At 42.9% G+C, this 125,290-nt stretch overlaps 3 protein-coding genes and 1 long non-coding RNA gene across 7 annotated transcripts; 2 read left to right on the top strand and 2 right to left on the bottom strand.

Moving 5' to 3' along the window:
- Nucleotides 1–4,984: 4,984 nt before the first annotated feature.
- On the top strand, nt 4,985–20,604 carry LOC110508436 (uncharacterized). 2 transcript variants are annotated; one of them, XM_036966910.2, is made up of 13 exons: nt 4,985–5,417; nt 9,487–9,648; nt 9,763–9,823; nt 9,992–10,064; nt 10,415–10,518; nt 13,407–13,496; nt 13,603–13,674; nt 13,869–13,976; nt 14,246–14,327; nt 14,472–14,552; nt 14,808–14,907; nt 19,594–19,704; nt 20,120–20,604. In XM_036966910.2, exons 1-13 carry the CDS (start codon nt 5,377–5,379, stop codon nt 20,139–20,141), a joined length of 1,107 nt encoding a protein of 368 aa, XP_036822805.2. In that variant the 5' UTR covers nt 4,985–5,376; the 3' UTR covers nt 20,142–20,604. The 2 variants fall into 2 exon arrangements, with proteins under 2 accessions (XP_036822805.2, XP_090081826.1); XM_090225700.1 differs by lacking the exon at nt 20,120–20,604 and having other exon boundaries at nt 5,189–5,417; nt 19,594–19,730.
- Nucleotides 20,605–25,772: 5,168 nt separating this feature from the next.
- LOC110508435 (alpha/beta hydrolase domain-containing protein 17A) lies at nt 25,773–40,935 on the bottom strand. 3 transcript variants are annotated; one of them, XR_005040209.2, is made up of 7 exons: nt 40,776–40,920; nt 39,967–40,044; nt 39,440–39,846; nt 37,894–38,088; nt 29,558–29,737; nt 28,990–29,338; nt 25,773–28,816 (listed from the first exon to the last, which is right to left on the bottom strand). XR_005040209.2 is itself a non-coding variant. In XM_090225699.1 (7 exons), the coding sequence occupies exons 3-6, from the start codon at nt 39,838–39,840 to the stop codon at nt 29,113–29,115; spliced, it is 1,002 nt and encodes a 333-aa protein (XP_090081825.1). In that variant the 5' UTR covers nt 39,841–39,846; nt 39,967–40,044; nt 40,776–40,922; the 3' UTR covers nt 25,773–28,816; nt 29,099–29,112. The 3 variants fall into 3 exon arrangements, 2 of the variants coding, with proteins under 2 accessions (XP_090081825.1, XP_036822217.2); XM_090225699.1 differs by having other exon boundaries at nt 29,099–29,338; nt 40,776–40,922; XM_036966322.2 differs by having other exon boundaries at nt 25,773–29,338; nt 40,776–40,935.
- A 6,608-nt stretch (nt 40,936–47,543) lies between these two features.
- LOC110508434 (semaphorin-6B) lies at nt 47,544–113,028 on the top strand. The gene is made up of 17 exons (XM_021588953.3): nt 47,544–47,872; nt 63,373–63,496; nt 64,959–65,070; nt 65,246–65,306; nt 65,421–65,483; nt 97,177–97,275; nt 97,371–97,461; nt 97,705–97,824; nt 98,368–98,456; nt 98,659–98,876; nt 105,998–106,129; nt 106,230–106,379; nt 106,545–106,724; nt 106,945–107,085; nt 107,458–107,535; nt 107,667–107,725; nt 111,376–113,028. The coding sequence occupies exons 2-17, from the start codon at nt 63,391–63,393 to the stop codon at nt 112,386–112,388; spliced, it is 2,712 nt and encodes a 903-aa protein (XP_021444628.1). The 5' UTR covers nt 47,544–47,872; nt 63,373–63,390; the 3' UTR covers nt 112,389–113,028.
- Nucleotides 81,624–92,939, bottom strand: LOC149970702 (uncharacterized). The gene is made up of 3 exons (XR_016492927.1): nt 92,800–92,939; nt 92,370–92,431; nt 81,624–81,647 (listed from the first exon to the last, which is right to left on the bottom strand). It is a non-coding gene; the product is annotated as an uncharacterized LOC149970702 (long non-coding RNA).
- Nucleotides 113,029–125,290: the final 12,262 nt, after the last annotated feature.

The following is a 125,290-nucleotide window of genomic DNA, read 5'->3' as shown; positions in this document are numbered from 1 at the left end:
GTAAAGGTGAGCCCCAACACGTAGGCTACATGCCGCCCCAACTGGTAAAGGTGAGCCCCAACACGTAGGCTACATGCCGCCCCAACTGGTAAAGGTGAGCCCCAACACGTAGGCTACATGCCGCCCCAACTGGTAAAGGTGAGCCCCAACACGTAGGCTACATGCCGCCCCAACTGGTAAAGGTGAGCCCCAACACGTAGGCTACATGCCGCCCCAACTGGTAAAGGTGAGCCCCAACATGGCGCCCCTTTAACCAGTCAAAGTCCATCTAATCTATCAGTATACCAGAAAGTGTTCCTACCTGCGATCCCTCAACATTCAGGTTGTGAAACATTTCCTTGTATTTTGTATTTGGATCAGCCAAATGGTTTTCTTTAGAATGTTGTAAATGGATGAAAAATGTCTATGTGTCATCTAAATTCTAAAACGCAGTTGCAATACCCTTATGCACTACAGAGATCGTCACAAGCTTCTCCCCTATTGTGTAGTGTGATACAGTGATAGTACACAAAGAATGGTGTGCCCTGAGCATGGTTGGGTGTGAGTTACAGGAAACTTACGTAATACCAGGGCGCGCACACACACACACACACACACACACACAAAGTGAGGTGCTGCAGATCCTATCACCTCTCATTCTGATGCACCTAGATGATACAGTCTATGGCACTTTTTGCTCAGCTCCGAATGTACGCCTTATACCTCCAGCTTGACTATCTTTCCCCTCAAACTTGCATGATATTATATACAGTAGAAGATCTGTTTAAATGTGAGTGAAATGTGAGCGAAATTGCTTCCATGGCGCAAACCAATTGGGGTCAAGCATTTACAGTGAAGCACGTTGTCATTAAACTAATGTTCTATTGGATGTAACTCTATCATTCAGCGGTGTCACATTTCCTTGTGGAGATCTCTGCTGTGACCGGCCCAGTAACCCTAACCCTCTGTCCCAACACAATATCTCACAACCCCAAACGGGCCCGCACAACGAGGCCGCTGAGGGAGGGCGTAACACTACACCTCGGCGCTCTGACGCCAAAAGAATACAGCCACAGCGATAGTACACTTGGCCATATAAACTTTATACAGCTACCCAATCTGTCTGTCCCTGTTAGTAGGGGATGCTCTCAGGTTGACCTAATGTCTGTAGAAGTATCGGGTTGGTTTGTCGGAGGGTGGTAGAATTTCTTGCTAATACAGAATGGAGAGGTATTGACTATATGTTAATTACAAGCTTATGAACGTATGAATATCTCATGCTGTAGCTTTATTCATCAGCCTGGCTAACAGGGTTGTTTTGATATGGACTGTATGAAATGCATTAACAATCCCTTCACCCCAAGGCACCTAGTAGGTCTCCGTAATGCTTCAATGATATTAAATAGAGTCCTATGTACCTGGGGGTAAAGGCAGTCCTTGAGTTGGAGTGAAATAGGTTCCGGTACTAATTTTGGGTGCCAGTACGTATTGTTTATATTTAGGTGCAGAAGCTAAATACTTTTGTGCTAATATTAAATAAGAGGAACAGGAGCTCAAGCAGTAGAACATTTGAGGTATTTGGTACTCAGCTGAGCCCCTGCCCAAGTCAAGCACTGGGTAAAGGGATTGTTAATGCATTTCATACAGTCCATATCAAAACACCTCAAGTCCAATTGTCCAATTGAGCTGACTTATGCAGTGTTTACCATGAATCTAGTCTCCACTAACGCAGGAACATTGCCTTCTTGGGTTAGAGTCAGATCTGCGCCAGCCGACACTAGCACAGCAGTTGTTTTGACAGTGCCCGAGGTGGAACTGTAGTGGCCTGTAGTAGCTTATAGCCTACCTAAAGTGGACATTGCCCTTGACTGCACCGAGTCCCATTTCGGAGAAATCCCAAGCAGCCGTGTTTACAAATTCGAACACTGGAAAGTGATATGTAATCTACACCTTGATTATGCTGATAGAAAAATCCTCATTATTTAGATTTATAAACTGGGTGGTTTGAGCCAAACTGCTGATTGGCTGAAAGCCGTGGTATATCAGACCGTATACAATGGGTGACAAAACAGTTATTTTTACTCTTCTAATTACGTTGGTAACCAGTTTATAATTAAACAATAAGGCCTAATGAAGTGTGGTATATGGCCAATATACCAAGGCTTAGTGCTGTTCTTATGCACAACGCAATGCCATTACAGCCATTAGCCATGGTATATTAGCCATATGCTGTACCACAAACCCCCGAATAGCCTTATTGTGATTCTAAACTGGTTACCAACGGAATTAGAAGAGGTAAAATACATGTTTTGTCATACCCATTGTGGTTCGAGCCCTGAATGCTGATTGGCTGAAAGCTGTGGTATGTCAGGCCATATACCATGGGTATGACAAAACATATATGACCAATATACCACGGCTAAGGGCTGTGTCCTAGCACTCCACGTTGCGTTGTATGTAAGAACAGCTCTTAGCTGTGGTATATAGGCCATATACCACACCCCCTCAGGCCTTATTGCTTAAAGAGACTACACTTTCTCCCGTCTAATTTGACTGGGGCAGGTGTGATTTTGTGACAATGATTGCAAGAGCTACTCAACGATTTGACAGCTCCAATGCAGTTCCACCTCTGCTACGCAATGCTATCAACGGTTAACTCTTGATCTGATCCGACCTTGGCTTAAGCCAAGGCCTAAAAATGTTAATCAAGCTGTAACGCTGATCTTCCGCGATATGGATTGAATTGAGCCCCGATGTTTTTTCCCAGTCTATATTAGAGGAACATAAATGTCCTGTAAAGGAATTGGTGAGTGATGTAGGATGTCTGCATTGAGTTGAAATATATAGTCTATAATATATAGGAATATATAAGAAGATATAGGACATATCCATACATTGTATAGGAATATAATATATAAACAAACATATAGGCTATATCCATACATTGTCGCAAAGTGGGTCGCGGACCGTTAATGGTGGGTCGCGACGTGTCCGAGTAAATGTATAATTATTTAATTAATTACTGGAATTGACTTGGTCAAGTGCATCTGCGGTCTCTGCTCAGTTTGGCAGCTGCGCGAGTGAAGGGGGATATCCTCGTGATTCGCGGTTTACCGGATCTTTTTTCTGCAGTTTTCTTGAAGATCACTCTGCGACACACACGATGCAGCGCTGTCGTTCAGCAGCAGATGATGCTCTGTCTGCCACTGACTTGTCATGACCACTAGCCTTCACTCACCGCTGTAATGAAATGGACTCATGCTAGTAACAAGTTCTGACTGAGCTCAATTATCATGAAACGCATATAGAGCGATCTCTTTCATACCAACTTATAACGAGGAGCGCCCACAATGTGTTTTGTGAGGGGATGTGCTTAGTAATGAGTCTCTCATAACAACAAATGATGGTAAACCCAGGGAGTTCTTTCAGAACCGCTGCAGAATGCTTCCGGAAACAGTGTTTCGACAGTTGAAGAGTACGTCAGCTAGCAAGGCATTGTTGTCATTTTACAACAGGTGATGATCAGCAGAAATAAGGTAGTATTAACTAACTCTCATAGTAGTAGATGTGAGTTTCTCTTTCAAACAATCCCCTGGCCTTGTACCACAGCTAATAGTTAACATTCGCCAAAGCAAACTAGCTACTGACAGTGCAACCCCAGTAGCAGTACAGATGAAGATGAACAATGATCAGGATCACTGTACACCTTACTGTAGAAATTATTGTTGAAAACTAGTCTAGGTTTGAACTGTTGCAGTTAAAATACATTTTTTATTCTTAACTGGAAAAAACTGATTGAAGCAAGATGCTTTCCAGGTAAACACACTCACACAGGTCTGGGTTGTTCATCTACAGCAGGAAGCGGTCTCCTGCCTGACTGAGAAAGCAGTAGATGTTCTGATCCAGTTTGGCACCACATACCTACGCGAGAAAGGGTTCTCAACCCTGACATACTTAAAAAACAAGTACAGAAACAGTTTCAAGGCTGAGCATAACCTCAGTGTGGTAGTGTCAAAAACGCCCAGAATAGACATGCACTCATTAGCACTGTGTGTGTTTTCTGGTCTACATCTGTGTGATGTGATCAATCAGTTTATTCCAGTTCAGAATGAAAAAAAAAATAGATATTGTATTTTAACAGCAACAGTTCCAACCTAGACCTTATTTCAACAATAATTTATACAGTAAGATGTACAGTAGGCCTGATCATTTTTCATCTGTATTGTTACTTACGGTTGCACTATCAAAAAGCCTGTGTGTGTTCTGTTATACATCTGTGTGATGTGATCAATCCGTTTATTCCAGTTCAGAATGAAAATGATGTATTCTATTTTAACAGCAAAAGTTCCAACCTAGACAGATATGCAAGAGTGTTTTTAATGGGGGGAAATATAAACATGAATAGATATTTATATGGATATTTAATTTCATTGTTTTTTGTTTTTGTCTATATTGCATTTGTTTTAGGCATAAGGGCAATGAAATGTACCGATATTTATGGAGAGTTGCATATTTTCCTAAGCTTGGGTCCTAGGAAAACACAGCATTTCTAATTTGGGTCCCAGGCTGAACAAGTTTAAGAACCACTGCAATAGAGCATTATGTATTATCATGGCCAGACAGAAATACATTTAGCTGAATTTCCTCAAACTCAAAAATGTCTTTGCCATGATGATAAAGTGGTTTTCAGGAAAAATCATGTATCCACCTCTTTCAAACATCAAACAGGAATGCTATACTACATCAGCCAACTTTTAAGAATCTGCATTGTAACGTTGGGTTCTGAACAAACTGAGTAAAACTCAAATGGACAACTAGAAAATGCTCAAACCAAGTTTACACATCCACTGGGTCAAACAGCTGTGTGTCAGAGTGTGTGAGAGTGTGTGTAGTGTACGTGACATGTGTGTACATGTGTTTGCATTTTGATTCATGCATTATGTGTATGATTTCAACAGCACTAACCTGTGGGTGGGAGTAGGATTGTTACAACACCTGTAGCAGCAGTTTCCACAAGCAGCAGAGGTGTGTGCAAGTGGCACCGGCAGCATGCTCGGGCCTCCAAAGTTGATTTGTTAAGCTTGAATGGTATTCCCGCTCCCAGAAATTGATAGATGAAGCCAACAATAAGCTTGAAGAGGATAGGCTGGTAACAGGAGAAGGCTGTCTCTACCTCTAGCTATCTATCAGCTGCTGCTCTCTGTGGGCTAAAGCCAGGTAGGAAACTAGAGAGACAGGCTGGGCGTATACTGCAGCACATTGGTGGCTAAGTGTGTGTGAGAGAGTCGGTTTACACCGACACAGTCAGTGAAGTACAGAAGGGTGGAGTGGAGAGGAGCTCAGTGGGAGTGTGAGTGTGCGTGGAGGAGTGTGAGAGACATTTAACCACTTCAGACCATGAACATGAAGCACCGGAGGTTCTCCCTTGACAGCTCAGTGTGAGTATCAACCAATCAAACTTTTTTAAATAAGTGATTTATTATTATGCATTGTTTCTGTACAGTTATTGACAGGCTCAGTTAAACTCCAGCTATAGAGACCGTTTTCAATGTTTATATTTACATTAGGAAGTTTGAATGTCCCTTAACATAATCTTATTGGATTTTAGAATAGGATATTACAGTACTGTACAGTCCTCAAACATACAAGTAGTACATACCACAGATTAGAACACACCATATGGGGTTTGGGCCATTCCGCTTGTATTTATAGCTGTTTCACAAGTGGGTTAGTTTGAATGGAGGATTCACCTGAGTGGAGAAAAATAAAGTGAAAGAGGAGGAGAGGGAAGGAAGGAAGGGAACTTGTTTGTTGCTATAATTTGGACTCAGGGGTGGACGTAACATAGTAAACGAAAAGTCAGGACACTCAAATTAGTATGATATGTTTAATTTTGGTATGTAACGTATACATTTTTGGATGTCCATCATCCATTTTGTATGATATGTTACAAATTACAATTTGTAAGTTTGTTATGATTTTCAATTTGTTTAATATGTTACGAATTTGCAACATGTATGATATGTTAAGAATTCCAATTTGTTGTGGCTAACATTAGCTAGGTGGCTCACACTAACGTTAGCTAGGTGGCTAATGTTAGCTAGACTAGGAGTTAAGGCTAGGGTTAGGGTCAGGTGTTATCTTAAAGGGTTAGGGTTAGGGGAATGGTTAGCTAACATGCTAAGTAGTTGAAAAGTAGCTAAAAAGTAGTAAGTAGTTGCAGTTGCTTATTAGCTAAAATGCTCAAGTTGTTTGTGATGAGATTCAAACAAGCAACCTTTGGGTTGCTAGACGTTTGCGTTATATGCCAACCCATCCACTCTGACCAACCATCCTCCTTTCATTTTTGACTTAATAAATCCCTTTCCTGCAGTCAAATTACCTAGTGCCCTCCTGGGTGGAATGTTATTCATATTTGTAATAAATATTATTTCAAAAACCTGCTGAAAATCTGAAGTTTTTATGTCAAACGGTTTTCTGGGATGTATATAAAGTGTAATATTGGGATGCAAACTCATAATATAATACCTTTAAGATCTATAACTGACATGGTACAGGTGACTTATTTTTTTAAAGTCCATAACCATGTGTGTGAGATGTGTACTTTTGTTTAAAAGTAGATTTGTTTAAAACTACCAAGAAACACTCTGTGTGACCCTGATTTAGCCCACTGCAGTAAAATTAAGGAACCTTCTTATATAACCATACCAAATGTAACATATCATACAAATTTCAATGTCCTGGATTTTCGTTTACTATATTACATCTGTTCTATGAGACCGGGTTGTTTTGTTTACATTCCACCAAAATGCGTGGCAGCCATACCCTTCAGGGCCCTTGTCTTTATTTATTTGTAATTTTATAAGATTAGGTGAAAATAAACAACTTTCTATTCCTTTTGTCATTTATGAGATACAAACAGGTTGTTTTGCATTATAGCTGATTGCTTTGTTTGTTGTAGTTTTAAAATAATATTTATTTTGTATACAGTGCCTTGCGAAAGTATTCGCCCCCCTTGAACTTTGCGACCTTTTGCCACATTTCAGGCTTCAAACATAAAGATATAAAACTTTATTTTTTTGTGAAGAATCAACAACAAGTGGGACACAATCATGAAGTAGAACGACATTTATTGGATATTTCAAACTCTTTTAACAAATCAAAAACTGAAAAATTGGGCGTGCAAAATTATTCAGCCCCTTTACTTTCAGTGCAGAAAACTCTCTCCAGAAGTTCAGTGAGGATCTCTGAATGATCCAATGTTGACCTAAATGACTAATGATGATAAATACAATCCACCTGTGTGTAATCAAGTCTCCGTATAAATGCACCTGCACTGTGATAGTCTCAGAGGTCCGTTAAAAGCGCAGAGAGCATCATGAAGAACAAGGAACACACCAGGCAGGTCCGAGATACTGTTGTGAAGAAGTTTAAAGCCGGATTTGGATACAAAGAGATTTCCCAAGCTTTAAACATCCCAAGGAGCACTGTGCAAGCGATAATATTGAAATGGAAGGAGTATCAGACCACTGCAAATCTACCAAGACCTGGCCGTCCCTCTAAACTTTCAGCTCATACAAGGAGAAGACTGATCAGAGATGCAGCCAAGAGGCCCATGATCACTCTGGATGAACTGCAGAGATCTACAGCTGAGGTGGGAGACTCTGTCCATAGGACAACAATCAGTTGTATATTGCACAAATCTGGCCTTTATGGAAGAGTGGCAAGAAGAAAGACATTTCTTAAAGATATCCATAAAAAGTGTTGTTTAAAGTTTGCCACAAGCCACCTGGGAGACACACCAAACATGTGGAAGAAGGTGCTCTGGTCAGATGAAACCAAAATGGAACTTTTTGGCAACAATGCAAAACGTTATGTTTGGCGTAAAAGCAACACAGCTGAACACACCATCCCCACTGTCAAACATGGTGGTGGCAGCATCATGGTTTGGGCCTGCTTTTCTTCAGCAGGGACAGGGAAGATGGTTAAAATTGATGGGAATATGGATGGAGCCAAATACAGGACCATTCTGGAAGAAAACCTGATGGAGTCTGCAAAAGACCTGAGACTGGGACGGAGATTTGTCTTCCAACAAGACAATGATCCAAAACATAAAGCAAAATCTACAATGGAATGGTTAAAAAATAAACATATCCAGGTGTTAGAATGGCCAAGTCAAAGTCCAGACCTGAATCCAATCGAGAATCTGTGGAAAGAACTGAAAACTGCTGTTCACAAATGCTCTCCATCCAACCTCACTGAGCTCGAGCTGTTTTGCAAGGAGGAATGGGAAAAAATGTCAGTCTCTCGATGTGCAAAACTGATAGAGACATACCCCAAGCGACTTACAGCTGTAATCGCAGCAAAAGGTGGCGCTACAAAGTATTAACTTAAGGGGGCTGAATAATTTTGCACGCCCAATTTTTCAGTTTTTGATTTGTTAAAAAAGTTTGAAATATCCAATAAATGTCGTTCCACTTCATGATTGTGTCCCACTTGTTGTTGATTCTTCACAAAAAAATAAAGTTTTATATCTTTATGTTTGAAGCCTGAAATGTGGCAAAAGGTTGCAAAGTTCAAGGGGGCCGAATACTTTCGCAAGGCACTGTATATATAGCGTAAGCATATATTCTCAATCAATAATTAATCAAATTCTTTCTTTCTGTAGTGGATATATGTATATATATACTCAAGGCTTTTTTTCGTAAAGATTGTTTTGGGGACTCTTTCATTCTGTGATGATTTAGTGCATTTTATTTGCACATTCACATTGAAGTTTGACTTTTTGAGCTGTAAATGTAGTAGCTTTTGTTGCTATTAGGCCTAAATTGTCTGTAAGGAGTGGCACAATAATTAATTAAGTGATGGAACAGGATTAACAAAGATACATGTATATTCAATTTCCACTGTTTGCTTTCTCCCAGCCTCAGGTGGGGGAACTTAAACATCGTATAACACACACTTTGCATGTGACATGTTTTGACCATTTAAAATACAAATAATAGCAAATCTTCCTTTGACCTGGATGCCACATATGTTTTAGACAACTAATTTAACTGTTAAGTTGTTGTTGACCATCTTATCAACTACGAGCTAGAACTGCTCTGCCAACCGTTGTACTCTTCTTTATGGTTGTCTGATGGTATCAAGTAGATGATGTGAATGTAAACAACGGGTGGCAGGTAGCCTATTGGTTAAGAGTATTGGGCCGGTAATCACAATGTTGCTGGTTCGAATGCCCGAGTCAACTAGGTGAACAATCTGCCAATGTGCCCTTGAGCAAGGCACTTAACCCTAATTGCTTCTGTATTAATTCATTGTTAGAGCAGCTTTCACCAGAAGACAAAACTATGCCCATGGGTAGGTGAATTTAAATTCAAACCACAACTTTATGTTAATTACAAAGTAAGACCTATACTGAAGGTAAATATGCAAATAGCTAAGTATGACCTCTAAACAGGAAGTGTTTACAGACCAAGGTGACCGTTTAGTGTCCTGTTCCTCCAGGTCCCTGGAGGATGGTGATGGAGGTAATCTGCTGGACCAGAGGAGAGGCAGCCGCAGTAGGCCTAAGAAGAGTGGAGAGAGGAGGAAAAGCCACAGTCTAGAGGAGGCACAGCTAGAAACACAGGGGCTGGGATGCAGCCTGAACCGGAGCAACTCACTCAGGTCAGAGGTTACTTATGAAAGCAAGTACAATGACTAGAACAGGGCGTGGACTGGGGGAAGCGAAGCCCTCGAAGTCCATATGTGCGTGTGTAATTGTGATCTCCCTATCCACAGGTCACAGACCATAGAGGAGGAGAGCTTCCATCGGCCTGATGGCGTCATTGTCACCAAAAATGTAAGCACATTTAAATGTAGAGCACAACACCCTGCAGGTACTATTGCACCTTCTCCACTACATGTTTGGATTCTTGGATCTGGCTCAGAAATATGTCCTGATTGAATGATTGATACATTCATGAATTGGTTGATTGATTCATTCCATCATTTCCTCTCTCTCTTGTAGAGCTTTGTGAAATACAACAAAGCCTTTCACAAACTCTTCGAAGACATTCCCACAGAGGAGAAACTAACTCATGGTGAGTTGATATAAGTACATGGGGAGTGTGTAACTTATTTATGATTTTGTTGTTGTCCATTGAGTGTTTGTCTGGGCTGCGTGTGGATTTATGGCTTGCATGTTTGCTTATGGAGTCGACATAATAATGAATGCATTGAGACATTCAATATAATTAATTCCACAACCTGTGCATTGTGCTCCTTGCTAACAACTAATTACATTAAACTACTTATTCACTCACTTTGCACAATATTTTAACATGTGCCCTCAGCTGCTTAGGACGGCATACAGAACATCACACTGTATTCTGGGAAAAGGGACGTTTCATTCAGTCTCTCTCATTTGGCAATGTTCTGCTTGTGTTTTCAGCGTTCACCTGTGCCCTGCAGAAGGAAGTGTTGTATCATGGGAAGCTATTTGTGTCTGTCAACTATGTGTGTTTCTACTCCTCCGTACTCCTCAAAGACACCAAGGTAAGATGCTCAAATATAGTAGAGTAGAGCAGATAATGCCAAGTTCGCCAACATACAGTGCCCTCCATAATTATTGGGACAGTGAATCATTTTTTCTTCTTTTGGCTCTATACTCTATACTCTATATTCTATACTCCAAACAATGACTATGAGGTTAAAGTGCAGACTTTCAGCTTTAATTTGAGGGAATTTTCATCCATATCGGGTTAACCGTTTAGAAATTACAGCACTTTTGGTACATACATAGTCCCTCCATTTTAAGGGAACAACAGTATCAGGACAAATTCACTTATATGTGTTTTAAAGTAGTAAAAAAAAAAAGTATTTGGTCCCGTAATGCATAGTACACAATGACAGCATCAAGCTTGTGACTCTACAAATTTGTTGATGAATGAGAAAGTTACAGACCCACAAATATCATACCCCCTTCCAAAAAAATGCTAACTTCCCTTATTTTAATGGTGAGAGGTTAGATGTATGTTAGGGGTATGTTATTTTGGCATCTGTAACTTTTTTTCACAGTTTAATTCAGGATTATTGGTAATCAATGCAGTTATTTTGAAGTGTTTAGAAACATATTATATTCTTATTTACAATAAAAGTGACTCCAAAATGACACAATACATTATTTACCATTAATTTCTATTGGGCACAGAATTATCTGAAACACAACTAAAACAAAGAGCAAATGCTTCTAACAAATATGGATGAGAATACCCTAAAATGAAAAGTGACAGTCTGCACTTTACCGTCATAGTCATTGTTTGATCTCAAATCCAGACTTTTGGAATACAGAGCCAACAGAAGAGAAAATGCATCACTGTTCCAATAATTAGGAGGGCACTGTAAGTAGAAGTAGATGCACAGTTGTGGTCTGTGTTATGTGTGAAGTTGATGTTGTACCTGTTTCTTTCTGTGTTATGTGTGAAGTTGATGTTGTACCTGTTTCTTTCTGTGTTATATGTGAAATTGATGTTGCACCTGTTTCTTTCTGTGTTATGGGTGTAGTTGATGTTGTACCTGTTTCTTTCTGTGTTGTGTGAAGTTGATGTTGTACCTGTTTTTGTCTGTGTTATTTGTGAAGTTGTTGTGGTACCTGTTTCTTTCTGTGTTATGTGTGAAGTTGATGTTGTACCTGTTTCGTTCTGTGTTATGTGTGAAGTTGATGTTGCACCTGTTTCTTTCTGTGTTATGTGAGACGTTGATGTTGTACCTGTTTCTTTCTGTGTTATATGTGAAATTGATGTTGCACCTGTTTCTTTCTGTGTTATGTGTGAAGTTGATGTTGTACCTGTTTCGTTCTGTTATGTGTGAAGTTGATGTTGCACCTGTTTCTTTCTGTGTTATGTGTGACGTTGATGTTGTACCTGTTTCTTTCTGTGTTATATGTGAAATTGATGTTGCACCTGTTTCTTTCTGTGTTATGTGTGAAGTTGATGTTGTACCTGTTTCGTTCTGTTATGTGTGAAGTTGTTGTTGTACCTGTTTCTTTCTGTGTTATGTGTGAAGTTGATGTTGTACCTGTTTCTTTCTGTGTTATATGTGAAATTGATGTTGCACCTGTTTCTTTCTGTGTTATGGGTGTAGTTGATGTTGTACCTGTTTCTTTCTGTGTTGTGTGAAGTTGATGTTGTACCTGTTTTTTTCTGTGTTATTTGTGAAGTTGTTATGGTACCTGTTTCTTTCTGTGTTATGTGTGAAGTTGATGTTGTACCTGTTTTGTTCTGTGTTATGTGTGAAGTTGATGTTGCACCTGTTTCTTTCTGTGTTATGGGTGAAGTTGATGTTGTACCTGTTTCTTTCTGTGTTATGTGTGAAGTTGATTCTGTACCTGTTTCTTTCTGTGTTATGTGTGACGTTGATGTTGTACCTGTTTCTTTCTGTGTTATGTGTGAAGTTGATGTTGTACCTGTTTCTTTCTGTGTTATATGTGAAATTGATGTTGCACCTGTTTCTTTCTGTGTTATGGGTGTAGTTGATGTTGTACCTGTTTCTTTCTGTGTTATGTGTGAAGTTGATTCTGTACCTGTTTCTTTCTGTGTTATGTGTGACGTTGATGTTGTACCTGTTTCTTTCTGTGTTATGTGTGAAGTTGATGTTGTACCTGTTTCTTTCTGTGTTGTGTGAAGTTGATGTTGTACCTGTTTCTTTCTGTGTTGTGTGAAGTTGATGTTGTACCTGTTTCTTTCTGTGTTATTTGTGAAGTTGTTGTGGTACCTGTTTCTTTCTGTGTTATGTGTGAAGTTGATGTTGTACCTGTTTCGTTCTGTGATATGTGTGAAGTTGATGTTGTACCTGTTTCTTTCTGTGTTATGTGTGCCGTTGATGTTGTACCTGTTTCTTTCTGTGTTATGTGTGAAGTTGATGTTGTACCTGTTTCTTTCTGTGTTATATGTGAAATTGATGTTGCACCTGTTTCTTTCTGTGTTATGGGTGTAGTTGATGTTGTACCTGTTTCTTTCTGTGTTGTGTGAAGTTGATGTTGTACCTGTTTCTTTCTGTGTTATTTGTGAAGTTGTTGTGGTACCTGTTTCTTTCTGTGTTATGTGTGAAGTTGATGTTGTACCTGTTTCGTTCTGTGTTATGTGTGAAGTTGATGTTGCACCTGTTTCTTTCTGTGTTATGGGTGAAGTTGATGTTGTACCTGTTTCTTTCTGTGTTATGTGTGAAGTTGATGTTGCACCTGTTTCTTTCTGTGTTATGTGTGACGTTGTACCTGTTTCTTTCTGTGTTATATGTGAAATTGATGTTGCACCTGTTTCTTTCTGTGTTATGTGTGAAGTTGATGTTGTACCTGTTTCGTTCTGTGTTATGTGTGAAGTTGTTGTGGTACCTGTTTCTTTCTGTGTTATGTGTGAAGTTGATGTTGTACCTGTTTCTTGTTGTAGGTGGTGGTTCACGTGTCCAGCATTAAGGAAGTGAAAAAGCAGAACTCAGCCTTGTCTATGCTCTCCATCCACACTACGGATGGAGACAAGGTCGGAAACAAACCCACAGTGGCCCTGATAGTCTTTGTTTGAGTGCGTGCGTCTTTGCATGTGGGCTGTTGTGTAGTCCCTTATTCTGTTTTGTCTATGTTTTCAGTATTTGTTGGTGTCTTTGCGGAACCGGCAAGTGTGTTACAAAATCCTGCAGACTGTGTGTACACAAGCACAGGTATACCCACATGATCTCTGACCTATCTCTCTCTCTCTTCCTCTTGCTATATAACTATCTCCCGTCTTTCTCTCTCCTGTCTTATTTACCCCATTTCTATCTCCTTATCTATAATCTGCAATTATCCTCTCCTTTCTTTGTTCTCTGTTTTCACCAAAGATGAATACTCTTTAACACACTGCATTGTGTGTCAGACTGTGTTCACACAGCAGCAGGGGGAGCAGGGGGAGAATGGTAGCAGCAGTCCCCACGTCTCGCCAGGAGAGAACGGTGTTGACGACGTGAATCAGGACATAGACACGGTAAGACCCCATCATGTCCCACCATGTACTGCCCATTTCTACTTTGACTGGTGATGACAAATGTCTGTCCTTTGTTGACACAACTACCTCTGGTTCCTCATGGTTGATCTTCGCTGTGCACTTAGTGACGTCAAAGAATCCACTTTCACTTTCCAGAACTCACTTTCAATATGATTTTGTGTGGAATTAATTAAGATAAATCATGGGCTTGTCATGATCAGACACACAAGCATACTTTCCTTTTCATTTGAACCCTTCCCTGCCCACAGATATCCAGCCACTCTAGCCTGGAGGACAGTATGGAGCAGAGCCTTCCTAAAGAGACTGTCTACTCTGACCTGCCCAGCAGAGGTTAGAAAGACTGTATTAGGATGTTTCCGCAAGAGACAGGAGAAAGAAAGGAGGGGAAATAGGATTAACAGAGGACATAAGAGAGAATTTTATGTTATGCTGTAATAGTACAATGATTAATAAATGCATGTTCACCTTCCTCAGGGAGGGACAGCTCCACTCCTAGAAGCAGCATCAGCAAAGACCAGGACGATCAGTTCACATTCACAGAGGAGGAAGACTCAGGTAGTTTAAACACACACTGAAGCACACGCAGACACACTGACAACCACAGCCACACACACGTGCACATATACCACACACACACACACAATTAAATGTTGTTTGAATAATCAGTCAAATCAATCAAATGTGTTTATAAAGCCCTTCTTACATCACCCGATGTCACAAAAGTGTCACAAAGTGCTGTACAGAAACCCAGCCGAAAACCCCCAAAACAGCAAGCAATCCATTGAATCCATTTTCTCTTCTCTGGATCAGCTAACTCGTGTTTTTGGAGAGTCACTGAAAGGATTAAATCTCTCCTCCTCATCAGAGAGATGAGCAACCTCAACGTCCTCCTCTCCATCTATCTGTTTCTGTGAGTACCATCTACCTCTCTGTCTTTCTCTCCGCCGCCTCTCTACCTCTCTAGCCTCTCAATGTCTAGACCTAGATGCTGAAGCCCTTCCCTCACCTCTTGTCTTATCCACACACTGCCACCAGTGAGTCTTGGTGGTTCTAAACTTCTTCTGTTGAAGAATAATGGAGGCCAACGTGTTTTTGGGGACTTTCAATTCTACAGAAATGTTTTGGTGCCCTTTCCCAGATTTGTGCAACGACACAATCCTGTCTCTGAGCTCTACGGACAATTTCTTCGACCTCATGTTTTTTGCTCTGACATGCATTGTCAACTGTGGGACCTTGTATAGACAGGAGTGTGCCTTTCAAAATCATGTCCAGTCAATTGAATTAACCTCAGGTGGACTCCAATCAAGTTGTAGAATCATCTCAAGGATAATCAATGGAAACAGGATGCACCTCAGCTCAATTTAGAGTCTCATAGCAAAGGGTCTGAATACTTATGTAAATAAGGTGTTTCTGTTTTTTTTTGCAAAACTTTCTAAAAACCTGTTTTTGCTTTGTCATTATGGGGTATTGTGTGTCGATTGAGAAGAAATTGTTAAATTTAATCAATTTTAGAATAAGGCTGTAATGTAACAAAATGTGGAAAAAGGGAAGGGGTCTGAATACTTTCCGAATGCACCGTATAGCCTTGTTATTGTTATTGTATCATTATTTTGTTTTACTTTAGTTTAATTAGTAAATATTTTGTTAGTTCTTAATTTTCTTAAAACTGCATTGTTGGCTAAGGGCTTGTAAGTAAGCTTTTCACGTTACGGTGTTATATTCGGCACGTGACAAATACAGTTTTATTTTATTACATTTATCTAGCGCTCTCATGAGTGCTTTGTTCTGATCTTGTCCATTTTCAGACGTGCGTCTACACATGACTTTCAAATGTCTCTTATCTATCCATCGTGATTTCCTGGTCCCTTTGGCTATATAATCACCTTTTCAAGGAAATGCAGGTGTCTGTCTGCTTAGGTATGTTGTCTTTCTGGTTTGGTTTGGAGCCATCTGATGTTTATATGAGGTTAATTCCTGGAGAGATGGTTAGATACAGTACCTTCAGAATGTATTCACACCCCTTGACTCTTTCCACATTTTGTTGTGTTTCAGCCTGAATTTACAATGGATTAAATTGCAATACCCCATCATGTCAAAGTGGAATTATGTTTTTCAAATTTTTTGACTAATTAATAAAAACATTTAAGCTGAAATGTCTTGAGTCAATAAGTATTCAACCCCTTTGTTATGACAAGCCTAAATAAGTTCAGGAGTAAAAATGTGCTCACCAAGTCACATAATATGTTGCATGGACTCACTCTGTGTGCAATAACATGATTTATGAACATGATTTACCTCATCTCTGTACCCCACATATACAATTATCTGTAAGGTTCCTTAGGTCGAGCAGTGAATTTCAAACACAGATTCAACCACAAAGACCAGGGAGCTTTTCCAATGCAACGCAAATAAGGGCACCCATTGGTAAGTGGGTAAAAAAGCAGACATTGAATATCCCTTTGAGCATGGTGAAGTTATTACACTGAACAAAAATATAAACACAACATGTAAAGTGTTGGTCCCATGTTTCATGAGCTGAAATACATATTCCATATGCACAAAAAGCTTATTTCTCTAAAATGTTGTGGACAATTTAATTTACATTCATGTTAGTGAGCATTTCTCCTTCACAAAGATAATCCATCCAACTGACAAGTGTGGCATATCAAGAAGCTGATTTAAACAGCATGTGATCATTACACAGGTGCACCTTGTGCTGGGGACAATAAAAGGCCACTCTAAAATGTGCATTTTTGTCACACAACACAACGCCACCGATGTCTCAAGTTGAGGGAGGGAGCATGCAATTGGCATGCTGACTGCAGGAATGTCCACCAGAGCTGTTTCCAGATAATTTAATGTCAATTTCTCTACCATAAGCCGCCTCCAACGTCGTTTTAGAGAATTTGGCAGTACGTCCAACCAGCCTCACAACTGCAGAGCACGTATATGGCGTCATCTGGCGAGCGGTTGTCAACAGAGTGCCCCATGGTGGCGGTGGGGTTATGGTGTGGTGCCTAATGCATTTATTTCAATTGACTGATTTCCTCACATGAACTGTAACTCAGTCAAATTAATAAAATTGTTGCATGTTACATTTATATTTTAGTTCAGTTTAATTACACTATGGATGGCGTATCAATAAACCCAGTCAAAGATACAGGTGTCCCCTAATCTAAGGATTCCACGTGAGTGGGAATATAGATATGCATCTGTTGGTCACAGACACCTTAAAAAAACATGCACCTCACAATGGGCCTCAGGATTTGGTCACAGTATTTTTGCACATTCAAATTGCTATCGATAAAATGCAATTGTGTTCGTTGTCTGTAGCTTATGCCTTCCTAACTTGCCGGAGAGGAAGGAAACCATTCAGGAATTTCACCAGGAGGCCAATGGTAACTTTGAAGCAGTTACAGAGTTTAATGGCTGTGATAGGAGAAAAATGAGGATGATCAACAACATTGTAGTTACTCCACAATACTAACCTAAATGGAAAACTGAGTGTAAAAAATATTACAAAACGTGCATCCTGTTTGCAACAAGGAACTAAAGTAATACTGCAAAAAATGTGGCAAAGCAATGAACTTTTAGTCCTGAATACAAAGTGTTATGTTTGGGGCAAATCCAATACAACACATTACTGAGTACCACTCCATATTTTCAGAAACAGAATGGAGCTAAGGCAAAATCCTAAAGGAAAATCTGGTTCAGACTGCTTTCCAACAGACACTGGGAGATGAATTCCTCTTTGAGCACCCGAGTGGCGCAGCGGCACTGCATCTCAGTTCTAGAGGCGTCACTACAGACCCTGGTTTGATCCTGGGCTGTATCACAACCGATCATGATCGGGAATCCTATAGGGTGGCGCACAATTGGCCCAGCGTCATCTGGGTTAGGGTAAGCCTTCATTATAAATAAGAATGTGTTCTTAACTAACTTGTTCAATTAAATATAGATTAAATAAAACATGTAAAAGACAAGGACAAATCTAAACTGGAGTTGCTTACCAAGAAGACAGTGAATGTTCCTGAGTGGCTGAGTTACTGTTTTGAATTAAATCTACCTGAAAATCTATGGCAAGGCCTGAAAATGGTTGTCTAGCAATGATCAACAACCAATTTGACAGAGCTTAAAAGAATACTGGGCAAATGTTGCACAATCCAGGTGTGGAAAGCTCTTAGAGACTTACCCAGAAAGACTCTCAGCTGTAATTGCTGCCAAATGTGCTTCTACAAATATTGACTCAGGGGTGTGAATACTTATGTAAATTAGATATTTCTGTATTATATTTTCAATAAATTTGCTAACATTTCTAAAAACATGTTTTCACTTTGTCATTATGGGGTATTGTGTGTCATTGTGTGACAAAAACAGATATTTAATCAATTTTCAATTCAGGCTGTAACACAACAAAATGTGGAATAAGTCAAGAGGTATGAATAGGAAGGCATTGTAGATGGATCTTGTTTTTGAAGCACAATATGTTCTCCAGATGGTCATACTGTATGTACTGTGAACTTCTTTCATACTGCATGTACTGTGAACTTCTTTCATACTGCATGTACTGTGAACTTCTTTCACACTGCATGTACTGTGAGCTTCTTTCATACTGCATGTACTGTGAACTTCTTTCATACTGCATGTACTGTGAACTTCTTTCATACTGCATGTACTGTGAGCTTCTTTCATACTGCATGTACTGTGAACTTCTTTCATACTGCATGTACTGTGAACTTCATTCATACTGTATGTACTGTGAACTTCTTTCATACTGTATGTACTGTGAACTTCATTCATACTGTATGTACTGTGAACTTCTTTCATACTGTATGTACTGTGAACTTCTTTCATACTGTATGTACTGTGAACTTCTTTCATACTGTATGTACTGTGAACTTCATTCATACTGTATGTACTGTGAACTTCTTTCATACTGTATGTACTGTGAACTTCTTTCATACTGTATGTACTGTGAACTTCATTCATACTGTATGTACTGTGAACTTCTTTCATACTGTATGTACTGTGGACTTCATTCATACAATATAAACTGTGAACTTATTTCATACTGTATGTACTGTGAACAAAATAATGGTCTCTCCCTTTAGAATCTGGTTCCTCTCACGATGTCTTCTTCTTTTTATTTTATCCAACCTCCAAGTCCTTATAGTAGATAGGTTTTCCTTGCAACTGTCTCCTTTGGTTTCTCTTTCATTAGTTGCCTGTGAACTGTGGAGGATACATGTAATTGCGTGTTTGTGCTCTGACAATACTTTCTATTTGCCCCTCAGGGGATGAATCAATTCATATTGAATTACACCTAATGATGATAGATTTATATAGACTGTGTTAGATTTTGTATCACACTGTAGAGAGATTACCTTTCATGTGCGATAAAACAGTATTCAACAGTATAAACAATAAAGATTAGGGAGGGAACACTTCCTTAGTTATTTTGCCGTATGTGTACAGTACATAATATTGTGTGTGTGTGTGTGTGTGTGTGTGTGTGTGTGTGTGTGTGTGTGTGTGTGTGTGTGTGTGTGTGTGTGTGTGTGTGTGTGTGTGTGTGTGTGTGTGTGTGTGTATATAGGGTGGTGCTTCTACTGCTGTCATCAGGGTACATCGGCCTGCGGATCTTAGCACTGGAGGAGCAGCTGAGTTCCCTAGGGGCCCTGCCTGAGTTCTCCATACACCACAGAGAGTGAGCAAACACGCACGCACCGCAGGGTAGTTTTCCACAGATTACTGTTCCCCGTTGTGATACTATCAAGCACCTTAAAAGAACTCCAAACTTCTACATGAAAAAAGGAAGTCACTTCTCAAATGAAAAACCATTAAACTATTTATGGTGAAGCATGCAGGCATGAGGATAAGGCAAGCTACCTCAAACCGGTTGTGTAGACAGAGTGTTCTCAGACATCAGCAGCTACAGTACATCAGCAGCAGCAATCGCAGGAGGTTAGAAGATAAACGGCCCTGGAGGAATGTCACTTGTTTTTCCAGAAGTCACTCCACTATTATTATCCTTAAACCTAACTACAGGAACACCCCTTGTGGGAATTTGAATCTTCACTTTACTAATATGTGTCCTCTCACTGCTCCTTCCTCATTCACAGATACAGGTACAAGGAAACGTAGTCTGCAGAGACACACAGCAGGAAGAATAAAGAGCAAGACTGTTTGTCCAAAGCCACAGGACAACAAACTACGTAGATCCACTTACTGTATAAAGAGTCTCAATTTCACGTCGTCTTGTGACTCGTGCGATGGACCATTGAATATTTTAACAGTATTTATTTGTGGATCCTCCCGATCTGTTGAGGAGACAGATCACTTAGAATCTACGACTCTAGCGCCCCGTAGTGGTGTTTCTCAGAAATGTGGAAAATGTTGACTTCATACAAAGCAACATACCTTTTTATCTTTTTCTTGGTAGCCTATATTTAGTAGAATTTGATTTCAGGCCGTCGCAGTCCACTCCTAAAATAAATTGTCTTCCTGCTCTATTTGTTTGTCTCAGCTCAACTGGTTATGCCTGTTTTATTGTCTTGCTGTAAATTGTGTTATTTTTGAAAGTAATTAAAGTCAGCAATTACTTTAATCTCAAATTTCCTTGCAAATTCATTTTAGAGAACTTGTCTAACTGTCAGTGTCACAAACAGGCCAGCAGGGGGCACATTCTCCTCAAAACCAAATTAAACCTACTGTACACAATTATTAATGAAGTATACTTCCAATCTATAAAATCATGTATTTGAAAAAAGGCTACTTCTAAACATTCAAAATATATGTTTTCTTCTTAATACCGTTCTTGAATGTCACCCTATTAACTAAAATAGAATGTGTCAGCGAGACAGCCACTCACAAAGTATAGACTACTGATTGCTGTCCATGGTGCTGAAATTTCAACGTGTCTATTGAATCGATTCTAGCCTTTCTGAGGTGCCAGGGCATGTTGCCTAGAGCTTTGCTTTGGCTAATGGATAAATGATTATTGTTAGTCCTATTTGGTCGTCATTCTCTCATACTAAGCCTAAACATTTCATGAAGCTATAGCCTCCTACATGGTGTCTGTTGTCTGGAGGCAACAATGTGTCTGTTGGCAGCTATGATGTAATTACTTATTCTATAATTAAAGTTGGAAACTCAAACATTGCAGATTGTAAAATTGATTTCCGATGCAACAGCATACTAATCGGTTACCAATATATTTTTTAAATATACAACTGTCCTGTATGGCCTAACTGAACGTGCATGACATGAGTTGTCCTTGCGCTCTCTCCTGGCTCGGATAGAGAGTTGTGCAAAACCAGTCTATTACCCCTTAAGAATCATACCCTTTTTCTCACCTAAAATGATATACTGCACCCAAATCTAACTGCCTGTAGCTCAGAACCTGAAGCAAAGACATGCACATTCTTGATACCACTTGAAAGGGAACACATTGAAGTTTGTGGAAATGTGAAATTAATATAGGAGAATATAACACATTAGATCTAGTAAAAGATAATACAAACAAAAACATCATCTTTGAAATGCAAGAGAAAGGCCATAACATATTATTGTAGTTTAGGCACAATTTAGATTTTGGTCACTAGATGGCAGCAGTGTGTGTGCAACGTTTCAGATTGATCTACCAAAATGTGCCGAATTGGTCAATTGATTTCAAGTACATAACAGTAGGGAACATACAAAAATCAAATGGTAATACAACATGTAAATTTACACACTCCCAGGAATGTCATACATGACGAATCATTAGCTTATAAAGAGACAGCAGGCATTCAAACTGTAGAACCCAGTTCCTACATCTGAAAATAAAAATGTATTTTGTCCAACAAAACTATACTACATTTTATCTTTGGGATCCTCAGAATGACAAATCAGAGTAAGATTAATGAATCTAAGTACATTATTTACCTTTAGAGGTGAATGTGTCAAACCAGTTGCTGTGATAAAAGTTTTTTGTTCTTGTGCACTCTCAAACAATAGCATGGTATTTTTTTCACTGTAATAGCTGCTGTAAATTGGACAGTGCAGTTTAGATTAACTAGAATTTAAGCTTTCTGCCCATATATACGACATGTCTATGTCCTGGAAAGTTTGCTGTTACTTACAACTGTCATGCTAATCACATTAGCGCACGTTAGCTCAACCGTCCCAGTATAAGGACACCCATCATGTAGTGGTTAATGCCAACTAATACAGACAGTCCACCTTCAAATCACTAGTTTACTGGGGATTGTTTCATTACGCAATGTAGCCTACTATATCCTTAGCAGTAGCCTACAGTACCTTGCAAAAGTATTCATCCCCCTTGGTGTTTTTCCTATTTTGTTGCATTACAACCTGTAATTTAAATAGACTTTTATATGGATTTCATGTAATGGACATACACAGAACAGTCCAAATTGGTGACTTGTTTAAAAAAAATCTACAACATTTCAAAATGAAAAGTGGTGCGTGCATATGTATTCACCCCCTTTGCTACGAAGCCCATAAATAAGATCTGGTGCCAAAAATTACCTTCATACGTCACATAATTAGTTAAATAAAGTCCACCTGTGTGCAATCTAAGTGTGACATGATCTGTCAATACATATGCACCTGTTCTGAAAGGCCCCAGAGTCTGCAACACTACTAAGCAAGTAGCACCACCAAGCAAGCGGCACCATGAAGACCAAGGAGCTATCCAAACAGGTCAGGGACAGAGTTGTGGAGAAGTACAGATCAGGGATGGGTTATAAAAAAATATCAGAAAGTTTGAACATCCCACGAAGCACCATTAAATCCATTATTAAAAAATGGAAAGACAATGGCACCACAACAAACCTGCCAAGAGAGGGCCACCCACCAAAAGTCACAGACCAGGCAAGGAGGGAATTAATCAGAGATACAACATAGAGACCAAAGATAACCCTGAAGGAGCTGCAAAGCGGAGATTGGAGTATCTGTCCTTAGGACCATTTTAAGCCGTACACTCCACAGAGCTGGGCTTTACGGGAGAGTGGCCAGAAAAAAAGCAATTGCTCAAATAAAAAAATAAGCAAACACGTTTGGTGTTCGCCAAAAGGCATGTGGGAGATGCCCGAAACATATGGAAGAAGGTACTCTGGTCAGATGAGTCTAAAATTGAGCTTTTTGGCCATCAAGGAAAACGCTATGTCTGGCGCAAACCCTTCACCACTCATCACCCTGAGAACACCATCTTTGTTGGCTGCTTTTCCTTCACTCTGCAGTCCAACTCATCCCAAAACATCTCAATTGGGTTGAGGTCGGGTGATTGTGGAGGCCAGGTCATCTGATGCAACACTCCATCATTCTCCTTCTTAGTCAAATAGCCTGTACACAGCCTGGAGGTGTGTTTTGGGTCATTGTCCTGTTGAAAAACAAATGATAGTCCCACTAGGCACAAACCAGATGGGATGGCGTATTGCTGCAGAATGCTGTGGTAGTCATGCTGGTTAAGTGTGCATTGAATTCTAAATAAATCACAGATAGTGTTACCAGCAAAGCATCCCCACACCATCACATCTCCTCCTCTATGCTTCACGATGAGAACCACACATGCAGAGTTCATCTGTTCACCTACTCTGCGTCTCACAATGACATGGCAGTTGTAACCAAAAATCTCAAATTGGACTCATCAGACAAAAGGACAGATTTCCACCGGTATAATGCCCAGTTGCTCATGTTTCTTGGCAAAGCAATTCTCTTCTTTATTGGAGTCCTTTAATAGTGGTTTCTTTGCAATAATTTGAACATGAAGGCCTGATTCACACAGTCTCCTATGAACAGTTGATGTTGAGATGTGTCTGTTACTTGAACTTTGTAAAGCATTTTTTGGGGCTGCAATTTGATGCTGATAACTCAAATGAACCTATCCTCCACATCAGAGGTAACTCTGGGTCTTCCTTTCATGTGGCGGTCCTCATGAGAGCCAGTTTCATCATAGCGCTTGATGGTTTTTGCGACTGCACTTGAAAAAACGTTCAAAGTTCTTGACATTTTCCGTATTGAGTGACCTTTATGTCTTAAAGTAATGATGGACTGTCATTTCTCTTTGCTTATTTGAGCTGTTCTTGCCATAATATGGACTTGGTCTTTTACCAAAAAAGGCTATCTTCTGTATGCACCCCTACCTTGTCACAACACAACTGATTGGCTCAAATGCATTAAGAAGGAAAAATTAACTTTTAAGAAGGCACACCTGTTAATTGAAATGCATTCCAGATGACTACCTGATGGAGCTGGTTGAGAGAATGCCAAGAGTGTGCAAAGCTGTCATCAAGGCAAAGGGTGGCTACTTTGAAGAATATAAAATATAAAATATGTTTAACACTTTCTTGGTTACTACTTCTTTCATAGTTTTGATGTCTTCTACAATGTAGAAAATAGTAAAAATAAAGAAAAACCCTTGAATGAGTGTGTCCAAGTGTGTGTCCAAACTATAGATATAATTGTTGTTCTTGTTGTTGCCTGTTTTGCATATTATTTTGGCATTAATACGTATCACAAAATCAGTTTGCAAACAATGTAAAAAAAAAAGAAGAAGCATTGAGTTAAAAAATCTGCATACAAACATGGTCTAGTTTTTGTTTTCTTGAGTAATGCAGGTGTTTCAGCGTAGCTCAATGTTTTCTGTGGTGGTGGGGCAGCCAGCGGAAAATACAGAGCATTGGGGTTGGTAATGTTCTCTAGTTGCGTCGTGATTGGCTCAGTGTTTGGAAGGAATTAGTGGCTAACTGCAAGAGTTGCAAAGCAATCACTGGCCTGCTATTCAGTGGACTGGGTGTGTGGTTCAAGTCTGGGTTTAAGGGTCTCTTTTCCAAGCTTAACAGGATAAACATTTGCATGCCATGGGCCAGAAAAGGGTGAATACATGACTTCTGCTGTGTTCAAAACAACTAGAAACTCAGAACTGGGAAATCTCAGACTTTAGTGAGTTCAAGAAAGCTGGGAACTCTATAAAAAAATAGCTCAGACTTGGAAAATATGTTTTGAACAGTCTTCCAAGTCGGGAACTCAGGCCTCTTTCTAGAGCTCCGATCTGAAGATCACTGACGTGATGATTTGACCTTGTTTTTTTCAGAGTTCCCAGTTGTCTTGAAAGCACCTTAAATCCAGAGAATGCCAGAGAATATTTTACCACAAGAAGGACCGCCGTACCTTCCTGTTCAAGTGAGAACAGCACAAGGTCCAAAAATCCAAAAATGTATTGTATGCTGCTGCATACATGATTTAATATGCCAGGGAGATATGTATCCTGTAGCTAAGAAAGTAACACTAAGTGTATGTTGTGTAGTACATTTTTCCCATCAAGATGTACAATAAAGTGGTGATCCTGACCTAAGACAGGGAATTTTTACTAGGATTAAATGTCATGAATTGTGAAAAACTGGGTTTAAATGTGTTTGGCTAAGGTGTATGCAACCCTCCGACTTCAACTGTACATATAACTAGGAATAAAGTGACAAGGCAACAGGATAAACAGTAGCAGCAGCGTATGTGATGAGGCAAAAAAAGTTGGTGTAAAAAGGGTCAATGGAGATAGTTAAAGAGTTACCCAAAACAGCTACCTGCACTAACTATTTAGCAGACGTATGGCTTGGGGGTAGAATCTGTTCAGGGTCCTGTTGATTCCACACTTAGCAGAGAGAACAGTCTATTACTTGTTAATGAACAATGCACTGTAGTTACCACATTCATTCACAAATGTGATTTGTTTTTTACAACCTAGAGTCAACAAATGATCAACGCGGGTTCATATTTTTGTACATAATTGTTCTTTATTGTTTCCCCCATTGTCAATAAAAAGGTCAAGGTTCAGTCCCATTAATTAATGTCATTACATAATTTTTTATTTCAAAAAAAGAAAAGATAAAATTACAAATCATAACAAACATAGAATAGGTAAGTACAATATCCATATATAAACCCCTCCCACGTGTTCTAACCCCACCCAGCATTTCCCCTATCCAAACTCTAGCACAAAACTAAAATCAATACTTTAGTTGCAGTAACAAAAAACTATCAATACCCCAGTTTAAAAAGCCCTATATCGTGCAATGCCTTGAGATATCTACTTTGTCCTCTGGCATCACACACACAAAGTTATATTCCCCACCCAAACATTTGCCCAGCAAAACACAAATAATAGACATGCACACAGTCGTCAAGGTATCGCTACCTCACTTTCATTATCATAAAGGTCAAGAGAAACTATTCTCTATTCAGTCTCAAATCTCAATGAACCACGGTATTAATTATCCCCCCTTATATTCAGACACCTTCTTAGCAAGAACCACCTAGGGTACAATAATGAAAACTGGAACAGGTCTAGTCTCATCCTAGAACCCTGGCAAGTCTAGAACCCTTGTGAGCCTAGAACCCTGGCAAAAAGAGGCAGAGGAACTTCCACCACCTTAGGTTGGGTGACACACAGCATACAGTGAAAATGGAATAGATACTTGTTCAAAATGATCATGGAAAAGCAGCCCGCCTACAAAGTGACACTTTGACCCAGGATGACTGCAGTGTTAAGTAGTGTTGTTCAGCATACACCAGCCGTTGTCCCTTCAATAGAGAGGTACTATTATAGACAGTAACTGCAGTATTCTATTCTTCTAGTCATTCCTAGAGTCCTTGCTTCAGGTCTTTCTGGGGGGAGGGTCAGTTAGTCAACAATACTAAAATAGACACTGTATGTACATATTATATTTAACTACACTTTGGATGCTTTGTACAATAGTCCTGAACTTAAGACCTGCTTATCATGCTTGCTTGTGCCGTGTGGTTGTTTGTGTACTGATGTGGTGGAACCTGCACCACACTAACAGTGAGAAGCTCGTTTACGGCTTGGATCAGACATGAATCATTCTGTCACCATGGAAGAGCTCCTATACACCACAGATATCATACCATCAGTTCATGAAACTGGCATTCATGTTGGCTCCATCTATGTTATGGAACCTAATTATGATTCGACGTTTCAAACAGAGTTTGAGTAATGGACGACTCAATCCGTAGTGCTGGAGACCTGCGTTACAGTCCGATAGAAACGTCCAAGTAATGTTCCTGCGCTTGCGGAGACCGCATTCACGGTAAACACTGCATGTCGGCTCAAATCGCAAATAACCTTCACATTTCAACCGCGCTACAGCGCTGAACCTCAGTGATAAGGATTGAGTCAAGCCCTAACTCTATGTCTATCTGTGGCTCTGCCATGCACTATAAAAATGTTATTACTTTGAGAGAAAATGCATGAGCAAAGATTGAGGATAAGTGTGAATTAAGGAATGTGTAATCCCTCCAGATCTCAGAAAGTCAGTAAAAGTGTTCTATTTATAAGACGCTATAACACAATTTCTTTACCATTAGGAATAGAAAAGGTCTGTCGTCCTGTGTTTGATACAGATAAGTAGCAGCAAACCGAAACAACTATTGCGTACGTGTACGATGTCAAATGTAAGACGCATGAAACAACATGTTACTTTGACAGAAAATGACCGTTCAGATGGCTTCGCGGACATCATCCACTGCAACTGATCATCAGTCCTGCTCTCTCCATCCTCAAAACAGTCAACTGAACCATCTTCTCAAGAGCTACAGAGAAGACTGTTCCTAAAAATGAGATTTTCCAAAGACTCCTCAAACCGGTTTTGTTGTATAGGCTTGATTGTTCTTCATTCACATTTGCAATCTATCAAGACAGACACAGAGGTCTCCTTACAAAAACAAACTTGTTTGGTTTTATTGCTAGTATTTTCTAGCCTGATTCCAGATGTGTTTGTGACTACAAATCTATGTTCATCTAAGGCTTCAGAGACATCAAAGTCTCCACTACCCGTAGACTTCAGACACATTGGATCATATGGATGGGCAACAGTCAAACAAATAGTAAGATTAAATACCGCAGTACATCTTCATTCCTTGCCCTCACTCAGTTATTAGAACCTTAAACTAAGAAGTTAAGACACAGACTCACAGGAGAGAAGACCTTCTGATAATATGAGAAAGTCTTCTCTCCTGTTTTAACTTCTTAGCAAGCGGACAGGGGCAAGTGGACAGAAAATAACTGGCTTGAGAAAATATTATTTCTCAAATGACTCTTAAAAAGGCCAGTTCTCCCCCCTCTCTGGATTGGTGAAAGCAATCCAGAGAGGGAGGATGTCTCTTAAGAGCGACGGGGAGAAATACAAAAGCAGACAGACAGCTGTCTACTGTAGACACAGGGAGGAGTGATGTCTACTCAGGTCCATACAGATAGCATCTTCAACTCTTGAGTTGTACATACATACATACATACATACATACATGTAACTGCCAAAAGAAAGGAAACACTTTAGTAAATGAGGGACACAAAGTATTTTGAAAGCAGGTGCTTCCACACAGCGGTGGTTCCTGAGTTAGTTAAGCAATTTAACATCCCATCATGCTTAGAGTTGGATAAAAATGCCCAGTTGCCCATTATTTGGGCTACCATAGCTAGAAGAGAACTCAGTGACTTTGAAAGAGGGGTCTCAAAGAAGCATAGTTTAAAAAAAAATGTAACTAGGCAAGTCAGTTAAGAACAAATCCTTATTTACAATGACGGCCTACCAAAAGATAAAAGGGCTCCTGCGGGGACGGGGGGCTGGGATAAAAATATATATACAAATATTAGACAAAACACATTTAAAAAGGGGTTGTGGTTGTGTGTTCCAGACACTTGTAGAATCTTTGCCAAGGCGCATTGAAGCTGTTCTGGCGGCTCGTGGTGGCCCAACGCCCTACTAAGACACTGTTGGTGTTTCCTTTATTTCGTCAGTTACCTGTATGTACACAGAGAAGACAGTTTGTAGGTGTGCACACATATTCAGCCTCAGGAAGTCTCAAGGAACACGTATCCAAAGTCGGACAGTCGTGTCCATATTAAGAGGTCATTCATTTCCATGAGTCAACACACATACCCATGAGTCAACACACATACCCTCAACGCACTCACAGATTTACAGCATACTGGATGCTCCTCTCCTGTAGGGAGATGACTTTGTACAGCTCCTTACAGACACACGCACACACAGAGCTAAAAACACACACAGACACACACACACCCTCTCCTCCTCTCTCAGGCGTGTGCTGCAGCCAGGTCGTGGTTGATGAAGCGCCGTAGTCTCTCCAGGTATTGGCTGTAGAGCTCTATGTCGTTGTGTCCCGCCCCCTCCACCCAGAGTGGCTCCACGGCCTTGGGACAGCGCTCAAACAGAGCCAGGCCGTGGGAGAAGTCGATCACCTCGTCCTCCGTCCCGTGGATGATCAGCACTGGGGATGGGATCTTAGACACCTTCTCTATGCTGCAATACATTGGTTATAATCAGTTAGTAAGCAGTCTACGAGACCTTGTCCTTGTTTCTGCGATTGTATTTGTGTATGATTGTTTTGTAATGTGGTTTTTGGGTGAGGAGTCCAAATATCTATTTAATCCAAAAGAAGTGGGCCTTTATGACAATTTATTTTGTCCTGGATCTAAATTAAGCATTCTAATGGCTTTTCATTGTGCATGTGTGTCTTACTTGGGGAAGGCATCAAAGCAGTAGGTCTTCTTGGTGTCGGGGAAGGCCACCCTCATGCCAGAGGTGAGAGGGGAGTGGAGCACCACAGCAGCACACTCAAACCTGGACGCCAGGTCCACCGTGGGCACCGTGCCAATACTTTGTCCATACAGGATGATGTTCTCTGGGCTGATGCCATACCTGACACACACGTACAGAGACAGAGAACTGAGTAAACAAATACAGAGAGAACCAAAACAGGCCTACTTGTTTTTCCAATACGCTCTCACAGTCTCAAATCGGAATTACACATCGGATTATATCGCTGGATTCGAACTTGCAACATTTGGAATCAAATGCAGATGCTTACGCCCATCCGCCATCCCCTTCCTCAATGCTCAAGCAAAACCTACTTGATGGTAACAGCGCTAACTGTTGCCCCTAGTGGCCAGTTTCCAAGTCGTCTCTCAACAACGTCAGACATGGATGGATGTCGAATACTGACCTGTATCATGGGTGACCTGGCTGTGGTATTCAGTGTTTGCTAGGGCTGTCCCCGACAAAAAATAATATTGGTTGACCAAGAGTCATGTTATTTCGACCAATTGATTGTTCGAAAAAAAATGTAAGTATATTTTTCCACATCCTATGTGTTTTAATCAAATCAACTATTTGCTTGTCTGATGCTTTAAGCACACTGCTTAATAAAATAATTAAGTCACACAGATGAATTAATAGAGGGAGTCCGACCGCAATTGATTTGATTGTGGCGGGCTCAGAAACTCAGATGACAAACTTGGAAAGGGGGAATGTATGGTTGCTCAGGAGGTAACGGGGAAGTCAGATGTGTACCAAACAAGTGCTGTTAGATTACAATATAATTTTTGGACTGTTTTAGAACAATGAACACACTAAATAAATTAAAAATGTACCAGAGAGTCTGTTGTAAGGTTATTTTTGGGGGGAAAGCCTTTATTACAGCAAAGACTAAAAACAGACACATACGTTCGTGAATGCAATCGCTGACATGGAACGATATATTTATTGTTTACACTAATTATTCAAAGATCGCTTTGTCATTTTATTTGAAACCTTAAAAAAAATGCTTGATTGCATTTCAAATCATGAATGACTCGTATGCTGTGTGATGTCATGAACGAAAGAATGAATGAATGATTGACACAGTAGCCTACATAGGTATTGAAATATGGGAATGAGTAAGTTATGGTATTAAGCCTAAACATGGTGCGCTCTTAGGTCTACAGCTTGACGGTCGGTATACAAGGCTGCTCTAATAAGCCCACTAATGATAATGACATCACTTAATATTCTATATATTTTTATTATTTATTTTTTATTTCACCTTTATTTAACCGGGTAAGCAAGTTGAGAACAAGTTCTCATTTACAATTGCGACCTGGCCAAGATAAAGTAAAGCAGTTCGACACACACAACAACACAAACATACAGAGTTACAAACATACAGTCAATAATACAGTATAAAAAATAAGTCTATATACAATGTGAACAAATGAGGTGAGATAGGAGGTAAAGGTAAAAAAAAAAAAGGCCATGGTTTGCGAAGTAAATAAAATATAGCAAGTAAAACACTGGAATGGTAGATTTGCAGTGGAAGAATGTGCAAAGTAGAGATATAAATAATGGGGTGCAAAGGAGCACAATAAATAAATAAATAAATAAATAAATAAATACAGTAGGGGGAGAGGTAGTTGTTTGGGCTAACTTATAGATGGGCTATGTACAGGTGCAGTAATCTGTGAGCTGCTCTGATAGCTGGTGCTTAAAGCTAGTGAGGGAGATAGGAGTTCCCAGTTTCAGAGATTTTTGTAGTTCGTTCCAGTAATTGGCAGCAGAGAACTGGAAGGAGAGAGGAAGAATTGGTTTTGGGGGTGACCAGAGACATATACCTGCTGGAGCGTGTGCTACAGGTGGGTGCTGCTATGGTGACCAGCGAGCTGAGATAAGGGGGGACTTTACCAAGCAGGGTCTTGTAGATGACCTGGAGCCAGTGGGTTTGGCGACGAGTATGAAGCGAGGGCCAGCCAACGAGAGCGTACAGGTCGCAGTGGTGGGTAGTATATGGGGCTTTGGTGACAAAACGGATGGCACTGTGATAGACAGCATCCAATTTATTGAGTAGGGTATTGGAGGCTATTTTGTAAATGACATCGCCGAAGTCGAGGACAGGTAGGATGGTCAGTTTTACGAGGGTATGTTTGGCAACATGAGTGAAGGATGCTTTGTTGCGAAATAGGACGCCAATTCTAGATTTAACTTTGGATTGGAGATGTTTGATGTGAGTCTGGAAGGATAATTTACAGTCTAACCAGACACCTAGGTCATTGTAGTTGTCCACATATTCTAAGTCAGAACAGTCCAGAGTTGTGATGTTGGACGGGCGGGCAGGTTCAGGCAGTGATCGGTTGAAGAGCATGCATTTAGTTTTACTTGTATTTAAGAGCAATTGGAGGCCACGGAAGGAGAGTTGTATGGCATTGAAGCTCGTCTGGAGGGTTGTTAACATAGTGTCCAAAGAAGGGCCAGAAGTATACAGAATGGTGTCGTCTGCGTAGAGGTGGATCAGAGACTCACCAGCAGCAAAAGCGACATCATTGACTTTTACAGAGAAGAGAGTCGGTCCAAGAATTGAACCCTGTGGTACCCCCATAGAGACTGCCAGGTGCCCGGACAACAGGACCTCCGATTTGACACACTGAACTCTATCAGAGAAGTAGTTGGTGAACCAGGCGAGGCAATTATTTGAGAAACCAAGGCTATCGAGTCTGCCAATGAGGATGTGGTGATTGACAGAGTCGAAAGCCTTGGCCAAGTCAATGAATACGGCTGCACAGTATTGTTTCTTATCGATGGCGGTTAAGATATCGTTTAGGACCTTGAGCGTGTCTGAGGTCACCATGACCAGCTCTGAAACCAGATTGCATAGCGGAGAAGGTATGGTGAGATTCGAATGGTCGGTAATCTGTTTGTTGACTTGGCTTTCGAAGACCTTAGAAAGGCAGGGTAGGATAGCTGTAGGCCTGTAGCAGTTTGGGTCAAGAGTGTCCTCCCCCTTTGAAGAGGGGGATGACCCCAGCTGCTTTCCAATCTTTGGGAATCTCAGACGACACAAAAGAGAGGTTGAAGAGGCTAGTAATAGCCGATGTATGGCAACAATTTCGGCAGATCATTTTAGAAGGAAAGGGTCCAAATTGTCTGGCCCGGCTGATTTGTAGGGGTCTAGATTTTGCAGCTCTTTCAGAACATCAGCTGACTGGATTTGGGAGAAGGATAAATGGGGATGGTTTGGGCGAGTTGCTGTGGGGGGGTCAGTGCTGTTGACCAGGGTAGGGGTAGCCAGATGGAAAGCATGGCCAGCCGTAGAAAAAAGCTTATTGAAATTCTCAATTATTTTGGATTAATTGGTGGTGACAGTATTTCCTATCTTCAGTGCAGTGGGCAGCTGGGAGGAGGTGTTCTTATTCTCCATGGACTTTAGTGTCCCAGAACATTTTTGAGTTTGTGTTATATAATGATCATACTAGTAATTAGAGGTCGACCGATTAATCGGAATGGGTGATTAATTAGGGCCGATTTCAAGTTTTCATAACAATCGGAAATCGGTATTTTTGGACACCGATTTGGCAAATATATATATATTTTTTACACCTTTATTTAACTAGGCAAGTCAGTTAAGAACACATTCTTATTTTCAATGACGGCCTAGGAACGGTGGGTTAACTGCCTTGTTCGTGGGCAGAATGACAGATTTTTACCTTGTCAGCTCGGGGATTCAGTCTTGCAACCTTACAGTTAACTAGTCCAATGCTCTAACCACCTGATTACATTGCATTCCACGAGGACACTGCCTGTTACGCGAATGCAGTAAGAAGCCAAGGTAAGTTGCTAGCTAGCATTAAACTTATCTTATTAAAAACAATCAATCAATCATAATCAGATAGTAATATCATCAACCATGTCTAGTTATCTAGCGTGTCCTGCGTTGCATATAAATCGGTGCGTATTCACGAAAAAGGACTGTCTTGCTCCAATGTGTACCTAACCATAAACATCAATGCCTTTCTTAAAATCAATACACAAGTATATATTTTTAAACCTGGATATTTAGTTAATATTGCCTGCTAACCTGGCTCGTTGTAAACTCTGTGAAGACTATTTCTTCCTAACAAAGACAGCCAACTTCCCCAAATGGGGGATGATTTAACAAAAGCACATTTGCGAAAAAAGCACAATCGTTGCACGACTGTACCTAACCATAAACATCAATGCCTTTCTTAAAATCAATACACAGAAGTATATATTTTTAAACCTGCATATTTTGCTAAAAGAAATCCAGGTTATCAGGCAATATTACCCAGGTGAAATTGCGTCACTTCTCTTGCGTTCATTGCACGCAGAGTCAGTGTTTTTGCAACAGTTTGGGACGCCTAATTTGCCAGAATCGTACATAATTATGACATAACATTGAAAGTTTGCAATGTAACAGGAATATTTAGACTTATGGATGCCACCCGTTACATTAAATACAGAACGGTTCCGTATTTCACTGAAAGACTAAACATCTTGTTTTCGAGATGATAGTTTCCGGATTCGACCATATTAATGACCTAAGGGTCGTATTTCTGTGTGTTATTATGTTATAATTAAGTCTATGATTTGATAGAGAAGTCTGACTGAGCGATGGTAGGCACCAGCAGGCTCGTAAGCATTCATTCAAACAGCACTTTCGCGCATTTTGCCAGCAGCTCTTTGCTGTGCTTCAAGCATTGAGCTGTTTATGACTTCAAGCCTATCAACTCCTGAGATTAGGCTGGCGTAACAGATGTGAAATGGCTAGCTAGTTAGCGGGGTGCGCGCTAATAGCGTTTCAAATGTCACTCGCTCTGAGACTTGGAGTGGTTGTTTCCCTTGCTCTGCAAGGGCCGCGGCTTTCGTTGAGCGATGGGTAACGCTGCTTCGAGGTTGGCTGTTGTCGTTGTGTTCCTGGTTCGAGCCCAGGCAGAGGCAAGGAGAGGGACAGAAGCTATACTGTTACACTGGCAATACTAAAGTGCCTATAAGAACATCCAATAGTCAAAGGTATATGAAATACAAATGGTATAGAGAGAAATTGTCCTATAATAACTACAACCTAAAACGTCTTACCTGGGAATATTGAAGACTAATGTTAAAAGGAACCACCAGCTTTCATATGTTCTCATGTTCTGAGTAAGGAACTTAAACGTTAGCTTTTTACATGGCACATATTGCACTTTTACTTTCTTCTCCAACACTTTGTTTTTGCATTATTTAAACCAAATTGAACATGTTTCATTTTATTTGAGGCTAAACTGATTTTATTGATGTATTATATTAAGTTAAAATCAGTGTTCATTCAGTATTGTTGTAATTGTCATTATTACAAATAAATAAATAAATAAAAATCGTCCGATTAATCGGTATCTGATTTTTTTTGGGGTCTTCCAATAATCGGTATCGGCGTTGAAAAATCATAATCAGTCTGGCCCGGCTGGTACTAGTAATAATAACAATAAGGTGATCAAGAAAATATCAGTAGTAAATTCAGTATAATGCGCATAGCAACATGGTCTAGGAAAAGGTGCCAATTCAACAGCGCACTGATGTTTCAGAACAGTGGACAGCGACCGCTACCCGACATGGAAGAATGTATGTAATAAAATTATAGAATTTTTTGTGTTGCACCATTGTTCTTACGTAATATAAACATATACAACTTCAGTAGCATGTCTTAGAGTGATGGACTGTGCCATCCCCACAGCCTCCACAATGGACTAGTTAACTCAGGCAGGCGAGAATTAGACAGTTGTCTTATACACCATGAAAAAAAATGTTTATTTTTGCTACTGCTCGACTAAATTATATTTTTTTAAATTTTACCTTAATTTTACTAGGCAAGTCAGTTAAGAACAAATTCTTATTTTCAATGACGGCCTAGGAACAGTATGTTCAAGGGCAGAACTTGTACCGTGTCAGCTCGGGGATTCGAACTTGCAACCTTTCGGTTACTAGTCAAACGCTCTAACCACTAGGCTACCCTCTCAAATCTCAGACCAACAGCCTATCAACCAAACAATCGACCAGTTGACGAAATGGGGTCAGCCCTAGTGTGTGCAGCCTCAGCTGTGCACTATATAAGGAAGTTTCACACAATTTTGAGCTACAGTTTGATTCAGAGTTTGATTATTTGTTACATTGCATTTTTGCCTCCCATTTGGTCCGGTTAATTTCACATTGCCAAAATCCTAAACAAAACCATATGTCCATGCAAGTAATTTGTTAATTTGACAAAAACGCTCACGTTAAATCCATCTACAGTGCCTTCGGAAATTATTCAGACCACTTGACTTTTTCCACAGGTTACAGCCTTATTCTAAAATTGATTACATCGTACATTTTTTATCATCAATCACACACAATAACCCATAATGACAAAGCAAAAAACAGGTTTTAGAAAAAAACAAATATCAATATTACTCAGTACTTTGTTGAACCACCTTTGGCAGTGATTACAGCCTCGAGTCTTAGGTACGACGCGACAAGCTTGGCACACCTGTATTTGGGGAGTTTCCCCCATTCTTCTCCGCATATCCTCTCAAGTTCTGTCAGGTTAGATGGGGAGTGTTGCTGCATAGCTATTTTCAGATCTCTTTGAGATGTTTGTTTGGGTTCATCCGTACTCTGGCTGGGTCAGTAAAGGACATTCAGAGACTTGTCCCAAAGCCACTCCTACCTCTTGTCTTGACTGTGCTTAGGGTCGTTGTCCTGTTGGAAGGTGAACCTTCGCCCCAGTCTGAGGTCCTGAGCGCTCTGGAGCAGGTTCGTCAAGGATCTCGCTGTACTTTGCTCCGTTCATTTTTCAGTCGATCCTAACTAGTCTCCCAGTCCCTGCCACTGAAAGATGTCCCCACAGCATGATGCTGCCACCACCATGCTTCACCGTGGGGATGGTGCCAGGTTTCCTCCAGACGTGACGCTTGGCATTCTGGCCAAAGAGTTCAATCTTGGTTTGATCAGACCAGAGAATCTTGTTTCTCATGGTCTGAAACTTTAGGTGCCTTTTGGCAAACTCCAAGCGGACTGTTGTGCCTTTTACTGAGAGGTGGTTTCCGTCTGGTCACTCTACCATAAAGGCCCGATTGGTGGAGTGCTGCAGAGATGGTTGTTCTTCTGGATGGTTCTCCCATCTCCACAGAGGAACTCTAGAGCTCTGTCAGAGTGACCATTGGGTTCTTGGCCACCTCCCTGACCAAGGCCCTTCTCCCCCAATTGCTCAGATTGGCCGGGTGACCAGCTCAATTAAGAGTCTTGGTGGTTCTAAACTTCTTCCATTTAAGAACGATGGAGGCCACTGTGTTCTTGGGTACATTCAATGCTGCAGACATTTTTTGGTACCCTTCCCCAAGATCTGTGTCTCAACACAATCCTGTCTCTGAGCTCTATGGACAATTCCTTGGATCTCATGGCTTGGTTTTTGTTCTGACATGCACTGTCATCTGTGGGACCTTAAATAGACATGTGTGTGCCTTTCCAAATCATGTCCAATCAATTGAATTTACCACAGGTGGACTCCAATCAAGTTGTAGAAACATCTCAAGGATGATCAATGGAAACAGGAAGCACCTGAGCTCAATTTCAATTCTCATAGCAAAGGGTCTGATTACTTATGTAAATAAGGTATTTTTGTTTTTAATTTGCAAAAAACTTGTTTTTGTTTCATCTTTATGGGGTATTGTGTGTAGATTGCTTAGGATTTTGTCATTTATTTTTTCATTTTAGAATAAGGCTGTAACATAAAATGTGGAAAAAGTAAAGAGCTCTGAATACTTTCCGAAGGCACTATGTTTATCCTGAACCATCACTTGTGAGACCCAATCTTCATATTACTTATGCTTTGGTCTTCCAACAACATGCGGGATGAAAAAGCCCCTCTAACTGCGGTGTGAACAGGCTATATTCAATAGCCTATCCCCGGTATAGTCTCCATCTCCCCTAATCTACATCTTTGTTTGGTCCGGACTGCGTTCTCACCTGCAGCAAACAGCATCATGGTACGAATTGAAACGGACCAAGACCACCCTTTTTGAGCAAACCACAGTGTGTTGCTTAGTGCGCTCCGGAGTATGGGTAGTGTGTTCACACCAGTCCAAACCAACAAAATTAAGGGGGAAAATGCAACAGAGTTTGGAAAAAAACACTCCAAACAAATTTGGTGTGAAAGCCCCCTAATTCAGCTGATCAAAGGTCTTGATGATTAGTTGACGAGCGGGTGTGGCTGTGTGTGTGTAACAGCTGTTTACCGGGAGCGCAGGGCGTGCCAGGCAGCGTCTATGTCAGCGTAGAGGTTCTTCTCTGAGGGTTTGCCGGTGCTGACACCATAGCCAGAGTAGTCGTAGGAGAAGATGTTACAGTTGATACGCGTTCCCAGGCCAATGTAGAAGCTACTCATCTGACCCAAGTCTACTGCATTACCATGGGAGAATAGCAATGTGAACCTAGGAGAGACGGAGATGGGGGCGTGAGAAGGTGATGAGGGAGGGAGGTGATGGGGAGGTGAGAAGGTGATGGGGAGGGAGAGAGAGAGAGGTGAGAAGGTGATGGGGAGGGAGAGAGAGAGAGGTGAGAAGGTGATGGGGAGGGAGAGAGAGAGAGGTGAGAAGGTGATGGGGAGGGAGAGAGAGAGAGGTGAGAAGGTGATGGGGAGGGAGAGAGAGAGAGGTGAGAAGGTGATGGGGAGGGAGAGAGAGACAGGTGAGAAGGTGATGGGGAGGGAGAGAGAGAGAGAGAGGTGAGAAGGTGATGGGGAGGGAGAGAGAGAGAGAGAGGTGAGAAGGTGATGGGGAGGGAGAGAGAGAGAGAGAGGTGAGAAGGTGATGGGGAGGGAGAGAGAGAGAGGTGAGAAGGTGATGGGGAGGGAGAGAGAGAGAGGTGAGAAGGTGATGGGGAGGGAGAGAGAGAGGTGAGAAGGTGATGGGGAGGGAGAGAGAGAGAGGTGAGAAGGCGATGGGTAGGGAGAGAGAGAGAGGTGAGAAGGCGATGGGTAGGGAGAGAGAGAGGTGAGAAGGCGATGGGGAGGGAGAGAGAGAGAGGTGAGAAGGCGATGGGGAGGGAGAGAGAGAGAGGTGAGAAGGCGATGGGGAGGGAGAGAGAGAGAGGTGAGAAGGCGATGGGGAGGGAGAGAGAGGTGAGAAGGCGATGGGGAGGGAGAGAGAGGTGAGAAGGCGATTGGGAGGGAGAGAGAGAGGTGAGAAGGTGATGGGGAGGGAGAGAGAGAGAGGTGAGAAGGCGATGGGGAGGGAGAGAGGTGAGAAGGCGATGGGGAGGGAGAGAGAGAGGTGAGAAGGCGATGGGGAGGGAGAGAGAGAGAGGTGAGAAGGTGATGGGAGGGAGAGAGAGAGGTGAGAAGGTGATGGGGAGAGAGAGAGAGAGAGAGAGAGAGAGGTGAGAAGGTGATGGGGGAGAGAGAGAGAGAGAGAGAGAGAGAGAGAGGGGTGAGAAGGTGATGGGGAGAGAGAGAGAGAGAGAGAGAGGTGAGAAGGTGATGGGGAGAGAGAGGTGAGAAGGTGATGGGGAGAGAGAGAGAGAGGGAATGAAAAAAAGGTACAATTTAAGAGAACGTAAAATAGAATGGTGATGTACTGTACAATAGAACCATAGAATTTAATAGAACACTATCATACTTCATGCATTTCTATAAATAGAACAACCTGCACAGATGTATATTTTTAGGGATAGACACTATGCACAGAGAGAAACAAATGCCATCTCTTTGAAAACAAACAAGAGAAATGTCACAGCCCGCCAATTGATTCACTAAAATCTTCTTCCTCCCCTCCACTCACTCACCTGGCATTGGGGGCACAGCGGATGTACATGCAGCCCACCCTGTTCCCCCGGCTAGACCTTGTCAGGAACACGTCCGTCATGTCCAGCTCTCTCTGAGTGTACTGGAACTCTGCCCTCTCTGTCAGGTGGAGCTTCCACCTGCCCTCTCCTCCTCCTCCCCCTCCTCCTCCTCCTCTGTCTCCCCCTACGCCACCCAGCCGGGAGCGCAGGCCCGGAGCCCCCAGAGAGGGGGGTGCACCCCCAGGCGCGGTCCCGGCTGCTGCCGCAGCTGTAGCCTCTGGGTCTGGCAGCATTGAGTAGGTGGGCTCTGGAGGGAGGAAGGCCAGCTTGGCTGCAATGCGGCTGGGGCAAGGAGGGCAGCAGAACAGGCAGCATAGCTCTCTAATGGACAGGCCGTTCATCTTCTCCTGGGGGTGAGAGGGGAAAGTGTGTGTGTGTGTGGGGTGAGTGTACTAAACAGCTTGCCTAGCCATATATATGACACACCGATGGATGGAGCATCTGATGGTGAAGAGAAAATATTCTACCTGTATTAAAGTTCCTCAGGGACTTGGAATGAGATGGCACAAAGGTGCCAACACCACCTGATCAAGTCACTCAGCAGCCTGGATCAGTGGGCAAAAAGAGTACAATGAACACACAGTACAGACCTGCTCAGTTAGTTAGCTTACTACCACATTATTCTGTAAGGTGGGACAATTAAAGTGAGGTTTGAACCAGTGACCCTGTGAATACATGCTATACGGTCCTGACCTCAGTCTTGGCTGAGACGTTGTATGCCAGCCTTGCATACATAGGAACAATTCACAAGCTAACGTTAACTATAGTAGCTCATTTACAATGTCCTAAAAATGCACATATTGTGTTCATTCGCGTTAACTAGCAAGCTACCAGGGAAGGCAAGATAATATCTAGGTAACTTTAACTTCGATATCATACTGCATATTATGGTGAATCACTCAGTAAAATACTGATGTTCAATAATGAGGATAGTTAAAGCTAGTTAACGTTAGCTGACTAGCGAATTCGCTTGATAAACTAGCTATATTGATTGTGATGCACCGTAGCTAACCCTGCTAGATAGCTACCGGTGCATAAAGTTAACGTTATGTGTCTTAAAATATAGCTTGGGAAACGAGACGATATTTACCTAGCTAAATCTGTGGCTAATGTTAATGCAATAACGTTAGCTAGCTATCGGTAAATAACTTGCTAGGTGGTGTAGCTAATGCTAGTTGGTCAAGCTAGCTAGCTATGTCAAAACATCAATTAGCTAGCTAACGTTAGTGTCTGTGATAGACATATTCCTGTCTATCAAAAAATAGCTGCACAATACCTCGAAAATTCTTCTTGAGCCCTGACATGGGTAATGTACTCTGTATAATTTGATATGTGTCTGTCATTTGTAGATTGGCTAGGTAAATATCATGACAACTACTTATTTTTTTCCACAACCCTGGCCGACTAGACCCGGAAGTGACGGAGGGAGAGGGCGTAGCCCATTGCGTTCATTTAGCGCTTACGGTGTTACATTTTACAAACTTGTCGTTTTCACTGATTACATTGTGATACTATATATTTGCACTGGAAAAGAGCCGACCGTGTATGTGTGTGTGCGTGGGAATTTTCCTTGTTTTACTATCCTTGTGGGACTTTTGGAGTTAGTAAAACAAGGAACATTTTCCGTAATGGGGTCTTTTCCCACATCCCCATGAGGACAATGGCTATTTTAAGATCAGGGGTTAGGTTTAGGGTTAAAGTTAGGGTTATAATTAGGTTTAGGGTTAGGAATTAGGTGTGAGAGAAAGAGAGAGCGAGAGGGTAAGAACCTTAGGTTTGGTCAGTGTGTTTCCTCTGGGACCTTAATTAGAGAGGTACAGATCAAAAAGTACAAAACTGCCCCGTTTTGCTTAGAAGGGTTCAGCATTTGTCAAAATTTACTTTTGTAGCAGGTTTAGAAGAACACACACACACAGCAGGTTAGGATAATTAGGTTTAGGGAAAGGTTTAGAGTTAGCTAAAGTGCACAAAAATATATCTGCTTTTGACTTCATATTTAAAAGCTGTTTCCCATCTAGATATGACCCTTAGACAAGTGCGTGGATCAGAGCATTTTACCCGAAGTGTGTGGTGTCATTGCTTTGCTGTGTCTGTTGGAGAACTATGGCTGTGTTTACACAGCCACCCAAATAACCCAATTGTGTTTTTTCCATATCCAATCTTTTCTTATGACTATCAACACTCAGTTTTACATGTGGCCCACTGTCAGATGTGCACATTCACACTGATGTAGCCTCTGAAGTAGCGTTCAAGATGCTAATTTCCTGCCACTGTTCCTTTACATTTTGGGGGGGGGGGGTTGTCATGCTAATGAAGGGTCATGTATAACAAACAAAAAAGAATGCCAAGAGCGTGAAAAGCTGTCATCAAGGCAAAGGGTGGCTACATTGAAGAATCTAAAATCTGAAATATATTTTGATTTGTTTAACACCTTTTTGGTTACTACATGATTCCATATTTGTTATTTCATTGTTTTAATGTCTTCTCTATTATTATACAATGTAGAAAATAGTAAAAATATTGAAAAACCCTTGAATGAATAGGTGTGTCCAAACTTTTGACTGGTACTGTATATCGGATGTCAAAAGATCAGATTCCATGTATTTTTTTGCTGTTTGCACATTAGGGAAAAGATCAGATGGGTATCAGATATTAAAATAATTGGCAAAATATCTTAATTGGGCTGCCTGTGTGAACACAGCCACGGTGTCTGTTGGATAACTATTTTGAGAACCATCCGGTTTTGAAGAAATGTGTGGTCAATTATATTATATGTGTTTAGAGAAATGTGTTAATTTTCTAAAAGTTGTTATTTATTGAAATTTGACAGACTATGTATTGCTTTGAAAGATATACCACTGCAGTAATGTCTTTTAATGTTCAGTTTATTCTAGCCTATGTGTTTGGAGAGATGTTTATGCGGGGTCCAAGCAGTATATTGAACCCTTCCTCCACTGAGGTAATTATCTTTCAATTAACCTATGTATTTGTATTTCTAAAATATTCACTGTTTATGTTTAAATGTGACTAACTGTTTTCCCTGTCTTTCATTGTGTAGTTTTAATTGTCACTGTTTTTGGTCGGTTTTTGTTCAGTTGTGAACACGGTCAACTAGTAGTCTTTGAAAGCACTGCAGCACTACAGACATTCATGTTAGTGTTGTGTTTTACTGTAGCCTATGTAAAACAAGCCATCCTAAACCTTTATTCCTTCAATAAACGTTGCTTATTTTTTATACTGCATCTGCCTCTGGCTGTGTTTATGGGCCTAGAACGTGTGATACCAATAGATTTTACAGATGGATAAGACTATTTAGCTAATTAGGAAAACCATAATTTACAACAATGACTTCGTCTGTCCTACCTCACAGAATAGTATGAATAGGCTATAACACATTTGATTGACTGAATATATAATTACTGTACACAATTATAGAGATACCCTGCTTTTATTTGTTGAGATCCTTCTCTGGAAACATCTGCCACTCAGCCGCTCCCTTGTGCCCCCCTTTCGTTTTATTTATTTACTTTTGACAGCTTCCACTGATGGCATGGAAGTCGATGACAGCAACATCACCTAATTCCCTGTGGTAAATGATCACACTCATCTTTCTTCTCGCACTGTTCGTTCCTACAGCAGTGGTTCCTTTATTATGCAGTGTTTTAACCTACCTTTGACATTTTGACACCCAGATTTGTCCCTCATGGGTTATGTCCTCTTTTAATTGGATTACATTTTATTGGATCCTAATCAGAATGTCATTCTTTCTCTAAAATAGACATTTGCCGTTTGTTCCATATTTCTAGCCTAATGATATGCTACAGTGTTCAAAGACAAAAAAAAATAAAAAAATAAAAATAATAATAATTTTGTCATTCTTTTTTTGTTTGTTAGATTTTTCATGATGAACATAAGTGATTGATTTGAATATGCAAGACAAAAACATAACTGTATGGGTGCGAGTGAAAGAGCGAGAGAGAGAGAGAGAGAGAGAGAGAGAGAGAGAGAGAGAGAGAGAGAGAGAGCACACAAAAAACTATACATTACTTGGCCTAAACATCAACGCCACAGGTAACTTCCACAAAGCTGTGAACGAACTGAGAGACAAGGCAAGAAGGGCATTCTATGCCATCTAAAGGAAACAGAAAATGTGGCATACCAATTAGGATCTGGCAAAAAAATACTTGAATCAGTTATAGAACCCATTGCCCTTTATGGTTGTGAGGTCTTGGGGTCCGCTCACCAACCAAGAATTCACCAAATGGGACAAACACCAAAATGAGACTCTGCATGCAGAGTTCTGCAAAAATATTCCGTGTACAACGTAGAACACCAAATAATGCATGCAGAGCAGAATTAGGCCCATACCCGCTAATTAACAAAATCCAGAAAATAACTGTTAAAAGTCTACAACCACCTAAAAGGAAGTGATTCCCAAACCTTCCATAACAAAGCCATCACCTACAGAGAGATGAACCTGGAGAAGAGTCCCCTAAGTAAGCTGGTCCTGGGGCTCTGTTCACAAACATAAACACACCCCACAGAGCCCCAGGACAGCAACAAAATTAGATCCAACCAAATCATGAGAAAACTAAATACCTACTTGACACAGTGGAAAGATTTAACAAAAAAAACAGCAAACTAGAATGCTATTTGGCCCTAAACAGAGAGTACATAGTGTCAGAATACCTGACCACTGTGACTGACCCAAACTTAAGGAAAGCGTTGACTATGTACAGACTCAGTGAGCATAGCCATGCTATTGAGAAAGGCCACCGTAGGCAGACCTGGCTCTCAAGAGAAGACAGGCTATGTGCACACTGCCCACAAAATGAGGTGGAAACTGAGTTGCACTTCCTAACCTCCTGCCCAATGTATGACCATATTAGAGGCACATATTTCCCTCAGATTACACAGATCCACAAAGAATTTGAAAACAAACCCGATTTTATTTATTTTCCCTTTTGTACTTTAACCATTTGTACATCCTTACAACACTGTATATACAGTGCCTGTCGAAAGTATTCGGCCCCCTTGAACTTTGCGACCTTTTGCCACATTTCAGGCTTCAAACATAAAGATATAAAACTGTATTTTTTTGTGAAGAATCAACAACAAGTGGGACACAATCATGAAGTGGAACGACATTTATTGGATATTTCAAACTTTTTTAACAAATCAAAAACTGAAAAATTGGGCGTGCAAAATTATTCAGCCCCCTTAAGTTAATACTTTGTAGCGCCACCTTTTGCTGCGATTACAGCTGTAAGTCGCTTGGGGTATGTCTCTATCAGTTTTGCACATCGAGAGACTGACATTTTTGCCCATTCCTCCTTGCAAAACAGTTTGAGCTCAGTGAGGTTGGATGGAGAGCATTTGTGAACAGCAGTTTTCAGTTCTTTCCACAGATTCTCGATTGGATTCAAGTCTGGACTTTGACTTGGCCATTCTAACACCTGGATATGTTTATTTTTGAACCATTCCATTGTAGATTTTGCTTTATGTTTTGGATCATTGTCTTGTTGGAAGACAAATCTCCGTCGCAGTCTCAGGTCTTTTGCAGACTCCATCAGGTTTTCTTCCAGAATGGTCCTGTATTTGGCTCCATCCATCTTCCCATCAATTTTAACCATCTTCCCTGTCCCTGCTGAAGAAAAGCAGGCCCAAACCATGATGCTGCCACCACCATGTTTGACAGTGGGGATGGTGTGTTCAGAGGGATGAGCTGTGTTGCTTTCACCCCAAACATAACGTTTTGCATTGTTGCCAAAAAGTTAAATTTTGGTTTCATCTAACCAGAGCACCTTCTTCCACATGTTTGGTGTGTCTCCCAGGTGGCTTGTGGCAAACTTTAAACAACACTTTTTATGGATATCTTTAAGAAATGACTTTCTTCTTGCCACTCTTCCATAAAGGCCAGATTTGTGCAATATACGACTGATTGTTGTCCTATGGACAGAGTCTCCCACCTCAGCTGTAGATCTCTGCAGTTCATCCAGAGTGATCATGGGCCTCTTGGCTGCATCTCTGATCAGTCTTCTCCTTGTATGAGCTGAAAGTTTAGAGGGACGGCCAGGTCTTGGTAGATTTGCAGTGGTCTGATACTCCTTCCATTTCAATATTATCGCTTGCACAGTGCTCCTTGGGATGTTTAAAGCTTGGGAAATCTTTTTGTATCCAAATCCGGCTTTAAACTTCTTCACAACAGTATCTCGGACCTGCCTGGTGTGTTCCTTGTTCTTCATGATGCTCTCTGCGCTTTTAACGGACCTCTGAGACTATCACAGTGCAGGTGCATTTATACGGAGACTTTATTACACACAGGTGGATTGTATTTATCATCATTAGTCATTTAGGTCAACATTGGATCATTCAGAGATCCTCACTGAACTTCTGGAGAGAGTTTGCTGCACTGAAAGTAAAGGGGCTGAATAATTTTGCACTCCCAATTTTTCAGTTTTGATTTGTTAAAAAAGTTTGAAATATCCAATAAATGTCGTTCCACTTCATGATTGTGTCCCACTTGTTGTTGATTCTTCACAAAAAAATACAGTTTTATATCTTTATGTTTGAAGCCTGAAATGTGGCAAAAGGTCGCAAAGTTCAAGGGGGCCGAATACTTTCGCAAGGCACTGTATACAGTGGGGAGAACAAGTATTTGATACACTGCCGATTTTGCAGGTTTTCCTACTTACAAAGCATGTAGAGGTCTGTAATTTTTATCATAGGTATACTTCAACTGTGAGAAACGGAATCTAAAACAAAAATCCAGAAAATCACATTGTATGATTTTTAAGTAATTTATTTGCATTTTATTGCATGACATAAGTATTTGATCACCTACCAACCAGTAAGAATTCTGGCTCTCACAGACCTGTTAGTTTTTCTTTAAGAACCCTCCTGTTTTCCACTCATTACCTGTATTAACTGCACGGATGGATTAAAATCCTGCAGCACACGCAAGGTCCCCCTGCTCAAGCCAGCGCATGTCCAGGCCCGTCTGAAGTTTGCCAATGACCATCTGTATGATCCAAAGGAGGAATGGGAGAAGATCGTGTGGTCTGATGAGACAAAAATAGAGCTTTTTGGTCTAAACTCCACTCGCCGTGTTTGGAGGAAGAAGAAGGATGAGTACAACCCCAAGAACACCATCCCAACCGTGAAGCATGGAGGTGGAAGCATCATTCTTTGGGGATGCTTTTCTGCAAAGGGGACAGGACGACTGCACCGTATTGAGGGGAGGATGTATGGGGCCATGTATCGCGAGATCTTGGCCAACAACCTCTTTCCCTCAGTAAGAGCATTGAAGATGGGTTGTGGCTGGGTCTTCCAGCATGACAACGACCCGAAACACACAGCCAGGGCAACTAAGGAGTGGCTCCGTAAGAAGCATCTCTAGGTCCTGGAGTGGCCTAGCCAGTCTCCAGACCTGAACCCAATAGAAAATCTTTGGAGGGAGCTGAAAATCCGTATTGCCCAGCGACAGCCCCGAAACCTGAAGGATCTGGAGAAGGAGTGGGCCAAAATCCCTGCTGCAGTGTGTGCAAACCTGGTCAAGAACTACAGGAAACGTATGATCTCTGTAATTGCAAACAAAGGTTTCTGTACCAAATATTAAGTTCTGTTTTTCTGATGTATCAAATACTTATGTCATGCAATAAAATTAAAATTAATTACTTAAAAATCATACAATGTGATTTTCTGGATTTTTGTTTTAGATTCCGTCTCTCACAGTTGAAGTGTACCTATGATAAAAAATGACAGACCTCTACATGCTTTGTAAGTAGGAAACCCTGCAAAATCGGCAGTATATCAAATACTTGTTCTCCCCACTGTACATGATATGTCATTTGTAATGTCTTAATTATTTTGGAACTTCTGTGAGTGTCATGTTTACTGTTCGTTTTTATTGTTTATTTCATTTTTGTATATTATATACTCCACTTGCTATGGCAATGTAAACATATGTTTCCCATGCCAATAAAGCCACTTGAATTGAATTGAATTGTGTGTGTGTGTGTGTGAGAGAGAGAGAGAGAGAGAGAGAGAGAGAGCGTGAGCAAGTAAGAAAGGAAGAACGTCCCCATTCATGCACTGTGGGGTGCTGTGTCATTTTGCAATGGGCCGTGAATATTTCTGTCTCGGTCTTGGTTTGGTATTTTGATGTATTATTGGCTATGGAGACATTCTGCGTTGGTGTTCTTCCTGAACCAAGTATTGTCTATGAATATATATATATGCAATACAGCTTGTGATAAGAGCTTGACCAGTGCCGACTCAAATCAGGGAGGAGAGCCGTTGTCTCTCTCGGGCTGACAGTGCTGGAAAGACTGCACAACTGTGTGAATGAATTAAGACTGAATCGAAAGACTGGTGAGTATTTTGCCTGCACATGTAGCCTAAGCTTTCTAGTCATTTGATGGTGATGCTTGCTTACCCCTCTACACCGATTCTACTTTAATTTGATGATTTGCAGGGGTGCACGCAAAATATTCACATTTTCTGCCAAGGCATTGGAATGTAGACTATAGAAACCACTGCACCTGCATGTACCGTATTTCGCTTTCAACCGGGAAAGGTTTATTGGAAAGGTCCGGACTGGTCTGGGCGCATTCTCTGAAATATAACGGAGATGCCACGGTTACGCGTAGAAGCCACTCGACGAAGAGACAGGTGCGATGGAGAGGCTTGATGGAGGGGCTTGATGTTAGGCTAGCTGCGGGGATAGCGGTTCTCAACAAGGTATTGTGATTCAAGACCCCCAGAGAGAGCTCGGTGCTGTGCTTCACCCTTTGTGTTGATTTGAGAGTTGTAGAAAACCCGGTCTGTATAGGTTACGAGAAGACGGCTGGTACCCAGCCAGACATAGCCCGCATACCTGTCGGTCAGTGGTGAGTGAGCTAAGAGGTATGGCGACGATGGTGAACAGGTATTGCGTTCGACCGTAGAAGCGTTTTTGTCGCGGCCGCACCTTATGTTGCTGGTTTTGGATGTGCATGCTTTGAATACACGCATGTGTGTTTAATTAGCTGCCTGCCATTGAATGCTTTGGGTTACTGATAATGACAAAATACTCGTGTGGCATCTTCATTTGACGTATCTGTCTCCTGGGGTTGCTACTGTCTGGGCCCTGTGTTCTTTGTGTTATTCAATGTATCATTGTTTTCATGATGTATTCATTGATTTGTATGATTTTGTCATGGTTTGCATCACTTGATGTCGTCCAGTAGTTGGATGTGGGCCTATTGGTATATGATCAAAAATGTGTAGAACTGCTTTCAATGTCAACATGCAACCACATTAAGAATTCTGATCATAAGGATGACAATATAGTGAAGATGATTAGTTTAATCATGATGACAACTAGTCTACATAGGCACACTGATCCTATAAGGAACCGCAGCTCTTATTCACCGCTATGCATGAGGCACATAATGTTAGTTTTGTTTAATTCCTTGGGTCATTCTTGTACAGTGTGACTCTGAACCTGGGGAATGACCCGAGGGTAAGTAATTGGCATGAAAGCGTGACATTGAATAATTCTGTTTTCTCAAGGTTTTCAGTGATTTAGACCAAAGGTCAGACATGGTGATTTGACTTCTGTCACTCCATTGATTGGCTCATTATTCTTTCAGTGATGGAATTACGGTAGTTCCATGGTTTATGGTCTAAGTGTAGTATAATGTAAAACACTGGCCTGTACTTTTAACTAGACTCATTTTATCGGTAGTAAAATAAGTATGCCCAGACTGCCGCCCCCTGTTGTTACCCTGTTCATTCCAAATGGCCTCTGGATTGCCTGCTATTGGTCCATAGGGTTTTCGATGGGAGCCGGAGGAGAGCCATGCATATAGAGTGCAGCAAACATGACATTCTTTAAAAATATCTATTTTATTTCACCTACTCTTGCTGCTTTTCCTTGACAGCAAAAGAAAACCCAACACACATAGGCAAAAACAATAAGCAACTTAACATTCACATACATACAGCACATTTCCACAAACATCATTGACATCACACTTGCTCAGACCCACATGTTCCCACCGTATCCACACCCAATGTGCTTTCCAACACTTGTAAGACTTGTGAAACATGACATTCTACTGTGTATTTTATTGTGTACACTTGCTGGAATGTAATGGCTTTGGAACTTGAGATGAGGTGACAGGGTTTGCTGAACTCTATATCTCTGACTGTGAGTGGGAGGTGATACTGATGTCTCTAAGGGAAGTTAGCAGGGTCAGAGCATTCCCATATAGAGCTGGAAGTGTGAAGGAGAAGGAGGAGTAGACACCAGATGGCCATGCTTGAAGGGACATTGAATGGACAATAGGATGAGCTCTGTGGTCTTTATTAGGGTTAAGGTTTAGTGTCTATAATCACATTTATGACAAGATACAGTTGTATTTATGTCCTTTCTAGAAGGGCCAAGTAGTATGACCAAAGGGAGGCTTCAGAGAAGAGGGATCAACATCAGGGAGCTTATTTGGGCTAAATCCCACAGGCAGGCAGGCTGAATATACTGTACACTAAAGCCTGGGCTGCCAACAAACCACCCACTCTCTCAATGTTTGTGTCCATCAGACTTACAGCCCACTGCGGCTTCCTTAAGAACCCAACACTGCTCACTTACTGTTGGACTTTCTGGTGCTGGCAGATTGATTTAGCCGTTATGTATTATTTATTGTTTTCAACTTCCCACTTTATGTTCAAGGCCAGCGAGTTCCAGTAGAGGACTTTAAAGGCATCCGAACAGATTGTGCATATATTATGCCGACATTTTGGGATGCTTTTGTGCGTTTTGGTCTTTGGCAAAGTTTTTTTCGGCTATTCGTGCACACAACATTTTATCTAGAGGCAAGCCGAAGTTCGGTAGCCGAAGTCTACGCCCCTACGTCGGTGATTGGTTCTTCCCGATTCAGCCCGAAACTCAGTGTGGATTCAACATGGCGAACGACAACTTTGAGCATCGCTTGGTCCTAGGAGGTACACCTCTACGAATCTAGCCATGCATTATATAAAGACCAGCATGTATAGGCCAATTCTGGTCGTAGAGAGGGGGAGGAGAGGGGGAGGCGAGAGAGGGGGGGAGTAAAGGGACATGGAGAGAAGTGCAGAGAGATAAATGGGGAGAGAGGGGCTGAGAGAGAAAAGGGAGGGAGAGAAAAGGGTAAGAGCAAGGAGGAGAGAGAGACAGAAAGTAGAAAGAATCGAGAGATAGAGATGGAGAGACAGAGTATGAAAAAAGAGAGAGGGGGAGGCATGCAGTCTAAGGGAGTGTGAATGGTTTCCCTGTTTTCCCTGCTTTGGACACAGGCAGCCACACAGCAGCCCTGTGAGCAGGTGCTCACCCCACTAGAGGAACAACATGTGCAGCCAGTGTTTCCCTTAGGCGCTCTTTAGCCGGCGCCCAACCGGTCCATGTACTAAGCAAGTCTTGGTAACAGACCTGTAGACTCTTCATTCTTGTTCCTCTATGAACAAGATGGCAATTGCAAACTATTTGTTCTTGTTTACTTCTGAAATAAAAAAAATTAAAACAGACATAGCCGCCAGCTGCGCAGGGATAAAAAAATTGGGCAAATGCATCACCCCCAGCCCTAAACATCTTCCCACAGCAATGCTTCTTTTACACTGGTAAACATTGATTGATTGGTTTCAAAACTGCAGAGTGTGAGAAATGCTGTTTGCCTTTTAGCTGTAAAATGAGTAAACACCATTTGCCTCTGTTATTCTTCCTAAATGCCTATTTGGGAGGAAAATGGAGGTTGAGTAAAAAAGTGCTGCTTAATTATTTAAACTGCTTCATTATTTAAACATGAATAATAAAATTGCACTTTTTTATTGTCCAGTACCTCCATTTCCTACTAGAGTAGGTGAGGATTTCTCACACATTCAGTTTGCTCTAGTTCAATACACGAGTAACAGAGGTTGGCCAGTGAACCAGTCGTGCATGACGAGTAGCTTTCCCTGAGACCTGAAGGCTCGTGTTAGCTCCTAGAGCTTCCCCAACCCTATAGTACTATGTGGCAGTGCAGGTGTTAATCAGAATTTATGATCCAGGTTTGAAATATCCAGATGTGACACAAAAAGGATATGTCGGCTACTGAGGCCCCATAACTTATATGGTGCATGCTGATGTTCTTCTGTTCGATGGACCAGTATGGAGTGTGTCCCGAAGTCCTCCTAACCGCCCAGACAGTCCAGTCTTTTACTTCCTCAGCACTACATCAACACTCTCAAAGCAACCCTGTGAAGCCTCTGTATACCCCAGGGTCTATAGGATCAGAGGGGCCTGGCTGTGCAGGCATCTGCTCGGTGACCTATACCAGCTGGGGTCCTGGGAGCAAGGTCGTCAGGGAGCCATTCTTCAGCATAAAGAGGGCAGAGGTGCTGGGCTCCCGGAGGCAAGGCCATTGTACTTCCCATCAGAATGTAGATCTTGTTGTGAGGAGAGGAGGTACCAAAAACAAACCAGCTCACACCGGGGGAAAAAACCCACTATGTGGCCCAGTTCCATTTAGGTTGCTTGCTCCGGTGTTCATCTATACGTGACCCATGCAAGAATCAGATTCCACCCATCCACCCATATATATATTGCTTTGGATAAAAGGCCCTGTGCAGTGATTTATTACACATTAGGAACATATTTGAGTATTTATGTTTTAAGTTGTATGCTCTTCTTTCATCCACAATGTCTCCCCTGAGCTCTGCTCATTATAAAGAGAGTCTGTTGCCCAGCGCGAGGTCTCACACAACCGTTCGAGTGATGCTAACATGTGTGTTCACTTCTGCAACACGTGCCTCTCAGATCCCTTAGCCCTGGATAACCCGAGTGTAGCGAAGCCTTTGCTACACTCGTATTAAAGCGAACCAGGGACCTAGGTTTAGGGCGGGTGGGTGTGTGCGTGTGAGCATGTGTGTGTGTACGGAACATGTGTCTTGTGGGTATTTGATGGTGAACCCTTTCATGTTTCCCACATGTTGCCATATTAACTAGAGTTTCTGGGAGATCGTTATCCTCTCAGGATGAGATTCTGATTAGAATCAATCTAGGGCACTTTTTCAACAAATGGTGTGTCTAAACCCATTGATGAGTGACAGTCAGGTCCTATTGGAGGTGTGGCTGTGGCTGGTCACTTTGTGTGCCTCACACTGACTCAAACAAGCTTTTCAAAATCCTAGTTTGTCTGCTCCCCTTGACTTCTTACGTCTTATGTAGAGTAGCTGGGAGTTTCCTGGAAGTACACTCTTTTTGTTGAAGCATTTGCTGCTTTACCCGTCCAAGAGAAAGAGATCACAGAGCCTGTAAGCCAAAGAAAGCCATTTAAAAGGCATCGTAGCCAAAATAAAAAGCTGGATGAGGATTTTGTTGGCAGACAGAGGCACAGTAGAGTCTTTTGTCTTGACTTCTGGAGATTCTGGTTATATTCTGATTGTGTTTTTTGCTGGAGATAATCTCCCTCTCCACCTCTCTCTTCCTACCTCTCTCCTCCTCTCTCTCTCCTCCTCCCTCTCGCCTCCACCCTCCTCCTCCCTCTCTCCACCTGTCTCCTCCTCCCTCTCTCCTCCAGTTTCAGATGCCAAGGTTCTCTCTTAATTATGAATTTTCATCAGGGGAGAGTCAAAATTGAGAGAGACGCAAAGGAGTAGAGCAGCAACACAATTATACCTGAGAGAGAGGAAGAGAGCACGTTCAGTGGAGAGGGGGGGGGGGGTGTGTGTGTGTGTGTGTGTGTGTGTGTGTGTGTGCTCACATGCATGCATAAGTGTGTGCACATGTTCAACTGTTTGTGTGTGTGTATGTACATGCTTTGAGTGTGTCTTTACACACATGTAGCCTGGTGCACATGCAATACCTGTACAGACCCCATATGGTCATAGTGTACAGCAATCATCTCTGCTCTGCTATGGCAAAGACTATATGTATCTTAATTACAAGCAATCAAACACAGGGCATGGCATGTTCTATACTGTATAGGTATAGGTGCTCAGGGAGTGTGTTTGTGTGTGCCTGTCTGCACATGTACACTTTCTTGTGATTATGTGTTTATCGTGTGTCTGCGTATTCTGCATACCTTATGTTAGGTTTCCCCAACTGGTGGCCTGTGGGGGATTTATTTACAGTGCATTCGGAAAGTATTCAGACCCCTTCCCTATTTCCACATTTTGTTATGTTATAGCATTATTCTAATGGTTTAAATATTTTTTTTCTCCTCATCAATCTACACACAATACCCCATAATTACAAAGTGAAAACAGGTTTTTCGAAATGTTTGCAAATGTATAAAAACTTAAAAACAGAAATGCCTTATTTACATAAATATTCAGACCCTTTGCTATGAGACTCTAAATTGAGCTCAGGTGCATCCTGTTTCCATTTATCATCTTTGAGATGTTTCTACAACTTGATTGGAGTCCATCTGTGGTAAATTCAATTGACTGGACATGATTTGGAAATGTCTATATAAGGTCCCACAGTTGACAGTGCATGTCAGCGCAAAAAGCAAGCCATGAGGTTGAAGGAATTGTCCGTAGAGCTCCGAGACAGGATTGGGTCGAGACACAGATCTGGGGAAGGGTACCAAAAAATTGAATGTCCCCAAGAACACAGTGGCTGGCTATCATTATTTAATGGAAGGAGTTTGGAACCAGCAAGATCTTCCTAGAGCTGGCCGTCCGGCCAAACTGAACAATCAGAGGAGAAAGGCCTTGGTCAAGGAGGTGACCAAGAACCCGATGGTCACTCTGACAAAGCTCCAGAGTTCCACTGGGGATATGGGAGAACTTTCCAGAAGGACAACCATCTCTGTAGCACTCCACCAATCAGGTCTTTATCGTAGAGTGCCCAGACAGCAGTCGCTCCTCAGTAAAAGGCCCATGACAGCCCGCTTGGAGTTTGCCAAAAGGCACCTAAAGGACCTTGAGAAACAAGGTTGTCTGGTCTGATGAAACCAAGATTGAACTCTTTGGCCTGAATGCCAAGCGTCACGCCTGGAGGAAACCTGGCACCATCCCTACTGTGAAGCATGGTGGTGGCAGCATCATGCTGTGGGGATGTTTTTCAGCGGCAGGGACTGGGAGACTAGTCAGGGAGACTAGTCAGGGTCGATGAAAAGATGAACGGAGCAAAGTACAGAGAGATCCTTGATGAAAACCTGCTCCAGTGCTCTCAGGACGTCAGACTGGGGCTAAGGTTCACCTTTCAACAGGACAATGACCCTAAGCACGCAGCCAAGACAATGCAGGAGTGGCTTCGGTACAAGTCTCTGAATATTCTTGAGTTGCCAAGCCAGAGCCCGGACTTGAACCTGATCGAACATCTCTGGAGAGACCTGAAAATAGCTGTGCAGCGACGCTCCCCATCCAACCTGACAGTGCTTGAGAGGATCTGCAGAGAAGAATGGGAGAAACTCCCCAAATACAAGTGTGCCAAGCAAGTAGCATCACACCCAAGAAGACTCAAGGCTGTAATCACTGCCAAAGGTGCTTCAGCAAAGTACTGATCTTATGTAAATGTGATGTTACATTTTTTTGTATATTTAAAAAAAAAACATTTAGCAAAAATGTCTAAAAACCTGTTTTTGCTTTGTCTTTATGAGGTATTGGATGTAGATTGAAGAAAAAAAATATTTAATTCAATTTAGAATAAGGCTTTAACGTGGAAAAGGTCAATAGGTGAATACTTTAATGAATGCACTGTATGCACTGACAATGAAAGACAAAAACACCGGCAAATTATCTTCAAGTGATTTACATTTTTAAAATCTGTTTTAAAGTATTCCCACACGTAATAGAGAGATACACACGCTAAGTATACCAACCATTAGGACCCTTTAAGTTACCGTTGAGCTACAAGGTGTCAAAAGCGTTCCACAGGGATGCTGGCCCATGTTGACACCAATACTTCCCACAGTTGTGTCAAGTTGGCTGGATGTCCATTGGGTGGTGGACCATTCTTGACACACACAGGAAACTGTTGATGTGTGAAAAACCCAGCAGTGTTGCAGTTCTTGACACACTCAAACCGGTGCACCTGGCAGCTACTACCATACCCCATTCTAAGGCACTTAAATCTTTTGTCTTGCCCATTCACCCTCTGAATGGCACACATACACAATCCATGTCTCAATTGTCCCAAAGCTTAAAAACCTCCTCTCCTCCCCTTCTTCTACACTGATTGATGTGGAAGGGATCGTAGCTTTCAGCTGTATTCACCTGGTCAGTCTATGTCATGGAAAGAGCAGGTGTTCTGAATGTTTCGTATGCTCAGTGTATGCGATCGAATAAGAATGTAAGCAAGGTTTGAAACGGTATGTTTTAGTCAACTGTTATATCTGTTTGGGCTTCTTCCGGTCACGTTTCGGTATACAAATTCTTTGTAATTATGTTCCGGCCACCTGACCTGAAAAAAAAATCATCCCACGACTAAATCTAGTTGATGACCCCTGCTCTATGTGCTCGACATCCCAGTGTTGTGCTGTGAATGCATATGGGCTTGCTGCAGTTGAGCTCTGTGTAGTAGCTGACGTTTGCCCTTGCTGCAGCTCAGCACAGTGTGTGTGTGTGTGTGTCTAATCTGGCTGTAGCCTAGTACGGCACTATAAATAAACTCATACATCTGCTGCAGACCCAGCTCCATGTTATAAAATGTGTGTGCGATGCAGTCGAACATATGCATGTGTTCGGTGTGCATGTGTAAATGGGTGTTTGCCTATGTGGGTGTGTGTGTATTCATGCGTGCGTGTCTGCCTGTGTGTGTGTGTGTGTGTGTGTGTGTGTGTGTGTGTGTGTGTGTGTGTGTGTGTGTGTGTGTGTGTGTGTGTGTGTGTGTGTGTGTGTGTGTGTGTGTGTGTGTGTGTGTGTGTGTGCGTGTGTGTCTCCCTGTGTGTGTGTGTTTGGGCTGCGGCTTTCTGTTGCTTGGGGAGATATTTCACTCAGGACTCAAAGACAAGCCAAGGGTACTGCTAAACACTCCCCATTAGTTAGACCAGAATAACATGTACTGTCTGAGAGAGGGTGCGGGGGGGATTGCAGGGAGGTCGGGAGGGAGAGAGAGAGAGAGAGAGAGAGAGAAAGATGCAGAGCGAGAGAACTGAATGCATTCAACAGAAATATGTCTTCCGCATTTAATCCAAACCCTCTGAATCAGGGAGGGAGAGAGAGAGAGAGCATGAGACCGGTCCAAGTTGAGGATGAATATGCAAAAAAGGCAATTAGAAGCTAAGGTATTATGTTAATAAGAACAGAGATCTCGGCTGTGTGACCTCTTCTGCCCCTTTATCAGCTGGATCAGCTGTCTAACCACTCCTATAGGGCACTTTTCTGCTCAACTTTCCTTAATAACTGACCTAGGATAGGCTGTCTGACCACTCCTAGGGCTCCTCAATGATCAACTCTCCTTATAACTGTTTTTAGATCAGCTGTCCCTAAAAGACAGTAACTCTTAAAACTACACCATTTTTTTTACTTACCAAAACGTTTTTTTTTCAGAGATGTTGAATAGTTTGATTAATTCTATATTTTACAGTTTTCAGACCAGTTGCATGTAGACATGTTCACCCAACACTGGACCTCCAGAGAGTGGGACCTGTGAGAGAGGGATAGAGGGGGAGAGAGGTGCTCTCTGGCTGTGGCTACTCTCCAGGTCTGACCAGCTTCTTTATAATTACATACTGGCATAATAGACCCAGGGGGAAATTCTCTCTCTCTTTCTTCTCTTTTTCACTCTCTCTATCCCTTCCTCCCTCCATCCCTCTTCATGATAACGTTCAGCACTCTGCCAGGGAATCTAATGCAGACATAACCTGGGCATTAGCATATAAATTACTCTGCAGATTGAAAAGTGCATTAGGATATTTAACAGACAAAACGCCATATTCCCTTAACTGGGATTGGCCCCCAGACAGTTACACTTAAGGGAAGGCTGTAGTATCCAATAACACACGCTCCTTGATTAGATAAAGACCTTATCTCATTGATTTCTATGCTTGTGTGTTAGTGTGTGTGTCAGTGTGTGTGTGTTTGTCTGCGTCCATTCATAACTAATTTGCCTGCCCTTTTGCCATCTACCTCCATTACCTATGCCGTAACACTCCACCGTTATCACTGTCAGTGTCAGTCCATTAATGTAACCAGTAAATGTAGTGTACTGTAGACATTTTGATGGTGAAGGTGACCCAGTTATCCCAGTTTATCCCCCATCGCCTCAGGCCGCACTACTTTATTCAGGGATTTTAACCTGCATATGGGCTCTTGAAGGAAGAGTGTGATGAAAGAGAGGGAGAGAGAGAGAGTAGAAAGAAAGAAAGAAAGAAAGAAAGAAAGAAAGAAAGAAAGAAAGAAAGAAAGAAAGAAAGAAAGAAAGAAAGAGAAATAAATAAATAAATTACCATTTCGGAAATAAATAGTGTCGGGTGATTGTTTGCCTCCTGTAAATCTTTCCATCTCTCTCAGTCAACCTGACATGACACTGACGTTGTATAGAGTTGGAACATGTTGTGTTCCCTAAAAGCCTGTGATTTGAGAGAACTGCTCAGTGTCCACTACAATCTAGATAATGCTACGGAACACTTAGACCACAGCACAATGGAACACCTCATTTAGAATGGCAGGCTAGGAGCGGAATCAGAGCCATAATTATTGGTCATCCGTAAACGAGCTAGGCAGTAATGTATTCATATCCACTTCCTTTGCTGGTAGAAGTGTGAATATCAAACTCATTAGTGGACTCATCTGTGGCTGTGTTTTTAAAGTGGATTTAAAATGGCACAATTTATCAGATTGTAAACAGGTTATTTCTCATCAGCTAACTTTTATTTACTCATCTCCATTCAGGATTATAGTCATGTTTTCCTTTTTGAGAGAGTAAGTTCAATTGAATTGGTGCAGTGATTGCAGTTATTCGGCAAGTTAGATTCATTTCCAATTGCTATCGGTTGCTATGGTAACACAGGGCACAGGGAAGAGTGGCTGCAGTAGAGAGAGAGAGAGAGAGATGCAGGAGAACAGTGATAAAGTCCTCCTCATCACTCCGTTCCCAGACCCAAACACAAGGACACATTTGACACTAATAGAACACGCACCACACCGTATTGGAATAATACGGATCCAAAGGAAACACATTTTCAAGTTTCAAGTTTTATTAGTCATAGGATACACATACAGCGTCCAACTAAACGGTTACTTGCAGGTTCCTTCTCGACAATGCAACAACAATAAGAGATAATAAAAGATACAAATACACACATACAGTAAATGGCTCAGTAGGATAGAATGAACATTTTAGCATATGTATAATACAGGAAGCCACAATTTACAGTCCAATATTTACAGTGTATGTCCGTGATGGGTAGGAGTACGGTCCCAAGGATATACTGGGCCGTCTTCACCACCCATTGGAGGGCCTTGCGGTCGTAGATGGAGTATTTCCCGTACCAGGCTGTGATGCAACCGGTCAGGACGCTCTCGATGGTGCAACGGTAGTATTTTGGAAAGGACCCCCGTGTGGCATGTCAAATTGCCTCAGTTGCCTTAGGAAGTAGAGGCACTGTTGCACACTCTTGACAAGAGTGGTGGTGTTGCTGGTCCATATCAAGTCATGGGTGATGTGGACGCTGAGGAACTTAAAACGGAAGACTCTCTACTGCAGTCCTGTTGATGTGGATTGGGGTATGTTCCCTCCTCTGCCCCCTGAAGTCAAAAATCGACTCCTTTGTTTTGCTGAAGTTGAGGGAGAAGTTATTGTCCTGGCACCAGTTCACTTGCCTCTTTCCTGTAGACTGACTCGTCGTTGTTGGTTATCAGGCCTGGCATCGTCAGCAAACTTGCTGATGCAGTTGGTGTTGTTCAAAGCCACGCAGTTGTAGGTTGACAGGGAGTACAGTAAAGAGCTGATGATACACTCCTGGGGGGGGGCCCTGTGCTAAGAGTCCGTGTGGAGGAGGTGTTGTTGCGAATCCTATGCTAAACTGTAGTCAATGAACAGCATTCGCACATACTGTAGGTGCTCCTCTTGTCCAGATGGATCGGCCGTGGATCTGTTGGCGTGATGACCGGGGTGAGTACAAAGGGCCGATAGTCATTTGGGCATGTCACTTCGTTTTTCTTGGGCACTGGGACAATGGTGGTTTCCTTGAAGCAGGTGGAGACTACAGCCTGGGACAGGGACAGGTTGAAGATATCCGAAAAGACGCCCACCACCAGGTCAGCACATTTCCGAGGACGCGGCCAGGGAAGCCATCTGGGCCAGCGGCTTTGTGAGTATTCACTCTTTTGAGAGTTTTCCTCACATCAGCTTCGGAGAATGAAAGCACCTGGTTGTCCGGAGCAGCGAGAGTTGTCCTCGATAGCGCAGTAGCAGAAAATAATTACCTTCTCACAGTAATTGTGTAGCTCACGACCTGATTAGAAAGTGTGTATAAAGAATGCTATGGGCCTTGATATTGACAATTCTGTATTTCTCATGCATTAGAATGACCAAGTCCTCCACTGCAGTTCAAGTGGTATGTACTGAATCTACCAGGGGATCCATTAAAATGCTGTTTCTCTGTTTCTGCATTTGAAATGCAAATGCAATGAGTATTGATTTTGGTTAGGGGGTGCTAATAAAGGCATGATCACCTGCAAATCTAAAGTGGTATTTATCAGACTGAAGAGTTGGATGAAAAAAAGACTCCCGTTCACATGCTTTGGTCTTGACAATCCTTTTCAAGATGAGAGTCAGTGGTGTATGTGATTCTACTCTTGATACTACTCTCTTCTACTCTCGCCATCTACAGTTTAATGATTTATTTATTTTGACAATGAATGCAGTTGGCCCTCAAGAGAGTCATTGAGCCAGTCAGGTGTCACTGTCACTTCATTACACCCATCAGGAGGGATGGCTTGGAACAAATACCTGAACACACACCTCTCTCGCTCTCGCTCGCTCTTTCTCCCTCTCTTTCTCCCTCTCTTTCTCCCTCCCTCTCTCTCACGCTCTCTCTCGCTCTCTCTCTCTCTCTCTCTCTCTCTCTCTCTCTCCCTCTCTTTCTCTCTCTCTCTCTCTCTCTCTCTCTCTCTCTCTCTCACTCTCTCTCACTCTCTCTCTCTCTCTCTCTCTCTCTCACCTTCTCACCCCATTTAAAAACGGGTTCAATAAAAGCAGGCTCAGACTTCAAAGGAATCAGCTAAAAAACGGTGCCTCTTTTTCACATAGATAACCAATCACCTGCTGGGATATACAGTAGCCAATAGTGGTCTATATATTCTCCTAGACCTATCGTCGATAGCCAATAGCGCTGTGCGATATAGTCTGCCCTTGGCCCAGATCTGGAGTGGGATTTCAAAGATCAAAAACTGGCCTTATGAGGGTGCTTCATCATTTGAGTTGTGTGTGTGTGTGTGTGAGAGAGAGTCAGTGTCTGCGTGTGTGCATGCGTGTGTACGTGTGTGTGTGATTCATCATCAGCATACTTTAGTGTCAATGTGACTACCTGTGACAATCTGGTGTCACTCAAATTGCTTTCGCTCTGTGGTGTTACAGAGTTTACAATGTGTGTGTGTGTGTGTGTGTGCATGGCTATATACGTGTATCAAAAAACTGTAACTTTATCACCTTAGCAACAAACCAAGGTTCCTATCAACGTTCCATACTGTCTCACCTATCAGAGTTTCTGTATTGAGCTACATTCAGAGAAAAATCACAGGAGAGGGGGAGAGAGGAATGAGGGGAGGACATGACAGGGGGATGGGGGAAGAGTGAGGTGGGTCGATATGATTGGAACAGCACAGATATTGAGCTGTTATGCCTCTCTGTTCCCCTTTTTCTCCTTCCCTCTCTTTCTTATCGCATCCCTCCATCCACCCTTCCATCACATTCTCATTAAAATTCTTCAAGATATTTTCTACCTCAAGCTTTGAGCCCCCTCCCCTTTCCCCCACTCTCATTTCCTTTCATGTCTTCTCCTTTCCTCTCCTCTTCTGTACTTTCCTTTCCTTTCATTTCCTTTTCAGGTTTCTCCTCTCATCCTCCATCTTCTTCCATCATCCCTCCTTATATCCTTCAATTAGTATCTCAGACAAAGAGAAGTTGTTCTCTCCATAGCATTGAATATATCTCTTGTCGTGGTACAAGTGTGAAACAGCAGAAAGTGAGGACTGTATTTAGAGAGCCGGAGTGGAGTTGTAGCACTGTACAGGGTTGGGGTCAACTCCATTACAATTCCAATTCTAATGCGAGAAATTGAATGAAAATAAATGTTGCTACAATTTTCCCTCAAGTAAAGAATTTCATGAAGAATTGACTGAGTTCAAATGAAACTGCTCCCAACCCGGAATGCATACACAATACTGTAGCTCAGTGTGTGTTTGTATAGGATAGGCTATAGCCTCTGAGGAATCAAAGAAAAACAATGACATTTAAACGTCTGGGTGTGTAGAGAGTGTCAGACAATCTTTCTCATTTATGTGTGGCAGTAAGTCAGCCCGGCTGTTATTTCACTGTGTTGGTTTTATAGAGAGCAATGTGTTGATTGATGCATGGGCTTGTGGATGCCCACATTTGACTGTTTCACCCCTGCGCTGTGGGGTTTGTGTGGGGGTGGGGAGGGGAGGCGACTATGTGTGTGCGCGTGTGTGTGTGTGTGTGCGTGTGTGTGTGCTCGCATATGTTGCATATGTGTGTGTTTGAGGGAGAGAGGGTGAAACAGAGGTTCATTTATTGTTTTGGTAAGACCTAAATCTGTTTCCTCCCTCAGTCTACCCACAATTCACTGCCTTCTTGACCCCTGGTCGGGAGGTCACTGTGGTTCAGGAAGGCACCAGTTGAAATGTGTCAGAGAGTTGGAAGATTGTTCTACTCACACGCTGTGCTTACAGTATGCACTGACTGTATATCACCCTAGATAGGAGCCTTTACTGCAGCTGAATGAATGACTAGGATTGTTGTGCGTTACCAATCACTGGGCTCTATTAAGTGCATGGCGACTGTTCAGCTTGTGTGTGTGACTTCCCTCAGCTAGTCTGTTGTTCTCCAGCTGCCCTCAGTCTTCTCTGTTATATAGGATATTATGGTGTATGCCGCCTGTAGGGTTCCCTGTATAGCTTCAGTCTCTATGTATGACTCTGGGGTGGTATATGGCTTAGGTCGTTACGTTCAGCTGGGAATGCTCAACAATGGATTGCCATTCTACACAATAGAGGGAACATTACACCTCATTTGACACAATGGGCACTCTGCTAAAGCCAGATTGGTGGCAGCGCGCGTGTGTCTGTCTGTGTGTGTGTGTGTGTGTGTGTGATAGAGTATGTCCTTTCCCCCTGACCCAGCCCTTTCTCACGCCTACACTGCTCTGTGGACCATACTTTATGTCCCAACTGTTTAATGTCTGTCTGTCTGTGTGTCTGTCTGTGTGTGTGTGTGTGTGTGATAGAGTATGTCCTGCCCCCCTGACCCAGCCCTTTCTCACGCCTACACTGCTCTGTGGACCATACTTTATGTCCCAACTGTTTAATGTCTGTCTGTCTGTCTGTCTGTCTGTCTGTCTGTCTGTCTGTCTGTGTGTGTGTGTGTGGGTGGGTGTTATAGAGTGTGTCCTGCCCCTCTGACCCAGCCTTCTCTCATGCCTACACTGCTCTGTGGACCATAATTTATGTCTCGACTGTTGAATTGCTGTGTGTGTGTGTGTGTGTGTGTGTGTGTGTGTGTGTGTGTGTGTGTGTGTGTGTGTGTGTGTGTGTGTGTGTGTGTTATAGATTGTTACAGAGTGTGTGCTTGCAATCTGTTGCAATCAGAATCTGTACGAGACTATAACATTTCTGGTGTGATTTGTACCTGTAGGACTGGTCACTGATTATTTTCTTCTCCCTCCTCTCTTTCTTTCCGTGTCTAGTGCCCGTGCTGTGCTGCCATGACGACCATGGCCCCTCCCCTCATGTTTCTCCTCCTGCTCCTTCAATTGGCTCACAGCTCTTTCCCAGAGGAGCCCGGTCCTCTAAGCTATGCTCCCTTAGAGGGTATGTGTCATTCTCCGTGCGTGAGCATGTGTGCGCGTCCATGCGCGTGCATGCATGTTTGTTCATTTGTCAGCTCGTGCGCTGACATTTCCGTGTCAGTGTGTGTTTGTGCGCTTGCTTGCATACGTGAGTGTGTGTTTATGTATGTATGGTATCAGTAGCATTGATAAATGGCCCTCTGGTGGATCTCAGTATTCCATCAGGACAGAAAGGTTAGAGGTCACAGCCTTGGTCTGGAGCTGTTTTCACACAAAACAAGCGTGTCACAGGGATAGATAGCAGCAATGAAAAATGTGTTTTTCCTTGAGTGTGCAAGAATGAAATATGTAATGCTCTCCTCTCCTCGCCTCTTTGATTTAATATTATGGAGCTGCGATCTGAGGTCATTGCTTTGTCGTTGTTTTTATTGCATTTCTGATTGAGCATCAACCTAGTTCAAGGGGAGGGGAGTGAGAGAGATGGAGAGGTAGATGGAGAGAGAGCTGAAGAAAGAGGAGAGAGAGAGAGAGAGAGAGAGAGAGAGGACAGATAGGTAGATGTGGAAAGAGAGAGAGAGAGAGGGGCAGAGAAAAAGGAGAGAGGACAGATAAGTAGATGTGGAAAGAGAGAGAGAGAGAGAGAGAGAGAGGACAGATAGGTAGATGTGGAAAGAGAGAGAGAGAGAGAGAGAGAGAGAGGCAGAGAAAAAGGAGAGAGGACAGATAAGTAGATGTGGAAAGAGAGAGAGAGAGAGAGAGAGAGAGAGAGAGAGAGAGAGAGAGAGAGAGAGAGCGAGAGGGGGGGGCAGAGAGAGAGAGAGAGAGAGAGGGGCAGAGAGGGGGCAGAGAAAAAGGAGAGAGGACAGATAGGTAGATGTGGAAAGAGAGAGAGGGCAAGGAGGTGGAGATAAATAGATGGATGGATGGATGTGTATTATTATGTGGCTCCCTGCAGTCAAGGACAATGAGACAGAGGTCCCACTCAATCTCCTGAAGAAGAGTCCCTATGGGAATGACACCGTGTCCTCTCCACCCTCCCTGCAGTGTGTCCTGTTCTTCCATGCTATATCTGCCATTGGTCCCCCCCCGCCCTCACTCTTCTGTCTCTCTCCTGTATGTTTCTCCCTCTGCTACTAGCTTCCTCTAGCCCCCCTTTTTCTCATTCCCTCACTGTATCCTCCTCACTGTCTTCTTCAACCCTTTACCCTTTCAAACCTTTACGTCTTTCTCCATCCCCTTGAATATAAGAGTACAATATAACCCCCCCCCCTCTCTCTCTCTCTCTCTCTCTCTCTCTCTCTCTCTGTCTCTCTCTCTCTCTCTCTCTCTGTCTCTCTCTCTCTGTCTCCCTCTCTCTCTGTCTCTGTCTCTGTCTCTGTCTCTGTCTCTCTCTCTCTCTCTCTGTCTCTCTCTCTCTCTCTCTCTCTCTCTGTCTCTCTCTCTCTCTCTCTCTGTCTCTCTGTCTCTCTCTCTCTCTCTCTCAGTGGTGAGGAGGTATCCTGTGTTTGTGGGTAGAGCTCATCGTTCCTCACAGAGACAGGAGCTGCACATTCACACAGTGCTCCAGGTGAACCGCACGCTCTACATAGGAGCCAGGTAACCAACAACATCAACAGTCACCTCTCAGCCATAGTCCTTACCACACCCCTAACAATCCTCACTTCTATCTTTCAGCAGTTATATCGACTGGTTTATGATAAGGTCACTGCTAAACCATTTTGATCCACTCTGCTCTCCCCCTGTTTCTCTCCCCTCCTGATGTATATTCCAGAGATGATCTGTATAGAGTGGAGCTGGACAATATGTCAGGGGACGAAATATTCTACAGCAAGGTGAGACACACACACACGCTAACTGTATAACCGCACTGGTATCACATACACCTGATTAAATCACACCCCAGTGTGATAACCCTCCGGTCATGTCATTTTGTGTTCTTCTGCTAGAAGCGGACGTGGGAATCCAATAAGAATGACATTCGGGTCTGTAGGATGAAGGGAAAACATGAGGTTAGTTCCCATCCCCGTGTCAGCCGACATGTGTCAGCCTACACACACCCAACACTGTCGCACACACACACTCCTTTAGAAATCATATACCCCGACAGATATCTATGCACATCTGCCCACCCACACACACATAAGGGAACTTTATATGTCCGACTCACAATCATTAGCCATGACATACACGCTCTCTCCCATACACACTCACAGGGAAATGTTCTCTACAATACACACCTGCATCGCTGCCCACACACAGAGAAACTCTATCCCCACTACAGTGCGAGAGGCGTCATTACAAACCCTGGTTCAATTCCAGGCTGTGTCACAACCGGCCATGATTGAGAGTCCCATAGGGTGGCGCACAATTGGCCCAGCGTCGTCCGGGTTAGGGTTTGGCCGGGGTAGGCCGTCATTGTAAATAAGAATATATTCTTAACTGACTTGCCTAGTTAAATATATATATATATTTGAAATACTATTATTTTGTGTAGAAATGCTGTAAGCTGTAAACTGTAAGCTACAATACGAAATAAAGAGTGTGCGACTCTCTTCCTTATGTTATAAAATACATTTTACCAAGTCAAATATGTTTATTCATGTTCTGAATCGTTCAGTGGGTTCTTTCTCTAACATATCATTAGCATTATATCCAAAAAGTCAGATTTCATAACCTAATTAATCCGATAATAACCACTGAGCTCTGACATAGTGGCGCAGGTTTCTCATGACAACTTTTGAGGTTTTACATTTTGTGGTCTTCGTCTTCAAAGTTGTTTGTGTGGGTCGCAAAAATCTAAATTAGCATGGCACGAGCTGAATTTAAAATAAAATCCTTTGAAAATAAATAGCTTTGTATACGCTCAGTGATCCGTTGACATTTCACAGAGATACGCTTGTTTTTGTGAGAAATCTTTGAAAAAGAACAGGAATTTTCTAATTAATATGAAAGCGTATATTCAAATATGAAAATATGTCTCAAAAACAATATCCATCTTACCTCCAAATTGTTTTATGTCCCGCGGAATCGAAAAGAAAGAAAGATTAGTTCAATGGGAAAGTGAGCCTGTAAATTCTTGCACAGAATCCAGATTTCCAGATTTTCTACCACTTTTTTGTCTATGGTTTCCATTGAATTAGCCATCCTACAAAGGTAAAAACTCTAAGAACCATGATGCTTGAGACATTGGTTTTCCTAGTGGAGTGTCTACACAATTAACATATTTCTTTACCCATTGGTCAAAATATGCGTTTTTGATTGGGCACTCTAATATGAGTACTATGGCATGACATGATCAAAGGGGATAATGAAGGCAAAAAGAGACCTAAGAGATAAAGGAAAGAGGGTAGAGAGAGAGAGACTTGACTCAGTCTTTTTAGCAGAGAAGGGGAGCGAGAAAGAGAGAGTGGGAGAAGGAGAAAATCAGGACAGGAAGAGGGCGGGAGTAACCACTGGAGATAAATAAATAGAGGGGGTAGAAGACCACACAGTCGCAGATCAAATGAGAGAGATGGAGAGAGACCGTGGAGGTAAAGAGAGCGTGGGAGATAGAAAGCGGTGTATGACATTAAGGTAGACAGATGAAAGGGAGAGAAAGAAACGGAGACAGCAAATACATCAAAGGTGTGAGAGGCCGTCAGGCCGAGAGAGGGTAGGAGGAAGGAGAGTGAGGGGGAGCTGAAAGTGAGAGAGAGCAAAAGTGTAAGGGAGAAGGAATGAGGAAGGGAGAGAAGAAAAACTAGAAGGTGTAGAGGTACTTCTAGCTCACATGAACCCAAGGGGAGCTCATAAAGAGTGAACGGTGTGGTGAGCAGGGATACATCTGAACGGTGTGGTGAGCAGGGATACATCTGAACGGTGTGGTGAGCAGGGATACATCTGAACGGTGTGGTGAGCAGGGATACATCTGAACGGTGTGATGAGCGCAGGGATACATCTGAACGGTGTGATGAGCTCAGGCTAAAGCGCAGGGATACATCTGAACGGTGTGATGAGCTCAGGCTAAAGTGCAGGGATACATCTGAACGGTGTGATGAGCTCAGGCTAAAGCGCAGGGATACATCTGAATGGTGTGATGAGCTCGGGCTAAAGCGCAGGGATACATCTGAACGGTGTGGTGAGCTCGGGCTAAAGCGCAGGGATACATCTGAACGGTGTGATGAGCTCAGGCTAAAGCGCAGGGATACATCTGAATGGTGTGATGAGCTCGGGCTAAAGCGCAGGGATACATCTGAATGTTGTGGTGAGCTAAGGCTAAAGGCAGGGATACATCTGAACTTTGTGATGAGCTCGGGCTAAAGCGCAGGGATACATCTGAACGGTGTGATGAGCTCGGGCTAAAGCGCAGGGATACATCTGAACGGTGTAAGGGTGGCTGTTCGGTGTAATTTCCCTAAGGCTTACTTACATTAGTGGTTGTTTTCACCTAAGCCATCCCATAGTTCAGCCGAGCTCATCATATTCCAGCCATGACACATGTAGTGTGTAAAGTAATCCAGACCTGTTCTGTACACTAAGAAGTGATTTATGCACTACTTTTGTCATGTGCATATGACATTAAACTAATGTATCTGCCTAACCAGTTGAGGGATGGGTTTGAAATACACACACACACTTGTATGCACACTGTGGCGTTCCTAGGATTTAAAGGCATTTGGGGCTTAGCCCAAAGCCAGTAAGGGGGTCCAGGGGCATACTCCTCCGGCAAAAAAATAAGGAATTTCAACCGCTAAATACATGAATTTGATGCACTTTGAGTTGAACTTTGAGAGATTGGAACATTGAAAGATGAGATCTTTTTCAGGTAACTTGCTCCTTCCACCTGGCACAGCAGACACTGCCAATACTCAATTACAGTAGCTACTGTGGGTCTCTCTACTCTGGAACACATACAACTACAGTGTATTGCCAAAAACCTCCATACAGGATCAACAACTTCAAACATGGACTCTGACCTGTCCAATGAGCCAAACTGATTAAGAATTCCCACAGTACCAAAACACACACACACACACACACACACACACACACACATACACACACACACACACACACACACACACACACACACACACACACACACACACACACACACACAGTGCAGTAATTAGAATCCATAGAGCAGCTTTAATTACAGTCACCCCTCCTCTGCCTCTCTCCATCGCTTTCTCTGTGTTGTCTGCTGCTGTCGCTCTTGTCTTCCCTCTTCTCTTGTCTTCTATGTTGCGGTCTCTTTTGTCTACCCTCCTTTCTTGTCCTGTCCTGGTTGTAAAAAGTGTAAAAGGAAGCTATTGTTTTAATAGTCATTTCACAGGACTTTTCACCTCCCCTGCAAATTCTTTGTAAACCAGGTTTTACCTTTTCACTGTCTGTATTTCACCTGTTGTAATTTGTGCAAATAAATCAAATGAATTAGAATCTATAGAACAACTTGAAGTCATACAGTCTACCTTGTGCTCAACCCACCTCTGTTCTCTCTCCTTCTGCCCTCTGTCACTTTCATCTGTCACTTTCTCTGTGTCTTGTTAGTTGCTGTCTGTGTCTTGTCTCAGGTGATTGTTTGTTTACTGTCTCCTTTGTCTAACCTCTTTTGTTATGGCCTGTTCTGTTCTTCTGGTGTCTCACTCCATCATCTACTCCACTGTTGCTGTCTCTGTGTCTTGTCTGGTGTCTCTCGCCATCATCTACTCTTCTCTTGCTGTCTCTGTGTCTTGTCTGGTGTCTCTATCCATCATCTACTCTTCTCTTGCTGTCTCTGTGTCTTGTCTGGTGTCTCTCACCATCATCTACTCTTCTCTTGCTGTCTCTGTGTCTTGTCTGGTTTCTCTCGCCATCATCTACTCTTCTCTTGCTGTCTCTGTGTCTTGTCTGGTGTCTCTCGCCATCATCTACTCTTCTCTTGCTGCCTCTGTGTCTTGTCTGTTGTCTCTATCCATCATCTACTCTTCTCTTGCTGTCTCTGTGTCTTGTCTGGTGTCTCTATCCATCATCTACTCCACTGTTGCTGTCTCTGTGTCTTGTCTGGTGTCTCTCGCCATCATCTACTCTTCTCTTGCTGTCTCTGTGTCTTGTCTGGTGTCTCTCGCCATCATCTACTCTTCTCTTGCTGCCTCTGTGTCTTGTCTGTTGTCTCTATCCATCATCTACTCTTCTCTTGCTGCCTCTGTGTCTTGTCTGTTGTCTCTATCCATCATCTACTCTTCTGTTGCTGTCTCTGTGTCTTGTCTGGTGTGTCTCGCCATCATCTACTCTTCTCTTGCTGTCTCTGTGTCTTGTCTGTTGTCTCTATCCATCATCTACTCTTCTGTTGCTGTCTCTGTGTCTTGTCTGGTGTGTCTCTTTAGTTTTGCAATCCAAAACGGTCAAGGGGGTACTGGGTGACCTTAACTTGTTTTGGGCCTGTGTCATCCTCTTCCCTTCCTGTTGCCCCTGGCTGCTGCTGTTCTAAGGGCTCCACTGGCATGCTGTCCTCATCTGTCATCCTCCTTGGCTCATCTCCAAGGTAGCGAAGTAGAAGCAGTTCATTTTAAAGTAACTGTGTACTGACATGACCAGTGCTGTTAAGTACTTAAGTAAAAATACTTTAAAGTACTACTTTAGTATTTATATTTTAGACTTTTACTTTTATGTCACTACATTCCTAAAACAAATAATGTACTTTTTACTCCATACATCTTCCGGACACCCAAAAGTACTCATTACATTTTGATTGCTTAGCAGAACAGGAAAATTCCTGGTCATCCCTACTGAATCTGATCTGGTTTACTCACCAAACAAAAATGCTTTGTTTTCACAGTGCCTTCGGAAAGTATTCAGACCCCTGGACTTTTCCCACATTTTGTTACGCTACAGCCTTATACTAAAATTGATTAAATAAAAAAAATCTTCATCAATCTACACCAGATACCCCATAATGACAAATCGAAAACAGGTTTTTAGACATTTTTGCAATTGTATTCACAATAAAAAACAGCATAAGTATATTTACATGTATTCAGACCCTTTGCTATGAGACTCTAAATTGAGCTCAGGTGCATCCTGTTTCCATTGATCATCCTTGAGATGTTTCTACAACTTGATTGGAGTCCACGCCTCCAATTGTCATACAGGGGCACACTTCAACACTTAGACTCAGACATCACTTACAGTGCTTTCGCAAATTATTCTGACCCCTTGACTTTTTCCACATTTTGTTAGGTTACAGGTGCCTTTCGGCAAACTCCAAGCAGGTTTTTATGTGCCTTTTACTGAGGAGTGGCTTCCGTCTGGCCACTCTACCATAAAGGCCTGATTGGTGGAGTGCTTCAGAGATGGTTGTCCTTCTGGAAGGTTCTCCCATCTCCACAGAGGAACTCTAGACAGAGTGACCATCGGGTTCTTGGTCACCTCCCTGACCAAGGCCATTCTCCCCCGAAGGCTCAGTTTGGCCGGGCGGCCAGCTCTAGGAAGAGTCTTGGTGGTTCCAAATATCTTCAATTTAAGAATGATGGAGGCCACTGTGTTCTGGGGACACAATCCTGAGTACAATCTTGGTTTCATCAGACCAGAGGATACTGTTTCTCATGGTCTGAGAGTCCTTTGGGTGTTTATACATATCTACTGACAATTCCTTCAACCTCATGGCTTGGTTTTTGCTCTGATATGCACTGTAAACTGTGGGACTTTATACAGACAGGTGTGTGCCTTTCCAAATCATGTCCAATCAATTCAATTTACCACAGATGGACTCCAGTCAAGTTGTAGATGTAATGAATACGATGGGAAACAGAGAGCTGGTTTCAAGCGCAGGTGTTTATTTGTAAAGGACCATAGGAGGAGGCAGGTAGCTGGGTCCAGAGACAGGGACAGGCAGAAGGTCATACACAGTGGTTACAAAAAGGCAACAGTACAGGCAGGGAAAAGGCTAATAACGTAGTCTGGGAGATCAGGGAAGAGGTTGACGACAAGAAATCCGATAGGCAAAGTACAGGCAGGGAACAGGCAAAAAGGCCTCATTAGTAAGGATGGCCTAATATGGAAATAAACAGAGCTCCGAATAGAATGTGCATCAAAACAAACAATACCTCATAATGATGGGGTTCAAACTGAACTAAATCGTGTGTTTAAATGACATACAGGTGTGTGAACAGGTGATCAGAATTCAGGTGATTGAGATCTGGAGAGTGAGCTGCATTCAGGGGATCTATGTGTTTGAGAGTGTGAGCTGGAAAGTGGGCTGGAAAGTGAACTGTGTTCAGGGGATCTACATGTTTTGAGAGTGTGAGTTGGAAGCAGATGTTACAGTAGAAACATCTCAAGGATGATCAATGGAAACACCTCTCAAGGATGCACCTGAGCTCAATTTTGAGTCTCAGAGCAAAGGGTCTGAATACTTATGTAAATAAGGTATTTCTGTTTTTTATTTTTAATGAGTAAAAAACAAACAAACAAAGCAAACCGTTTTCCCTTTGTCATTATGGGGTGTTGCGTGTAGATTGATGAGGAAAAAACTATGTTTAATACATTTTAGAATAAAGGCTGTAAGGTGACAAAATGTGGAAAAAGTCAAAGGGTCTGAATACTTCCCGAATGCACTGTACATTACATTATTACAAGTTACAAAAATAATTTGAAATAATTGCAATTTACAGTGAACTCATTTAACAAATAGTTTTAAATTGCCCTATCGGCACCAGGGAATCCAGGTGCAATTTGTTTTGTAAGGAATTCCTTGACTGTGGTGCATTAAAACTAAAGGCAGGTTTACCAAACTTTGTGATTGGGGACCTCAATAGTTAACCAACCCTGCGAACGGGTTTGGTATTTCATATTTTTACATTTCAACAGGGAAGTGATGATGTATGTTGGAAGTTTGTGGAGCAGAGCTTTGTAAACAAGAAGGGAGTAATGAAGTGAGCTACTGGACTTTAGTGAGGTCCAACCGACCTTCTGATACAGGATGCAGTGATGAGTATTAAAACTGTCACCTGTAATAAAGCAGAGGGTGATATGGTAGATGGAATCCAAAGTTTTAAAAGTAGTGGCTGCTTCATTCTGGTAAATGATGTCACCTTAGTCAAGAACTGTAGGGAAAGTTGAAAGTACAATCTGCTTCCTGCTGTTAATGGAGAGGTAAGAAGTCCACTTTAATACATCTTAGCTTTTTATTTGCCTTAATGCCCAGATATTTTTTTGCAGGAACCCGCTCGATGGGTTAACCATCCAATGAGTAAATATGGAGCCCATCTGAATTTTTTCCCCTGTGAATTAGAGAACAACATACACTGCTCAAAACAAATAAAGGGAACACTAAAATAACACATCCTAGATCTGAATGAATTAAATATTTTTATTAAATACTTTTTTCTTTACATAGTTGAATGTGCTGACAACAAAATCACACAAAAATTATCAATGGAAATCAAATTTATCAACCCATGGAGGTCTGGATTTGGAGTCACACTCAAAATTAAAGTGGAAAACCACACTACAGGCTGATCCAACTTTGATGTAATGTCCTTAAAACAAGTCAAAATGAGGCTCAGTAGTGTGTGTGGCCTCCACGTGCCTGTATGACCTCCCTACAACGCCTGGGCATGCTCCTGATGAGGTGGCGGATGGTCTCCTGAGGGATCTCCTCCCAGACCTGGACTAAAGCATCCGCCAACTCCTGGACAGTCTGTGGTGCAACGTGGCGTTGGTGGATGGAGCGAGACATGATGTCCCAGATGTGGTCAATTGGATTCAGGTCTGGGGAACGGGCGGGCCAGTCCATAGCATCAATGCCTTCCTCTTGCAGGAACTGCTGACACACTCCAGCCACATGAGGTCTAGCATTGTCTTGCATTAGGAGGAACCCAGGGCCAACTGCACCAGCATATGGTCTCACAAGGGGTCCGAGGATCTCATCTCGGTACCTAATGGCAGTCAGGCTACCTCTGGCGAGCACATGGAGGGCTGTGCGGCCCCCCCAAAGAAATGCCACCCCACACCATGACTGACCCACCGCCAAACCGGTCATGCTGGAGGATGTTGCAGCCAGCAGAACGTTCTCCACGGCGTCTCCAGACTCTGTCACGTCTGTCACATGTGCTCAGTGTGAACCTGCTTTCATCTGTGAAGAGCACAGGGCACCAGTGGCGAATTTGCCAATCTTGGTGTTCTCTGGCAAATGCCAAACGTCCTGCACGGTGTTGGGCTGTAAGCACAACCCCCACCTGTGGACGCCGGGCCCTCGTACCATCCTCATGGAGTCTGTTTCTGACCATTTGAGCAGACACATGCACATTTGTGGCCTGCTGGAGGTCATTTTGCAAGGCTCTGGCAGTGCTCCTCCTTGCACAAAGGCGGAGGTGGTGGTCCTGCTGCTGGGTTGTTGCCCTCCTACGGCCTCCTCCACGTCTCCTGAGGTACTGGCCTGTCTCCTGGTAGCGCTTCCATGCTCTGGACACTACGCTGACAGACACAGCAAACCTTCTTGCCACAGCTCGCATTGATGTGTCATCCTGGATGAGCTGCACTACCTGAGCCACTTGTGTGGGTTGTAGACTCCGTCTCATGCTACCACTAGAGTGAAAGCACTGCCAGCATTCAAAAGTGACCAAAACATCAGCCAGGAAGCATAGGAACTGAGAAGTGGTCTGTGGTTATCACCTGCAGAACCACTCCTTTATTGGGGGTATCTTGCTAATTGCCTGTAATTTCCACCTGTTGTCTATTCCATTTGCACAACAGCATGTGAAATGTATTGTCAATCACTGTTGCTTCCTAAGTGGACAGTTTGATTTCACAGAAGTGTGATTGACTTGGAGTTACATTGTGTCGTTTAAGTGTTCCCTTTATTTTTTTGAGCAGTGTATATTCAGTTTTGTCTGCATTAAGTACCATCCTTACACACACTTGCGTCTCATCATCAGTCACACCTGGACTGCATTACCGCCTTGATTACTTACCCTTTTTATTGCACTCTTTTTTTTATCAGTAATCAGGTACAGTGGGGAGAACAAGTATTTGATACACTGCCGATTTTGCAGGTTTTCCTACGTACAAAACATGTAGAGGTCTGTAATTTGTATCATAGGTACACTTCAACTGTGAGAGACGGAATCTAAAACAAAAATCCAGAAAATCACATTGTATGATTTTTAAGTAATTCATTAGCATTTTATTGCATGACATAAGTATTTGATCACCTACCAACCAGTAACAATTCCGGCTCTCACAGACCTGTTAGTTTTTATTTCAGAGGCCCTCCTGTTCTCCACTCATTACCTGTATTAACTGCACCTGTTTGAACTCGTTACCTGTATAAAAGATACCTGTCCACACACTCAATCAAACAGACTCCAACCTCTCCACAATGGACCAGAGAGCTCTGTAAGGACATCAGGGTTAAATTGTAGACCTGCACAAGGCTGGGATGGGCTACAGGACAATAGGCAAGCAGCTTGGTGAGAAGGCAACAACTGTTGGCGCAATTATTAGAAAATGGAAGAAGTTCAAGATGACGGTCAATCACCCTCGGTCTGGGGCTCCATGCAAGATCTCACCTCGTGAGAGCATCAATGATCATGAGGAAGGTGAGGGATCAGCCCAGAACTACGCGGCAGGACCTGGACAATGACCTGAAGAGAGCTGGGACCACAGTCTCAAAGAAAACCATTCGTAACACACTACGCCGTCATGGATTAAAATCCTTATAATCCATGGATTAAGGTCCCCCTGCTCAAGCCAGCGCATGTCCAGGCCCGTCTGAAGTTTGCCAATGACCATCTGGATGATTCAGAGGAGGAATGGGAGAAGGTCATGTGGTCTGATGAGACAAAAATAGAGCTTTTTGGTCTAAACTCCACTCTCCATTTTTGGAGGAAGAAGAAGGATGAATACAACCCCAAGAACACCATCCCAACCGTGAAGCATGGAGGTGGAAACATCATTCTTTGGGGATGCTTTTCTGCAAAGGGGACAGGACGACTGCACCATATTAAGGGGAGGATGGATGGGGCCATGTATTGCGAGATCTTGGCCAACAACCTCCTTCCCTCAATAAGAGCATTGAAGATGGGTCGTGGTTGGGTCTTCCAGCATGACAACGACCCGAAACACACAGCCAGGGCAACAAAGGAGTGGTTCCGTAAGAAGCATCTCAAGGTCCCGGAGTGGCCTAGCCAGTCTCCAGACCTGAACCCAATAGAACATCTTTGGAGGGAGCTGAAAGTCCGTATTGCCCAGCGACAGCCCCGAAACCTGAAGGATCTGGAGAAGGTCTGTATGGAGGAGTGTGCCAAAATCCCTGCTGCAGTGTGTGCAAACCTGGTCAAGAACTACAGGAAATGTATGATCTCTGTAATTGCAAACAAAGGTTTCTGTACCAAATATTAAGTTCTACTTTTCTGATGTATCAAATACTTATGTCATGCAATAAAATGCAAATGAATTACTTAAAAATCATACAATATGATTTTCTGGATTTTTGTTTTAGATTCCGTCTCTCACAGTTGAAGTGTACCTATCATAACAATTACAGACCTCTACATGCTTTGTAAGTAGGAAAACCTGCAAAATCGGCAGTGTATCAAATAATTGTTCTCCCCACTGTAGTATTGTTTATGTTTCTATGTAAGATGCTTGTCTTGTCTTGTACACTGTACATGCTTCCTGACTCCCTGTGTCTACGTTACAGTAACAAAATCAGATTGCAGCTCTAACGTAGCTTGGTCAAAAGTTGTGCAATGGCATACATAACCTTATCGTCTGCATACGTATGAATATTACATGATTGAATACATAAACCAATATTATTTATATAAATAGTAATGAGAATAGGTCACAAAATCAACCCCTGTGGTACACCTTTTGTAATATCGAGGGAAGTGGACTTGACACTGTAACCCACCCAGATGCATGGCTCCAGCCGCAGGATTACACCGACCAGGAGGACGGCCCAGAGAGCGAGGAGCGGGCCGGTCCGGACAACGAAGTTGGAAATCTCAAATGATGTTGGAATCTAGAATGTCGTCCACAGGAACCTAACACCGCTCCTCTGGACCGTACCCCTTCCAGTCCACCAGGTACTGGAGCCGACCCCCATGACGTTGGGAATCCAGGAGTGATCTGACGGCATAGGCGGTGAGATCCGGTAGTTAGTGGGGAGTTGTAATCTGCAAATGACCTCGTTGACCCTCCGGAGGACCTTGAATGGCCCCACAAACCGGGGACTCGGCTTCTTAAAGGGCTTCTTAAAGGTTCCTGGTGGAGAGCCAGACGTGATCACCAGGATGGAACACGGGATACCCCTGCTCTTTCTGATGGTGGACGACGCACTGGATTTTCATGTGGGCATTTTCCATACCTCCTCTGCACACTTGAACCACGTCCGCGGAAGCTTCGGTCTGGCTCGGGCTGGCTGATAACCCAGAACACACTGGAAGGGCGTCAGCCCGGTGGAGGAATGTTGCAATGAATTCTGGACGTATTCAGCCCAAGGAAGTAATCGGGCCCACTCCCCCTGCCAGTCCTGGCAGTGGCTCCTCAGGAACATCCCCAGCTCTGTCCTCTGTCCACTATCAACAAAATGGTGGCAAAACCATCAGAAGAGGTGAGATCAGTGACAAAGTCAGTGGACAGATGAGACCAGGGGTGCTGAGGTATGGGAAGGGGAAGGATTTTCCCTGCTGGAGTGTTCTGGGGGGATTTGGATTAGGCACATACTGAACAGGAGTTGACATAACAAGTGACATCCTAAGCCAAGGTGGGCCACCAGTGATGCACTGAATGGAAGGGTGATACCTGGATGTCCAGCAACGACAACTGTGTGCGCCCAGGTCAATAGCTGATCCCTTATCTCTGTGGGAACGTAGGTGTGCTCAGGAGGACAGGTGGCAGGTGCGGGTTCCCTCTCCAGGGCCTGGCGAATGTCCACATCTATGCTCCAGAGCTGTCCACATCTATGCTCCAGAGCACGGGGGCTATGACTCGAGAGGGCGGATTATGGAATCGTCGAGACGGGACAGGGCATCGGCTATGATGTATTTTGAACCTGGGCGATATGTTAGCGTGAAATCAAACCGGGTGAAGAAAAGGGCCCACCTGGCATGTTGCAGGTTCAGTCGCCTAACTATCCATATGTATTCCAGGTTCCGATGGTTGGTGAGGATGAGAAATAGGTCCTGGGTGCACTCCAGCCAGTGCCTCTAATGCCAACTTCAGCGCCAGGAGCTCCTGATCTGGAGCTCCTGATCGCGAACATCATAGTTCCTCTCTGCAGGAGAGTTTTTTTGAGTAATATGCACATGGATACAATTTCTGAGGATTACCTTGATGTTGGGACAGAACAGCCCCCACACCTACATCTGAAGCGTCCACCTTGTCGTGTCTTTACTTACTATGCACAATTTATAGGAGTCTCCTAAAATCACATTCACTATCTTAACAAAAATACTTTCATAATTGTTCATATCTCATATACAATGTTAAGGATGGAAACTTGACAGGTAAAGGGGATATACTTTCCAAGTTACAGTATTTCCCTTTTAACCTTTTTAATGACCATTCCCCATATTCTTATGTTAGAAATATTGTTCCCATGTTTACTTTTTGAACGTGTTAAAGTTTCGGCGGGAAAAGCCTGTTAACGAAGACATGCCTTTGGTGCATACTGGAGGGGAAGAGTGAGAGTCTTCTCTTCCTGTAATTTACAACAGGGTGTGAACTGTCAACCCCCCAGCAGCCCCCCCCCCCCCCCCCCCGTGGGTGAGTGAGGGCCTGGTTACTGTCATCCACCGCCAAACTGATCTGACCAATTCTGATCCTCACAGGACAGTCATGATAACCTCCACCACAAAGGGCACCGCAGGATCTGGATGTTTAAGAAATGGAGCGGAGGTGAAGCGACAATTCAGTAGGCAGAAGGCATGTCAGATGCAGAATTCCATCCCAACTTCCAGGGACCACCCTTGAGGAGAGAACTTAGAGGAGAGGCAATCAAGCTACAATTCTTAATGAATTGACGGTAGAAGTTGGCAAATCCCAAAAACCGTTGGAACCCCTTTATGGTGGTTGGGACTGGCCATGACCTGACAGCATCCACCTTCCTCTCATCCATCATGACACCCGTCGGGCCAATCTGGTAACCCAAAAAGGAGAACTCCTCCTGATGGAATTGGCACTTCTCCGCTTTAACGTACAGGTAGTTGGCCAGGAGGCGTTCCAGGAATACTTGGACATGAGCGATGTGCTCTTCCAAGGATTCTGAGTAAACCAGGATGTCATCAATATACACGTCCACCTGGCGTCCAATCATGTCCCAGAACACCTCTTTGAATGCCTGGAACACTGACGGAGTATTGGCTAATCGGTGGTGGGGGCTCCCACCTGATGAGTGAAATAGAGGGAGCACTGGAGTAGGAAGCCATGGCATCTCAATGGAGTCCCGTCATATTTGTCTGGGAGGGACAATCAGGTATCGCTGACCAGGACGGACTGCTGTATGGGCCGGGGTACTGGCTCGACTTGTAGAAGAGAACCCTCCTCTGTTTGGAGATGACACCCCTTGAGTAATGTTGACTCGTTGAAGAATGCAGAGGACCTTATCAATAGTCGTCCCCAAATGAGCCAGCTGGTCATGGTGTTGATGAAGTAGGTATCCCTGTTCGCCGACCATCTGGAAGACGCCTTGGTTAACTGCTGCTTCCGTTCATGGAGGAAAGAGTAAGTAATGAAGTCCAGGTGTGACTAACAGGCGCAGGTGTGTGTAATGCAGGTGTGTGTAATGATGATTTCCAGTTGTGCGTAAAGATGGGTTGCCAGGATCGGTGGTTTGTAGACCGGTGATGTTGAGCGCCGGAGCAGGGGATCAGGAGTGGACGTGACAGACAGAAAGCACACATTGTGTCCTGACTGTTAAATAGTTCTTAAACCATTTGCAAGACTACTTATCCAGGCCCATTTCAGACAGTTTTTGAATGAGTAGTGAATCGTCAACCGTGTCGAATGCCTACCCAAAGTCTTTAAATAAGGCAGCACAATTTTTTTTTATGATCTAGCCTATTTAAAACATCATCTAAAACAAGCATAGTTATCCAGCTGTCCAGATCTAAATCCAGTTTGGTGCATATTTAGTTTAAAAATGTCTTAGCTGGGAGTTGTTCAGGAATTCTAATACCTTGGCTAGGCAAGATAACTTGGAAATTTGGGCAGTAGTAATCTAAGTTAGAAGGATCTCCACATTTATATAGGGGGAGGACATGCCATTTTCCAAATCTAAGGGATAACATTATTAGAAATTAAAAATACAGGTTAAAGGTTCAACAATGAGTGGGGCAGAGCGCTGTAGTAAGAAGGAGTCAAGTGAATCAGCCCCTGTGGATTTCTTTACATCGATCTTTAGCAAGGCAAGTATGTGAGTCTGCATCATTCTCTAGATTTTTTTCTGAAATGACTAAAGGACTCCCTCTATTGGAATGAGACACATTTTAATAGACTATCCTTTCAAATAAATGCAAAAAAATGTAAAATAATTTTTTGTCTAGTATGGGACCAGAGGCTGTCGAAACCTGCTGGGGCAACGAGGCGGTGAAGTGTTGTTTCAAAGATTTGACCAGTTTCCAGAACTTGGCTGGCTTACCAACACTCCCCGATACACAATTCAAGAAATATGTTGATTTTGCTTTTCTAACCGGAGATAGACATTTATTTCTCAAATGTCTGAAATGCTGCCAATCAGACATAGAATCAGTCAGTCTAGCCTTAGCCCAAGCTAAATGTCTTTCCTGTAATTTCTCAGACAGTTCATGTGTGAACCTTAGTCTTTTGTATGGCACATGTTTATCTGCAACAGAGTTAAACAAGGAAATAAAATAATGAAGGGCCTTATCCACCAGTCACTTAAACCCATTTTGCTCATTAAAATTCCTATAATTTATCTTTGCAATAGTGTGTGAGCGAGATTTAGGTAGCTTAGTGTCTTTTATGCAGGCGGTACAAATATATTTCATCCTATCAGATACTGGCATCAACCAATCCTGATTAAGGTCACCCACTATATCACCCACTATTAGACAGCAGGTCAGACAATTTGCTAAGAGCACATAAGGTGGCCGAAGGAGGGTGATAGATTCCCACTAGCGTCAGATGGGCATTATTACCAAGGCCCACATTTAAGACTAGACATTCACATTGCTTAGGTAGAGAGGCAGTAATGGATACATAAACATTTAAGTTGCTCTTTATTTATATGGCAACACCCCCTCCTCTGTCAACTCTGTCAGATGTAAAAACATTATAACCAGTCAGAGACACATCAGCCAATATTCAGTTATAACCAGAATGTCTGCATTGGTTTGAGAAGCCAGAGTTACAATAAGATACATTTTTATAAATCAAACTTCTTCTAAATCAAACTTTCACATTAGATGGAGTTTCTAATACGAACATGCCATGTTAAGTAGGTAACCCCTTATTAGAAAATAGCATGGAGGCTTGAATTGGAACGGGTACAAGATTGCCTAGAACTGAACCATTACGCCTATGCGTTGAACAAGGAAATGGATTAAAACAAGACTCAACCTGTTGTGGGTAAGGACTGACATCCCATCATTTTTGGAGCACCTCTTCAATATTAACACTCAGCATTCTATCTCCTTCCTGTTCGGGTGCGAGCCGTCCCTTTTAAGAGCTCAGGTTGTTCCCAAAATAATAATAATAACATCCGACTCTCTTTCAGGGCAGTTTTGACTTCATCCAAGATTCCACTGAAAATTGGCGGGAGAATGATCAACTCGTGTGTAGGAATAGAGTCAGAAAGGATCATCTGCTTGCCGGTAGCCAATAACTTGTTCTTCAGGTATTCTAAATCCTGTCAACCCCCCCCCCCCCCCCTCCCCCCCCCCCCGGTCCAAGTAATGTCACGCACCGTGACTCCAATAATGCCTCGGCAACCACTACATCCTGGACAATGGATCTCCCGACTGTAGCTACCTTGAGGAGAGGGGGTCATGGATTCCCAGGTCTCATGGAGCCAGGGACCCTGTATGGCTGATGTACGACAGAGGCGGGGGTCCTGTGGGAGTTGGTCTGTGGGTTGCTCCAGGGGATAGCCGGCTCAGTATCCCAGGACCAAAGGCTGAGTGGAATGGACGTGGGGGGCGCAGTGGGTCCTCGTCGGAGGCCCCCGGAGAAGTCAGGGGGCTCAGAGACTAGATGGGAGAGGGACAATGCGTTGAGACAAAATGCAGTAGATCTCTGGTTCTCCTCAGTAGAATGTGTTAATACTGGAAAGTGGTTCAAGGTAGTATCTTCAGTAGCTACTGCAGAAGAGCCCAATCTCGTAGAGCAGTGATTCCCAAACTTTTTATAGTCTCATACCCCTTCAAACCTCCAGCTACATACCCCCTCTAGCACCAGGGTCAGCACACTCTCAAATGTTTTTTTTTTGCCATCATTGTAAGCCTGCCACACACACACACTATACCATACATTTATTTAACATGAGAATGAGTGTGAGTTTTTGTCACAACCCGGCTCGTGGGAAGTGACAAAGAGCTCTTATAGGACCAGGGCACAAATAATAAAATAATAATAATAAATAATTGTGCTCTTTATTTAACCATCTTACATATAAAACCTTATTTGTTCATCGTAAATTGTGAATAACTCACCACAGGTTAATGAGAAGGGTATGCTTGAAAGGATGCACATAACTCTGCAATGTTGGGTTGTATTGGAGAGAGTCTCAGTCTTAAATAATTTCCCGCACACAGTCTGTGCTTGTATTTAGTTTTCATGCTAGTGAAGGCCGAGAATCCACTCTGACATAGGTACGTGGTTGCAAAGGGCATCAGTGTCTTAACAGCGAAATTTGCCAAGGCAGGATACTCAAAGTGCAGCCCAATCCAGAAATCTGGCAGTGGCTTCTGATTAAATTACATTTTCATAGAACTGCTTGTTGCAATTTCGATGAGGCTCTCTTGTTCAGATATCGGTAACTGGACTGGAGGCAGGGCATGAAAGGGATAACGAATCCAGTTGTTTGTGTCATCCATTTCGGGAAAGAACCTGCGTAATTGCGCATCCATCTCACTCAGCTGCTTCGCTACATCACATTTGACATTGTCCGTAAGCTTGAGTTAATTTGCACACAAAAAGTCATACAATGATCTAAAGACCTGTGTGTTGTCCTTGTTAATGCAGATAGAGAAGAGCTCCAACTTCTTAATCATAGCCTCAATTTTGTCCCGCACATTGAATATAGTTGCGGAGAGTCCCTGTAATCCTAGAATCAGATCATTCAGGCGAGAAAAAACATCACCCAGATAGGCCAGTCGTGTGAGAAACTTGTCATCATGCAAGTGGTCAGACAAGTGAAAATTAGGTTCAGTAAAGAAAACTTTAAGCTCGTCTCTCAATTAAAAAAAAACAACATGTCAATACTTTGCCCCTTGATAACCAGCACAGTATGTTGTAAAAGCGTTACATGGTCGCTGCCCATATCGTTGCATAGTGCAGAAAATACACGAGAGTTCAGGGGCCTTGCTTTAACAAAGTTAACCATTTTCACTGTAGTGTCCAAAACATCTTTCGAGCTTTCAGGAATTCCTTTGGCAGCAACAGCCTCTCGGTGGATGCTACTGTGCACCCAAGTGACGTTGGGAGCAACTGCTTCCACGCGCGTTACCACTCTACTATGTCTCCCTGTCATGGCTTTTGCACCATCAGTACAGGTACCAACATCTTGATCACCAAAGTCCATTTGATGTCACAAAGCTGTCCAGTACTTTTTAAATATCCTCTCCTGTTGTCCTGGTTTTCAGTGGTTTGCAGAAGAGGATATCTTCCTTAATTGACCCCCCATAAATGTAAAGGACATATACCAGGAGCTGTGCCAGGCCCGCCACATCTGTTGACTCATCCAGCTGTAACGCATAAAATTCACTGGCTTGTACGCGAAGCAGTAATTGTTTCAAAACATCTCCCGCCATGTCACTGATGCATCGTGAAACAGTGTTGTTTGATGAAGTCATTGTCTGTATAGTTTTTTGGGCCTTTTCCCCCAGCATTGTCCCAGCCATATACGCAAAGAATTGAAGTCCTCCACAATAGTATGGGGCTTGCCTGTCCTTGCCACCATATAAGACGCTTCTAGCCCCTTCTTATTAATGGTATCTGTTGCTTTTATACATGTCTTACTACTCGAAAGTCGTCTTAGTTCCTGCTCCAAAAACTCCTGTGGCTTATTTTTCAAATTGCCATGTTTTGTTATCTAAATGTCTGCTCAAGAGTGAAGGTTTCATTGAGTTGTGAGATAGTACTTTTGTACATATAACACACTGTGGCTGATGAAAGGCGCTACTCCCAGTATAAGTGAACCCCAAATCAATGTACTTCTCTTCATATTTGCGCCTCTTCGATGAGAGCTCTGTCAGCTCTGTCAGAGTGACCATTGGGTTCTTGGTCACCTCCCTAACCAAGACCGGAGAATCTTGCTACTCATGGTCTGAGTGTCCTTTAGGTGCCTTTCGGCAAACTCCAAGCGGGCTGTCGTGGCCTTTTACTGAGGGGTGGCTTCAGTCTGATCACTCTACCATAAAGGCCTGATTAGTGGAGTGCTGCAGAGATGGTTGTCCTTCTGGAAGGTTCTCCCATCTCCACAGAGATGTCATCTCTGGAGCTCTGTCAGAGTGACCATTGGGTTCTTGGTCACCTCCCTGACCAAGGCCTTTCTCCCCCGATTGCTCAGTTTGGCCGGGCAGCCAGCTCTAGGAAGAGTCTTGTTCTCGGGGACTTTCAATGCTGCAGAAATATTTTGGTACCCTTCCCCAGATCTGTGCCTCGACACAATCCTGTCTCGGAGCTCCACGGACAATTCCTTCGACCTCATGGCTTGGTTTTTTTCTCTGACATGCACTGTCAACTGTGGGACCGGTGTTTGCCTTTCCAAATAGTCCAATCAAGTTAATTGACCACAGATGGACTCCAATCAAGTTATAGAAACATCTCAAGGATGATCAATGGGAAACAGGATGCACCTATGCTCAATTTCAAATCTCATAGCAAAGGGCCCGAATATTTATTTCTGTTTTGTATTTTTAGAATTTGCAAAAATGTATAAAAACCTGTTTTCGCTTTGTAATTATGGGGTATTGTGTGTAGATTGATGATTTTTATTTTATTTAATACATTTTAGAATAAGGCTGTAACATAAAGGAAGGGGTCTAGCCTGCTGCTGTCAACTCCAGGAGAAGGTCAAATCCACCGTGTATTAAGAACATCACCAATACCGTGGTCCCAAAATAAACACTTAAAACAACGTTTTTAAAGGTATAAAATGTATATGTATCTTAGAAATATAAAACATATAGCTAAGTGTTTCTAAAAAGTAAAACACTGAAGCTGATTAGAATTTTTGATTGACTGACATCCAATAGCTTAAGGATGCTGAGCACTAAAGCTATCTTATTTAGCATCAACCAACCCTTATGCTGAGAAAGACTAGCTAGTTAGCTAATACCAAACCTGTGGCTAACTCTGCTGCTGCTGCACTTTGACTTTCTGGTTGTTCTGCCCTCTCCATCTCATTCACTGCTGCCTGGTTATGCTCAACCAGCTCACTTTTTTTGCCTCTCTTTCTGGAAAAAGGTTCACAATATCCATATTCATAGCAAACCAAAATTGGTTCTGTGAAAGTTCCCAGAACATTCATTAGGTCACAACAAATATTTCATAACACAAAAACTGTCCAGTCATGGTGATGATTATAGAATGATTGTATAAAACATTTGCCTGATGTTGCAAGAACATTCATAGAACACATTTAATCAGTTTTTTAAGGTTCCCAAAATGTTTCATTAGGTTGTGGGAACAGTCTGGTGGGAACATTGTTGGGACATCAGAAACGATATGTTCCCAAAACACATTTCCAATTGTGTGGATGATTCTACACTGTTTATTTGCAAAAAAATGTGCAACTGATGTTACAACAACATTCCCAGAACACATTTAGTCTGTTTCTTAAAGGTTCCCAGAACATGTAATTAGGTCGTGGGAACAGTGTGGGTACGTTACAAGAGATACGTTCCCAAAACACAAAATATGCTCAGTTGCGATGACATTCATGCAGAGTTTGTCTTTACTCAAGACTCATCTCTTCAGTAGGTCCAGTGATTGAGTGCAGTCTGGCCCAGGGGTGCGAAGGTAAACAGCAAGGCACTGGAGTGACGAACCGCCTTTGCTGTCTCTGCCTGGCCGGCTCCCATCTCTCCACTGGGATTCTATGCCTCTCACCATATTACAGAGGCTGAGTCACTGGCTTACTAGTGCTCTTTCTTGCTGTCCCTAGGAGGGGTGCCTCATGTCGTGCCAGGCTCGACTTGAGTAGGTTGAGTCACTGACGTGATCGTACTTTTGCGCCCCCTTGGGCTCATGCAGTGGAGGAGATCTTCGTGGGCTATAATCAGCCTTGTCTCAGGGTAGTAAGTTGGTGTTCTGTTTATATCCCTCTAGTGCTGTGGGGGCTGTGCTCTGGCAAAGTGGGATTTTATCCTGCCTGGTTAGCCCTGTCCGGGGGTACCGTCGGACTGATGACTCCTGGCTGTCGCCAGTCCACCTTGTCGTGCTCCTGCTCCATTTTCAACTGTTCTGTCTGCAGCAATGGAACCCTGACCTGTTCACCGGATGTGCTACCCTGCTGTTTTCAACCCTCCCTCCCTCCCTCCCTCCCTCCCTCCCTCCCTCCCTCCCTCCCTCCCTCCCTCCCTCCCTCCCTCCCTCCCTCCCTCCCTCTATCGCGCCTGCTGTCTCGAACTCTGAATGCTCAGCTATGAAAAGCCAACTGACATTTACTCCTGAGGTGCTGACCCGTTGCACTCTCTACAACCACTATAATTACTCTTTGACCCTGCGGGTCATATATGAACATCTTGAAGAACAATCTGGCCTTAATGGCCATGTACTCTTACAGTATAATCTCCACCCAGCACAGCCAGAAGAAGACTGGCCACCCCTCAGAGCCTGGTTCCTCTCTAGGTTTCTTCCTAGGTTCCTGTCTTTCTAGGGAGTTTTTCCTAGCCTCCGTTCTTCTACATCTGCATTGCTTTCTGTTTGGGTTTTTAGGCTGGGTTTCTATATAAGAACTCTGTGACATCTGCTGATGTAAAAAGGGCTTTATAAATACACTACTGTTCAAATGTTTGGGGTCAATTAGAAATGTCCTTGTTGTTGAAAGAACATTTTTATCCATTAAAATAACATAACATTTATCATAAATACAGTGTAGACATTATTAATGTTGTAAATGACTATTGTAGCTGTAAACGGCTGATTTTTTTAATGGAATATCTACATAGGTGTACAGAGGCCCATTATCAGCAACCTTCACTCCTGTGTTCCAATGGCACGTTGTGTTAGCTAATCCAAGTTTGTCATTTTAAAAGGCTAATTGATCATTAGAAAACCCTTTTGCAATTATGTTAGCGGAGCTGAAAAATTCAAGTTCTGATTAAAGAAGCAATAAAACTGGCCTTCTTTAGACTAGTTGAGTATCTGGAGCATCAGCATTTGTGGGTTCGATAACAGGTTCAAAATGGCCAGAAACAAATAGATTTCTTCTGAAACTCGTCAGTCTATTCTTGTTCTGAGAAATGAAGGCTATTCCATGCGAGAAATTGCCAAGAAATTGAAGATTTCGTACAACGCTGTGTACTACTTCCTTCACAGAACAGCACAAACTGTCTCTAACCAGAATAGAACGAGGAGTGGGAGGCCCCGGTGCACAACTGAGCAAGAGGACAAGTACACTAGAGTGTCTAGATTGAAAGACAGACGCCTCACAAGTCCTCAAATGGCAGCTTCATTAAATAGTACCCGCAAAACACCAGTCTCAATGTCAACAGGGAAGAGGTAACTCCGGGATGCTGGCCTTCTAGGCAGAGTTCCTCTGTCCATTGTCTGTGTTCTTCTGCCTATCTTTTATTTTTATTGGCCAATCTGAGATATGGCTTTTTCTTTGCAACTCTGCCTAGAAGGCCAGCATCCCAGAGTCGCCTCTGTGAAGGGAGTAGTACACAGCGTTGTACAAGATCTTCAGTGATGTACGAGATCTTGACAACGTGTCTGCGTTTCTGTGATCAGTTGACTCTTGGTATTTGATGTCGTAGTTGTACCCCACAAGAATGAGTGCCCATCTTTGCATTCTCAATGCTGCTGGGGTTGGAACCGCAGATAGCCAGCAAGATAGCCAGCAAAGGCCTGTGATCTGTGATTAACGTGAACTTCTTTACTCCAAAGATGATTGACATGGCCTCTTTTTCAATCTGGGCGTAATTCTTTTCTGCGCCTGATAGCGTCCACGAAGCAAAGACAATGGGTTTTTCTTCTCAATTGTCCATGAAGTGGTAGATCACGACGTCCACACCATATGGTAATGTGTTGCAGGCAAGCTTCAGGGGTCATTGGGTGTTGTAATGCACCAGGACATTACTCTGTAGAAGCAGCTGTTAGCTTTAATCAAACACTGCATCGCATGTGGCTGTCCAACTCCATGGTTCTTCTATTCTCAGAAGCTTGTGCAACCGCTGGAGCAAGGTCAACAGGTCTGATAGGAATCTTCCATTATAGTTTAGCAGGTCTAGGAATGACTTCAATTCTGTTACGTTGGTTGGCTTGGGTGGTTTGACGATGGCTGCAACTTTTCCGTCTTTGGGATACAGTCCTTCCTTGTCAATCTGATGACCCAAGTATTCCACACTGATTTGTAAAAACATGCACTGTGAGAGTTTCACTTGGATCCCACTGTACCTCTCCAGATGTTTGAACACTTCATCCAGCTTTTTCAGATGTTCCTCTGTGATGAGGGTGTAATCATTGAAACAGGTGACATGTTCAATTCCCTATAGGATATGTTCCATGACTGACTGAAAGATTAAAGGAGCACTTGAGACACTGTAGCTTAGGCGATGATACCTGTACAGCCCACGGTGAGTGTTGATTGTCTGTTACGCGGAGTGGAACAGGGGAACCCAAGAGCGGACTCAGACTCAGAGACTAGGATGAAGCAACCAAGGTATTTATTGAAACACAGGGGGAAGATGGAGTTCAGGCCAGGGGACGCTTGGGCAGGTTGCAGGAAACCAGGTGCGGAGGCTAAGGCTAGAGCGAGAGGTGTGGGGACAGGGTAAGCAGGTCCGGAGGGGAATCCAAGGGAGTAGTAGAGTAGGGAATTGTTACTGTAATTTAGTTAGTCCAATATGTTTTCATTAATTGAATTCCCTTAATCTATTTTATGAGAATTTGTAAGATTCTTGTTTGCATAAAATAGACAGAGACCAGTCTTTTCAATAATAGGTAACAGAATTTATTCTCGGAGCGCGCTGCCACGTTACCACGAGCAACAGTTTATATACAATAACATGACGTCATTTCATTGCTCCTAAAATGAATCTCCTCCTCTCGACCGGGTCAAAGGGAACTTTAAAAGTTCATTCTAAGTTCATTCTGACCCCCTAGCAAATACACAGGACACACAACAAAACTGAATTAACTTTTGACTCCTCACCATTATCGATCACCACTTCGCTGACAGTTCTAACTAACAGAAAACCTAGGAATGCACTCACAGCCTTATCTAAAACACCCCAGAGCTCAGTTTTGTCAGTTCAACCATAGGTTAACTACCTTATCTGTTTACTTAATCCACAAACCATTCCTTTCTTCCTAGTTGGAATGGTGTTCATTAACTTTAATTACTCCTTGTCCGTGTCACACAATCCCTTCTTATGAACTCATATTGTTAATCAGATATAATAAAACAGAGTGTAAGTTTACTTAGTTACAGTTCCATTTAAAATTAGAATATTTGTTCAGTCATTTAATCATCATTTTTCAAACAGGAATCCAGGACATAGTAGCAGGATGACGAGACGTGGGACTGGAGACAGGGACCAGAGTCAGAGCGGGCAGAACTATAGTGGAGAGGAAAACAGTGCCAGGCAAGGGAAAGCAGGGACAACAATACAACAAGACAACAAGATCTAAACAGGAACAAACTGCTAGAAACATAGACTGACTGAGCAGAGATTACGATCTGGCAGCGGGATTACGACAGGGCTGAGTATTTGTAGAGGTCTTGATTATGGAACAGGTTGCAGCTGGTGGGGATCTGCTCTGACTCCAGCACACCGGTCTCTGCCCACACAATCACACACACACACACAGAGAGGGAGAGCGGGAGAGTACTGGGGGAGTGGCAGCAGGTCAAGGAGACACAGGATGAGCAGTAGAGGGCATTGCAGGAGCAGATGTGACCAACTGGAGCTGCTGGTAGGTGTGCAAGAGATATCATTTGCTGAATGATGTACCCTCCAGCTAGTGTTGTGAATAAGTCTTCCATGTTTGGTAAGTGGCAAGTCTCCTCTTCCACGATATGGTTGATGGTGACCTTATAATCTCTTTGGAACGATGACTATTGGTGCGGCCTAGTCACTCCTTTCGACGTTGGTGGTGATCTTTGTCTCCTCTATCCTATCCAACTCTTTGTCCACCTCTTTCTTCAATGCATATGACACTGGTCTTGCCTTCTGGAAAATGGGATGGGCTGAGCGTCAGGGCGTGCCCTGGTCTTTGTTATGAAATCTTTGATGAAATGTGGCCCTTCTGAAAATACCACCTAGTGGCACTGTAGTAAAGCTTTGACTGCCAGGTCTGTATCCGTCGCAGCCTTTTCCACTGAAAATACAGTTCAACTATATTTTCTTTAGCCAGTTATGGCCCATCAGTGCAGGTCTGTCTCCTTTAACAATTGGCACTTTAACATACCCTAGCAAAGAAATTTTCTCACCTGAGTAGGTAGTCAGCTGTATTTGCGTTTTCTTTAACGACAGGTGAGACAGAGCATCAAGGTAACACACTTACAAGATCAGAAAGACAGCGGCCCCTGTGTCTGACTGCATGTCCAAATCCTTTCCATCCAAACTGACGTTCACTGTAATCCCCTTTTTCCCCATTGGAAGTAGTGTAAACAGTATATGCCCCAAACAGCTCTGAATAATCCTCCTAACTATTGTCATTGCACTCAGCAGTGTCAACATACTATGTCTGTCCTGCCCTGCGGTTCCTACATGCACAGGTTATGTGTCCAACTTTAGAACAGACATGGCATTACTCCTTTTTGAATCTGCAATCATGAGCTGAATGTTTTCCTCTATACCTGTAATATGGTGGTTGACCAGCATTCTTTTGCCTTGTGCCATTGTTTAATACCGTTTCTCTCCATTGTTATTGCTGCACTTGAACTGTCCTTTTCCTCTGCTGGGAAACTTTTTAGCATTTTTATTCACCGCATTTACCGATTGAGCCTCTTTTGCTTTCCCTGAAAACTCCCTGGTGTTATTGGAAGCTAACTCCATTGACAATGTCATCCCACCTGCCTTTCTGCATGTTAGATCCTTCTCTTCTAGCGTCTTGTGCTGCATAGCTTCAGAGCACAGGCCACTTACAAACAGATATTTTACTGCCTCTCGTAGATTTTGTCCAAAAACACAATTAGCTGACAACTGTCTCAAAGCCACTGCACAATCAGATAGACTCTCCTTCCTTCTGGTTACATTTTTAAAACAAAATTTCTCCGCAATCACCAGAGGTTTTGGTTTGTAGTTAGCTAGCAAGACAAGTTTCAGTTTGTCATACTGCAACGTATTTGGTGTACCAGGTGTGATCAGACTCTTTAATAGTCCGTAGATTTCCGCATTGATCACACAAAGAAACACACGGACCTTCTTGTTGTCTTTAATGTCATTTGGAAATGTCCATAGCTCCAAACACTCCAGATAACTTTCGAAATCCTCCCGCGATTCTTTGTACTCGTCCACTCGTCCGACTTGCATAGTAGCCATTTCTCCATTGCTACTGTTATCTTGGCGAATATCCTCGTGTCCGTGAAATATCAGTTTCTTCTATATTTTCTTCCTGCCAGGTGCACACCTGCTCCATTTATAATCCACATGTTTGTTATTTTGAATCCATCGTCACCATTTTTGTGGTACTTTACATTTTTATCACCTAATAATAACCAGACAGGCGAGAGGAGCTCAGTTGGGAAACTTTACTAGTCCTAAACATGGTAGTACAACACAGGGGCATGTTTGAGGCCGCACGTTCTATCAACGTATCGAAGTTAAGAGGTCACAGGATTAACCAATCAGGTAAATTATCATTCTATCTAGGCAGATTACCATGTTAATAGACCAATCTATTACAGTCAACATATGAAGTCTAAAGAATATGGTTTTGTTTTTATGATGAAATGCTGTTCAAATGTCCTATGAATGAAACGAAATTGACATGTGTCTCTGTTTCAGTACCGAAAATTCAGTCCTCAAATGCGAATTGCCATTAAATCTGGAGAGAAACATAAAGGGGTTGTACTCCAATCTGTTTTAATTGTCATGCTGAGAATGTTGTGGTAATATTAGATAAAACTTAAATATAACATTTTCCAAATGTTCTTGAAATTTTGCGTGAACATCAATGGAATATGATGTTAAATCTAAAACAACTATGCTATGAGCATCATAAAAACTGACATTTCATTCTTATAACATTAAGGTAATGTCTTGTGCAACTTAACTTAACCTTTCTGATCTCCCCATCCCGGATCCGGGTTCGTGAATACAGACTCAAGCTCATTACCATAACGCAACGTTAACTATTCATGAAAATCGCAAATGAAATGAAATAAATATGCTAGCTCTCAAGCTTAGCCTTTTGTTAACAACACTGTCATCTCAGATTTTCAAAATATGCTTCTCAACCATTGCAAAACAAGCATTTGTGTAACAGTATTGATGGCTAACGTAGCATTTAGCATTAGCATTCAGCTGGCAACATTTACACAAAAAAACAGAAAAGCATTCAAAAAAATCATTTACCTTTGAAGAACTTCAGATGTTTTCAATGAGGAGACTCTCAGATAGCAAATGTTCAGTTTTTCCTGAAAGATTATTTGTTTAGGACAAATCGCTCCGTTTTCTGCGTCACGTTTAGCTATGAAAAAACCCCTGTATCCAGGATTGTGTAAATCTATCAGCAAGCTCATTAGCATAACACAACGTTAACTATTTATGAAAATCGCAAATGAAATGAAATAAATATGCCATCTCTCAAGCTTAGCCTTTTGTAAACAACACTGTCATCTCAGATTTTCAAAATATGCTTCTCAACCATAGGAAAACAATCATTTGTGTAAAAGTAGCTAGCTAGAGTTAGCATTTCGCGTTAGCATTTAGCGTTAGCATTAGCGTTAGCATCCAGCACGCAACATTAACAAAAACATAAAAGCCTTCAAATAAAATAATTTACCTTTGAAGAACTTCTGATGTTTTCAATGAGGATACTCTCAGTTAGATAGCAGATGCTCAGTTTTTCCAAAAAGATTCCTTGTGTATTAGAAATAGCTCCGTTTTATACATCACATTTGGCTACCAAAAAAAATCCATAAATTCAGTCCTCAAAACGCAAACTTTTTTCCAAATTAACTCCATAATATCGACTGAAAACATGGCAAACGTTGTTTAGAATCAATCCTCAAGGTGTTTTTCACATATCTCTTCATTGATACATCGTTCTTGGACACATGCTTTCTCTCCTGAATCCCAGGAGAAAATGCCCGCACCTGAAGATTACGCACAAATTTAGACAAAGGACACCGGGCGGACCTCTGGAAAATGTAGTCTCTTATGGCCAATCTTCCAATGATATGCCTACAAATACGTCACAATGCTGCTAAGACCTTGGGCGAACGACAGAAAGTGTAGGCTCATTCCTTGCGCAATCACAGCCATATAAGGAGAGAATGGAAAACAGAGCTTCAGAAATTCTGCTAATTCCTGGGTGATGTATCATCTTGGTTTCGCCTGTAGAATGAGTTCTGGGGCACTTACAGACAAAATCTTTGCAGATTCTGAAACTTCAGAGTGTTTTCTTTCCAAGAATATGCATAGTCGAGCATCTTTTCGTGACAAAATATCGCGCTTAAAACGGGAACGTTTTTTATCCAAAAATGAAATAGCGCCATAGGGGCGCTATTTCATTTTGTCAGCAATGTCATCACAACTGATCATATTTTGTAATGTACTCACGCTGTTCCTATAACCTAATTACATGTTCTGGGAACATTTAAATAACTCAGAAAAACTGTTTTGTCAACATTCTGTCAACACCATATTAATGTTTTGTGACCCTGGGAACATATCTCTTGTTACCACAACCTAATGAAACATTCTAGGAACCTTTAAAGAACATACAAAATGTGTTCTGGGAACGTTCTTGTAACATCGGGTAAATGTTTTTTTGCACCCTAAAATAAACATTGTATAATCATCCACACAACTGGACAGTTTTTATTTTCTGGGAACATATCTTTGTGATGTCCGCACAATGTTCTCACCAGACTGTTCCCACAACCTAATTAAACATTATGGGAATCATTAAATAACAGATTAAATGTGTTATAGGAACGTTCTGGCAACATCGGGCAAATGTTTTATACGTTATGAGAACCTTTGCCATGACTTAACGAATGTTCTGGAAACTTTCACAGGACAAATCTTGGTTTGCTGCGAAAACATTACTGGTACATTGTGTTAATACATTACCTGGAAACCTAATGAGAACTTTTCAGGAATGTTCTGTGGTGCTCTCACAGTCTCACTTCAGCTCTCACAATCTCACGTCAGCTCTCACAGTCTCACGTCAGCTCTCACAGTCTCACGTCAGCTCTCACAGTCTCACTTCAGCTCTCACAGTCTCACTTCAGCTCTCACAGTCTCACGTCAGAATTAGAGTTCATCCATGTTTCTCAAACGTAACATTTTGAAGTTGTTGCAAATGTAACATTTTGAAGTGTTTAAGATTAAGTTCAGGCTTTAACTCTGAAAACTTAAGGCTAGGCATTCACTGTGGGGCGGCAGGGTAGCCTAGTGGTTAGAGCGTTGGACTAGTAACCGGAAGGTTGTGAGTTCAAACCCCCGAGCTGACAAGGTACAAATCTGTCGTTCTGCCCCTGAACAGGCAGTTAACCCACTGAGGCTGTCATTGAAAATAAGAATTTGTTCTTAACTGACTTGCCTGGTTAAATAAAGGTAAAATAAAAATAAAATAAAAACTGTGGTGGATGTGGTGAATGGTTAAGGTAAGAGTTAAGGTTTGAGATATTGTAGGCTTAAAACAAAAATCTCAAAAACAACTTTCTATCTCTGCATTCGAACTTGCAACCTTTGGAATCAGAGGCAGATGCTTGAAGATAACAATGAATAACAGTGCTTACTGTTGCCCCTAGTGGCCAGTTTCCACATCATCTCCCAATGTCCTCAGACATGGACGGACGTTGAATACTGACTGACTTGTGTAACGGGTGATCTGGCTGAATGGAAACTGTTTTTTTTTTTATAAAAAAACAGGGGGCATGTGATGTCATGGCCCCAGTTGCATTTGCAAACAAATAGTTTTTATGTGCGAATTCCATGGCCTAATTTGTAGTCCTAAACACAGGGTGAAAGTGAGCAATTGACAGTGAGCTGTGAGCAAAACACCCAGACCGGATGTTAAAATGGCTTATTAAAATATGGAATTGTATTGAATCAAATGAATCAGATCATGTGATTTACCGCCCGTAGGTTGTGGTGCCACTAGTTTAAGTTTAAAAGCCTAGGCCTACTGCTTGCAAATTTTTCATATAGAAAATGTATGTTTCTTTGCAGGACAAGGATTGTCCTGATTATCAAGAATGCCTGAATGGCTTCACCTTGCTTTTATGGTTGGCTGATGCAAGTTTTACCATCCTATTATTTCAGATCTACAGGGGGGCAAATTTCACCATGGCACGACCCGTGGCAATATTTTGGCACATGACAATTAGAATTGTCAATTCTTGCATTCTATCCATGCTGGCTTTTGCAGGCTACCTGATACATGGAACAGATAGGTGGGAGGGCAAACAGGCTGTGGCCAATTTATTAATGCACAATTTGCCTTAATCCTAGTAAAAATTCACTGTCCCAGGTCAGATAGGAACACCACTTTATTTTAAGAATGTGAAATGTCAGAATAATAGTAGAGAGAAGGATTTATTTCAGCTTTTATTTCTTTCATTACATTCTCAGTGGGTCAGAAGTTTACATACACTCAATTAGTATTTGGTAGCATTGCCTTTAAATTGTATAACTTGATTCAAATGTTTTGGGTAGCCTTCTACAAGCTTCCCATAATAAGTTGGGTGAATTTTGGCCCATTCCTCCTGACAGAGCTGATGTAACTGAGTCAGGTTTGTAGGCCTCCTTGCTCGCACACGCTTTTTCAGTTCTGCCCACAAATTTTGTATATGATTGAGGTCAGGGCTTTGTGATGGCCACTCCAATACCTTGACTTTGTTGTCCTTAAGCCATTTTGCCACAACTTTGGAAGTATGCTTGGGGTCATTGTCCATTTGGAAGACCCATTTGCAACCATGCTTTAACTTCCTGACTAATGTCTTGAGATGTTGCTTCAATATATCCACATAATTTCCTGCCTCATGATGCCATCTATTTTGTGAAGTGCACCAGTCCCTCTTGCATCAAGCACCCCCACAACATGATGCTGCCACCCCTGTGCTTCACAGTTGGGATGGTGTTCTTTGGCTTGCAAGCCTCCCCTTTTTCCACCAAACATAACAATGGTCATTATGGCCAAACAGTTCTATTTTTTATTTCATCAGACCAGAGGACATTTCTCCAAAAAGTACGATCTTTGTCCCCATGTGCAGTTGCAAACCGTAGTCTGGCTTTTTTTATGGCGGTTTTGGAGCAGTGGCTTCTTCCTTGCTGAGTGGCCATTCAGGTTATGTCGATATGGGACTCGTTTTAATGTGGATATAGGCACTTTTGTACCTGTTTCCTCCAGCATCTTCACAAGGTCCTTTGCTGTTGTTATGGGATTGATTTGCACTTTTCACACCACTTTTCGCATCATCTCTAGGAGACAGAGCGTGTCTTCTTCCTGAGCAGTATGACGGCTGCATCGTCCCATGGTGTTTATACTTGTGTACTATTGTTTGTACAGATGAACATGGTACCTTCAGGCGTTTGGAAATTGCTCCCAAGGATGACCCAGGCTTGTGGAGGTCTACACATTCTTTTCAGAGGTCTTGGATGATTTCTTTGGATTTTCCCATGATGTCAAGCAAAGAGTCAGTTAGTTTGAAGGTAGGCCTTGAAATACATCCACAGGTACACCTCCAATTGACTCAAATGATGTCATTTAGCCTATCAGAAGCTTCTAAAGCCATGACATCATTTTCTGGAATTTTCCAAGCTGTTTAAAGGCACAGTCAACATAGTGTATGTAAACTTCTGACCCACTGGAATTGTGATACAGTGAATTATAAGTTAAATAATATTTTTGTAAACAATTGTTGGAAAAAATACTTGTGTCATGCACAAAGTAGATGTCCTAACCGACTTGCCAAAACGATAGTTTGTTAACAAGAAATGTGTGGAGTGGTTGAAAAACAAGTTTTAATTACTTCAACCTAAGTGTATGTAAACTTCCGACTTCAACTGTATATTTTAAAAAATGCCATGGAAGCCCAGGCCCGATGACGCCGCTGTGCACACACCCAAACATATACGCACGCACGCACACTTCCTCTCCTCCCTGACTCTCCAATCATTTCTCATCCTTTATTATCTCTCTCTGCAGGGGGAGTGTCGCAACTTCATCAAGGTGTTATTGAGCCAACATGGAGAACTGTTTGTGTGTGGAACTAACGCCTTCAACCCTCTATGTGCGAACTACACTGTGAGTATCTGTCTATTCAATTCAATGGATTGAAGCTTTATTGGCATGTGTGTGCGTGTTAATACAGCACATACGTACAATTGTGTGTGTTGCAGAGGGACACTCTGGAGATGGTAGGAGAGACGGTCAGTGGGATGGCTCGATGCCCTTATGATCCCAGACACGCTAACGTGGCTCTTTTTGCAGGTACAGGAGTTTCTCTCTTTCTTTTTTTACTTTCTCTCTCTTTCAATATATTGGAAAGTAATGACGTAGCACTTTTCACTAGGTCTGTAAAAATGTCCAGGGGAAAGCATTCAGATGACGAATCAGTCTCGAGACTAGAGCTGTGGGAAGGGACTTGACTAACCTTGTGTTCATGATCAATACAGTGCATGTTTTCGTTGTTCTCTCTCTCTCTCTCTCTGTCTTTGTCTCTATCTCTCTCAGAGGGCAGTCTCTTCACCGGTACTGTAACAGACTTTCTGGCGATTGATGCTGTGATCTATCGTAGCCTAGGCGACAGCCCTGCTCTCCGCACCGTCAAACACGACTCCAAGTGGTTTAGAGGTACACTGAAATGACGTACTTGCATGTGAGTGAATGGGTCAAACACATCTCCGCTGGTGAAGAACGATATTTCCTTAGATCACATAAACACTGCGGGATAACCCAAACACTCTAAAGTGGTCTCCATTCCTACCTAAATCCTTGTATCCTAAGAGTGGATAGATAAAAGCGATAGGCTAGCTTAGTGCCTGGTTAGATTCATTGCTTTCATCCAGTCCTGTCAAATCAGAGAGGACCAGACCAACAGATCAAGGACATGAAATCCCATCAGACTAAAACAGAGCGTGTAGCCCTGGAGGTCAGAGACAGAAATGAGTAAATAACTGCTCTGTGCTTGTCACTGATGATAAATTAAACAGGACATGAATTATTAATGCCTGACCCCACTGAAGTGCCATATGTTGTTACAGAGGGGTGTCAGATTAGGTATCGGCAATAAATATACAGCTGTGCGTGGTGGATGGGGATGTATGCGTGCATGCATGTAATGGGGGAGGGGGGATGTATGCGTGTGTGTAATGGCATTTCTCTACTCTTTCTCAGAGCCCTTCTTTGTGAGCGCAGTCGAGTGGGGGCCTCATATTTACTTCTTCTTCAGGGAAATGGCTATGGAGTTCCATCACCTGGAGAAGGTACACAGTACACACAAACACACAGAAATTCACAACTATGCACACACAAACGCATGCACGCACACACACAGAAATGGCAATTTGTACATCCCATTTTGTTTATATTGTTTGTCTTGTTTATACTGTGTGTGTGTGTGTGTGTGTGTGTGTGTGTGTGTGTGTGTGTGTGTGTGTGTGTGTGTGTGTGTGTGTGTGTGTACAGGTGATGGTGTCTCGTGTGGCGAGGGTGTGTAAGGGGGACCAGGGTGGGTCTCAGAGGGTGTTGGAAAAACAGTGGACATCGTTCCTGAAGGCCAGACTGAACTGCTCTGTCCCAGGAGACTCCCACTTCTACTTCAACCTGCTCCACGCCACCAGCCCCATACTCAACATGAACGGCAGGGACGTCATACTGGGACTGTTCTCTACACCGCCCAACAGGTACACGCACACATACTTTCCTGGTTAAATAAAATAAATAGAATGCGCGTATGGACATGGATCTTTCTATAAATAATGGGTCCAATCTGTGACATTGGGATCATAATGTTAAGTTCCACACGTGTACTTAAAGGAATACAGTGCCTTTGGAAAGTCATCAGACCACTTGACTTTTTCCACTTTCTGTTACATTACAGCCTTGTTCTAAAATTGATTAAATAAATAAAAATCTCAGCAATAAACACACAACACGCCATAATGACAAAGTGAAAGCAGGTTTTAGAAACGTTTGCAAATTTATAAAAAAACTAAAACAGAAATACCTAATTTACATACTGTAAGTATTCAGACCCTTTGCTATGAGACTCGAAGTTGAGCTCAGGTGCATCCTGTTTCCATTGATTATCCTTGATATGTTTCTACAACTTGATTGGAGTCCAACTGTGGTCAATTCAATTGATTGGACATGATTTGTTTAGGCACACACCTGTCTATATTAGGTCCCACAGTTGACAGTGTAAGTCAGAGCAAAAACCAAGCGTTGAGGTTGAAGGAATCGTCCGTAGAGCTCCGAGAAAGGATTGTGTTGAGGAACAGATCTGAGGAAGGATACCAAAGCATGTCTGCAGCATTGAAGGTCCCCAAGAACACAGTGGCCTCCATCATTCTTAAATGGAAGAAGTATGGAACCACCAAGACTCTTCCTAGAGCTGGCCACCTGGCCAAACTGAGCAATCAGGGGAGAAAGGCCTTGGTCAGGGAGGTGACCAAGAACCCGATGGTCACTCTGACAGAGCTCCAGAGTTCCTCTGTGGACGGAAGCCTCTGCCAGACGGAAGCCACTACTCAGTAAAAGGCACATGACAGCCCACTTGGAGTTTGCCAAAAGTTCCTAAAGACTCTCAGACCATGAGAAAGAAGATTCTCTGGTCTGATGAAATGAAAATTGAACTCTTTGGCCTGAATGTCAAGCGTCACATCTGGAGGGAACCTTGCACCATCCCTACATTGAAGCATGGTGTTTTTCAGTGGCAGGGACTGGGAGACTAGTCAGGATCGAGGCAAAGATGAACAGAGCAAAGTACAGAGAGATCCTTGATGAAAACCTGCTCCAGAGCACTCAGGAGCTCAAACTGGGGTGAAGGTTCACCTTACAACAGGACAATGACTCTAAGCACACAGCCAAGACAACGCAAGAGTGGCTTCGGGACAAGTCTCTGAATGTCCTTGAGCGGCCCAGCCAGAGCCTGGACTTGAACCCGATCGAACGTCTCTGGAGAAACCTGGAAATTGCTTTGCAGCAACACTCCCCATCCAACCTGACTAAGCTTGAGAGGACCTGCAGAGAACAATGAGAGAAACTCCCCAAATACAAGTGTGCCAAGCTTGTAGCATCATACCCAAGAAGACTTTAGGCTGTAATTGCTGCCAATGGTGCTTCAACAAAGTACTGAGTAAAGGGTCTGAATACTTACAGTTGTTGGAAGTCGGAAGTTTACATACACTTAGGTTGGGGTTATTAAAACTAGTTTTTTAATCACTCCACACATTTCTTGTTAACTATAGTTTTGGTGGGTCGGTTAGGACATCTACTTTGTGCATGACACAAGTCTTTTTTCCAACAATTGTTTACAGGCAGATTATTTCACTTATAATTCATTGTATCACAATTCCTGTGGGTCAGAAGTTTACATACACTATGTTGACTGTGCCTTTAAACAACTTGGAAAATTCCAGAAAATGATGTCATGGCTTTAGAAGCTTCTGATAGGCTAATTGACATAATTTGAGTCAATTGAAGGTGTACCTGTGGATGTATTTCAAGGCCTATCTTCAAACTAACTGCCTCTTTGCTTGACATCATGGGAAAATCCAAAGAAATCATCCAAGACCTCAGAAAAAAAGGGTAAACCTCCTCAAGTCTGGTTCATCCTTGGGAGCAATTTCCAAATGCCTGAAGGTACCATGTTCATCTGTACAAACAATAGTGCGCAAGTATAAACACCGTGGAACCACGCAGCTGTCATATGGCTCACAAATAAGACACGTTCTGTCTCCTAGAGATGAACGTACTTTGGTGCGAAAAGTGAAAATCAATCCCAGAACAACAGCAGAGGACCTTGTGAAGATGCTGGAGGAAACAGGTACAAAAGTATCTATATCCACAGTAAAATGAGTCCTATATCGACATAACCTGAAAGGCCGCTCAGCAAGAAAGATGCCACTGCTCCAAAACCGCCATAAAAAAAGCCAGACTACGGTTTGCAACTGCACATGGGGAAAATATCGTACTTTTTGTAAAAATGTCCTCTTTTCTGATGAAACAAAAATAGAAATGTTTGGTCATAATGACCATCTTTATGTTTGGAGGAAAAGGGGAGGCTTGCAAGCCAAAGAACACCATCCCAACTGTGAAGCACGGGGGTGGCAGCATCATGTTGTGGGGGTGCTTTGCTGCATGAGGGACTGATGCACTTCACAAAATAGATGGCATCATGATCATCATATATATATATATATATATATATATATATATTGAAACAACATCTCAAGACATCAGTTAATGCTTGGTTGCAAATGGGTCTTCCAAATGGACAATGACCCCAAGCATACTTCCAAAGTTGTGGCAAAATGGCTTAAGGACCTCAAAGTCAAGGTATTGGAGTGGCCGTTACAAGGCCCTGACCTCAATCCTATAGAACATTTGTGGGCAGAACTGAAAACGCATGTGCGAGCAAGGAGGCCTACAAACCTGGCTCAGTTACACCAGCTCTGTCAGGAGGAATTGGCCAAAATTCATCCAACTTATTGTGTGAAGCTTGTGGAACGCTACTCAAAATGGTTGACCCAAGTTAAACAATTTAAAGGCAATGCTACCAAATACTAATTGAGTGCATGTAAACATCTGACCCACTGGGAATGTGATGAAAGAAATAAAAGCTGAAATAAATCATTTTCTCAACTATTATTCTAACATTTCACATTCTTAAAATAAAGTGGTGATCCTAACTGACCTAAGACAGGACTAAATGGCAGGAATTGTGAAATACTTTAAATGTATTTGGCTAAGGTGTATATCATCTTCTGACTTCAACTGTATGTAAATAGAATATTTCATTTTTGTATTTTTATAAATTACCTCAAATTTATAAAAATACAATTTTTGCTTTGTCATTATGGGGTATTGTGTGTATTTTAAAAATGTGATTTCACCTTTATTTTAACAGGTAGGCCAGTTGAGAACAAGTTCTTATTTACAACTGCGACCTGTCCGAAGATTAAGCAAAGCAGTGCGACACAAACAACACAGAGATACACATGGAAAAAACAAATGTACAGTCAACATAATAGGGGGAAAAAAGATTGATAGATTGATGTTACAGATTGATGAGGGGAGGGAAATTTAGTACATTTTAGAATAAGGCTGTAACGTTACAAAATATGGAAGAATAAGGGGTCTGAATACTTTCCCGAAGGCACTGTATATGCAAATTGGCCCATAATTCTACCTATACAACAACTTAAGCCTAGGACATCCTTTAAGCAGAGTTTATAAAGATATTGATAGTCAAATTCAAGGACTTTAAAAACCTCTTCGGTCTAGGGGGCAGTATTTTCACGTCCGGATGAAAAGCGTGCCCAAATTAAATCTAGTTGTTAAAACTGTTAAATAATGTATGTGAGTATAACAGAACTGATATGGCAGGCAAAACCTGAGAAAAATCCATCCAGGAAAAATAAATTGAGGTCACTCTCTTTTCAATGGGATTTCTATGTGGATCTAGATTTCTGTGGCACTTGCTTGCAGTTCCTATCGCTTCCACTAGATAAACAGTCTTTAGAAATTGGTTGATGTTTTTCCTTTGAGTAATGAAGAAGTAAGGCTGTTCAGAACGAGGGTCGAGTCTAGTGTACTGTTGTGGTTGGGGCGCGCAACCTGAATCCTCGCTCCACTTTGTTTTCGTCCGGTATGAACACAGTTTATCCCGTCTTAAATTGTATCGATTATTTACATTAAAAAATACCTAAAGTTGTATTAGGAAAGTTGTTTGAAATTTTTAGAACAAGTTTACAGGTAACTTACTAGATATTTTGTCATGTTGCGCGAGTTAGAACCAGTGTTTTTCTGGATCAAACACTCCAAATAAATGGACATTGGAGATATAACGACGGAATTTATCGAACAAAAGGACCGTTTGTGATGTTTATGGGACATTTGAGTGCCAACAAAAGGAGTTCTTCAAAGGTAAGGCATGAATTCGATCGTTATTTCTGAGTTTTGTGTCGCGCCTGGTGGGATGAAATATAACTGTCTGTGTTTGTTTGATGGGGTGCTGTCCTCAGATAATCGCATGGTTTGCTTTCGCCGTAAAGCCTTTTTGAAATCTGACACATTGGCTGGATTAACAAGCTTTAATTTGGTGTATTACATGTGTGATTTCATGAAAGTTTAATATTTATAGTAATTTCATTTGAATTTGGCACTGCCATTTCACCGGATGTTGTCGAGGGGTTCCGCTAGCGGAACATCTAGCTGTAACAGGTTTTAAGGGACTTTTCAAGCACTTAATTGTAATTTTCAAGGACCTCAATTGTATGATGTATATAACTGTACATACTGTATAGCCCCCCCCCCCCCCCCCCCCCCCAAAAAAGCATGCAAAAAGTGTAACAAAAAAATAAGTAGGCCATGACCACTAAGAATAATGCATTTTTTGGGGGCCTTGCTGTAACGGTTCTCCTCGTCATCTGAGGAAGAGTAGTCAAGATCGGACCAATGCGCAGCGTTGTAGGTGTCCATGTTAATATTTAATAAATCAACTGAACACTGAATAACAAAACAACAAAGAGAGTGAACGAAACAGTCCTGTAAGGTGCAAAACAGAAAACTACCCACAAACCAAGTGGGAAAAACAGGCTACCTAAGTATGGTTCTCATTCAGAGACATCGATTGACAGCTGCCTCTGATTGAGAACCATACCAGGCCAAACACATAGAAAACCAAAACTAGAACAACACATAGAATGCCCACCCCAACTCACGCCCTGACCATAATAAAACAAAGACATCACAAAGGAACTAAGGTCAGAACGTGACAGTACCCACCCCCCCCCCCCTCCCCCCCAAAGGTGCGGACTCCGGCCTCAAAACCTGAACCTATAGGGGAGGGTCTGGGTGGGCGTCTGTCCGCGGTGGCAGCTCTGGCGCGGACGTGGACCCCACTCCACCATAGTCTTTGCCTGCTTCCGGAGGCCTGGTGCGTGGAGGAGGCACCGGATAGACCGGACCATGGAGGTGCTGTGCTGGCGAACCGGGGACACCGTGCGTAGGGCTGGTGCCATGTACCCCGGCCCAAGGAGACGCACTGGAGACCAGATGCGTTGAGCCGGCTTCATGGCACCTGGCTCGATGCCCACTCTAGCCCGGCCGATACAAGGCGCTGCGATGTAACGCACCGGGCTATGCCTGCGCACCGGGGACACCGTGCTCCTAACACGGTGCCTGCCCGGTCCACCTCTCTTCACGGTAAGCACGGGGAGTTGGCTCAGGTCTCCTACCCAACTTAGCCACACTCCCCGTGTGCCTCCCCCCATTTTGGGGGCTGCCTCTCGTCCCAGCCTCGCTGCCATGCTGCCGCCTCATACCACCGTCGCTCAGCTTTCGCTGCCTCCAGCTCTGCCTTGGGGCGGCGATATTCCCCAGCCTGTGCCCAGGGTCCTTCTCCATCCAGAATCTCCTCCCATGTCCATGAGTCCAGAGATTTCTGCTGCTGTCCGATACCACGCTGCTTGGTCCTTTTTTTGGGGGTGATTCTGTAACGGTCGTCGGTGGAAGACAGTGAGGACCAAAGCGCAGCGTGGTACTTGTCCATGTTATTTATTTAAACTGAACACTATCAAACAAAGAAACAAAAAGCACAACCGAAACAGCTCCGTCAGGTGCAAACCACACTAAACAGAAAAATATAATCACCCACCACTCAAGGGTGAAAAATAGAATGCCCAGCCCAATTCACGCCCTGACCATACTAAAACAAAGACATCACAAAGGAACTAAGGTCAGAACGTGACACTTGCCGATGTATTGATATTCAAATTATTATTACATTCTAAAATATGTGAGAATAATGTGGACTTGCCTGACTAAATAAATGTCATGCATGCGTGGCCAGTTTTCTGTAGCCAACGTGGCCGATGCAGGCACACATAATAAAACCATGAATAAGCGGCACCATGAATATCTCACCATCGCTGTTGTTATAATGAGAAGGCAACCAAAAACGAGGTTATTTTTGTAATAGAAGTATTAGTATGGAAAGCCAAGTTGGAACCAGTATTAGATGTTGTCATCCTCATAATCACTGCATGTGATCTTACCGCAACACCGTTCAATTGAAGCGGCAGGAAACAAACTAAAGCTGCTACATCTCTCACAAAACAGATCAAAAATGAAATCAAAGATAATTATAAGGGAGCAGGATCATTTATATATTGGCTACAATAATTACATACCTTTTTGAGTACCAAAAGGTCTGATTTTCACGCTTGGCCAATTCCAATACTTGAATTTCCGAGCACCAAATTCAAGACTACCTAGCTAACTAGCTAGCTCACAATACTAGCCAACTGAGCTGCGTTGTTCCTTGCATGCGATTGGCTGTGGTCTTGGAGACGGCACATGGCCTGGGAGACAAAGATGCCTGTCAGGCATCATTCAGGGCTTAAATGCCCCATGATAACATTGCATGCAATGTAGCAACAGGGCTCCTTGATGGGGTCATTATCGTGCATCTGAACAAATGAGTGGATGATGCGTGGTACTTTTGATTATCTTGTGATCTTGACAGAACAACTTTTATTGTGTAGTGATCAAGAGATACATCTGATCAAGAGATAAATCTGATCTCGACATAACGAGAGATGTATTTGATTTTATTAATATGTCCTCTCTGGACTTCTGTAGTAACAAGTTGTCCAGCTTATGAAACCCTCACTGGTACCCTAGTTTTTAGAAAGACCCGCATGCACGCATACATGAACACACACAGGCACATATATCTGATCCATGTCTAATCCTTTCTGCCCCACCTCCCCTCCTTCTCTCTCCTTGTCTCTGACAGTATCCCTGGGTCTGCAGTCTGTGTGTTTGACATGCAGCAGTTGGCTAGGGTGTTTGAGGGAAGATTCAAGGAGCAGAAATCTCCAGAATCCATCTGGACACCTGTATCTGATGAGCTCGTACCCAAACCCAGGTACTTTCAACCATAACTCATATTTATCTTTGTGAAGTATTGTAATGCGATGTTCTAACACATTATGATGCCTTATTTTGACCCTGTTCTCTCTCTGTAGGCCGGGTGGCTGTGCGGTGCAGGGGTCTCAGTTCAGCTCGTCTAAAACTCTGCCAGATGAGGTGTTGAACTTTGTGAAGACTCATCCCCTGATGGATGAGACCATACCCCTGGTGGGGCACAGACCCTGGGTTGTCAAGACTATGGGCAGGTATGACTAAGGATACCCATGGTTACCACTGATTGTTCACTGAAATCCATGTTTGCCCTACGTTGTATACCTGTCCTGAAATTGAGCTCACCATCTTCCTCGCTCCCTCTCCCTTCTCACCCCCGAGCCCTTCCCTCTATTCTCCCCCTCCATCCCTCTCCCCAGGTACCAGTTGACAGCCATGGTGGTGGACACAGAAGCTGGTCCCCATAGAAACCGTACAGTATTGTTTCTGGGCTCCACGCGAGGGACCGTCCTCAAATTCCTCATTGTCCCGAGTGGAGACAACTCTCCCACACACAGCAGTGTGTTTCTGGAGGAGGTGGAGGGCTTCAACCCTGAGAAGTGAGTACAGGAAGGGAGTTTGGCCACAATCCCTTGTTCTCGCTGCAGTCCTGTGTTTTGTCAGCTCATTATTGTGGAGATTAGCTGTTTAAGTCACTACACCCTAATGTGAATCCCTATTTTTCTCAGCTGTGACAATAGAAATGAATGAAAATACTGTAAAGATGCATCTATGTGTCTCCCTCTCTCGCTCTCTTTCTTTCCCTGTCTCTGTCTCCAGGTGTGGAGAGGACTCTGTCCAGGCCAGACAGTTGTTGTCTCTGTCCTTGGATCGTCCCAGTCACACTCTACTGCTGGCCTTCCCTTCCTGTCTGGTCAGACTACCCACAGCGCGCTGCCACCTACACTCACGCTGCGTGAAGTGAGTAACACACACACACACATTCACAAACACACACACACATTCACTCACACAGGGTTTTGTTTATGGTTTTGGCTACCCTAAACCTAGCTTGATGTTCACAACCCGGATCAACCCTAACCCTAGCCATAAATAACCCTAACCCTAGCTTAATCAACCCTAATCCTAGTCATAACCCTATGTCCACATCCCGGTTCAACTCTAGCCTCAACAACCACCCTAACCTTAACCATAGCTTTATTTCTACATCCCAGTTAAACCGTAACCCTCATCACAGCCTTAACCCTTACCCTAATCTAACACACACACACACGCCATCTCCATCAGGCTGATCAGATCTCCATGTGTGTGTGTGTATGTGTGTGTATTTAGGAGCTGTCTGACTTCCAGAGATCCCTACTGCGGCTGGACCAGAGGCAGCACCTGCTCCTTCCTCAGACCAGGCACACGGTGAGACAGCTGCCCATGTAGACACAGATCTAGGATCAGATGAATCAGTTAATTGTGTGTTCATCTATTATTATCTTTTGATGTTATTGTGCTGTGCAGTCGGTTAATCTATCATCTATGTCCTATTGCAGGCTGCCTTTTCAGCAAGACATTGAGTATGGCAACTTCTCCCATCTTGGAGACTGTGGTGGTAAGTAGCCCTTGTCTTTAGCCCTGCAGCTCTGTGGGTAGAAACTGTTCTTTTTTTCACTTAATGCCTGCCCCGCCTAGTGGCTCAATCACGCATTACAAGCGTTTGCTACACAGACATCAATGCAATTCAAGTGTACGTTAATACAAAGTATAATTTTTGTTTGTCATGGTCTCAGTCATGGTCTCCATCACAACCCAAGTGTACATAACATCACAGTGATTCTGCCGTTCATATACTGTATATTTTATGTTTCTGTTTCTGTGTGTATCGAACTTGCATTTACACTGGTGACGGAAGAAGACTGTCATTTGTAGTCTGTCAGCAAGGTGATTAGCTAGTGTGCAATGTCAGGGCTTTGATTTCCCGCTCCTCAGATCAGGGTCCTTCAGAAGCCTCCCAGTATGACTGCTTTTAATTGGTTGCTGGCTTCAATAAATGCATGTTGATCGTTTGACAGAGGAGTGAATGTCTTGATCAGTGAAGTAAAGCCTTCTGGTTCACAACCCCACAATCCCACAGGACTAAGCCATATTCTGAGTGTTCAGCTGTCAACGACTGTCTGCTACAGTTTGACAAATACTTTTGCCACAAAAACATGTACAAAATAAAAATGAGGACACAACTCAGTATGCAAAACGTTGTGGTGCTCAAAGCTGAGATTCTGGCAGGGCATCAGAGAACGTCTTCTCTAAACAAACACATCTCAAATCTGTCTTGGTGTCAATCAGGATGTCTCCTTCTCATTAGTAAACTGTTCCAGGACCTGCAATCTGTTCCAACTCAAATTATACACTGCCGTATCATCTGTTTTGTGGCAAATCTATAATCGGAGAGGGTTCTGATTCCAGAACACTACACTACAATCTCATCTGTTGTATTGGAGTCTATAACCTGCAATCTGTTCTCAAGTCTAAGTCCATCATATTACAATATCATCTCAACTCTGTCATAGATCTATAACCTGTTATACAGTGCCTTTGGAAAGTATTCAGACCGCTTCCCTTTTTCCACATTTTGTTACGTTACAGCCTTATTCTGAAATGTATAAATACAATGTTTTTCTCATCAATCTACACATAATACCCCATTGTGAGAAAGCAAAAAACAGGTTTTTCGACATTTCTGCAAATGTATTAAGAAATAAAAAAGTATTCAGACCCTTTGCTATGAGACTCGAAATTGATATCTGGTGCGTCCTGTTTCCATTGATCATCCTTGAGGTGTTTCTACAACTTGATTGGACTCCACCTGTGGTAAATTCAATTAATTGGACATAATTTGGAAAGGCACACACCTGTCTATATAAGGTTTCACAGTTGACAATGCATGTCAGAGCAAAAACCAAGCCATGAGGTCGAAGGAATTGTCCATAAAGCTCCGAGACAGGATTATGTTGAGGCACAGATCAGGGGAAGGGTACCAAAACATTTCTTCAGCATTGAAGGTCCCCAAGAACGAAGTGGCCTCCATCATTCTTAAATAGTAGGCCGTCATTGTAAATAAGAATTTGTTCTTAACTGACTTGCCTAGTTAAATAAATAACTAAATAAAATAGAAGAAATTTGGAACCACCAAGGCTCTTCCTAGAGCTGGCCGCCCGGCCTAACTGAGCAATCGGGTGAGAAGGGTCTTGGTCAGGGAGGTAGCGAAAACCCGATGGTCACTCTGACAGAGCTCCAGAGTTCCTCTGTGGAGATGGGAGAACCTTTCAGAAGGACAACCATCTCTGCAGCACTCCACCAATAAGGCCTTTATGTTAGAGTGGCTAGACGGAAGCCAAAAGCTCAGTAAAAGACACATGACAGCCCGCTTGCCAAAAGGCACCTAAAGGACTCTCAGACCATGAGAAACAAGATTCTCTGGTCTGATGAAACCAAGATTTAATTATTTGGCCTGAATGCCAAGCATCACGTCTGGAGGAAACCTGGCATCATCCCTACTGTGTAGCATAATGGTGGTGGCATCATGCTGTGGGGATCTTTTTCAGTGGCAGGGACTGGCAAAGATGAATGAAGCAAAGTACAGAGAGATCCTTGATGAAAACCTGCTCTAGCGCAATTAGGACCTCAGACTGGGGCGAGAGTTCATCTGCTGGCCTCCCCAGAAAGGCTACATCCTCTGCAGCCAGGGCATGGTCCCCGCACCTCCATCCTCCATGCCGACCCCCAACGGCCAGCAGTATGTGGCCCAGCACCACACCCCCGGGCCGGGCAGGGCTCAGCTGAGAGGGGAACTGGGGAAAGGAGAGCTACACGTCTGGAGGAAACCTGGCATCATCCCTACGGTGAAGCATGATGGTGGCGGCATCATGCTGTGGGGATGTTTTTCAGCGGCAGGGACCGGCAAAGGTAAAGATGAATGAAGCAAAGTACAGAGAGATCCTTGATGAAAACCTGCTCTAGAGTGATCAGGACCTGTGACGGTGACGGTTCACCTTACAACAGGACAACGACCCTGAGCACACAGCCAAGACAACGTAGGAGTAGATTCGGGACAATTCTCTTAATGTCCTTTAATGGCCCAGCCAGAGCCCGGACTTGAACCCGATCTAACATCTCTGGAGAGACCTGAAAATGGCTGTGCAGCGACGCTCCCCATCCAACTTGACAGAGCTTGAGAGGATTTGCAGAGAAGAATGGGAGAAACTCCCCAAATACAAGTGTGCCAAGCTTGTAGCGTCATACCGAAGAAGACTCGAGGCTGTAATCGCTGCCAAAGGTGCTTCAACAAAGTACTGAGTAAAGGGTCTGAATATTTATGTAAATGTTATATTACATTTCTTTATTTTTAATACATTTGCAAACATTTCTAAAAGCCTATTTTTACTTTGTCATTATGGGGTATTGTGTATAGATTGATGAAAGGGGGGAAACTATTTATTTAATTTAATTTAGAATAAGGCTGTAACGTAACAACATATGGAAAAGGCAAAGGGTCTGATTTACTTTCAGAATGCACTGTATGTCACTCTCTAGAACCTGACCTCCTCTAGTTCCAGAACTTTTTTTTTCTAACTCAGATATAGGCCAGTTTACTGCAGTTAGCCTGTTCCATAGAGAGTGGTGAAAGCATGAAGCCACACCCAGAACTATGGGTCCAGGGCCTGGCAGACATCTGCTGTGTCTGTTCAGATGGGAGTGATTAGAGCGGTGGAAATATTTACCAAAATAAATGATGTATTTTAGGGAGAAACTCACTGGCCAGCCCAGATCCTTCCTGAACACAGAATGGAAATTTTGAGCGGAGTCTGTTTTAGTGTTTTCCCTTCTTACTGATGACAAGTGCAGCTTTCAGCCCAGCCAGCAGAACCCCAAGGATGTGCTGGAGAAAGCACCAAAAAGGATAAGGAGATGCCTATCTTCTGCAATTTTACAATGTTATGATAGATTACTGTAACACAGAATAAGATTATGCTCTTGGATAATAAAATATAGCAATATCTTTGAGATCCGGCAAATCATGTTTAGATCTAAACGTGACAATAACGAAAGCATGGAGAGGGTCATGAAGGAGAATGGAAATGAAAAAGTAGAGGAGACTGAAGGACTGTAGAGTGAGAACCTGTTCATGCTGTAACGTTAAGTGGATTTGATCTTCTCTCTTGCCATTAACCGTATGATTCCTTTCATCTCCCCTCTCCCCTTCAGGTGTCATACAGCAGAGTCTGCTGGTCGAGCCGGAGAGTCTGGTCTCCCTCAACCTGCTGGTGGCGTCTGCAATCTCGGCCTTCACCATCGGGGCGATGCTATCAGGCCTGGCCGTCTGCTGGATCATGGCCCACAAGCCCAGCAACCGACGCCAAGCTAGCAACTCCAGCCAGTCCAGCATCCAGCGCCGGGAGAGGGGGATGTTGACGTCAGGAGGAGGGATGGGAGGATCGGTCCTTAGTGTGACCCGTCAGGGAGGAGGGGATAGACCTTGTTCTCAGGGCGGGGAGACCCTGTTTGTGATGCCCAACGGTTGGGTGAAGTCAGGGGAGCTGGACCCAGGGTTCTTGCCCACGCCAGAGCACACGCCCCAGCAGAAGAGACGCGGGCTCAGGCTTTCTGATTCTGGATCAGGGGGGTGGGACAACAGCCAGACCTACCTGGCAGGGAGCACCATGGGGCTGGCATCCCCCTGCCCTCTCCCTTGCCCCCCACACCCCTCCACTGCTGTCTACCTGACCACCAGACTCTTCCAGGGTGGAGGAGGTGGGAGACATGGGGGTGAGGAGCGAGGAAGAGAAGGAGAGACGCCTCGCCAGCACTACGTGTGCCTCAGCAAGCCCTGGGGGGAGAAGGGGAGGAGTGGGACTCCAAAGTCGGCACTTCGCAAGTCAGCAGGGGAGTACGTGTACCCCATGACCCCCCAGGACTCCCCGAATAGGAGGAGGGTGGTGTCAGCCCCCAGCGCCCACATGGAGTTTGGGGAGCCCCTGCCTCTCCGCTGGCCTCCCCAGGAAGGCTACATCCTCAGCAGCCAGGGCATGGTCCCCGCACCTCCATCCTCCATGCCGACCCCCAACGGCCAGCAGTATGTGGCCCAGCACCACACCCCCGGGCCAGGCAGGGCTCAGCTGAGAGGGGAACTGGGGAGAGGAGAGCTGGGGGAGCTGGTGGATCTCAGCCAGCTGCTGAGTAAGAAGAGTTCCAATGAGAGGACTCACAACGGCCAGTGAAAAAGAGAGTGAAAAGCAGGGAAGGACCCCGGCCACTGCTTAAGACCATATCAGTCTCTTTCTACATCTCTCTCCTTCTCTCTGTTCTACCTTTTCTCTCCCTCCCTCTCTCTTTCTTTCTCTCTCTGTCTCTGTCCCTCATTGTCATTCAGTCCTCCTGATATCTCTGTATCTCACTAGGGGACTCCTGAGGCTGTTCTATCTGTGACTGGTTACTGCTGTCACTCAGATCCTGCTTGGCTGTGATTAGCCAGAGAAAATTAGGTTGTTGTTGTGTCTGCCTATCTACTCAAGCTGCTTAAAGAGGGGAGGAGGCGAGAAAGAGAGAATGGAGAGCGAGAGTGAGGGATTGAAAGAGTGGTGAGAAAGAGGGAAAAAGAGAGGGGAAGGAAGAGTTTGCTAGACAGTGGAATTCTTACAACGAAAACATGCTGAGAGAGAACCATAAGCAGGAAGCTACATGCAAAGAGACCCAGAGACAGACACTTGCCGACAGCCTTACCTGTGCTTCAAACAGGCCAAAAAGGACTACCAAACAACATGGCCACTATCAGGTGTCAGAAGACGAGACCTAGGAGACTTCATTCCTACACAATGCACTCTGTCCACCTTCCAGTACAGACTGAGTGGCACTCACACATGAATTAGAAAGATATTACTTTGAAGAATCTTGCTGAAGGTGAATGAAACAGACACTGTTCAGCCTCAGTGTGCAGGAAAACACTGAGGTCATTCTGACTCTGACTCTGAACGTGAAGAGAATGCCTGATGAAGAGTGTCGAAAGGAAGCGGCAATAAAGATTTAATAGCCTGCCCTCCAGCAGCCTCCTGACACAAACACACACACACACACACACACACACACATACACACACACACACACACACACACACACACACACACACACACCACACACACACACACACACACACACACAGAGAGAGAGATTTACAGCTCAGTTTTAATAAGGGGGCCATATATTCCCAGTGTATGTGAGGTGAGAGGGGCCGTACTGTACTGCTCCTAACCTGCCTCACTGGAACCATGGGACTATAACCCACTTTTACTGAGTTACGGGAAAGGAGGAGAGTCGGACTGGAATGTCAGCACTATTTCTGCCAACCAGGCGTTCTCTCTAATGACGCCATTTCATCCATCCATCCACCCCTTCCACTCCATGTTTTTTTTAATGGCAAATCATTTTAGAGCCGATGCGACGTGTGGAGAGAAGGAAAGAGAATTAGGTTGGGCAGTCTGTGTGTGTGTGTGTGTGTGTGTGCGTGCGTGCGTGCGTGTGTGTGTGTGTGTGTGTGTGTGTGTGTGTGCGTGCGTGCGTGTGTGCATCCTGCGCCCTGTGTCTGTATGCGGAGATGCACAGGCTATGCTTCTGTGTGACAGTCACTGTTGTTGTGATTAAACAACTGTCCTGCCGCTTACTCATCAACGTTAATGGTTATTTCCATAGAACTCAAATGGCACCGTATATTCTACCCATCAAAGTGTCTAATAAAAGACTTGCCATTATGTTAAGCGGACATGGGGAGAGGGAGAGATAGAAAGACAGAGATAAGTAGAAAGACAGGAGGATAGAGAGACAAACAGAAAGGCAGAGTGAGAAAGAGAGAGGCAACACGGAGACAAGAAAGACGATACGGTCTGCCATTCTCAAGTCGTCAGAGACACAGCTCCAGTCACATTCAGAAAAAACGTTTTGTTCAGTTCTGTTGTGAACCTGAGCAGCAATGACTTGTATATAAAGACACTTGTAACTCAACCCCAGATGTCTGTGTTACCATTGGAGGAGCACAATGATGACAGCACTCAGACAGGTCATGACTCAAATCACACCCTATTGTCCATATAGTGGTCAAATGTATTACACTGAATGGGAAATATGGTGTTGTTTGAGATGCAGCCGCAGTAACAAACACACTCATAAACACCATGCCGATGTCTTTTCTCCCTCCTGTGTCAATACTATGTGTGCCAATATTCTGAACTGTACTTTTGGGTGACATATCACGTGACCATTGAAACAAAAAGGAAACATTTTCAAGTGCCATAAAAACCATGTCAATTCATTTTTTATACCTTATATATTTGATACTGTGATGTTGTATAATTTGTTCAAGTGTGTACAGTGTTACTTCCTGTGTGCAATGATGAGGAACTTCACAGTGTCGCCTTCAGATAGCCTACTGAATGTTTGTTTTCTTTCATAATTCTTTTGCCTTTGCTGCTCTCGTGCATTTCAGGCATATCCATTTCAAATGCTAGTAACACTGAACATCTGTTTATAAACCAGAATTTGGTTCAGTTGTTACTGAAATATGCTAGCATTGTATTGATTGTTTTCACCCACACCAACAAACAGCCATACTGTGGAACCTTCAAGTCAAAGGCTACTTCCTGAATGAATATATATACTAATTTGCTCATAAAACTGTGCAGTACTAATACATTCATGGAAAAGCACAACTTTTATTTGTCTTATTTGAAAAGGAGTTGTACTGTATCTAATGCATATCCTTGTAAATAATTGATTTGAATGTATCTTCCCCATTTGGTTTGAAAGATTCTTGTCTTCTTACTTGACATGGGCTTTCTCTTTGACGGGTGAGTTTTTATTGACTATGTTGTGAATGAGCTGTAAATACACTACGTACGGTATTTACCTTTGACTAAATACTGAGGCTAGCTGTTTTCTTTCTAAAGAGTAGAATCGCAGGCTTGTCCTGCTGAGCTGAATTAAAAAAGGTATCCAGTTGACTTGTGACTTACGGCTGTGCACACACACACACACACACACACACACGCAATTAAAATTAAAGGCGGTCAGGGAGTAGGGCGTTCAAAGAGTTGGTCTGTTGGGAATCTGTGATGTCATCGGCCTCCCCTCTTGCTTGAGGAATGATAGATGAGCAAAGAAAAAAACAATAGAGAACAAAACAGGAAAGCCCCCCCCACCCCCCCCCGCCCGCTTGTGCTATGTCATGACATACCTGTACTACCTATTTAGATGTTACTTTTGTTAAGTAAATCCGGTGTTAACTGAAGTGAAAAGGAGACTGGTTTGCCACTGTAAATTCAAATCACTTCCTGAATTGACTGCCGTCAACTCGAATTGAGCCCAACACTGACACACACGAAACACTTCATATGAGAGTATAAAGCAGTTAGTCAATATGGAGACCCCTGTCAATATATTCTTTCTTATTCTAATAAACCATTAAGATCTATTCATCTCTGTTATATCTTTACATATTGTTCATTTTAATCTTGACATAAAGTAGAGGGCACTTTCAAGCAACCATTTTTATCACCCCTAGATGGCGCTCGAAACTAGTCTTTACAAGAGAGGAAGCCATCTATGAAAATAACTGCATCTCACATGTCTAGTGGCCTCCTCTCGTTTCTTTACCTTCAGATGCACTGATGTAGAAGACCTAGATTGGTGAAAACAAATTCACAGTAGGAATCCACCTCATTATCTTAATCTATCATGTGTTTACAGATCATTGTGAATGAAGGCAAGGAGGTCAAAATGATCTAATTGAGATGCAAGCTAAATGATTCCACTGTTGCCAAGGAGATGTAGGTGGTGAATCATTGCTTGTTAGATGTGATGCCATTAACAGCTGGAACATTTCCTTTGTATTAGAAGCAGTCTCTTTCATATATACTATGTTTTTACACGACTACAATAATATGCCTGTATACAAGTGATGATCAACGTGTCCTTGAGGGTCGCAATATGTATAGGCTTTTTCTACAGCCCTGCACTTCAACGCAAATCCTCACCTTATTATGGTTGTGGTCTCTAGACCGCTATTAGTTTAACCACAACAAGATCTCACAGTCTCAGTATTCAATGTTTGTTCTTAAAGGCCCTGTGCAGTCAAAAACATGATTGTCCTGTGTTTTATATATATTTCCACACTATGAGGTTGAAATAAAACTGAAATTGTGAGAGAAAACAAATTATGCCTTTTTAGTGAAAGAGCTGTTTGAAAAGACCGCCTGAAATGTCAGCCTGTTTTGGTGGGATGGAATTTTGGCCTGCCTGGTGACATCAGCAGGTGGTAAATTAGTTAATAGACCAATAGGAAAGAGAGCTCCAAGCCTCTCTGCCAAAAACAGCTGGTTTTCAATTTTCCCCTCCCAACTGAGATCACTCCCAGAGAGTCCTATCAACATTTTTGCTTGAGAAATTGCTATTTGCTAAGAAGCAATTATTATTATTTATATACATGTTAAGTGAAAACAACCACAGTAAGGTAGTTAATTGTTACCCAGAAATCATTTGATATTGAGATAAAAATGGCTGCATTGGACCTTTAACTAAATCATGGTTTAGTGCTTCTGTTTCAAAATTAACTTTTTTAAAATCAAGTCCTTCGGGGTCATTTTGACCACATCCAAAAACACCTGATTCTGCCTATAGTAATTTAATAGATAGGACCTTTATTTGAATCTAGGTTTCTCTGGAGACATAATAGCAAGTTATCTATACCACCAGAGAGAGGGTGGAGGGGGATCTGTATCAGTGATTTTGACCAGATAGACTGATCACCTACAGAGATATAACTCCCCATATACTCGTCTAAGATTGTACTTTTCTATACAACGTATCATAGGACTGTACAAAACCAAAATTACCTTATTTTTGTGCATATACAAATCTGACAATGGTATACAAAGTCTGCCATTGGTATAAATACTTGATAGAACTGCAATACAGAACTCTGATTGTACAACAAGATGGTGCCGACAGAGAGGTGTCGCCTCGCTTCTAGCCCTTAGGAAACTATGCAGTATTTTGTTTTTTTATGTATTATTTCTTACATTGTTAGCCAAGAAAATCTTAAGTGTTATTACATACAGCTGGGAAGAACTATTGGATATCAGAGCGACGCCAGCTTATCAGCACTACGACCAGGAATACGACTTTCCTGAAGGGGATCCTTTGTTCAAACCAGCCACGGCATTCAAACTGTTTCCAGAGAATGACCCAAAACAACGTTGCCGCAGGAGAGGTACGCCACCCACCGCTTCAGAGTATTTTACTCGCTAATGTCCAGTCTCTAGATAACAAGGTAGACTAAATTAGGGCTAGGGTTGCTTTCCAGAGAGGCATCTGGGATTGTAACATACTCTGTTTCACGGAAACATGGCTCTCTGGGGACATGCTGTTGGAGTCGGTACAGCCCCTGGGATTCTTTGTGCGTCGCGCCGACAGGAAAAATCATCTCTCAGGGAAGAAGAAGGGCGGGGGTGTATGTTTCATGATTAACGACTCATGGTGTAATTGTAACAACATACAGGAACTCAAGTCCTTCTGTTCACTGGACCTAGAATTCCTCACAATCAAATGCTGTAACTATTAAAACCTACCCTAACCAGAGACCGTGGATAGATGGAGGCATTCGCGCAAAACTGAAAGCGCCAACCACCGCTACCAAGGAGTGCGGGCCCCCTCTCTCCTTCTGTGTGGCCGACGTAAGACATTTAAACGTGTTAACCCTCGCAAGGCTGCCGTCCCAGGCGGCATCCCTAGCCGTGTCCTCAGAGCATGCGCAGACCAGCTGGCTGGGGTGTTTACGGACATAGTCAATTTCTCCCTATCCTAGTATGCTGTCCCCACATGCTTCAAGGTGGTCACCGTAGTTCTTCTACCCAAGAAGGTAAAGGTAACAGAGCTGAATGACTATCGCCCCGTAGCACTCACTTCTGTCATCATGAAGTGCTATGAGAGACTAGTCAAAGATCATATCATCTCTACCTTACCTGTCACCCTAGATCCACTGCAATTTGCATACCGCCCCAATAGGTCCTCAGACGATGCAATCGCCATCACACTGCACACTATCCCATCTGGACAAGAGGAATACCTATGTAAGAATGCTGTTCATTGACTACACCATCGTACTCTCCAAGCTCATCATTTAGCTTGAGGCCCTAGGTCTCAAACCCGCCCTGTGCGATGGGGTCCTGGACTTCCTGTACAGGCCGCCCCCCCAGGTGGTGAACATAGGAAACATTTCCACTTCACTGATCCTCAACCCTGGGGCCCCACAAGGGTGCATGCTCAGCCCCCTCCTGTACTCCCTGTTCACCCACGACTGTGTGGCTATGCACGCCTCCAACTCGAACAACAATTTTGCAGACGACACAACAGTAGTAGGCTTGATCACCAACAATGACGAGACAGCCTACAGGGAGGAGGTGAGGGCACTCTGAGTGTGGTGTCAGGAGAACAACCTCTCACTCAATGTCAACAAAACAAAGGAGATGATTCTGGACTTCAGGAAACAGAAGAGGGAGCACCCGCTCATCCACATCGACGGGACAGCAGTGGAGAAGGTGGAAAATGTCAAGTTCCTCGGCATACACATCACTGACAAACTGAAATGATCCACCCACACAGACAGTGTGGTGAAGAATGCGCAACAGCGCCTCTTCAACCTCAGGAGGCTGAAGAGATGTGTCTTGTCACCTAAAACCCTCACAAACTTCAACAGATGCGCAATTGACAGCATCCTGTTGGGCTGTATCACCGCCCCGTATGGCAACTGCACCGCCCAAAACCGCAGGGCTCTCCAGAGGTTGGTGCGGTCTACACAACGTATCACCGGGGGCAAACTACCTGCCCTCCAGGACACCTACAGCACCCAATGTCACAGGATGCCAAAAAGATCATCAAGGACAACAACCACCCGAGCCACTGCCTGTTCACCCCGTTACCATCCAGAAGGCAAGGTCAGTATCTGTGCATCAAAGCTGGGACCGAGAGACTGAAAAACAGCTTCTATCTCAAGGCCATCAGACAGCCATCACTAACACAGAGAGGCTGCTGCCTACATACAGACTATAAATCATTGGCCACTCTAACAAATGGATCACTAGTCACTTTATTAATGCCACTTTAATGATGATGTTTACATATCTTGCACTACTCATCCCAGATGTATATACTGTATTTTATACCATCTATTGTGTCTCGTCTATGCCGGTCGGTCATGGCCCATCCTTATATTCATATGTACATATTCTTAATCCATCCCTTTAATTAGATTTGTGTGTATTAGGTAGTTGCTGTGGAATTGTTAGATTACTTGTTAGATATTGCTGCAATGTCGGAACTAAAAGCACAAGCATTTCGCAACACATTTCGCAATAACATATGCTAACCATGTGGATGTGACCAATAACATTTGATTTGATTTGATTTGATACGCTCTGAATCTACACGGAGCTCTATTTGGTGTGAATTCCCCTGAAAAGTAGTTATTCCAGGGCAAACCTACAAAAACATCTTCATTTGAATCCAGGTTTCTCTGGAGACATAATATTAATTTATACACATCCTCAGAGGGTGGAGGGGGACCTGTGTCAGTGATTTTGACCAGATCACCTGCAGCAATTGAGCTCCTTGTGTACTCACCTATGGTTGTAACTGGTTATATCTAGGTATGACCTTGAAAAAAATAAAAATGACCTAACATACTGTTTATGCTTAGTTGCAGTCAAAGCAGCTTATAAAAGTATGTCAGTGGTATGTCATGAAGATCCCTCAATACGGAAAATGTCAAGAACTTTGAAAGTTTCTTCAAGTGCAGTCGCAAAAACCATCAAGAGCAATGACGAAACTGGGTCTCATGAGGACCACCACTGGAAAGGAAGACCCAGAGTTACCTCTGATGCAGAGGATAAGTTCATTAGAGTTACCAGCCTCAGAAATTGCAGCCAGAATAAATGCTTCACAGAGTTCAAGTAACAGACACATCTCAACATCAACTGTTCAGGGGTGACTGTGTGAACCAGGTCTTCATGGTCAAATTGCTGCAAAGAAACCACTACTAAAGGACGCCATTAAGAAGAAGAGACTTGCTTGGGCCAAGAAACACGAGCAATTGACATTAGACTGGTGGAAATCTGTCCTTGGTCTGATGAGTCCAAATTTGAGATTTTTGGTTCCAACCGCCGCGTCTTTGTGAGACGCAGAGTAGGTGAACGGATGATCTCCGCATGTGTGGTTCCCACCGTGAAGTATGGAGGAGGAGGTGTGATGGTCTGGGGGTGCAGTGATATATTTAGAATTCAAGGCACACTTATCCAGCATGGCTACAGAGCATTCTGCAGTGGTATGCCATTCCCATCTGGTTTGTGCTTAGTGGGACTATCATTTATTTTTCAACAGGACAATGACCCAAGACACCTCCAGGCTGAGTAAGGGCTATTTGACCAAAGAGATTGATGGAGTGCTGCATCAGATGACCTGGCCTCCACAATCACCCGACCTCAACCCAATTGAGATGGTTCAGGAGGAGTTGGACCGCAGAGTGAAGGAAATGCAGCTAACAAGGGCTCTTGTGCTCTTGTTGGAACTCCTTCAAGACTGTTGGAAAATAATTCCTCATGAAGCTGGTTGAGAGAATGCCAAGAGTGTACAAAGCTGTCATCAAGGCAAAACGTGGCTACTTTGAAGAATCTAAAATCTAAAATATATTTTCATTTGTTTAACACTTTGTTGGTTACTGCATGATTCCATTTGTGTTATTTCATAGTTTTGATGTCTTCACTATTATTCTACAATGCAGAAAATAGTACAAATCAAGAAAAACCCTTGAATGAGTAAGTGTGTCAATTTTTTGTTGTTGTCTGGTATTGTATATTTGCTTCAGAATTCTAAAAACGAAATGGTACTACAATCAAATTATGTTAAATCAGCTTTTTGTACTGATGCTGATTGTACTTAGGAAAAAAGCTGCACAGTTTTTAAAGGTAAAGGTACATTTCACCACTGCTCTTTCACTTTATACGCCTATGAATATTCATATGTTTCTAACATATAATATGTAAGCAAACCACAATATTCAGAATTCATAGGGATTTCAGGACGTAGTACCACCCCTGTCGAAGTGGATCCAGTTGAGAATGGGAGTCAACGGGTAGCTAGCTAACATTACTCACTGGGCCAGCCACTCATTCAAAGATCATCAGCTTCTGAATATCTATTTATTTGTATTTTTGTGACCACAACAACTGTACAGTTAGGTAATGGTGTGGTGCTCAGTACCTGGATGTGCAAACAAGCAAGCATGGGCTGCTGGGGTAACATTTCATGATTTATCTTAGAAGTTGAGCAGAGGCTAAGGTGACTGGCCTATGTGTTCTCCGGTCCCATCAACATCTGCAGTGACATCAACATCAAGCTCAGCACTAGTAACTAGTGTCAGTCACCTAGAGCTACATTTTTCCATGACTCCATGATGAGCAAATAAATATACTGGAGCTAGGCATACAATGTATTCGTGTCACCACTTCCGCCGAAGTTGGTGCCTCTCCTTGTTCGGGCAGCGTTCGGCGGTGGTCGTCACCGGCTTTCTAGCTGCCACCGATTCACAGTTCTTTTTTCCCTTTGTTAAGTCTTGAGTGTGCACAGTCCTGGTTCCCATCACGTTATTATTATTTCCCTATTTAACCCTCTGGTTCCCATTATGTTCTGTACGTGATTATTCCTGGTTTGGGTTAGTCGTTTGTGTTAGGGTTTGTTATCCCTGAATGGATTATTTTGGCTGATTTATTTTTCAGAGTAAAGTACGTTATTTTACTCAGTTCTGTGTCCTGCGCTTGACTCTGTCCTCAGCTCTGCACAACTGACATATGACAATTCGGAAAATATTCAGACCCCTTGACTTTTTCCACATTTTGTTACATTACAGCCTTATTCTAAAAATGACTACATTGACGAGGGAAAAAACAATCTACACACAATGCCCCATAATGGCGAAGCAAAAACAGGTTTTTATACATTGTTGCAAATGTATTAAAAATAGCATCACAATTACATAAATGTTCAGACCCTTTCCTCAGTACTTTGTTGAAACGCCTTTGGCAGGGATTACAGTTTCGAGTCTTCTTCGGTATGACGCTACAAGCTTGGCACACCTGTATTTGGGGAGTTTCTCCCATACCTCTGTGCAAATCCTCTCAAGCTCCGTCAGGTTGGATTAGGAGCGTCGCTGCACAGCCATTTTCACGTCTCTCCAGAGATGTTCGATCAGGTTCAAGTCTGGGCTCTGTCTGGGCCATTAAAGGACATTCAGAGACTTGTCCTGAAGCCACTCCTGAGTTGTCTTGGCTATGTGCTTAGGGCCGTTGTCCTGTTGGAAGGTGAACCTTCGCCCCAGTCATCAAGGATCTCTCTGTACTTTGCACCGTTCACCATTCCCTCAATCATGACTAGTCTTCCTGACGCTGAAAAACATCCCCACAGCATGATGCTGCCACCACCATGCTTCGCCGTAAGCATGGTGCAAGGTTTCCTCCAGACGGGATGCTTGGCGTTCAGGCCAAAGAGTTCAATCTTGGTTTCATCAGACCAGAGACTATCTTGTTACTCATGGTCTGAGAGTCCTTTAGGTGCTTTTTGGCAAACTCCAAGCGGGCTGTCATGTGCATTTTACTGAGTAGTGGCTTCCGTCTGGCCACTCTACCATAAAGGCCTGATTGGTGGAGTGCTGCAGAGATGATTGTCCTTCTGGAATGTTCTCCCATCTCCACAGAGGAACTCTGGAGCTCTGTCAGAGTGATCATCGGGTTCTTGGTCACCTCACTGACCAAGGCCCTTCTTCCCCGTTAGCTCAGTTAGGCTAGGCGGCCAGCTCTAGGAAGAGTCTTGGTGGTTCCAAACTTCTTCCATTTAAGAATGATGGCGGCCATTGTGTTCTTGGGGACTTTCATTGCTGCAGAAATGTTTTGGTAACTTTCCCCAGAGCCGTACCTCAACACAATCCTGTCACTGAGCCCAACGGACAATTCCTTCGACATCATGGATGGTTTTTGCAATGACATGCAATGTCAACTGTGTGCTCTTATATAGACAGGTGTGTGTGTGCCTTTTCAAATCTTGCCCAACACAAGACAATGTTCACCAGCTAAAGAACATTCAGGATCCTGCATGGAACATTCAGCCAACACAACATCCGTATTCAGTTAGACTGATGTTGTAGTATAATATAAGCTCACAACTGCATTGTGCAATGGAGGCTCCTCACAGGAGGAAGGGGAGGAACATCCTGCTCAGTGAATTTCATAAAAATAAAAATGGTACAACATTCAACATTTGCCAAAAATATTTAGCATATTTGCCAAAAATATTTAGCATCATATTTAGCATATGAAACTATGCTAAATACAGTTGAAGTTGGAAGTTTACATACATTTAGGTTCTTCCACTTCTTGTTAACAAACTACAGTTTTGGCAAGTCGGTTAGGACATCTAATTCCTCCAGACGGGATGCTTGGCGTTCATGCCAAGTCATTTTTCCAACAATTGTTTAGACAGATTATTTCACCTCTAATTCACTGTATCACAATTCCAGTGGGTCAGAAGTTTACATACAGTTGACTGTGCCTTTAACCAGCGTGGAAAATTCCAGAAAATAATGTCATGGCTTTAGAAGCTTCTGATTGACATCATTTGATTCAATTGGAGGTGTACCTGTGGATGTATTTCAAGGCCTATCTTCAAACTCACTGCATCTTTGCTTGATATCATGGGAAAATCCAAAGAAATCAGCCAAGACCTCAGAATAAAAATTGTAGACCTCCACAAGTCTGGTTCAACCTTGGGAGCAATTTCCAAACGCTGAAGGTACCACGTTCATCTGTACAAACAATAGTACGCAAGTACTACTATTGGGAAGAACTGAAAAAGCGTGTGCGAGCAAGGAGGCCTACAAACCTGACTCGGTTACACCAGTTCTGTCTGGAGGAATGGGCCAAAATTCACAACTTATTGTGGGAAGCTTGTGGAAGGCTACCCAAACACCATGGGACCACACAGCCATCATACCGCTTAGGAATGAGAAGTGTTCTGTCTCCTAGAGATGAACGTACTTTGGTGCGAAAAGAGAAAATCAATCCCAGAACAACAGCAAAGGAACCTTGTGAAGATGCTGGAGGAAACAGGTACAAAAATATCTATATCCACAGTGAAACGAATCCTATATCGACATGACCTGAAAGGCCGCTCAGCAAGGAAGAAGCCACTGCTCCAAAACCGCCATAAAAAAATGCCAGACTACGGTTTGCAACTGCACATGGAGAAATGTCTTCTGGTCTGATGAAACAGAAATATAACTGCTTGGCCATAATGACCATTGTTATGTTTGGAGGAAAAAGGGGAGACTTGCAATCCGAAGAACACCATCCCAACTGTAAAGCACGGAGTGGCAGCATCATGTTGTGGGGGTGCTTTGCTGCAGGAGGGACTGGTGCACTTCACAAAATAGATGGTGTTATGAGGCAGGAAAATTATGTGGATATATTGAAGCAACATCTCCAGACATTAGTCAGGAAGTTAAAGCTTGGTCGCAAATGGGTCTTCCAAATGGACAATGATCCCAAGCATACTTCCTAAGTTGTGGCAAAATGGCTTAAGGACAACAAAGTCAAGGTATTGGAGTGGCCATCACAAAGCCCTGACCTCTATCCTATAGAAAATTTGTGGGCAGAACTGAAAAAGCATGTGCGAGCAAAGAGCCCTACAAACCTGACTCAGTTACACCAGCTCTGTCAGGAGGAATGGGCCAAAATTCAGCCAATTTATTGTGGGAAGCTTTTGGAAGGCTACCCGAAACGTTTGACCCAAGTTAAACAATTTCAAGGCAATGCTACCAAATACTAATTGAGTATGTCAACTTCTGAGCCACTGGGAATGTGATGAAAGATATAAAAGCTGAAATAAATCATTCTCTCTACTATTATTCTGACATTTCACATTCTTAAAATAAAGTGGTGATCCTAACTGACCTGAGACAGGGAATTTTACAAGGATTAAATGTCAGGAGTTTTGAAAAACAGAGTTTAAATGTATTTGCTTAAGGTGTATATAA

Source organism: Oncorhynchus mykiss, chromosome 28, assembly GCF_057628025.1.
Source record: "Oncorhynchus mykiss isolate SJ-2025 chromosome 28, ASM5762802v1, whole genome shotgun sequence".
In the NCBI taxonomy this organism is placed as follows: Eukaryota; Metazoa; Chordata; class Actinopteri; order Salmoniformes; family Salmonidae; genus Oncorhynchus; species Oncorhynchus mykiss.
The sequence above is the reverse complement of the archived record's forward strand: the minus strand, read 5'-3'. Positions and strand labels throughout refer to the sequence as shown.

Bases quoted from the DNA above. Each gene is read 5' to 3' on its own strand.
- LOC110508435 (XM_036966322.2), bottom strand. From the start codon at position 39,840: ATGAACGGCCTGTCCATTAGAGAGCTATGCTGCCTGTTCTGCTGCCCT. The intron at 29,738-37,893 runs GTAAACAGCTGT...CGTGTGTGTCAG, and splicing joins TGGCACGCCCTGCGCTCCCG to GTATGGCATCAGCCCAGAGA. The intron at 29,339-29,557 runs GTAAGACACACA...AATGTATTGCAG, and splicing joins TGCTTTGATGCCTTCCCCAA to CATAGAGAAGGTGTCTAAGA.
- LOC110508434 (XM_021588953.3), top strand. From the start codon at position 63,391: ATGACGACCATGGCCCCTCCCCTCATGTTTCTCCTCCTGCTCCTTCAA. The intron at 65,071-65,245 runs GTAACCAACAAC...TGTATATTCCAG, and splicing joins ACGCTCTACATAGGAGCCAG to AGATGATCTGTATAGAGTGG. The intron at 106,725-106,944 runs GTGAGTACAGGA...CTCTGTCTCCAG, and splicing joins GAGGGCTTCAACCCTGAGAA to GTGTGGAGAGGACTCTGTCC.
- LOC110508436 (XM_036966910.2), top strand. From the start codon at position 5,377: ATGAACATGAAGCACCGGAGGTTCTCCCTTGACAGCTCAGT. The intron at 14,553-14,807 runs GTAGTTTAAACA...TCTCTGGATCAG, and splicing joins CACAGAGGAGGAAGACTCAG to CTAACTCGTGTTTTTGGAGA. The intron at 19,705-20,119 runs GTGAGCAAACAC...CCTCATTCACAG, and splicing joins TTCTCCATACACCACAGAGA to ATACAGGTACAAGGAAACGT.